This window comes from Myotis daubentonii, chromosome 16, assembly GCF_963259705.1.
Source record: "Myotis daubentonii chromosome 16, mMyoDau2.1, whole genome shotgun sequence".
NCBI classification, from domain to species: Eukaryota; Metazoa; Chordata; class Mammalia; order Chiroptera; family Vespertilionidae; genus Myotis; species Myotis daubentonii.
The window spans coordinates 42,876,019-42,997,914 of record NC_081855.1 but is presented as its reverse complement, the minus strand read 5'-3'; the positions used below and the strand labels follow the sequence as shown (position 1 = coordinate 42,997,914).

Here is a 121,896-nt window from a genome sequence, read left to right as displayed (position 1 = left end):
CTGATCCTAGGACCCAGGCTTTCTCATCTCTTGTCCTGTTTGTTTGTTTATGTGTCGGCCCCACAGTGCCTAGCGTTGTGCTGGCCTCATAAATTTTCTTTCATTTTTCCCCCTGTAGCAATCCTAATGACCATTTGTCGCGATGCCTGGTTTTGTGCTAAGCTTTTTTGTGTGTGTACTTTGTCACCACAGACTTATAAGGGAGGTACACAAACTGAGGCGCCTGAGACAACATCATTTAACAAAAACACACAGATAAGAAGTGGCACAATCAGGCTCCCACTTACAGAACTGCGCTTTACCCAAACTAAAAAAGACCGGGAACCCAGAGCCTCCCCCTCCCCCCAAAGCGCCACAGTCCCCACCACCCACCAACCCTGCCCCTGAGTCAATGCCGATGTCAGACACCTGCAGACCCAGACCAGTGACCTGTCCTGAGAGGTCAGAGATCGTGGAGATGTCCTCAATAGAGGCGTCCCTGACATGAAGCCCAAGCCCCGGCTGATGCCATAATGTCAGTATGCTCAACACGTTCTTGCTGAATGGAATAGGAACAAGGTGCCTTAGGTACAAGCTGCCCTCGGTAAAAGTAAAAGCTTAAAGAATGCACACTTCCTTTCACAGAGACCTAGTGAATTGCTTGGGTTTAGCAGCTCAGTTCTTTCTTGCTCTATATTATTTCCTGCCAGAGGCTGTATTGAGGCAGAACTAGACTGTTTCCACCCCAGACACTCATTGGAGGCCATCAGGGCCCCTTAAGTATTGTCCCACCAGAGAAGGAAATGTGAGCTAGACCACACTGGCCAGAGGGTCCCAGGGCCTCTGGAATCCTGCCCATGGATCTGAGGATTTCCACCGCAGGAGAAATTCTGGGTGAGAGTTTGAAGGCGAGGGAGGGCACATTGGAACTGGGTATCCTGCCTGTTCCCCAAGCAATGCTAACTTCAGAGGGCACAGACCCTGGGTGAGTGAGAGGGGGTGTGGAGGAGATGGGTTAGCGGTCAGTACAGCAGTGTCCACCAAGCAGGGAGGAACACTGCTCTCTCTCCTGCTCCCAGTACTGGCCAGGACTCTTCTCGTGATTCCAGGCAGGAGTAGCAACTCCCGAGCCCCTAAGGGTGTTGCCTAACACTCCTCATTCCCCTCCCCAGCCCTGATGCCTTCTTCTCAAAGTCCAATTGTGCTTCCAACCTGCCAGGTTAAATACCTGGCTCTCCGCCAAGACTGATTTTCTTCTACTAAGAAGCCAAGTTCACCACTGGGTCCCAGGGTCAGAAGGTCTACATGGGGACACTGAGGGAGTGGTTAGCAGGACAGCCCCAGGACACCTGTTTCCATGGTAAATGGTCCTAGCAAGGGCCTGCCCTAGGGACTCATAACAAAAGACATTTTATTCTCTGTGAGGAACTCTAAGTTCCTTAAAGACCGATTCATTTCTATATTCCTAGCACCCAGGCGCTCAAGAAACATGTAGAATGAATGCAGAATTATTTAACCCACACTTAGCTGAAAAGGGGAAACCTGAGGGCTAGCCAGGGCCCCAAATGGTGAGTTATATTAACTTCTAGGACATTTGACCACTGGGGACCAAGGCGATAGTCTCAGGGACCTCCAGAAAAGGGGACTAGAGTGCTGGAATTGGGAGCCCAGCTGCCCCAGGCCCTGTTCCTTGTGTTTAGGGGACAGAGAGACTAGATTTGAATCCCTGTTCTTGCTTGCATGAACTCCGTGATTTGGGGCAAGTTATTTATTTCTCTCATCTACGGAATCAGAAGTGCCTAGCAGGTGTTCCGCAAGATAGTCATTGACATATGTCATACCAGATGGAGGATTCTGTTCTCATGTTCTGAGATCTCAAGAGAAGAAATTCCAGTCTTCAGTATCCCAGAGTCTTTACAGAGTACCTGCTATGTGCAAGGTGATGTAATAGGTGCTGGAAAGGCAACAGGAAATATGATCTTACCTCTTTTCTCAAGTGGCTCACACTCTGTTTGGGGAGGCAAAACATAAGGACCGAGAAAGCAAAATGCCAACCCAACCCAACCCAACAAGAGACAACATAGGTTGAATAAAAGTAATAGCAAATGGGTGGCACCATCAATACGGAACTGTCAGGAGGATCCCTGTCTTGGAGTGACATGGGATAACTTGGTGGGGGCAGGCTTTCTGCTCAGAGTCCCTTGTCCAGTCAAAAAATGCTCACCTTGGCTTAACCTTTTTTTATTTTATTTTAATATACTTTATTGATTTTTTACAGAGAGGAAGGGAGAAGGAGAAGGATAGAGAGTTAGAAACATCGATGAGAGAGAAACATCGATTCAGCTGCCTCCTGCACACTCCCTACTTGGGATGTGCCTGCAACCAAGGTACATGCCCTTGACCGGAATCGAACCTGGGACCCTTCAGTCCGCAGGCCGACGCTCTATCCACTAAGCCAAACCGGTCAGGGCGGCTTAACCTTTTAATGCTCATTCATTCCATTTTTAATAAATATTCATTAAATCTTGTTTTGTTCCAGGCACTGCTGGGTGGAAATGTGTGGGTTCTGCACTCAAGAAGCGTACAGAGGTGGACACTGAACCAATAATGCCATAAATAGATATATATTTACAAATTGTTATCAGAATCAATAAAAGCATATATGAAGTTAGTTCTGGAGATGGGGTTCAGGAATTAGCATTTTGAACAAACTCCTCAGTTAATTTGTAAGAACCCTAAAGTTTAAAATCCACTTTTCTGGGCCAGATACAGATTTCAGTGAGAAAATTGGAATGGTTTTAAACCCTCTCTTTGATTAGATTTGTGTTCTAAAAGTCACGCTGGTTTTGGAAGAAGGCTAGGATGGGTGCAGGGAGTGGACTAATTGGGGAGGCAGACGTAGTATCTGAGCTGAGGAGTGATTTGGCTTAGTACAAGGGGTGGGGCTGTAGATGTGTCTGGGGCTGGAGAGGGAACTGATTTATGAGATACCTTGTAGAAACAATCTTTGTCATTTGCTCCAGAAATATTTATGTATGTCACTTACTTTTTCTGATTAGATGATACATGATAGTAGCAAAACTTCAGCATACAGGAAAAGATAAATAAGAAAACAAAGGTAAATATTTTGGTATTTATTCTCCTGGCTTCTTCCTATACACACATACTCAGACATATGGGTCTAGTTTGTTGTTTACAATAACGGAGCCATTCTATAGTTCCTAGTTTGAATCCTGATTTTCAAGAAAACAATATAGCATAAGCATCTTTTCAGGTCATTATAGACATATCATTTTTAATGTCTGGAGAGCATTCCACTGAATGAACGTGCCCTAGTTTACTTGCCAGTCCCTTACTACTGATGGATATTTAGGTTGTTTCCAACTTTTCATGTCATTGTAAACAATCTCTTTCCTTCCATATTCATTTTTGGAGGCATATTTATTTCCTTAGAATAAAATTTGCTAGTGGAATTACTGGACTATTGACAAACTGTCTAGGTTTAACCACACATACTCATATGGTGTCCTAAGGAGAGCTGTAGATGAGAATGGCACCAAAGTCAGGTTGTAGATAAGCATGGCATCAGAGACCGGAAGTCTCCCTTTGGAAGGCCTTGGGCTGTTACAACCATACCACCCCCCCCCCCGCCCCCGGCTTTCCCCAATCTTTTTTTTTTTCCCCCCTGACACGGATGTAGTGTGTGAGGTCAGAGCTCAAGATCCGTCCCAGCCACCCACCCCGAGGCTGGCACCTTGGCTGGGGCCTCCGAGGACCCCCCTAGCCCCTAGTAATCCGCCCCCAGTTCCCCTCCCCCACCCCAGTAGGGCGTGTTAGGAAGAAGCTAAGCAGGCGACGATTGCACCATCCACAGTTCGAAAAGGAAGTCGAGGAAGCGCGGGGAGGAAAATCAGGCGTCCCCAAGGCTGAGCCCCAGCAGCCAGACCCGGCCGCCCGCAGCGCCCCTTCCAGCACCATTCGCGGGGCTCGATCCCTGGCCTTCACCCCCTTCCCAGCCCCGCTCTGCGCCGGGTACCAGCCCTTTAAGGAGCTGTTCCAGTGGCGCCGCTGGCCCCGCCCTGCAGGGAGGGCCTAGAGGGAGGGGAGGGGTTGGAGGTAGATGAAGCGGCGGGGGGGGGGGGGGAAGTCTATTTTTAGCTCTGGGTCGGGTCACGTGACGGGAGTGACGTCTCCGAATGTTGTTGTTGGTGGCGGCGGCGATCGGAGCCGGAGGAGCCGCCGCAAAGATGGAGGAGCCGTCGGGGAGGCGCTGCCGCCGCTGCCGCCGCCACTGCTGCTGTCGCCGCCGCCCGCGAAGCTGGAGCTCGATCCACAGGGGGTGAGCGCACCGCACCACCCGGGTCCCACCTCCCCCGGGCCCCCGGGACGCGAGGCGGCGCACCTCCTCCTGCCGTCGCTGTCCGCGGGCGCCCCCCGCGCGCGCGCCCCGCGCTCCGCGCCCCGCGCCCCCTTCCTTCCTCCCGGCTCCTGGCGCTGGCCGGCGTCCCCCGGGAGCATCGCCAGCCCGGGAGCTGGGCCTCGGGGTTGCTGCGCGCGCCCCTCCCCGCCCCTCCCATGCAGGTAAGGGAAGGGCCCACCTTCCCGCGACCCGCAGTCCCAAACGGCCTGAACACGGCCGGATCGGTCTGATTTGCCCCCTACCGAGTGGCGCATGTTGGGTTGCAGAGCGATTTTGAGTCCTGCACCCAGATTCTATGCAGACCCCTCTTCGCTGGACACCCCTTTCTGGGTACTCGAGGAGCGCTGCCCACCTCACAGCGCTTCTCCCCAGACCTAAGAACGCGGTCTTCATTTTGTGTCCTTGAGTTCGTGCAAGAGGAGGGGGCCGACGGGCCCACTTTAGTTCTCCTCTCTCCCATTATTCTCATCCACTCCCCCGTGAGGCCTTACTGCGTTTGTTCCCACCCTCTTCTCCCGTCTGACACCCTGAAGCCAGAGAGAGAGAGAGAGAGAGCGAGAGAGCGAGAGAGCTAGGAGATTCGAGCTCCCCGCTTCTGGCCTGGGGTGGATGCCCCTCATTTTTCATCCTGGGCCTGTATCCCATGGAGGCGGTGATGTTGCCTGTGTCTTTTAACTTGGGGGGAGGCCGCTTCCCTACCTCACCCTTCTCTGGGTCCCTGGGGAAGATGAGACTGGTTGGGTGATAAGTAATTCATCTGGGAGTCTGGTTGGTGGGGGAGAAGAAGGGAAGATGGGGGTGCTCCACTTGGGGGAGGAGGTGACCACCTGATACCCCCACTGTTGGCCGCCTGAGATGAGGTGATGAGTAGCAGCTGCAGTTGCTTTTGGGGGATGCTCAGAGACTGTGGCAGTGACCACTGTTCTTCTGGAGCTTGGAATTAGCTTTGGCTATTGGGGGTGGTGATTGGGTTCAGGGTCCAACTGGGAGGGGAGAAGGGAGCCAGATCATAGGAACAAAAGGAGGCCGGGGATGGGAGATCCAGGAGTCTTGGCCAGCGAGACCTCTCCTGACCAGACTGACTTGCAGGACTTGAGCTCGGGTCTGGGTCTTGCCCTGGGCCTTTTCAGGTTCACAGGATATAGCCCGAGAGGGTCCTCAACCTGTGTTCCAGGTACCGGGACCTTTGAGTCTACTAGCTTTGAGGTGCTGGGCTAGGGATGGTGGGTGAGCCATGTTGGGGGCTGCCTCCTTCGTCATTCCAGTCTTCCCTCCCACCTCTCACTCCAGACACAGAGCTTGGGGAGATCTTGGTTTGCCTCCTGCCCCTTCTCTGGAATCCTCTCTTTGCTCTGTCGTCCCTTGGACTTGGATCTGGGCCATGTCTTGGCAAGGCCGACAGGGGTCTCTCTGAGTTAGAGGAATGGGCCCCCAGTCTCTCCACTCCGTATGCTCACCAGGAGCCGGAGACAGATACCAGGTGCAAGTGACTTGGGGGCAAGGATGGAGGACGTCAGCTCTTTGCCAGCCTTTCCTTCCTTCCCAGCATTTCCTCCTCTGTGGCTGGCTCCCGTAATTTGGAGGGAGTTGGGGGGGGGGGGGGGCAGCAGTATCACATGCCCCACCCCCTCCAAGTAGCTGCGGAGACAAAGGTTTGCTTTCCCTTCCCTAGGGGTGGCATCTTAGCTGTGTGTTTATAAACGGGGCCCAGGATTGGGGGGAGGGGGTGTAGTTTGTGTTTCTGCTTAAGGGGGGAGGGGGGCCAGCTATAGGAGCTTGGGGGGGGGGAGTACAGTCGGTGCCGAAGTACCAGCTGCTCTTTAATAATTAATTCTTCCTACTCACATCCCTTTGAGGAGGGATGTCTGGAACACGGCATCAGGCTCAGCCAGCCTGCTAGAGGACGCACTCCTGTTGGTGGGGGGGTGGGGGAGAGACTGCAAGGGGGGGCGGTTCTTGGCATTTTTGGAGCACTGTCGCTTGCTCATGAATGAAAACCTGATGCAGCCTGTGAGGGGGCCTATTGTAGCCTATAGCCGACTTGGGCTAATTAAACTTTCTCTGCCTTTCTTCTCCCCTACCCCACCTCACCCCAGCCCCGGCCCCAGCCCTCTCTTGAATGGGGACCCTGTCTGGTAGTGCTGGGAGGGGGTATCATTCTGCCTGAGGTTTTAGGGCAAACAGACCAGGTCTTCTGCCCTCTGCCTCTGCCTCCTCCCTCCCTCCCTCCCTCCCATCTCAACCCCCACCCCCCCCTTTTTTTTTTCTAGAAATAGCAGCCTCCTCCATCTGGTTTGTGCAGATGCCTGGAGCTGCGTCTGAGCAGACAAACAGAAATGGGCTGATTGCAAAAATGAATTTGTCAGCCTGGTGCCTTTTTTCCTCCCCTGTTGTTCCTCCCCCTCCCCCCACCTCTTAGTTTGGGGCCTGGACATCCCAGTCAGCTACCCCTCGTGGCTCGGAGAATCCCAGGCTTCTGGTGGCCCAGTTTGGGGAAGGTACAAGGCTGTGGAAGCTCTGGGAGGCTGGGAGAAATGGTCTCCCATGTCCAAGTCAGGAGAGGTCCTTTGCGCCTTTGGACGGGATGTCTGGGCTAGTAGCGTTCTGATGAAGTCTTTGGAGGCAGATATCAGGTTGTGGGCAATTTCAGGTTCACAGGATTTGGTTCAGACAGCTCACCTGGCCGCCTGTGACCTGGGGAGGGACCCTGGCCACAGTGCTCAGAACTTGGGCCTGCCTGTAGCAGGGCCAGAGCTGGTGTGTCTGAAGGCTGCCAGGTGGTGCTGGTTCCAGAGAGGCCCTCAAGTGGACACCTGACTCCCCAGGAATTCTGAGGGAGTTGTTTGAGGGACGAGATCCCTGCAGGGCAGCACTATAAACTTGTGGCCTTTGGGGCATTACATGACTCGGTATCTCCCTCACTTGTCTGCCCCTCTCTCCCCACCCTCTGCCAGAGTTTTTATTGCTCATGAATGGGGTGGGGGGGGGGGGGAGTTTTGCCTTAACTGCCCTGGCTTAGCCATGAGCTTGACAGGTGAGCGGCTTCCTCATTCCTTGCCCGGCCATTCTGGCTGGACGTTGGAGGTGGGTTTGGATCCTGGGGAGGGACAGGGTCTGACTGAGAGAGTGGATGGGGCGGGGACAGGGCCCTGGGGTCTGCATACTTGTGTCAAGGAAGCTGGGCTGCTCACTGACTTGCCATTCGGGAGCCACACAGCTCTTGGTCCCCAGCTGCCCACGGAGACCCTCATATAACAATAGTTAGCCCTGATTTTTCTCTGGCCGAGGAGGGACCAAATAGCTCAGGTTTTAACCATCACGCTGCCCTTTTTCCACTTCATGCCCCACCCCAGGCAAGAATCTGCACTTGTCCTGATTAGGCAGTGAATGCGGCTTTGTTTCCCATGGAGGGATTCGCATGGAGGGAGGCCTCCTGGGCTGGTGGGTGGCTTCATGGGGGTATTGGCAGCCACTCTGCAGGTGGACAGGGTCCAGGGGTCTGCTGCATCCTGCAGGGTGGGGAGGAATCCCGAGCTCTTGGGTGTTCTAGGAACCCCTCATTTTCTCCCCAGGGGGTGCGGATGATGGGGGCTCAGGACCGATACTGACTTAGTTTTTGTACCTTTGAGGCTGTGCCCCTTCTGAGCGTCCTGCTGTGGAGGTGTCTTTTATTAGGCAGATGGGCTGGGCCACTTGGGCTGCTGGGAATCGTGGGAATTTCTGAAGCTGTGTACCACAGCCCACGGGAAAGGGTGTGAGCAGGACTGGGCGCCAGCCCGGGTGGGCACAGGCTGGGCACGGGCTGAGCTGCCTGCCCACGCTGGCCCTGCCACAGCACCAGCAGCTCCACCTGCTGCATTCCTGAGGTTGGCCCCAGCCCTGCACAGCCTCGTTTGTCCTTGCCCCACACCTGTGCCTGTTGAGAGCCATTCAGCCTCATTCACTCTGCCTCCTCCCACCTCCCCAATCTGCATGCACCTTTCTCCAGCTACAGTCCAAACCCTGTGGGTAAGAGCAAGCAGCAAGTAGGCCTATGAAGACTTGGAGTCTTCCTAGTGTGTGTGCATGCGTGCATGGGCATGTGTGCATGTGCGTGTGTGTGTTCTGTGTCCCTGCCATGGCTGACTGCAAGGCTATTCTGCTCCATATGGACCCTACTCCTGGGAATCCTTGATGAGAATTCAAGGCTTACTGAGAATTTTTCTTGCCAGGAGGAGGGGCTATCCAGAGGCAGGGCTGATTGCCTGTTCCTGGCTGGGAGCATTGTTAGAGCTTAAACATCCAGCTCCTCTCAGCCTCATCTGATCGCTTCCTGCTACCTCAACTTCACTGGGTTTTAGAGGGCTTACCTTCATTTGGAAGAAAATGAATGAGATCATGTCTGGGGTGGAACATGGGCCGTTTAGGGATGGGCTCAGGGGGTGGGTGAGTGTGTAGTATCTGAGGCTTGAGGACTGGCTCTGGGAGGAGTGGGAACAGGTTGTCAAACTCATGGTCTTTTAATACTGGGACATCCTCTGTTACTATATTACCCTACAGCTGGGCCTTTTGGTGCCTTTGTACAAACTGGAAAAATGTGTCTCTTATTCTGATTGGACTCAGCCTGGGTGACCCATAGCCTGGCAGGGAGACTACAGGCTGGATTTCAGACCCTGCACAGGGCACAACCTGCACAACACACACACAGCCCTGGGCTTAGGCCCGGGACCCAAGTCTGGGGGGCGCTGGATGTGGGGTGAACACCTCTGCCTTTCCGAATTCCTGGAAACAGCGTGGGTTATGTGTAGAAGAGGGTTTCCCTCTTTCCCTGACCAGTGGGTAAGTGGGAGAGACCAAGATAGAAGCACCTCACGTTTCGAGAGTTGGCACAGGGATTAGAGAGTAGGAGGAGATGACACTCACCCGAGAGTCCCAACTCAGGCTGCTGGGGCTGGGATGCCAGTTTCTCCCGTAACCAGGGACTCCGGGTCAGCCCTGCGTCCCCCACGGCTGTGGACAGAGTTCAGAGCCTCCCTGCACTGTCTCCTTTGTGCACATCCAGTCCCATTTGGGGGCCCTTGGGAGTCTATAAGGTCTCTCCACCTGGCAGTGGGCGCTGCCATTTGAAAAGGCGTTTATTTGGGAGGGACTCCTGTAGCCATTTCTCCTCCCTTGAGTGCTGGCAGCCTCACCAGTTAGAAAGAGAATAAACCAAGCTTGGGTCCAGTTCTGCCGATTTCCTCTGTGCCCCGGGCAGTTGTCCCTCCTTCTCTTCCCCAGGTGTAAACTGACAAGCTCTGAGGTCTTCAACTCCCAGATTCCTGAGTTGGGGACCTCTAACCCTGCTCCCTCTCTCCCCAGGGATGCCGTTTTGAGTGCCTGACTGCCTCCTCGCCCCGAAGGATGGCCTCGGATGGGCATTAGAGGCACAGCGGCCCCGGGCTCCTGTCCCGTCCGTCTGTCTGTTATCGTCTGTCTTTCTTGACATCACCGCAGCTCCATTCCCTCCCGTCCCAGCCCCCAACGCCAGCTTCCTGCAGGCCCAGAGCCGGCATGAACTCTCCCACCGAGTCGGGTAAGAGCTGGGAGGCTGGAGAAGGGCACCCCGGGTGGCTTTGGCTGCAATGGGCTGTGCATGTTGAGAGTCTAGGCCAGTTTGAGCTGTAAGGGAACAAGGGGGTCAGGAGTGGAGAAGCATTGCAAGAAAAGGACAGGTGAACCTGAAGTTATTGATCATGGTTACACCTGAGAATCGATGGGTCAACAGTCTGGACTGGCCCTTGGAGGGCATGGGTCCAGCTCTGTCCCCATGCCTACCCTCTCAACAAGGGGGCCTTTAGTTTTAGCTCTGTCCTGTCCTGTTCACCAAGGCCTGAGAGGGGGTGTGGAGCCCTGAGCCTCTCTGGGCGGCCTGGAGATGCTGTTGGAAGAAGATCCTACAATAGCTGAATGCCAGGCTTCCTTTTTGTGGTGGTGGCTCTCTTCCTGGTGGCATGGTTCTCTGTGACCCATACTTTCTTCTTAGGGGAGGTTTGCGGGGTCTTTGGCCTTGGTCTGTGTTGGGGTGTGTGGTATTGGGGTGGGTTAGAAGACTCTTGGCTCCCTCCTTTGAGTCAGGTCCACCACCCCTTTTCCTCTTGGGCCCTACACATGGTAGATTCCTAATTTGGGGTCTTTGACTCTGAGATTTCCTATTCCTCTCCGCTCCTAGGAGCCTGCCTCATGCTGCCAGAAATAGTCTCTGGGTGGGACCCAGGCAGCTTTCTGTGTGGGTGGGTCTGGGTGTAGGCCCATGAGGATGTGTCCAAGTGGCCTGAGCTGGACCCTCAGGAGTTTCACAGGAGGGTCATGGGTCAGTGTGGTCAAAGTAATGACTGCCTTCTCTCCGTGGCCGCCGTCTTCTGTGCAGTCTTAAAGGCTCAGAGCCCTTCTTGCTCAACAAGCCTATCCTGTGCCCCACATCTTGGTCTGTAGAGGTGGAGGGATATTTTTTCTTCTTTAGGGAAACTAGAGATGAAACCCATTTACAGGAGACACAGAGGCAGCACCAAGGAGGAGCCCAGGCCCCTCTCCTCTCCTTCTTCTTCGTCACTTTGCTGGACTAGTGCTTTCTGTTGTGGGGCCCCGGTGCTGACGGTATGTGGGAGATGCCCTGAGCAGGGTCTTGGGGTGCCCAGCAGACTCAGGGAAACTGGAGGCTGGTGGGGATGTTTGGCTTTGTGCCATTTGTTTTGGTCAAGGCTGCGCCCCCTTTCCCTTCCCAGCACATGCCCAGGGCATAGGCTGCAGGCAGAGGGGAGTGCCAGCTGGAGGAGGCTGCACTCCTGAGACCCACCCAGGCAGCTCTGCCTGATGACCCCCTCCTCGGGGGTTGTGCTTCCCTCTCAGATCCTCCCACCTCTGCCCTTGCCTTCATTCCACCTGTAGGGGCCGTGCCAGCTGTTAGATGTGGAGAGGTGTGTGTGACTCCCATGCTGGAGGGTAGGTTGTTGAGCTCTGACTTCCTGCCTCCTCCCCTGAGACTGGGCTGGTGAAGGGAGAGGAGAGCCTGGTGGGTTCTCATCACTCCCTTGCCCATCTCAGCTGGACACTGCCCCCTGGCAGGGTCAGTTGTGCCTGGGAGGAGTGCCATCTGGGCTACTATGCTGACCTGTCCAGGAGCCATCTCCAGTCACACCAGGCCTGGGGTCTAAGCCGTGGCCAAGGGAACAGAGCTGCCCAGAGGTATCTGTTGATGGCTTGGGAAGGACATGTCCCTTAAGAAAAGGGTAAAATAATCAACCTTGGATGGATGAGGTCACTGGGTTGCCTTTTCAGATTCTGGTGGTCCCAGTTCCCCTTGCAGCTACTTCTGCCAGGGTTGGCAGGAGTGTGGTAGTAGCTGGGGGCTTCCACCAGCCCAGGAGGCTGGCAGCCTGGGAGCTGCTGAGCCCTGCCAGGAGGAGCCTCCTGAGTGGGGCCTATAGAACGGCTGTGCCTTCTGTCTGGCTTTCCAGCTCCCCCCAGTAGGGGGAGATGCTGTCTTCTCGTGTTTGGGAAGGAGGGAGAGAAGGAGGGGAGTAGGGACTGGGGACCTCATTTTAGGACTATGGAGAGGCCTCAGAACTGGGGTCATTCCTTGGGAGCACCCCCCTGAGGCCCTTCCTGCTGGGTTTTCCTGGGGCTCCAGGACTGGCTCTCCCTCTTGTGGTTAGAGCTGCTCTGGGGACAGCCACCTCCACACAGCTCGTCCTCTTCAAGGGGCCTGGCATCTGCTAATCCCAGAGCTCAGGGTGGCATCTGGGTTGGGGCTGCAGGTGCCCTGCGCCAGGCAGAGCCTTGGATACCATGTGCCTTTGGACTTCACAGAAGTAAAATGAAGCCAGGCATTGTAGCTGGAGTATGTGGTGTCTGCCTCCCCTGTGGACACCCTTCAGAGGCCCAGAAAGAGCAAGGGACCACAGGCTGGGAGAGAGGTGGGCGCGATGACAATGGTTAGTCCCCAGGGCCTGAGCACTCCCATCCTCTCCCAAATCCCCAAAGACTTGTTCCTCTTTCCTTAGGGCACAGAATAACACTGTTTTGGGGTTCCCCTGAACTTCTTTCAGTGCAGGAGCTTTCCTATTTGATAAGTCCTTGCTGACTACCCGCAACACGTGAGACCCTGAGCTCAGCCTGTGGGAAAACAGGAGAAAAATAGAAGGTGGTTCATCTCTGCTCTCATAGCAAACAAGCCAGTGAGAGGGAGTTCTGGGTGAGGGGCGGCAGGTAGAGACTCGAGGCTGCTTACTTCTGGCCTTAGCTCCCCTCCCTGGGTAGTGGGAGCTGACCAGCTTGCCTCCAGGGTGGGCCAAATGCCAGCATGTCACCTGGGTAAAGGCAGAGCCCATTGAGGGGGCTGCCCGCTTCCCTGAGGAGTCCACTCCCGGGTGTCTGGCTTCTCTATTTTTCTGGAACTGGTCACTTTTGCTGCCCTCAGTGGGATTGAAGGACTGGCGGAATCTGCCCCCTGCCTGGGGTTGACCCGAGACCTGGGACCTAGGCCTGCTCTGGTCACTGCCCTGCCTTCTCTGCTGTTGCCCAGAGGAGAGGGCAAGAGTGAGGCGCACCATGCGAGCCAGTGTCGATGGTGACAGGCCCCAGGAGAAGGCAGCCAGGCTCCTACCCGCAGCGTGGGAGGGAGACAAGCTTCATGACAACACCTGCCTGCCCAGCACCTCCCAGCATACTCCACACTTTCTCTCCTTCCCTTTCCCAGGAGGGAGGGAGGGCGGGCAGCTGCCCCCTCCTTTCTGGGTGACCAGAGAAACTGGGGCATGGGCGTGGGGTGGAGCCAGGAACCTCGGCGTCCTGCCTCCCAGTCTCCAGCTCAGGCTCTGCCTCTCAGCCCCTGGGGAAGGAGCCAGCCCTGAGGAGGAGAAAGTGGGTCAGTGCCAGTGTGGGCTGGGGGTCTGGGAAGTGGACTCCTGTTGTCACTTCTCCACTTAGGAGCCCCCCGCGCACCTCTGTGCTCACTAGAGATCGGGGTCTGCTCCACTTCCTCTTCCCTGCTCCATCCTTTCAGAGGGATGGAAGGCTCAGATGGGATGGTGGGAGGAGGCAGGGTCAACCCTGAGGGGATGTGAAGATGCCAAAGTAGGTGTTTATGTTTTTCCTGGGCTTGGTTTCAAATGAGAGGGTTCAGCCAGCACCTAGCATGGGACCTGGCATATGGCAGCTCCCAGGCGATGCCAGCGGGCTCCAGCATGACTGGGCTCAAAGGGCAGGAGGAAACTGGAGGGCAGGCGGGCCTAATGTCTCTAGGACCCCAGGGAAGCTGGCACCCCACACTCCATCCGGGGTGCTCTTGGGCCAGCCCTTGGCTTTTGTATTGTACACAAAGCCGACCTTGCTTTCTTCCTCTGGGTCAGGCCCCACCCCAGTCCTGGGGTCCAGGACAAGGAAGCCTGGGGGAGCACAAGGAGCCAGGAGGGTTCCCTTCCTCGAGATGTAGGGGGTTAGGAGGCCTGATCCTAAGCTTCCGAGGGACGGAACAAGGTCACTGTGCTTCTGAGGGGATGGTGCTGGCTCCGGATGAGGCTCATGTACCCCATGTTTGGTGGGTGCTCTGTAAGGTTTGTAGGGTGACACATGGGGTGAGTGGGGATGCAGGAGAGACATGAACCACAAGGAAAGGGGCTATAGAGCAGGAAGGATTAAGGTTAGGCATTAGGAAGATACTGTGACATCATTTGAATCTCGGAAGTAAAAGAAGACACTTGCTTCCATCCCAGTCCTCCCCTCTTATTCCCTTGGAACTGCACTGAGGATTGTCTGGCTGTGTGTGACAGTTCCCTTCCCACTTCTGGCTGTTACTGTAGATCATAACAGTGCTGGGAATTGCCCTGAGCCCCTGGCTTTGGCCACTTCTGGCTGCCCAGTCTCCTGGGTGCTCCTGTCTTCCCTAAGCAGGGAGTTTATGCCTTAGGTTTCTGGCTGCCCCAGGTTCTGGAGGCCCTGCTTTGAATCATCATAACTGGTGACTTCCTCTCTTCCAGAACAGGGCTCCCCTGCTACTCTCCCGTGCCTGGGGCAGGCAAGAGAGCCAGGACAGGGCCAGCCAGCCCTTCCGGTTGCTCCCAGCGTGGGTGGGTGGAGTCCTGGGCTGGGAGGGGCTATTTCTGGGCTCCCTGGAGTCTGCTGCCCGTCACCCCACTGAGGAGACCTTGGCCTTCCCTTCTTTTTTAGAGAACCTGGTTGGCCAGGATGAGTTTGTGGTTGGGGGTGGTAAACAAGGTCCCATGACCTACCTTGAGGTATCCACCAATTTCAGACGCCTGTGGGGGTCCTGCTCTATCACCGTTTTTCTAGAGCCTGCCTTGGCTAAGAAGCTGAGGCTTCAGATATTTGTTTAGGTCCTGTTCCCCCCTGCCCCCCAAATATACATCTTGCCAGCCAGCCTATAGCCTGGGAATGCCCACCTCTGCCGCCTGCCCTGTCAGTGTGCACCCCACCTGAGGCAGGAGGCCCCTTTGCCGTCCCTGGCTGGCAGAAGCTGGTGGGAAGATGGGCTTCAGGACCCACAGCCACTGTGTCCTTGGTTGGCCAGCTCCCCCCGGGCTCCCGACAAGAGGGTGAGGTCATCCAGTCCAGGGAGAGGACAGGTGTCCCTGGCTCCATGCCTGGAGTTGGGGGCAAGAAGGGGCCAGGAGGGGGCTCCAAAATAGCAACTGTGACATCAGGAAGGGGGAGGGGGACACAGACCCAGGAATAACCAGGCTATTAAAAGGCTCCAGTGAGGTCAGGGGGCCAAGTGGGATCTCTGTACCAGTGGGAAGCAAATCTGAGGAGAAGGGATGGGCCAGCAGTGGGCAGGGCAGGTAGGTATCGCCGGTTCTCACGGGGCACCAGCCCGAGGTCCCAGCAGCACCCCAGAACAGGAGCTGACCTGCCAGGTCTGGGACTGGTGAGGAAGGCTGGATGCTGGCAGCCTCTTGATTGTTCTTAGAGGGCCTCCAGCCTCAAGTCTGCTCCTCCCAGCTTCGCTCTGTTGTGCAGGCGGCAGTGGGCTGTGGCAGTTAGAGCTAAGCCGTCTAGCTCTACCATTGAAGCGGCTATATGACCAAGGGTGAGTGACTTCCGCTCTCAGTGCCTTGGTTTCCCCATCTGCACCTATCTCCTGAGGTCATCGTGCAGAAGAAATGAGGTGATGTGTGTGCTGCTTGTTAGCATTCCACCTGGCACACTGCAGGGGAGAAACTCCCTGTGCTCTGGGAATGGGCAGGTGCGCCCAGGTCCCCTTCCCTGGGCGGGGATGAGTCCTGTCCAGGAAGAGTCTCCTGCCCCCTAGAAGGAAGCAGAGCAGCCGCCAGAGGTGATACCCCAATATGTTGAAGGAAGCTGCCACTTGGCTGCTGCCCAGGGGTCTCTATGTTGGTTGAGGGGCTGAAGAGGCACCTCTCAGCTCTGAGGGAGAGCAGATGTTAAACAAACTTCTATCGGGCTCTTAGAAGAACTCCAAGAAAGATGCAAGGTTAGGCCAGGTGGCCCTGTCTGCCCTCTTGGAGACCTCTCCTGTTCCTAAACATGCTCTGGAGGCAGGAGGGAAGATAGAGGATGGAGCTGTGTTTTGGTCTCCAGCCCCTCGCCTGCCAAGAGCAGCACCAGAGCTGTCCCAGATGCATGGATCCTCCGGTGCTGCCCTTCCCCAGCCTAGCCTCTGGCCACCAGGCTCTGTGGCCTTGGCCCTGAGTGCAGGCCCTCCCCTGTTCCCATCCCCCTGCCTGGCGCTTCCTCCTGGGGTGGAACGCGCCTCCCCCCGTGGGGCCTCCGCCAGGCCCTGGCTCCTGGCAGCCAGCCTGCAGCTCCCTGAGCATGCTCCACCTATTTATAGACAGGGCCCTCCCCCAACTGCTATTTCAGTCTCCTGCCAGCTGCCGGCGGCTCATTCGGGAAGGAGGAGCACGGAGCCGGTCCCAGAGCTGTCACCCAGGGCTGGGAGGGAACACAGAGAGCCCGCCTGCCTGCTGAGCTCCCCTTCCTGTCCCCTGAGTGCTTTGCCATACTCCAGCTCCTGAGAGCTGGGGGCAGGCCGGTGGTCCAATGCCCCTCTAGGGGCGAGCTGGGCCTGGAGCTCTGGGGCCTCCTGGCTCCTCCTGCTGCCAGGAGTGCCCAGGCCGGATGAGGCTGAGGCGCCTCCCCAAGTGCGGGTCCCAGCAGCAGTGGCCTGAGGGAGCCCTTGAGCCGTGAGGGCCTGCCCGACCACCTTCCCCTTGGCTGATTCCCGCCTCTGGCGGCCCCCGCTCTGGCATGCTGCTGGTGCCCAAGGCTCAGGGGCTCGTGGAGATGCTGCAAACCATCTATGAGACGGAATCCTGTTTCTCAGCAGATGGGATGTCAGGCCGGGAACCATCCTTGGAAATCCTGCCTCGGACCCCTCTACACGGCATCCCTGTGGCAGGTAAGTGCCTCGGTGATCCCACCTGTCCTCTGCGATTGGGCATCCTTGTCTCTGGGGCTGAGTATCTGGCTCTGAGCCTCGCCCAGATAGGGTCTTGCTTAGGGGCTTTGTGTTGAGAATATGGGTAGTTAGGGAGGTGGGATTTCCTGCCCTCCCTTCGGCTGCACTGTGCTGCATCTCTTCAAGCCCCTTTGGCCTCCAGCACGGTCAGCCTTGCCTGCTGGGGGCTGTGGGTTGCTAGAGGATCCTGGCCTAGTTGGCACCATGGTTAGAGGGGAGGAAGTGGGTCAGTGACCTGCCTCCAGGCTGCCCGCCCCCCAGGTCTGGGCTGGGGCAGAAGCCATAGCTGAGTGTGCACACAAATAAAGGCTGCCTTCGCTCCTCTGGCTGGGTTCTGAGGAGCAGAGGGTCCATTGCAGTGATTTCTGCAAGTCCCTCGTCAGGAGTCCCCTGGGAACCAGACACCTAAGGAGGAGGCTTGTGCCGCTGTGTAGAGTTAGGCAGAGGCTGGCAGCTGGGATACCAGGGGGCCTTTGCTGCCTTAGGTCTTTGCTCCCCCATATTCCTCCTTCCCCCAGGCCTTGGTTTGTTCCCATCTCATGAGGCCAAAGAGATGCCTTCATACAGGCTTGGGACCCCCTAGCCCCGCCACCTTCTCGGCAGGGACTTTTTTGGCTCTTGGCTGGGGGTGGGGTGCCCTAGAGCTGGGCCACTCCTTCCCTCCCTCCCAGGAACCTGTTGGCAGCATCAAAGCCTTTCTGGCACAGCCTTCCCACCAGGCCGGCACCACAAGATGCTTCCTCGAGGGAGGGGCCTGCTGGATCCACGCCCGCTTGGCCCCTCCTGACAGTGGCTTGGCACTTGGGTGTGGGTGTCTGTGTGTGTATGTATGGGGAGTCTTTGCCTCTGGGTACGTGGGCGTGGGCCCCAGGCTTTGAATTGGAAGGTGGGAGCTGGTGAGATTTGGCTTTAAACCATCCAGGGATAAGGTTGCAGCTGAATTGAGATGTGTCAGAGGGTGACTGTTTGGGGAAAATTTGGAAAACCCTTGGAATAAGGCTTGCCATCTGCCTGGGCAGGGATGCCCATGTAGTCTCCTAGGGTAGGGGCACAACCCTGGGCACCAGCCCTGCAAAGTCCCTACACAGTCCCCTGGGAGGGAGTGTAACCATGGAGGGTGGTCTAGTCTTGGTCTACTTGAGTCGATAGCTCTGGCTAAAGACCCTACCTGCTGGCCCCATCCCAAAGCCTCCAGCAGGCAAGGTGTCTCTTGGGAAGTAAAGGACTGACTGCAGAGCATCTGTTTGGGGGCAGCGCTACCCCATTTGGCAGATGCCACGTCCGTTCACCCCTCCTGCCCTGTTCCCACTGTCCCTTGCCTTCCGGCAGCAGCTGGTGGTCAGACTGAGGTTTCCTCCTCAGCATGTTCTCTCACCTTCTTTCAAGCTAAACCCCAGAATCCTTGCAGATTGGACCCCCGCTACCCACATCTCTTCCCTCAGGCTGCCTGTACCTGCATAGATCCCCCCCCCCCCCAGTCTCTCTCTCCAGGTCCCTGTCTCCCCTTCGTCCCCCCACGGCACACACACTGCCTAGCCTTCTGCGCGGTGGCGGTGGCGTGGTCCATGCTGGCAGGAGGGAGGTGTGAGTCACCTCGCGGCTCGGGGAGAGGGCTAAGAATGTTCTCCCCTGCGCAGCTCTGATGCCGTGTCTGTGACGCGGCTGGGGACAGATATAGGCCGGGAGCTCGGAGGCCTTGGTTTTTTTTTTTACTCTGGAATGTAAATAGATGTTTCAAATAGAAACACTTTAACCTTTGGGTTAAAAAAATTCCACCCTGGATAAACATGGCCATGAGGGCCCAGGCACCCTGGTCTCCCTTCCTCCCCCCAATGTCTTGACAGGATGCAAGAGCAGGAGGCTGAAAGAGCAGGTGTCCGGGGATGCTTTCTGGGCAGTGTGTGTTGCCAGTCCTCTGCAGCTGAGGGGCTGGGGAGTGGGGCTTTCCGGGGTGGCCTCTGCCTACTCCAGCAGCAGGTATGGAACCCCATTTTAGGGGCACCCATTGCTCTCTGGCTCTCTTGTTCACAGCCGTTTCCCAGCTTTAGCACAGTGCCTGGCACATGGATGAATGAATGATGCTTGAGGCGCTGGCGTCCAGGGCTGATGGCAGGATTCCTAGGCTCTATTCCGGGGCTTGGCCCTCTGGGTAAATAGACAGATGTGGTTGCCCCAGGGGGTGAGCCAGAACCTTGGCGGACGGAGCCCGTGAGGGATGTGGGGTTCTCTCCGCTGCTCTTGCTTGAGGAGGGGGACAGGTCACAGCTTAGGTCTCGTGCCATCTTAGGTCTTCCTTGAAGGATCCCCCACAACAGCCCAGCACACAGTGGGCACCCCCTCATCTAGGCCTGGTCCCAGCTTGGGGAGTCTGGGAACTTGAACTCCAGGGTGGGATTCCCCAGAATGCAATGCCGGGGCGCCCCCTGCCTCCTTTCTGTGAGCCCTGGATTCCCCTCCGGCCTGGACTGGGCAGGATATTCTGAGCCGGCACGGAAGAGGAGTCTCCTTCCCAGCCAGGAGGGTGTGCATCCTGCTGATGCCAGGAAAAGATGCTGTGGGTACCGGGAGTTTGAGAAGTGCCGTGGATCAGCATGGGGGTTTCCCCTGGATATTCTTATTCACATTCTTCAGACCATACCAAGCTTGGCTGGGTGTGTGGGTGTGTAGGTGTAGGGTGTGGGGAGGGTAGGAAGGGTGAGACTGGTGGGAAGAGAATTAATAGAGTGTACTAAGTGACGGGATATCAGGTGCTTTCCTTACCTTACCTCTTCTAGGGAGGTATTAATAGCCAGGTTGTATAATTGAGAAGGATCAGAGAGGTTAAGGAACTTGCCCACGGTCACAGAGACAGCTGGGATTCGGATTCAGGTCTCTAGGGAGGGCCACTGCCAGCGCACACAAGAAGAGCTCCTATGTGCAAAATTTAAAAAGTGGCCCTTTTTCAGATAGATATCTTCATGCCAGAGTGCATGGCCTACCAACTGGACCGTGGGCTGGAATCTCAGCCCCAGCTCGTCCCTTCAATCAGGTGCCCTTGTGCAATGTATAACCTGCACACCCGCATGTGGTGGGCCTGCCTTTGTACCTCCAAGCTGTGCTCCTACACAATAGAGACCAGTCTGGCCTTGGGGGGACTTGTGAGGTTTCAGAGAGGAGATTATTTTCTAAAAATACTGGGGACCACTTGGTCAGCTGTTTCCCTTCCTGCAGGGATTTCAGCCCAACAGGAGAAGGGAGCTCAGGAACAGAGTTGCATACCCCGTCCCTTCAGACAGCCTTCCCTGCCCCCATTCCCTCCTACCTCAGCCCCTCTTCTTGTTTTTGAGACCCTCAGCTGTCCCTTCCCTGCTGCACAGCTGCCAGATAGGAAATCCGATTAACTGTGTCCACACACACAGCTGTAACAGCTGTCAGGTTGGCAGCAAAAATGAGTGCAGCCGCCCCGGGACACTGTGAGAAAGTAGTTTGCAAACTTTCAGTTGTGTCAGAATTACCAAAGGAATATATTTCAATGCAGGTTCCCAAGGCTTGCCCCCACCCCCTCCCTCTCCCAGGTTCGGATTCTTTAGGGCAGCCCAGAACCATCGTGGTAGCACATCTCTGGTGATGCTGATGGGAGCAGACTCAGGCCATGCTTGGAGTAAAGGCTGCGTGGAGAGGGGTCATGTGGACAGTGGTCATGGGGCCCAGTAGCTGCCGGCGGGTGTCACCAGCATCCCTGGAAGGCCTCAGTGGGCTTTCGGATTCTTGAGAGAAGGGTCTAGTGCAAAAGGAGGGAGGTTGTTACCCCAGCCAGAGTCAAATCCAGCTCTTAGCAGTCTGGCAGTCTGGAGAGGGAGGATGTCTTGAGACGCTGGGGAGCAGATGGCTAAACCCCAGCTGGGGTGGGGGATTTTGGCAAGTGGCCAGGTGGGCAGGTGGGCAGGCCGCTCTGTTGGACGTTCAGGGCTGGGTTATGTCCCGAGGTCCCTGTTGTCCACCCCAGGTGTGGAGTGAACATTCTCCGCAACAGCTGCAGACTGTGAATGGTGATCGTGCCTTTTAATTGCCCCTAGCGCGGTGCCCAAGTGTTTCCTGGAAATGGCTGGGCTGGGAGAAGTGAGTCTCCTTCTCCCTCACATGGCAGCCCAAGATCAAAGCCGACCTCCATTCTCACCAGTGAGAGACACTTTGTGCCTTCCACTTGGGCTCTGGACCCCCAAGGCTGTAGAGGCACGGTCTGCCTCAGGGTTTCTGGGGGTTCCATCCACTTGGCTCCCTACTCCTATGGCTCCCTTCTTCTCTGGTGTTTCGGGGGCCCCAAGACCCCTGGATCCTTACTACTGACTTTGGCTCCTTACTCCATCTCTCATTAAATTCAGGAGCAGCCCTCAAGATTTCTCCTGTTTTTTTTTTTAGTGGGAGGTAGAGAGCCAGAAGCCCTGGCTGGCCCTGCCCCTCCTTTCCAGGTGTCGTTGGACACATTTCTTACATCTCTGGGCCTGCTGTCCTCCTCTGTCACCTGGGAAGTTAGTTGCCGATTTGCAGGCCCTTCCTGCACTGTCATTCTAAGAGTTTCTGAAGTCAGTTCGTGTTGCTTCTGCCTTGCAGGAAGAGGGGCCAGGAAGATGTGGAATAGTACTGGGGAGGGAGGTGTCGCCTTGCAGCGGGCGCAGTAAGGTTAGAGACCAGGGAAGACTTTCTGGCTGCTCGCAACTGGGGCCTGAGAGCAGGGCTCACAACTCATGCCCATCTGCGCTAAATAATGCTCTTGAGGGAGAGAAGGGGTTCCACCGCTATGGGCCGCGCCGCAGAGGACAGAGAGGCCTTTCTGGGAGGTAGCGGGGCAGGAGGGAAAGCCTGGAAGAGCCACCTGTGGGAAGAGTCTGTTCCCAGAGATTCCTTCGGCAGCGCTGGGATCCAGCTGCTGGTGACTCCAGCGTGTGCTGTGCGTGGCCCGCAGGGAGGGCTTTGATTGGGACAGGTCCACAGTGGCCTTGGGATAGTCTAAAATGAGAGAGCTAAAGCCTCCCTCCTCCTCAGAGGTCTGAGCCTGACTTCCTTGGAGTTCAGGTGGTCTGCGAATCTGACCCCACGTAATTCTAAGTATTTGATCTCATTCACTTTAGAAACATTCTGAGAAGTGGTCCGTAGGTTTGACTAGATTGGCAAAGGGGTCCAGGAAATGTCAGGAGTCATTCATAATAGCCCTGACTAGCACCTCTGAGCTTTTCCCAGGCCCTGTGCCAAGCCGCTCTGCCTGTGTTCTCTCTCCTGCGCCCGACAGCTCTGGGCGGTAGGTGCTGTTCTTACTCCCATTTCACAGATGCCTGCATGGAGCACAGGGAGGTGCTCAGCCCCTTGTCCTAGGAGGTGGCAGAGCCTGACTTGAACCCTGGTCTTCTCTTACTCCAGCCCTTGTTCCTACCCATTATGTGCTGCGTGTTACATGAGGCGTTGTGAAAATTGCTAGGTGAGAGTCCTCCCAGTTTGCACATGGGGAAATGCTGTCTGAATTGTGGTAGAACCTGTTGAGCCTAAATTGGCCTCACTAATCACCTAAGAGCACGGAAATAGATCATGGGAAACCATCCTTAGTGGGGAGGGGTCATCGGCGTCATGGGGAGGAGTGTGAAATGCTGTTCTTTGCCTCCTTCCAAAATCCCTCAAGACCGGCAAAGGGACAAGAGCCTTTTCCCCTTCTCCAGAGGGACAGAGTGAGGTCATTAAGCATTTCAGGAAGCTGCTGACTCCCCAGCCTGCTCCTGAGGGTGCTGGTGCTGGTAGAGGGTGCTGCCCTCCCGGGTAGCCCGCCAGCCTGTTGCTCTCCAGAGGGGCCGTTATTTAGGTCTGGGGGTGCTGAGCACCTGGGGTGCCCGCACTGGAGCCGGGCTGCACAGGCTGGTGTGTAGACGCTGCACAGGCTGCCTGAGCTGGGAGTCGGGACACTTGGTTTTGAGTTCCTGCTCCTTAGCTGGTGGAATTTCCTGCACAGGAGCCTAAGAGTCTTGGTTTCCTCACCTGTGTAACAAAGGGATTGAAACAGACGATCTCAAAAGCCCCTTTCACCCTCTCTCCTCTCTCTTCTCTCGGTAGGGTAGCCCCTCAGATCCAGGGCTTCTCAGCAAAGTCTCATTTTGGTCCCGTGTAGACATTCCAAAGAGCTTAGTGCACACCTCCCTCAGAGTCTACATTCACGTGGTCGCCTCTTCTTCCCCCCCCGACTTCTGTGGCTGGTACTCCTGGGGGAGGGTCTCCTTAGAGCCAGCGGTTCAGCTTTTCAGGTCTGCCGGGCAGGTCCATACACTGGGCTGCCCTGCAGCCTCCAGGGCTTCTCCAGGGAAACGAAAGGCATCATGTCCCTGCTGCCAGTGTTGGGGCCACGGGGATTCTGGAGTTGGTGACGTCCCCAGGAGAGGGCTTGGAGCTGGAGCATGGCCGGTGGTGTGTTCAGAGCAGGAGGAAGGCGTGGCCTGGACATTCTCTCTGTAGTCTAAGGCCGTGCCAGCAGTTGTCCCAAAGATGGCCCCTAAGTACCTGCCTTATCTCCCCGCAAGGATCTAGGCTATCCTGGTTGTGCTGCCCAAAGAATCTGCTGTGGGAGCCCCCACTGGACTAAAGGGGTTCATGGAGAGGCAGGAGGCCCAGCTAGATGGGAAGAAAGTGTCACTAAGGTCTCGCCATTGCCCAGTTGTGCCCAGGAGCTGGGCAGGGAGGTTCCTTCTGAGCCCGAGCCTGGTATATGTGGGGTCATTGTGATGGCCAGAAGCATCCAGCCCTGCCCACCCAGCTACCTGGGCTGGGTTTCTCCACAGGGGTAGTGTTGGTCAAGGCCGCAGGAGGCCAGAGGACAGGATGGTGCTAACTGTTTGCTCCCAAGGCCACCATTCTCAGGAGAAGGGGTCACAGTCCCCAGGAAGGAGAGAGTCTGGAGCAGGGTAGACAGTGCTCCCCCGCTGTAGGAGATAGCTGTGCAGGCTGTCTGGCTTACTTTCTATTCCCTACAGCTCTCTGTCAGAAGGAAGTAGTGGGGTGAAGGGAGGACCCAGGGCCTTGCCCTTCCACGTGACCCCACACTTGGCCTCTCAGTGGTCTCCTTGCTGGCAAATTCCCAACTGTCCTTTAAAGGAACAGTGTCCTTCAGCCCACTCTCTTCCCTTCCCAGAGGTCCGCACGCCTTTCTTGGTCCACCAGGAGGCGATCAAGAGCCTCTTCTCATGACACACCCATTTCTCTTCCAGGCACTTGGTTCTGAGGGCAGCCACTGCACCTATTCTGCTCATGCCAGTCTGGCAGAGGGCACAGATCCTTGAGGGGGTGCAAGGCCAATTAGGCCCCAGATCTTGTGCCCAGCAGACTACATGCAGGCGCTCAGTGCCTACCCCCACCCCCCTTTCTCTGATTCCAGCTGCTCAGCTGCAGCCCCTTCCATCTTGGATGGAGCCAGGTAACTACCTGGCAGACCCCTGGGGTGCTGTATCCTGTCCAGGCTCCACAGGGCCTGCAGATTAATAGTCTCCAGTCGCCCGTGCTTCCTGCTTGCGTGGGAACAATGCTGTGTGCCGGAGCCTGCTGGCTGCCCCACCACCTGCATACCAATGGGGCTGCAGCTCTAACTGCAGCCCAGGGCCTGGCATTTTGGTGGCAGCAGTGATGGTGGCTGTGAGGGAGCCCTAGTGGGAGATTCCCCTCACCTGAGCCCATGCCCTCTCTGCAGGGCTCCTGCAAGGGAAGCCAGTACTGCCAGGAGCCAGGAGAACTTGGACCCCTGCCCTTCTCCGGGCGGGCGGCTGGCATTGGCTCCTGCAGCCCCGACACTGCTGGGAGCAGCGGGTTGAAGCTTGTCCACCTTTGGCTGGAGTGTCCCGGGCTTAGCCAGGCTTACCTAGGAACAGATAACTCCCCAGCCAGCTTGGGCCTTTATTTTAAAGTTTCATTTTAAAAAAGTTTTTACTGATTTTAGAGAGAGAGGATGGGAGGAGAAAGAGAAATATCGATCTACTGTCTCCTGCATGCTCCCACAGGGGATCGAGCTGGTAACCCAGGCATGTGCCCAACCAAGAATGGAACCAGCGACCTTTCGGTGCATGAAACGACACTCAACCAACTGAGCCACACTGGTCAGGGCAGCTTGGGGCCTTGCTGGGTGTTTCCGGAGCTGAGGAGACCTGAGGCTGGCTGCTGGCTGCTGCCACCCTGTTTTGCACCCTGGATGGTGCCGGCCACCTCCAGAAATGTCCTGGTGCTGGGACAGAACATGGGTTAGGAAGAAAAGTAATGAGTGTGTGTGTGTGTGTGTGTGTGTGTGTGTGTGTGTAGCCCCACCCTCTTGGCCACATCTGGCCACTCCTACAGATGTGGCTCTGGCCTCCTGACCGCAGAGTCGTCAGTGTGGCTGGCGGGCAAACCACAGAGGAATGTGCCTCGCAGTGCTTGGGGGAGAAGGGACATGGGGACTGAGAGAGACATTCTGCTCAGGCTTCACCTCCCCTCCCCCAGTGGATCCCAGAGGCCATATTCTGGCATGAGGGTCGTCAGCCGGCCTAGCCCCTGCCTTGGTGACATTCTTTCAGATTGAGGCCCATAGACTGACTGCACAGGGTGTGGGAGCCTCTCTTAGCTCAGCCCCCCCCACCCCCCATACTCCTGATGAGGGGTTGGGGGGAACCTGGGCAGAAGCCTGTTCACGAGGGCAGGAAACACTGGCAGCCGCAGGGATATTGGGGTCCTTTCTTCTCCAGGCCTGGGCAGGAGTGGGCCCTTGGCATCCACTCCCTGTGGCCTCCTGGGGCTGGAGTGAGGAAAGTGAGGGCTTTCTTTGGAGAAAGAAGTGAAAAAGAAATCAGATGGGTTGGCCTTGCCTCTCTCACTTCCTCCTTCCCAGGCAGTGGGTAGCCGGCCTTCCCTTCGCTGGCGTCAGGAGGCTCTGTGGGGTGTGGGCTGGGTTGGGGCTCCTTGCTGGTGCGGTGTTGGCCCTGGCAACCACAGGGCAGTGATGGGAAGTGACATTCAGTGACCAGAGGACAGTGTGTGTCTAGGGATCAAGAGGTTGAGACTTAGCCTTCCCAGTGGAACCTTCTGCCACTCCCTGGGCCCATCAGCCCACTGTCCATATGGGGGCCTGGACCCAAGGTCTTGGGACCCAGCAGGCCCTGGACTCCTTTTTCCGTCCCAGCAGGTTGTCCCTGGGACTGGAATTCTGAGCTTTCTGCCTCAGCTCCAGCCGCACCCCCGCCCCTTGCTATTACCTTCTTCCTGTCTGAGTCCCCTTCCTTTCCTGTCTCCTCCTCCCACCTCCTCTCTGTGCCTGCCCTCCTATTCTCCCATTCTCTCACTCCCTCCCCCCCCAGGCACAGCTGCTGTTTGGCTCACTATATATAGCGGCATTTTCAGGGTAATTACAATAAAACTGTTGAAAGGAGATAATCCAGCAAAGGAAGCCAGTCTGATTCCCAGCCCCCTCCTGTCCCTGGCTTGGTGCAGCGCTGCACCCCCTTCCCCTGAGGCCTCCTGCTTCCACCTCGCCCCCATCCCCATAGCCTCTCCTTTCAGCTCCCATAGCTGGGTGTGGGGAAGAGAAAATGGAAGCGGGTAGGGATGTCTAGAGGGTCCCCAAGGGCCTCTCCTGGGTGTACTGAGGGCCCTGGCGGCCAGTCCTGTCATTTCTAGAACTGACCTCTGTGCCTCAGAGTCTCTTCTAGCACAGACTTTCTGGTGGGGAGTGTGTGGTGTTGAGAGGTGAGGGAGGAGGCACAGGAAGGACAGGAGTTATATCCTGGTTCATTGGTCACCTGGCTGTCTGTCTGTGGTCATATTAAACCTCCTGAAACCTCAGTTTCCTCATCAATAAAGTAATTCATATTAAACACCCAGTGGCATTAACTGTCAATCACAGTAGCACGTTTTGAGCACTTACAATCTTCGAGGTACTGTGCTTCATGCTTATGCATCTTTTCTTACTGAAGTGTATGGGTTCTACCTCATTTAACTGAGGCAGAAGGCTGTATCCCCAGAGCAGAGGGATTTGACTTCCCATCTCTCTGTTCTCTCTTGGTCCAGTCGTCCTTCCTGCCTGATAGCTCTCTGGGTGCTGGGCATGGCTGCCAGGGCTTAGTGGGGTCTGGGATCAGGCCTCCTGACCCCTTTCTGTCTCTTCTCCCCACAGTGGAGGTGAAGCCGGTGTTGCCAGGAGCCATGCCCAGCTCCATGGGTGGCGGGGGTGGAGGCAGCCCCAGCCCAGTGGAGCTGCGGGGTGCTCTGGCAGGCTCTGTGGACCCTGCACTGCGGGAGCAGCAGCTGCAGCAGGAGCTCCTGGCGCTCAAGCAGCAGCAGCAGCTGCAGAAGCAGCTCCTGTTCGCTGAGTTCCAGAAACAGCACGACCACCTGACACGGCAGCATGAGGTCCAGCTGCAGAAGCACCTCAAGGTGAGCGAGAGGGGTGCGGGGGGGCCCCCCCAGACCTCTGACCCCCGCCTGGACCTGCTCACCCTGCCTCCCCCTGCCCCCGCCCCTGTGCCTTTGCAGCAGCAGCAGATGTTGGCAGCCAAGAGGCAGCAGGAGCTGGAGCAGCAGCGGCAGCGGGAGCAGCAGCGGCAGGAGGAGCTGGAGAAGCAGCGGCTGGAACAGCAGCTGCTCATCCTGCGGAATAAGGAGAAGAGCAAAGAGAGTAAGGCCTGGGGCCTCCTGGGGCCAGCCGGGACTCCTGTTCGTCTCCCCCAGCCGTGGGGTCCTGGCCCGAGCACCCAGGTCAGCTGTGCCCTGTCCCACAGGCGCCATTGCCAGCACCGAGGTGAAGCTGAGGCTCCAGGAATTCCTCCTGTCGAAGTCAAAGGAGCCCACGCCAGGCGGCCTCAACCATTCCCTCCCGCAGCATCCCAAATGCTGGTAATGACCCTTGGCCGGCATGGGTCGCAGAGGTGCCCTGCTCAGGGCCTGCCTGCCTGCAGGCTAGAAAGAGGTCCCTGACCTAAAGCCATATATGGGCCCTGCAGTCCCTCCTAGGAAATCCCACTCCTGGCTTCTCTCGCTTCCCTCATCAGGATCCATTTTCCTATCGCTGCACACAGTGGGTATTCATAAACGTAGAATGCTAGGTGACAGGTGATGCCTTAGGGTCTGTCTCTGTCCCCTAGGGGAGCCCACCATGCTTCTTTGGACCAGAGTTCCCCTCCCCAGAGTGGCCCCCCTGGGACGCCTCCCTCCTACAAACTGCCTTTGCTTGGGCCCTATGACAGCCGCGATGACTTCCCCCTCCGCAAAACAGGTAAGGGCCCCGCCTGGCCTCCCGGAATATGGCTCCTGGGAGGAGGAGGGCGGGGCTGTAGCATGTGCCTATTTGTGTGGATGTGTCTGAGCCCTGGCCACCTTCTCCCCAGCCTCTGAACCTAACCTGAAAGTGCGTTCAAGGCTAAAGCAGAAGGTGGCCGAACGGAGGAGCAGTCCCCTTCTGCGTCGGAAGGATGGGACTGTCATTAGCACCTTTAAGAAGAGAGCTGTTGAGATCACAGGTGCCGGGCCTGGCGGTAAGGACTCCTCTCCTGTCTCTGTTCTGAGGGCCTGGGAGTGGAGGTGGCTCCCAGAAGGCCTAGCTGACAGCCACTTCTCCCGTAGTGTCATCCGTGTGTAACAGCGCGCCAGGCTCTGGCCCTAGCTCCCCCAACAGCTCCCACAGCACCATCGCTGAGAACGGCTTCACTGGCTCAGTCCCCAACATCCCCACCGAGGTACAGGCCTGTGGGGCAGTGGGGGGGGGGATGGGCCTGAGGTACCCCTTTTCCCTTGGAAGCAGGACAGCGGCTCCTTCCCTTCTGTCTTGCTGGAGTGCCTAGCAGGGACCTCTCTTCCCACGTAGACAGGCTGGAGAGACCTGGGCCCTGGAGTGGGATATGCCCCATGAGTCCCTGAAGGGCTGTGGCTCTTGGCCTGTCCCCAGGTGGGGCTTGGTAGCGGGGAGCAGGGCACCATTCAGAGCCCTCAGTCTCAGCCCCAGGTGGCCCCCCCTTTGCCTGCGCTCATGCCTGTCTCTCCCGACTGCTCCCCAGATGCTCCCCCAGCACCGGGCCCTCCCTCTGGAAAGCTCTCCCAACCAGTTCAGCCTCTACACGTCTCCCTCTCTGCCCAACATCTCCCTAGGGCTGCAGGCCACAGTCACTGTCACCAACTCGCACCTCACTGTGAGTATGGGCACGCACCGTCCTCTCGGTGTTGGGTTCTTTCGTCCTGGATGTCCCCAGCTAGAGCTTTGGTCCTCCAGGCCCTGAGGGAGATCAGAGACACACCTCAGCTGGGAGGTGGGCAGGGGTAGGTGAGGGGTGCCGGTCCGGAGCTGACAGGACGGGGCTGTATCAGCCCCTCCCTCATCGGTCTCCCCTCTCCACCCCAGGCCTCCCCGAAACTGTCAGCACAGCAGGAGGCTGAGCGGCAGGCCCTTCAATCCCTGAGGCAGGGTGGCGCACTGACCGGCAAGTTCATGAGCACATCCTCTATCCCCGGCTGCTTGCTGGGCGTGACACTGGAGGGCGACTCGAGCCCCCACGGGCACGCCTCTCTGCTGCAGCACGTACTGTTGCTGGAGCAGGCCCGGCAGCAGAGCACCCTCATCGCTGGTGAGTGGGCAGGCAGCTGTGCAAGGGAGGAGGGTCAGGCCCCACTTCTGGGGCTCAAGGCAGGAGTGCCCAGCAGGGACCTCTCTTCCCATGTAGACAGGCTGGAGAGACCTGTGCCCTGGAGTGGGATATGCTTGAGAAGCAGTCAAGGATTCTTTCCAGCCCTGTCATAGCTTCCCTCAGTGGCATCATTGATTTCCCCCACAATCTGCAGCCTGCAGATGCTGTGCTCCGCAACCTCTGCGGCCGTGCTGGCGCTCACGTTCCAGAGCCGCGCTGTCCAGGAGAAAGATAACACAAGCTATTTAGTTTTCCGGTAGCCGCATTAAGACATATAAAAAGAAACAGGTGGAATTAATTTTAATAATATATTTAACTCACTGTATCTACAATATTATTTCAACATATAGTCAATACAAAGAGTTACCAGTGAGATGTTTTAGTTTGTGTTTTACACTCTCCTGAAACCTGTGTGTGTTTCACACTCGGAGCACATCTCAGTTTAGACAGGCCACAGTTCCAGTGCTCACGTGTGGCTGGCAGCTGTGGGATTGGACAGCACAGCTTTGGACAGTCAGCCCTTAAGTAGCCAGTGGCATCAGAAGAGGTTCTGCTTAAAAGACACGTGGTCCTGGCTCCCTGGCTCCCAGGCTCCCAGCCCAGGATCCGTGCTCACGAGCAGGGAGGTCTTGTAGATGGGAAGAACTAGTCGTCGTTTTCACTCACATGGAGGGCCCAAGACTGTATATGCAAACATGAGTGAATCAAAGGGAGAGAATGGAGAATCCAGGGAGGCTTGCTGGAGGCAGTGGCTCTTAGCTGTGCGACTGTTTAATGATGGGGAGGAGGAAGAATGGGGCTCAGATTTGGGGGCAGGGTGCTCCAGGCCCCTCCACAGTTTTTCCTGAGTGCATAGGTGGTGGTGTTTTAGGATAGGGAGGGTCTTGGGATGGGATGAGGGGCCTGACAATAATGGTCGCTACCCTCCCTGCACCTGACAGTGCCGCTCCACGGGCAGTCCCCACTGGTGACGGGTGAGCGAGTGGCTACCAGCATGCGGACGGTGGGCAAGCTCCCGAGGCACCGGCCCCTGAGCCGCACTCAGTCCTCGCCGCTACCCCAGAGCCCCCAGGCCCTGCAGCAGCTGGTCATGCAGCAGCAGCACCAGCAGTTCCTGGAGAAGCAGAAGCAGCAGCAGCTGCAGCTGGGCAAGGTGAGCCGGGAGAAGCGAATGTGCAGGGCTGTGCTGGGGGCAGGACCAGGCTGACAGGAAGGGAGAGGGAGCTGACACCCTAGGCCGCTCCCTGCTGCCATATCTGCTCAGAGGAGCCACCTTGCCTTTTTCTAATTCACATAGCTCTGTAAGGGCTGGGTGGCTGCAGGGGGGAGGGGAGGGAAGGATTGGCCCTCCTGGGCCACAGATTGCACGGCTGCTCCCCCTCCCAGCGGATGCGCGCTCTCTGCTCTGCACCCTCCCAGATCCTCACGAAGACTGGGGAGCTGCCTCGACAGCCCACCACCCACCCCGAGGAGACAGAAGAGGAGCTCACAGAGCAGCAGGAGGCCTTGCTGGGGGAGGGAGCCCTCACCATACCCCGAGAAGGCTCCACGGAGAGTGAGAGCACGCAGGAGGACCTGGAGGAGGAGGAAGGGGAGGAGGAAGAGGAGGAGGAGGATGAGGAGGAGGAGGAGGACTGCATCCAGGTCAAGGATGAGGAGGGCGAGAGTGGCGCTGAGGAGGGACCTGACTTGGAGGAGTCCAGAACTGGTTACAAAAAGGTGCCCCCTCCCCCAGGCCTTGATCACCATCCCTCTGTCCTTCCTCCTCTCCACCCTGTCTTCCCCTCTCCCAGTCTGCAGTGCCAGGCTGTGCAGGGCCAGCTTTCTGAAGAGAGCAAAAAGAGAGTAGGAAAAGACAAGGAGCTGTGGAAGGGAGGGACTGCTGGTGTTGGTCTCAGGGCTGGCAATACCAGCCGCCAACCCCTCCCTGCCTCTGTCTGTGATCGCCCCCGCCTGTCTGCTTGTGTGTGTGTTTGTACGTATGTGGCTGTATCTGCATTTCTGCCTGCGTAGGATCGGTTGTGCGCTGGTCCCTGTGCGTGCATGTGTGCGTGTGTACACACACACCCTCACTGTTACTACAGTGTGCCCTGTGCCTAGTGCGCACTTCATTCATTGCGGCCACAGCTGAGCCCTCGGGGCCTGACTCATCCCACCCCTCCCACACACTTACCTCAATGCTACTCTGGCGTGACTCATCACTGTCCTCCCATCCCTCCCCTTCTCCTGGGAGAGGAGACAATGAAGGCTAGAGTTTCTTCTGTTCTTGGAGGGAGGGGGCGGGGGGGGGGGAGAAGGTTTAGAAGGGCTGGCTTGGGGACCCTCCTGGAGGCCCCAGGATACCTGTCCTCGCATCTGTCTCAGGCTAAGCCTCACCTAGGCTCCCTCCTACTTTCCTCCTTCCCAGGTATTCTCAGATGCCCAGCAGCTGCAGCCACTACAGGTGTACCAGGCACCCCTCAGCCTGTCCACTGTGCCCCACCAGGCCCTGGGCCGAACCCAGTCCTCACCTGCTGCTCCTGGGGGCATGAAGAGCCCCCCAGACCAGCCCACCAAGCACCTCTTCACCACAGGTGAGCCCCACTACTGCCGACTGTCCTTCCTCCTTGTGCCAGGGGCCTGTGCATGGCATTCAGCCTGGTGGGAATCCTGAAGAGATACAGTCCCTGCCCTGAGGGATTGCCAGGGCCCCTCAGAGTGCCCTGCAGGGAGGGAAAACAGGCCTTCGTCCTCTCCCTGTGCGCCACCAGCCACCTGTGGTAGTGGGGGCATCCCCTGCCCCACTGCGAGGGAGCGTGGTGATCCCCTGCCCCTACCCACTGGGGCCGCGTCTTTTTCAGGGCCCCCACTCACTATTGCTGAGGGACCCCCTGATTTTGTGCTATCACCGCACAAGCCCTCCAGTGGGTGGAGAGTGCCCACGGTCTCAGTCGGATCCTGCCCTTCCAGCTTCCCCTGTCTCCCTGTGAGGGCAAGAGTGAGGCCTCTGTCCATTCTAGAAAACCCTTCCACTTGACGCCGCCCTGTGCTGGGGCCACCGATACCTGAGGATGGTCTCACCTTTATATTGACTATATGTTGAAATGATAATAATGGCTACAGGTGGGGAGTGGGGTCGGGGGAGCAGCACACAGGGGCTGTGACAGGAGTGGGGAAAGGAGGCTGTGCCATGAGGGTACGGTGCTAGGGGCATAGTGGGCAGAGATAAAATCCAGTGGGGGTGTCAAGGGCGGCCTCGTTGAGGTTTGAGGAGCAGGAGGTTTGGACAGGCAGTCACGGAGGAAAAAACTTCAGGAGGAGAGAAGGAGTGGGTGTGTGGGAGGGTGGCGGGGTGGGCTGGGAGAGCTCAATGAGCTCTTCTGCGGATTGCGGTGGCCAGGATCACATGGCCCAGGGCAGAGCTGACGGGCAGGTATGTCTCTGGCTCAGGCGTGGTTTATGACACATTCATGCTGAAGCACCAGTGCATGTGCGGAAACACACACGTGCACCCCGAGCATGCCGGCCGGATCCAGAGCATCTGGTCCCGGCTGCAGGAGACGGGCCTGCTCAGCAAGTGTGAGGTAAGGGAGCCCCTCCTTCCTTCAGCCCCCAACTCAAACCCAGCGAAGGCCTTTTTGTCTCCCTGTTGGTGAAGCCTCTTTCCGTGTCTCTGTACAACCCCTGACCTCAGGGCCAGCCCCCCCATCCCTCACAGCCTGTTTTCCCCTATGGCCCCCCACTGAAGCGGGGAGGGTCGGTCCCCAGGGGCGGGGGGCAGGTTATATTTTCTCAAAAGCCTTTGGATCTCCTGAGGTCAGAAGTGGCTCCATGTGCCCCAGGCTGTGGTGCGGAGAGCGGGTCTGGGCTTCAGGGAGAGCTGGCCCTTCATGCCACCCTTCTCCTCACCTCCCCTGCCAGCGGATCCGCGGTCGGAAAGCCACGCTGGACGAGATTCAGACGGTGCACTCTGAGTACCATACCCTGCTCTATGGGACCAGCCCCCTCAACCGACAGAAGCTGGACAGCAAGAAGTTGCTTGGTGAGTCAGCAGGCTGATGGGCAGGTGTGGGCCAGGCCTTGTCCGCTGCCTGGGTGGGAGAGGGGGCTGTCAGGAAAACTGCTCGGCCAGGGTAGGCAAGTGGGTCCTATTGAGCACAGGTCATCCCCAAGGCAGAGGTGGGACAGTGCCGTATTGCATGCCTCCAAGGGACTCCGTTCACGTAGAATATGACATCAGAGCATGCTGGTGGGAGTGCATTGCAGAGTGGAAGGTGAGGGGTCAGGCTTGGTGATGGGGGAGTGTTTTGCTCTTCTGCCCCTTTCTCCCCGCTGTCTGCCCCAGAGGCAGGATGTACCCCCAGAACAGGGCACAGACATCTCTCAACTGGTAGGGGCTGCAGAAGCCTGTCGTGTGCTTGGGTCTTTTTCTGTGACTGAGCTCACTGCCCTTGCACACCCCAACCTACAGCCTTGGCAGTGGAGTAGCTCTGTTTCTCTTCCCTGCAGGCCCCATCAGCCAGAAGATGTATGCCATGCTGCCTTGTGGGGGTATCGGGGTGAGTAGGGCACCTACCGGTGGGGGTTGGTCATTGGTTCTCCCAATTTTGGTCCCTCCCTCCTGCCCAACATAGCTGCTGGCTGTCCAAGTGCCCATCCCCATTCTTGCCCTCCCCCTGCAGGGGGCACGCTGAAGCCTGCTCTCCTGCCCCTGCAGGTGGACAGTGACACTGTCTGGAATGAGATGCACTCCTCCAGTGCCGTGCGCATGGCGGTGGGCTGCCTGGTGGAGCTGGCTTTCAAGGTGGCAGCTGGAGAACTTAAGGTGAGTACTGGCAGGGGGAGCTAAGCACTGCTTGGCTTGGTCTTGTATCCTCGGGAGCCGAGAATGGGGCAGCCTTAGCTTTCCCTTCAGGAAGGCATGGTCCTTTGCAACCTCAACTTTCAGGTGCCAGAGTGGGGGGGAGGTGACAGTTCTAAGGCCAGCTGGGGGATGAGGGGTAAAGAGGGACCAACAAAGTGGCACTAGTGTCTGGTGCTCTCATGGGCATCTCAAGAGCTGGGATGGTCTGCCTGTCTGCCCACGTGGCCCACAGCTGGCCACAGGTGTGTATGATACATGTTTCTGACCTGTTTTCTTCCCTGCTTGGCTTATGTTTCTGTCTTTCTGTGGCCACCCCTCTGTGGCCACCTTGCCTGCCTGTCTCTTATCTCTATCCCCCTGTCTGCACCTTTTCAGAATGGATTTGCCATCATCCGGCCCCCAGGACACCATGCTGAGGAATCCACAGCCATGTGAGTGCCACCCCAGCCCTGCACTAGACCTGCAGTCCTCACCCCTTTTCCCCCTCACCAAGGTGATGCATGTATCCTGCTCATGGAGCAAACCACTGACCTCCCCGCCCTTTTCTCCCCCTTCCCTCAGGGGATTCTGCTTCTTCAACTCCGTAGCCATCACAACCAAACTCTTGCAGCAGAAGCTGAATGTGGGCAAGGTTCTCATCGTGGACTGGGTAAGCAGTGAGCTGCCGGGGCCAGGGTCACCCTTCAGGAAGCCCCCACCCAACCCTGCCTCCTCCTCCTTGGGTGCCCATGCTGGAGCTGGGCCTGATGGCTTACTTTACATCTTCCACCTGGAGCATTAGCCCAACCCTCCATTTCCTTGGGACTCCCTCCTCACTAGGAGACTCGAAAGTGGTTTTAGCCGCTGGTCCATCTTGGCCCCCACCTTGCAGCTTCAAGTAACTGAAAGGACTTCCTACCTTAAACCGTAGAGACCAATACCACCGTAATATCACGGCACAGTGTCCTCACGCCACCTAATGTAGGAAGGAAGAATTAGGACGTCCATTTCTATACATGGAGACACTGAGCTGTTGGGTGACTTACCCAACCAAGGTCGCTTATTTGGGGAGTTTGCTACTGGGTTTCAAATTAGGCCTTCTGACCCCAACACTTGTACTCTTGCTCCTACACAGTGCTTCTCAAACCTTGTCTCTTTTGGCAGAGGGAAAGGCACCCACCACTCCCTGTGAGCTGGGGAAGTGGCCATGAGCAATCCTCATCAAGGGTGACATCTCTTTGAAGACCAACTTTGGCTTAAAAATTGTTAATGTTGGATTTTTCTTCAGAATGTATCTGTGTGTTTTTTAAAAATATATATTTTTATTGATTTCAGAGAGGAAGGGAGAGAGAGAGAGAAACATCAATGAGAGAGAATCATTTGATTGGCTGCCTCCTGCACACCCCGCGCTGGGAATCCATCCTGCAACCCGGGCATGTGCCCTGACCGGGAATCGGACCATGACCTGGTTCACAGGTCAATGCTCAACCACTGAGCCATGTGGGTTGCGCTATATCTATTTGTTTTCCAATGCATACTAGCCTTAACGTTGCCCTCCACACTGTTGTATAGAATGGGCCCTCGGGGAGAGTAGCCACATCGCCTCATGGCTTTGCATCTACTCTGTACAGATCCCGGTTAGAGAAGCATGAGGTGATACTGTTGTGAACAGAACGCAGATGCCCTGTAGCTAGTGGTGGGCTGTACCCCAGGCTCCATATTCGGGGGGGAGGGGTGACAAGTGGAATTTTTACCTTTGGGAGCCCGGGCCATTTTCCGGATGCTTTCACTCCTCCCACTAGGACATTCACCATGGCAACGGCACCCAGCAAGCGTTCTACAATGACCCCTCCGTGCTCTACATCTCCCTGCATCGCTATGACAATGGGAACTTCTTTCCAGGCTCCGGGGCTCCTGAAGAGGTACAGCTCCTGGGCCCAAATGTGGGGCCCCTTGGGGAGGTAGCAGAACGGGACCTGGCAGGGAGTCCTGGAGGCCCTTGGTGGTGCTGGTACCTGGGGAGTCTGGGCTCCTAGTGGGAGGACCACACCGGCCAACTGCCCTTCCATGCAGAGCAGAGGTCAGTGGAGTGAGGGCTGGAGGTAGGGCTGAGGGTGGGGGCAACTTCTGGGATCCCTAGGCAGTGAGAATAACCCCTCCCCCACCGTGCTGCCAGGTTGGCGGAGGGCCGGGCATGGGGTACAATGTGAACGTGGCATGGACGGGAGGTGTGGACCCCCCCATCGGAGACGTGGAATACCTGACAGCCTTCAGGTGAAGACTGAGAAGGGCCAAGGGAGGGGTGGGAGCCCCCGGGCCCTGCCGTGGGAGGGGTAGAGACACTCAGTTTGGTGTAGGTGGAGGGGGTTGTCTTGGGGGGCACAGTGGGGCGAGGCCTGGCTCAGCCTCCTGCCAGGGTCAGCTTGGGCCCTCCCTTTGCAGGACAGTGGTGATGCCCATTGCCCACGAGTTCTCACCTGACATGGTCCTAGTCTCCGCCGGGTTTGATGCTGTTGAGGGACACCTGTCTCCGCTGGGTGGCTACTCTGTCACCGCCAGATGTGAGCCTGCTGGGGATAAAGGGAGGCTGTGGGGCAGTAAGGATGGGGCCAAGTGGGGGTGTGGAGCAGGTATAGACTGATACTGCACAGGTGGGAGGAGAGCTGGGGCAGGGCCAAGACTTGCAATAATCCTGGCAGTGCCCCTAGACTCCCTCTGCCAGTCCTGGCCTTGAGAGGCAAGCAAGGAGGGAGGGGGGGAATAGCAGGGGTGTATCTCCTCCCGGAGTCCTCGGCGTGGAGCTTGTTGATCCATCCTCTCTCAGTGGTGTTCTTTAAAGGACACCTGATTGCATTTTTTAAGCTTGTCTGTTACGTTTTGTCTTTAATGGAGCATTCAGCCCATTGGCATTACGTTTTATTATTGATACACACACACATTTGAGTTTAAGGCTTCCATCTTATTTTGTGCTGTTTGTCCCACTTCTTGTTTCTGTTTCTCTCCTTTCTGACCTTCTCTTGAATTCTTTTTTTTTTTTTTTTTTTACCATTTCATCTCTCTTCACTCATCCCTAAAGGTTTTGGCCACTTGACCAGGCAGCTGATGACATTGGCAGGGGGCCGGGTGGTGCTGGCCCTGGAGGGAGGCCACGACTTGACCGCCATCTGTGATGCCTCTGAGGCCTGTGTCTCGGCTCTGCTCAGCGTGGAGGTGAGGGGTGGAGGGAGGGGCTGGGGGTGTGGGCCAGTAGGCCAGCGTTGGAGAGGCTGGGAGGAAGGGCCCCTTCCTGGGTCACGGCAGTACCGAGGGCCCTTGGGAAGGTTTCCTGGGTCCTGAGGACAGCTAGAGGCCAGGAAGAACTTTCTGAGTGGGGTTCCTCCTATCCTGAGAGATGTCTGAGGCTGAATGGGGTGGTTAGAAGGTGCAGGCACCACCACCCATTCCCCACCCTAAGCCTTCTCTTCTTTCTACTGCCAGCTACAGCCCTTGGATGAGACAGTCTTACAGCAAAAGCCCAACATCAACGCAGTGGCCACGCTAGAGAAAGTCATCGAGATCCAGAGTACGTGGGGACAAGTGGAGGGGCTCAGACCTTACCAGCGGGGCGGAGCTGAGGGGTGTGCCAGGGCTGGGGCTGAACAAACTCATAGGGCGGTTTTTGCCCTCCCTGACCTCCTGCGCGTCTCTCACCCACAGGCAAACACTGGAGTTGTGTGCAGAGGTTTGCTGCTGGTCTGGGTCGTTCCCTGCGGGAGGCCCAGGCCGGGGAGACGGAGGAGGCCGAGACAGTGAGCGCCATGGCCTTGCTGTCCGTGGGGGCCGAGCAGGCCCAGGCTGCGGCAGCCAGGGAGCACAGCCCCAGGTGAGGCTCCTCCCACCTCTGCCCTCCCCCACGCTGAGGACCCCACTCAGTGCCCCTCCATGTGCTTGTCCCCACAGGCCAGCAGAGGAACCTATGGAGCAGGAGCCTGCCCTATGACGCCCCGGCCCCGTCCTCTGGGCTTCATCATTGTGATTTTGTTTATTTTTTCTATTAAAAACAAAAAGTCACACATTCAATGACGTGTGCCGTGTGGGTCTCTCAGCCTCGCCCCTCCTGCTCCTCTAAGCTGTCTCAGGCCCCCTCCCTGTAGCCCACCTCTCAGCTCTAGAAGTTTGCTTCCTCTGTAGGATATGGAGCTACCTTTTGCAGCCTCTCCCCATATGGTATTTAACACCCACTTTCCCAAAGTCTATCCTTTTCCCCCTTGGAGCCTGGGCCAGCTCAAGGTGGGGAGGGGCCAGATAGTACCTTTTGTTTCTGGAGTCTCCCTGAGTGAGGACGGAACAGGAAGTTTGGTGCCTTGGTCTCAGCTGACTTGGGGGGGAAATGCCTTAATTTCACCCTCCTCCTTTCTAGCCTTGGGAGGTCCTGAAGGGTCTCTCTACCGTCTAGGATGTAGAGTGGACGGGAGGTGGGCTCCTGCCCAATGATTCCCCACCCTTTTCCCCACTCTGTTGTCCTCACCATCTCTGCACAGACAGCTTTCTCCTCCGCCTTTCTCCTGGCCTCAGCACCGAAGGGAAGGCTGATGCCCTGGGATGTGGGCCTGGAGTCTGTGGGCAGGGCTGTCTTGCTTTACATTCCTTAGGGGCTATTTCCCCTTCCAGGGGCTGGAGTGGGTGGGGAGGGATGGGGCTGGAGGCCTGGGTTATGAGGGGCCTGGAAGAGCCTCAGCTCCAGGCCTGCTTTCCAACTTACTCTGTTGGCCTTCCTGCCCCTCTGCTGGCACAGACTGGGGAGGGGAAGGTGGTCCCTGCAGGGGGCACTGTAAGCTGGTGAGAGTGCCCCTGCTGTTCAGGACCAGATCTCCCTAGTCACCCAGCATGCTGCAGGCAGAGGGTTCGTGGCCCGCCTCTCTCCTGGGACCTTTTGCTCTGAAGGCTGGGGATGGTGAGAATGGGGGCTCTAGAAGGGTCAGGGCCAGAACCAGAGACACGGAAGTCTGCCCTCAGCTGGAGCTTCCATTCCGGGCCACCAGCCCAAGGAAGCTAAGATCGGAGGGGGCGCCGCCCTTTCTCTTTCCCAGAAGCCCAGCCTAGTCCCATTTTGGGGGCTGGGGCCCCACAAGGCTTCTAGGGAATGCTGTCCAGCCTATAGGAAACCAAAGATGGGAAGTGGCTCCTAGGGGGTGAGTCTTCCTCTCTCCTCCTTCCCAATACCACATACACTTTTTTTCTTCCCATCCTTGGGCCCCACCAATTTGTTTACATATTTATTACCCTGACGGGGTCTGAGCAGGGTTGAGGGAGTCAGGGGAGGGGCAGGAGTCCCACCACCATCAATCCATTGTGCACTTGTCTTACGTGTTGTGTCCTAGGTCCTCCTGGGGGATGGGGATTGGGCTGGGCTCAGTGTCAGGCCTCCCCATGCTGAGCCCCAGCTCTGGACCCCATACCTCCCATCTTCCCGTGGCTGGTCTGGTTCTCATGTAAACCCACTCCTCGCTTTGTCTCCTGGATATGGTTTCCAGTTAAAGTATTTTGTAACCCATAACATTGTGTGTCCTTGTGTAAATAAATTTGTTTCTGGCAGTGCCTTCTGGAGCCAGTGTCTCTGTCTTCTGGGCTCCCAAATGGAGCAGAGGTTCTTGTTTCCCCGCTCGGCCAAAAAAACTGCTCTTCTCTCCAGCCCCTGGACTAACCAGCTTAGGAAACAGGAGGCTGGGTGCATCTCTGTGCAGTAGGTTAAAGACAAGGTTTCACTGAAGGTAGCCACAGCACCACATAAGACCTCTCATATGGCCGAGGTGGTGATGGTGTCCAGGGCTGAAGGTCTCAAATGAATTTACAGCCTCCCCTCTCCTTTTGACTCTCTGCCTCGGTGGAAACAGGGTTGGAATGGGGTGGAGAACAGGCGGCTCAGCCAGGATCCCACGCGCGTGCACATGGACAAGTTTAGTGGACATGTACACGTAGGTAAGAGAGTCCACAAGTGTTTAAGGGCTTTATTGGGGCCACTCTGAGCCCCTCACAGTGTTGCAGGAACCCACTGGTCTTGCTCTTGCCTTTGCTTTTTGGGGACTTGGAAAGGAGGGCAGGAGGAGGGCTAGCCTTTCTGGGAAAGGGAAGGCCCTTCTTTGGCGCTAAGCCAGGTGGTGGGAGAAGTGGGAAATTCAAATGGGCAGGGCCTTTGCGGGGCTGGAAGAGGATGGGGCTGCCTCCTGGAGTGAGGAGGTCACGGAGTGTTGGCTTTGACGGAGGCACCTGAAGTCAGGAGGAGCGGATGGGCGGTGCTTCCTGGGCACTGAATGTGAGCACCACCCAGGGCACAAGGGCCAGGACCAGGCACGGCCAGAGGGTGTATTTGAGGAAATTGAAGATGTAGAAAAGGCTGATCTGAGGTGGGGAGCCCAGCCAATTCAGGGGTCCCAGCAGCCCCATGGCCAACAGAAGGCAGGCCATCTTCTGTCCGTTTCCCAGGTGTGCTCGCCGCACTGGGGCATAGCAGGGAGAGTGGAGAGCGATGCCCAGACCCAGGGCGGCCCCTGAATCACGGCTCAGAGAGGCAAAGGGCCGGCTGTCCATGTGCACCCACTCAGGCCGCTCACACCACTTGGAGGCTAGGCTGATGGACCTGTTGGGAGGAAAAGTCTTTGCCAGGAGAGATATCCCCTAGCCTAGAACCTAGAGAGCCAATGGCTCTCATCCCCATTGGGGCCGGCTCCACCCCCGTATTCTTCTGAGACCCCAGGACAGTCTATGTTTGTGAATAGGTACTGTGGCCTTTCTTAGTATAGTGAACCAGAGACCCACCAGGCAGGTACAGGCAAGGCAGGACAGGCCAGCCTGCCCAGGCTTTAAAGCAGGACTTACCATGAAAGATCCAGGCCCAGTGTAAAGAGGATCCAATAGATGAGGCTGGCACCCAGCAAGAGGCCCAGAGAAGTCAACCCGTAGAAGCTTAGCTCCCGCTGTGCGGGCACCCGGGGGGTCATCAGCCAGCCCAGGACCGCACCTGAAGGGTGGGGTGACAGCAGCTTCAATGTGTTTGGGGACATGACCCACCCTGAGCTACAATGCAGTTTGGCAAAATAGATTGGTCTTCCCACTGCCGACAGCACCCTCTGGGCCCATCCTGTTCCAGTTGCTCACCAGTTATCAGGCCAGCCAACACCTGGTGAGGGAAATGTGCTAAGACGAAGATTCGGGACAGACCGATAGCCAGTAGGAAGGTGCAGTAAGCCAGGCTCGGCATCACCTTCACCCAGCGGCTAGAAAGAAGAGAGGCAAATGGTCTAGGGCCGTGGTAGGCAAACGGTGGCTCGCGAGCCACATGCGGCTCTTTGGCCCCTTCAGTGTGGCTCTTCCACAAAACACCATGTGTGGGCGTGCATGTACAGTGCGATTGAAACTTTGTGGCCCATGCGCAGAAGTCGGTATTTTGTGAAAGAGCCACACTGAAGGGGCCAAAGAGCTGCATGTGGCTCGCGAGCCGCGGTTTGCCGACCAGTGGTCTAGGGCAGTGGTCGGCAAATTCATTAGTCAACAGAGCCAAATATCAACAGTATAACGATTGAAATTTCTTTTGAGAGCCAAATTTTTTAAACTTAAACTATATAGGCAGGTACATTGTTATTAACTTAATTAGGGTACTCCTAAGCTGGCCTTTTCTAAAAATGTCCTCAATCTGATTGAGGTACGTTCGCTGAGGTCGACCCCTTCCAACTCTCCCATCCACACTCGTCTTGTATACTTGTTTCAGATAGACGAGTGTGGATGGGAGAGTTGGAAGGGGTCAACCTCAGCGAATGTACCTCAAAACAATGTACCGCCCCTGCTCTGGGTATCCCGCGGCCCGCCTGCGCTGCGTCTCCCGTTGCCCGACCGACCGACACCCCCCACTTCTTCTAACGCCACTTCTTCAAAATAGACTCGCTCAGGCCGAAAACCGACTTCTGCGCATGGGCCACGAAGTTTCAATCGCACTGTACGTGCGCGCCCACACGTGGTATTTTGTGGAAGAGCCACACTGAAGGGGCCAAAGAGCCGCATGTGGCTCGCGAGCCGTGGTTTGCCGACCACTGGTCTAGGGCAATGGTCGCCAACCGGTGGTGAGGTGTAAAAGTTCGGCGACCGCTGGTCTAGGGGATATCTGGATACAGTTTAGTTTCCCACAGCACAAATGCCCAGGGTCTCCAGAACTCCAGCTCCCAAGCTGTCCTGTTGCTGGGCCTTTTGGGTCCAGGGTACCATTGCCTCTGACCCCACTGGTGGGCAATGCCCAGGCGTACCTGTGGGCCCGAGTGGCCACCTGGGAAGAGATGGCTGTCATTATGGGCCAGAGGGCTGCTCCTGTGATCATGCAGTGTCCAGAAGGGCTGCCTGTGGGGGAAACAGAAGCTTGTGGTGAGAGGATGGGGGTGGAACCCAGGTGCCCCTGGTGATAGCTCAACAGAGCTACCTCCCCGTGGTGATAAGAGAACCTTTCCCCAGCACTGTCCATAGCTCCCTCCACCCTGAAGCTTTCCTCACTCACCCCTCCCTGTGGCCACTGCTCTCAGGTTTGGCTCTACTCTAAGCAAGGTGGGCAGCTGGCACACTGGCATAGGTGCTCTCCTTCCAGAATTCAACGTGGTCCTCCTAGAGCTTTTTTAATCCCTGGCCCAGTAATTGTGAGGTGGGCCTCTTAGTTGGGCCACCCTGGCTGAAAAGTACTCGAAACATTCACACGAATCCTAACTACACAAGAAAAGGGAGGTTTGAGGCTTCTTACCTGGACCAGTTTCACAAGAAGAGGGGAACTGGTGAACCTGGGCTGGGGCCTGGCGGTAATACCCAGACTCATGGACCCACCAAAATGGCCTGTCTCCAAAAAGGAACCTAGAGGAGAACAGATGCAAGATGATACTGTGCTCACATAGAGCCAGGTGGACAAGAGAGGGGCAGAACACCTGGGGGTACTCTAGAGATAGAGTCAGAAAGGGAGTCCAGGCCTAGCTAGTTTGGCTCAGTGGATAGAGTGTCAGCCTGTGGATTGAATGGTCCTGGGTTCGATTCCAGCAAAGGGCACATGCTGGATTATGGGCTTGATCCCCAGTAGAGGGCATGCAGGAAGCAGCCCATCAATGATTCTCTTTCATCATTGATGTTTCTATCTCACTCTCTCCCTTCCTCTCTGAAATCAATAAAAAAAAATTAAAAAAAGGAAAAGAAACAAAGGGAGTCCAATTCTATGCTGTTACATTGCCATGGATATTTACCTTGGAACAGGAGAAAACACACTATTTTTAAAAAAAAGTGGTAAGGAGCCCGGCTGGCATGGCTCAGTGGTTGAGCATCAACCTATGAACCAGGAGATCACGGTTCGATTCCTGGTCTGGGCACATGCCCAGGTTGTTGGCTCAATCCCCAGTGTGGGGCCTGCAGGAAGCAGCCAATCAATGATTCTCTCTCAGCATTGATGTTTCTATCTCCCTCTCTCTCTAACACCATTAAAACATATATTTTTAAAAAAGTGATAAGGAGGTAAGAGATTGTGGGGGGCGGGTGTATGCTCTGAGATGCTCAGAAGTCCTACTTTTTACCCCTCCCACTGCAGGACCAGCTCTGCTCTTCTAATCCATAGAGAGCCCAGGACCTCTCACTGGGCTCCTCGCAGAGCCTCCTGCTTCTCTCTCTTTCCATTTCCCAAATTCCAACCTGAATTGCCTCCACCTGAATTACTTAGGAGGTAAGTTTCTTGTGTCTGGAAATGGGAGTGGGGAATGGGCAGAGGAGGCCGAGGAAGAATAAGGAAGACAAAATATTCAAAATCCCCTGGCCTAGGAGATGCTTGGCTGGACCCTGTGAAATCCCACAGTGGGAAGGCTGCTGTGGCCAGAAAGGGAAGAGGTGGGAGAGCAGAAGAGAGGCTGGCAGAAAATCAAGTGCCGGGGAGGGAAGTACAGAGGGACTGCTGCTCTCCACCAAAAACCGAGCCTTGTTCACACACCAACGAGGCGCTCAATACATACTTAGCAAATGAATGGGGGTTGTGTCAAGTCGGGGGGTCATTACGAGTGTCTACCTAAGGAGGTGGTCTGATTCTCAGGGCAACAGGACTAGAGAGGAATGCTTACACAGACTCTCAGGAGGAGAGAACACAAAGCAAAGGGCAATTAGAAGAAAAGTATTAGACACTGCTTTTCCGTTTACCGTAGGGGTGAAAGCCTGGCAGAGAAGAGCACAAGGGAAGGTAACTCCAGTACCGTTATTTAGCAACACATTCCAGCCCATTCAAACGTCTCCTATGAGCCTCCCTTCCCTCTGCCAGGCTGGGGATCTGGCAACAGGGGCTGAGGTGAAGGGAGGTGCAGCTACATGCCCAGCAAGAAGTATAACAGGTGGCACAGAGGTAAGCCCCAAGAGCCCCACCCACTTGCCTAGGATTCCTGGCTTATCAGTCTGTGTGAAGAGCCTACTGGTGAATGAGTGGAAAAAAGAAGAGAAGAACGTGCTCCCTGGATGGCAGTGCTTGATGTCAGGGCTTTTCAGACTTTACACAGGAATCAAGGGCGGGGGGGGGGGGGGGGGACGGTCTTTTTAAAAATGCAGATTCTGATACAGTAGCTCTGGCCCCAGGCCTGAGGTTCTACATTTCTATCAAGTTTCCAAGGGCTCCCTATGCTGCTGGTCATGTTCTGGGGACTACACCTTACTAGTCATTGGCAAGCCCCCTCTGACCTCAGCAGTGAATGCAAAGCCAGTCACGAAGCACGCTTCTTAAAAAACGATGCCAATCGCTTCTCGGCCTTTTGGCTAAGATCAAGTGTAGTATCTGTTCTTATCAGTTTAATATCTGATACGTCCTCTATCCGAGGACATTATATTAAATGTATTTTTGGAGCAGGGAGATGGAATAGGAGCTTGCTCCGTCCACTCCACGCATCGACCCGGTATTGCAGTACCCTCGGGGAAAAAACAAAACAAAAAATGATGCCAAGCCCTAGCCGGCTTGGCCCAGTGGATAGAGCGTCGGCCTGCGGCTGAAGGGTCCCGGGTTCGATTCCGGACAAGGACACATGCCTGGGTTGCCGGCTCCTCGATCCCCAGTGGGGGGTGTGCAGGAGGCAGCCAATCAATAATTCTCTCTCATCATTGAAGTTTCTATCTCTCTCTCTCCTTCTCCCTTCCTCTCTGAAATCAATGAAGAAATATATTTTATGAAAATGATGCTAAATAAATGACTAGATGAATGAAAGTGAGTTGAGAAGCAGGACTACAGGCTGCTTAAGTCACCATAGATATTGGTTAGAATACAGATTCCCAGCCCTTCCGCTGGAGTTTCTAAACCAGTACGTCTGAGGTGGGACGGGCCATTTGCATTTTAAACACTGCCCTCAGGGGCGTTCTGATCAGGGCCTTTTGAGAAACACTGGTCTACTCTTCTGAGTATGACGGGGCGCTGAGGTCTGAATCCAAGATGGGAGGACTTAAGGCCCTGGAGTTCGCTGGTGAGGGTGGGCGGTGCGGGCCTCTGAGGCACCTGCTGAGTGGTCAGGGCTCGCGCAGGACTCCGGGCCGTGGGGGACGGGAGAGCAGGGCGCCGAGGGCTCCGCTATCTCACCACTTGCAGACGAGGTTGAGCCACTCGGTGATGAGGCTGATCCAGAGCACGGCGACGCCCACGCGGCGAGAGGCGTAGTAGGCCGCGGGGAAGAAGAAGAGGAAGAGGCTCTTGGGGTCGCCCAGAAACGTCACCCAAAGCCACACTTTCTCCAGCCAGGGCAGCTGGTTCTGTAGCGCCTCCGCCATCGCGATGCCCGCGGTCAGCACGGACTCCATGGCGACCTAGGAGCCGGGTTTGCTCTAGCGCAGAAGCCGAGGAATCCCGGCGGCTGGGCCGTGCCTACTAACCGCCGTCCAAAGCCCACCCCGGGAGACCCAGGCCCCGCCCCCTTCGCCGGCGGCCGCACAAGCCCCGCCCCCGCCCCGCCCCTGGCCGTCCCCGGCCCCCGCGAGCCCGGCCCTTGCCTGGAGCGTTTCCTCCGGCCGTCGTCTTCGGCTTTCCTTTCTACTGGGCGGCGCAGGGGACAAATCTCTGCGAAGGCGTTTCCGCAGAGCCCCACGTGGCCGCTGTTACCCGCACGTGGGCTCCGGGAGCAGAGCTGGCTACCGCTGCTGTTCCGGGTCGAGGGACTGGCTCACCGGCGCGCTCAGGGGTTTGCTTTGCTGCTTGCGAAGATGCATGTGTGATCTCCAGGGCCAGATGGCTTCCAGATCGGACCTCCCTTCTCCAGTACCGCTACCCTCCAAGGAAATTCCGAGATCTTTTGAAGAGAGTGCTGCGGACACCCTCTCCTCCGGGGCGCCAGGCATAGTCGCTAGGCGTTGGAGTGGGACCTTGAATTTACCTACATCGGCAATCAGTCCGTGACTTCTCCGCAAGCCTGTGACTCTCGGGTCCGAATTAATCCACTATTGATATGGTTTGGTGGCTGACAGATCAGCCCTTTGATTTTGAGGAGTCTTTCCTAAAGACTTGTGAATGCTTACACACAGTACTACTTCATAATTCCACGTCTACGTTTGTCTTGCCCCACCTCCTTGCATCCTCTTGCTTTCCAAAACCATGAGATAGTGTGTTGGAAGAGGGGACACACACCCACGACAAAATTAGGAATGATCTTATAGAGAAACACATACAGAAAATTGTAATCTCAGCTATTCTAGGTAATGCCCTGCATAAAGGCACCAGGGGGTTGAGGGAGGAGGCTGTGGAAGTGAGTCCTCAGTTCCTTCCTACCTCAAGCAACTTTGTTCTTGGAGAGTTTTCTGATGAGTGAATGTAAACGAGAATGCAAATCTGGGTTCTTCTTGGAAAGACATTAATTTCATGAATTAAAAAGCTGTGGGAGCCCTGGCCGGTGTGTTCAGTGGTTAGAGCGTCAGCTCACACACCGGAAGGGTCTCTGGTTCCATTCCGGGGTCAAGGGCACGTACCTGGTGGGGCGTATGAGGGAGGCATCCAATCGATGTCTCTCTCTCACATTGTTTCTCTCTGTTCCTGTCTCTCTCTTCTCCCTTCTTCCCCCTTCGTCCCTTCCTTCCTTCCACTCTCTTCATTTGCACAAGGTCATGTAATTTAGCAAGTGGTAGACCTAGGATTTTGATTCCGGTTTAGCTAATTCCATAGCCAGTATTCTTTACACTACCACTTTGTAACTAGGTATAATCATCTGGGCAAGTTTCCTGTTAAGTCGTTGGGGCCTCGGATTCCTCACGTGTAAAATACAGAGTTCATTCATCAAAGTCTTGTGTCCAGGTGTACACATAATGACGACGGCAGTCCCCTCCTCCTTGCCCTTTTCATTCCAGTAGGTTATTTGTCTCTAACTTCTAAAACGGACCCTGCGACCATTGTACCACAAATGGCAAAAGAAACAATCATAATCACTGTACATAACCATTCAGTCTCCTTTATTTCTGCCTTCCTCTTTCACCTAGGCTCCCGCCCCACCCAGCACCAGGCCACGCCTCGGCGTGTGATGTCAGCACGTCCCGTGCGTCGCGTCGCGGCGCTCACTGGGCGCCCGGCTTTCGCCGCTGCTGCCGCCGCCGCCGCCGCCGGCCGCGGCTGCTCTCCCAAGATGGCGGCTCCTCCGGGCGAGTACTTCAGTGTTGGGAGCCAGGTGTCGTGCCGGACGTGCCAGGAGCAGCGGCTGCAGGGCGAGGTGGTAGCTTTCGACTACCAGTCCAAAATGCTGGCTTTAAGTATCCTTCCCTGCGCGGAGCCCGAGGCCGGGCCGGCGTGTCTGTGGTCGTGGGGGTGGGGGGTGGTGGGGGGTGGGGGTGGGACGACGGCGGAGGCTGGGGCCCTCTCCGGGCCTAGGGGCGACCGGCCACCGCGGAGCCCGTAGCGCATGCGCACGTCCCTGCGCGCCCCTCCCCCTCTCGGGGCTCCCTCGGTCCTCTTGGGGGACTCTGTCTCCCACCCCTGGTGGGAACTGGGCCCCACGCGAGAGTCGGTGGGTGGAAGGGGTGCTGGGCACGCGGATGGCTTTTCGGTGGGGACGCTGTGAGAGGGGACACAGTGATCGGGAGAGGAGGTGGTCGTGGGAGGGGGTTCCCGGATGGAAGGGGGGCTGATAAAATCGAGTGGGTGGGGAGGGGGTGAGTGGAGTGAGGAACTGCTTAGGACAAGGGAAGACGATGGAGTTGAGGACGGGGTGTCTGCTGATGGGTTTGGTCCAAGGAAAGGCGGTGGGGTGTTGACTAGATGGGCCTCACCTGTTTGGGGGTAAAGTAACCTTAAGGCAGAGTTTGTATGTAAATTGGGGCTGGGGGCTTGTTTCTTTTTTTCTTTTTTTTTTTTGCTGGTTTGTGTGTGTATGCGTGGTGTCATGGTCGGGGGAGGGAGTGCTCAATTTTAGGCTTCTCAGTCATTTGAAAATTGCTGTTTGGGGGAGGTTTGCATTGGAACACTGGCCCAGATAGAGGAACACGTTTTTCAGGGACTTCTGTAGGGATGTGTGGGTCACAGGTGAAGGAGTGAGTTGTGTTCTCCTGCTCAGCCGAGCACACATGGAGTCCTGGCTTTCCCATAGAAATCGCCTCCCCTTTTGAAAGTCGCAGCAGTACACAGAATGGAAAAGGTGGCCTGCTGCTTTGGGGTGGAAATGATTTCTGAATTGCTCCAGGAAATTCAGTCTTGGAAACAAAATGCTTCCTGGTTGTAATAAATGTGCCACCTTTTCGTCTTTTATTTGAGCCACAGGTGGGTTTATTTGCATTTTTTTTTTTTTTTGGAGGAGTAATCCTTTATACTAGCATCTTTCAAAAGGAGGTTTTCTACTAAGTCTGCTGCATTTGAGTGGCAAATATTTTAATTCATTTACCACTAGTCGTAGAGTTCTAGCTTAGGAAGATGGCCTTTGACACTAATGCAGCAAGAATAGTTGCATGTGCTTTTTAAAAAAATATATTTTTTATTGATTTTTTTTCAGAGAGAAAGGGAGAGTGATAGTTAGAAACATGGATGAGAGAGAAACATCAATCAGCTGCCTCCTGCACACCCCCTACTGGGGATGTGCCCGCAACCAAGGTACGTGCCCTTGACTGGAATCGAACCCGGGACCCTTCAGTCCGCAGGCCGACGCTCTATCCACTGAGCCAAACAGGTCAGGGCAATAGTTGAGTTTTTAAAAAAATTATCGATTTTAGAGGGAGAGAGAAGGGGGGGAGGAGAGAGAAACATCGATTTGTTGTCCACTTATTTTTGCATTCATTGGTTGATTCTTGTATGTGCCCCGACTGGGGATTGAACCACCAACTTTGGTGTATGCAGTTGAGACTCTAACCAAATGAGCTATCCAGCCAGGACGTTTTTTGTTTTGTTTTGTTTTGTTTGTTTTAATACAAGAATTCATACCTGGACCAGATAAGACCTTTTTACTTTTTACATTAGTGGTTTAGTTGGAAGGGTTTGGGAATGAGGAATTACTCTGCTTTTAATTGGCATACAGTGTGCTCTTAATAAATGGTTGGAGAATGATTGAATAAACGGTTTAACTTGCTGGGTCACCTTGGGTCAGCTTCTTTTCTAGTGCTATAGTTTTCTCCTCTGCAAAATGGGAAATGTCACATCTGAAAAATGATAAGAGTACTGTACAGATAAAAGAAGTATTACACCAAGAGCAGAGAGCTCTGCCTCTTCTGTGTGGTTCATTCGGTTCAAAACAAACAGTACGTGTGGGCATTAAAACTGCATATGCGTCTCCTCTCTGGTAGAGAGAAGGTGACAAATCCTTTTGAGGCTTCCAATTTTGCATTGTATATGGCTCCGGAAAGCTTGTGAGCTGACGAGGTAGCACAGGAGGAAGGTGGCAGGCAGAGAGTTCCTGAGGAGAGTTGTGCTTCTTGGAAGGCTCCCCCCTCTTGCTTGAGGCACACCTTTTACATAGGCCTTGTGAAAATTGGTGTTTTCTTTATGCTCCTTTTGGTATGTTGTCAGTGCTCTGCTTGCCCCTGTTTTCCTTAACTTTATTTTTTCACCAGAATGCCCCTCTTCCAGTGGAAAGCCCAACCATGCAGACATCTTGCTCATAAACTTACAGTATGTTTCAGAAGTGGAAATAATTAATGACCGAACAGAAACCCCACCTCCCCTAGCTTCACTCAATGTTAGTAAGGTAAGGACTTGAGGGTAGTTCTGGTTCTCCAAAAACGGTGGGAAAATTGAGTCTCATTGACTCTTGGAAATAGACACATTGTCCATTGTTTTTCATTTTGTCATTGACTTAACAATTGCATGTTCTGATATCTTTTTAAAAAATATGTTTAGTTTTATTCCTGGATGTCTTCAGAAGACTTTAAAAAACATATTAATGCCCAAATAGAGAAATTGAATTGAGAACTTGCTTTAGTCTTTTATGAAAGAGGGCTTTTTAAAAAACTCTGGAGTCTGTGAGTGAACTTCTGGAATTGGTGGGGTTGGGTAAGGGTGTGGCCTGTGCAACCTGAAATTGCGTATGTGTGCACACATGAATATGTATATGTTTGTCCTGGGTGAAGATATGAATATTCTTCAGATTCTCAGGGATTCATGATCTATAAAAATTTGAAAACCACTGCTTTAGAGCTTCATTTTGGTCTTTATGTTTGAATTTTTGAGGTCTAAACAAAATTAGAAGTTTAGGATATTTTAATTTTAGATGTACAAATTGATCTCTGGGAACCCCCAAATTACTTTTTTGACTCTTCAGTTCTGTCAAAGTTCATGTTGATTAATAATATTATCCCAAGACTTGTAGCCTTTGAACACTACTTCCAAAGTGACGGGAGCCTTATCCATCAGGACTTAAATGGCACCTCTTCTAGGAAGTCTTTGATGACCCAGGCTAAAGTAATTTGCTCCCATTATTCTCTCTTAGAGCACCTTATCCTTCAAGCTAAGGTAACATAGCCTTTAGCGTCCAACCTCTCCATTTCATAGAGTAAAGGGGACTGCTTTTGTTTTACACTAGGACAAGTACAGATCAGTGTGCCCTGGGCACATTGGGACTAATGTTAGCCTATTCATAGCCTTTTTGTAATTATAATTGTATACCACTTGTTTACTTTTCTCTCTCACCAAACTTTCTTTTGTCAGGATGGGAACTATACTGTTTTGTTCATCACTGACTATACAGAGCCTTGCCAGAGTAGGTGTTTAATAAATATTCGTTGAAGGAATAAGTTAGGCTTTTGATTTGAGTAGCAGCTGCCTTTCCTTAAGTCTCTTGAATTAGTGTGGTGGAAGTTTTTCCCTCTAGAGGAGTCTTGTAATAATGTATGTTCTCTTGACTGTCTTGGGAATGTGGTGTGTTTGCTGAGAATTGAACAAAGCAAGGGAATACTCGGGCAGTTGAGACAGTAGAGGGTAACTGAGGCCAGCAGAATGCGGTTACTCAGATACAGAGCTCCCTTTCCCTTTCCAGGGAAGTACCACATGTTTTTTAGTGATGGCTGAGGACAGATTCGAAAGGGTCTTAGGTTTTATATTAAAGGCTGTTGTATATGTAACATCCCATTCTTAGAAATAGAATGATTTTTGAAGCCCTGGTTTAGTCAGGTACCTCCTCCTAGAGTATAGGAACTCTTTGGGTGGTTTTCTATTAGCTGAAGAGATTTTAAAAAGATTCAAGTGAAATAGTTTATTGCTAGTATGTCGAGAGAAATAGGCTTTAAGTTATTCTTTAGTATTTATTTATATGGTATATGAAGTCTGTCACTAAATAACTGGACCTTTAGTGAGTAGTAAAGATTACCTGAGAGATGATTTTTTCAAATTTACAAGATACTATTTTCTGCTCTGTGACCAATTAAGTGCTACCAATTATCTGAGCAGGCTTGGAGTGGTATGGGTAGGATTGTTAAGAAGATCTCATATATTTTACCTCAAATATAAATACAGGGTGGGGCAGAGGTAGGTTTACAGTTGTTCTTATGGAAAGTAATACAGTAGTTAATAAATAATAATATGCCTGGCCGGCATGGCCCAGTGGTTGAACGTCCAACTATGAACCAGGAGGTCACGGTTCGATTCCTGGTCAGGGCACATGTCCGGGTTGTGGGCTCAGTCCCCAGTGTGGGCGTACAGGAGGCAGCTGATCAATAATTCTCTCTCATCATGGATGTTTCAATCTCTCCCTCTCTCTTCCTCTCTGAAATCAATTTTTAAAAATATTTATTTATTTGTAAATAAACTGCCCAATCTCCCAATTTAAAAAAAGATAATACAAGAATAAATTGTTTTGAATACTCATAACTGTAAATCTGCTTTTGCCCCCCCCCCCCTGTAGTTTGTGGTTATTGACTTTGTGGGTTATCTTTGCTTTTATGATTTTGCTTTCTGCTGGTCAGTTTCAGTTGTTTACTAACATTGTTGTAAACTAATAGTTTAGCTACTCATTCAAGAAAGAAATAGGAAGTAATAGATTGAGGAATACCATAAATCTTTACTTTCCTTACATTGTGGCCTCCTTGCCATGTCTTAAAAATAGTTTGCTGGGAAGAAAAGTCAGAAACTAAAAACTAAAATGAGGTTGGAGGGTTGTCTTTGGATTTCTTTCTAATTCTTCCATTTGTAGAAATGTTTATGAGTAAGCTCTATTGGCTTTCCCTTGAAACCAACCTTTGAAGCTGTTTTGTGATTCCTTTTTGAATTCAGTTAGGATTAGAAGAGCCTGCTGGGCTGTTACTGAAAACAGCTAACCTGGGCAGCTGTTAGCATGTTGCTTAGATGACATGAAAAGTTCATTTAAGAGCATGGACTTAGGGTTTTTTAAAATGGAGGGTTGTTTAAGCATGTTAGACGAGAACTAACGTGCCCTGAGACCCCTAAAAGAAAGCTGTTGGTGCTCATAGCTTAGGGAGCACTACCTGTGACTTCCACTTCCAGTGGAAGATCCATCACATGTTGGCTCATCTTGCTGACGTAGTAATTGCTCTGTTTAATTAAACCTGTTGATATAAACTGTATATTTGTTTACTCCGACCCAGCAGGAAATGGAAGAGAAGGCCTTTTAAAGGAAATACTAAATTCCAGCCCAACTAGAGAAGGTATGAACTAGCAATTGGAGATGAGCCTGTTTTGCTTTCTATTGGCAGTTCACTGCAGGCTAAGAAGTCCTATGTCTATCCACAGCAGTGGGATGTAAGAGGAAGCTTGGAAGAGGACAGTGGAGTTGCAGAAGGTGGAAGTTTTGAATATCATTTTCTCCACAGTAACGGAAGTTTTGAATATCACTTTTATCTTCTCCACAGTAACATTGTACCTCTTAAAATGTTCCAGATTTTCTGACTATAAGAAAAAAAGCATTTAAATAAAAGTACAAAAGCACACCAAAGCCAATCATAAGTGAGGTTCAGTTTATTTGCCATGTAGCTTATAGTTTACTCTGTCACGAGGAAAGCTTAAATATTGCTGGAGGATGAGAGCCCTAGGGTCCTCATGGTTGGGTGAATTAAGGTGATTCTTAAGGTCCTTTGAATTGACTTTGCTGCTTGTTCTCTGGGGGTAGATTGCGCATGGCTTGATAGTGCTCTCAAAAGATGATTTGGGTATGTCAACATGAACAGAGTTCTCTTTTATGTAGCATTTATCAAACATTTACTGAAATCTCTTATGCAAGGCATTGTGGTAAGCTCTGCTGGGGACCATACCTTACGTTTTTCAGTGCTAAAGTTTACAGAGAACTTTGACATCTCATTTCTTTTCCATATTTATTTCTTTTATTGAAAATTTTTTTATGACATCTCATTTCATCCTCACAACCACACTGTGTGAGCTTTAGAGTGTATTCTTTTCCTTTCAACAGATGAAAAAATAGTCTTACCCATTTAAGTGACTTGTTCAAAGTTATATGGCTAGTAAGTAGTGTGGGAACTAATATTTTCACATGCCACCCTCTGAACTAGCAATCGTTAGACATCTCATTCAATCCTAACAACAGAGAATGAGTCACTAGCTTAAGGGAATACAACTAGTAAGTAATAGAGCTGGGATTTGAACTCTGGTCTGATATATATATTTTGAAAATATATTTTATTGATTTTTTACAGAGAGGAAGGGAGAGAGATTGAGAGTTAGAAACTTCGATGAGAGAGAAACATCGATCAGCCGCCTCCTGCACATCTCCTACTGGGGATGTGCCCGCAACCAAGGTACGTGCCCTTGACCGGAATCGAACCCGGGAGCTTTCAGTCCGCAGGCCGACGCTCTATCCACTGAGCCAAACCGGTTTCGGCTCTGGTCTGATATTTTAATGGCAAAGTCCCATTGTTTTTTCTACATCCGTGTTTTTAGCCTAGGGAGCTTATAGAGTAGTTTAGTGAAATGAAATGAGTACCTAAATATCTGTAATCCTAAATAATGTTTCTAAGAAACATCTGTGTTGTGTGGTCAGGAGCAGTGTGGTCTAGTAGAAGGAATATTGGGACCAAGCAGATAAATTTTTAAAGTCACTTCTTTGCCACTTAATCTTACTGAGCATGAGTTTGCTCACCGTAAAAATGGGATGTTAGTACCTATCTCAGAGTTGTTTTGGGAATTAGGTCAAGTTGACTAGCCTTGGCAGATGTTAGTTTTATTCTTCCTCATCAGCTTTGTGCAGCCAACTGATGTTCCTTTAATTATGGGATAAGGGGCAAGATGGGGAAGGGGAGCAGTATGTTAAAGGGAAGACAGCCAAGAACATTGGTGCTATTACTATGTCAGTCTTTCCTGGCATTGGATCTACATTTGTTCAGATATTGGAACTTGCCAACCTCAAATTGGGAAAAGTCAAAGTTGTATTAGATACCATTAATATGTAATATCTAATAATTAAAAGATTTTTTAGGCGACCTCTTGGTGGTGTCCAGAATTAACTTGAATTTCCAGGGCAATGTTATGCGGTGGCATAGTTAAGTGAACACTTGCCTGAGTACTGGAGGTTGGAGTGAGCAGTCACAGAACCTAGGAGGCTATGCTTTCAACCTCTGAGACTCTTAGGAAGGAACTCTTTGACACAGCCACGACAAGTGGATGAATTCATTTGTTTCGATAAATGGATCCAGTGCATAGAACGAGATGTAAGTCTTCTCACTTTGCTGAGTTGGAGAAGACTTTCTGGAGGAGATATTAGTGTGTTGGGGGAGGCAGGAAAAGAGACAAAGCATAGAAAACTGAAATCCACAGATAAACTGTCAGCCTCTTATAAACAAACATAAAGTGAATGATCAAATGGAACCAGAAAGAGATTCAAAGAGCTTATCCTAAGTTCCTGGTCATGAAGAATGAGTTGGCTACCTTTGGCTAAAAATGTATTTGGAGATTGGTCAGTGAGTGGAGGGGTTTGGTAAGGCTGAGAAAATAGAAGAGACAAAGTTCACTTTTAAAAGAAATGGACACCCTGGACAGTGTTCCTCAGTGGTTGAACGTCAGCCCATGAACCAGAAGGTTACGATTCAATTCCCCCTCAGGGCGCATGCCAGGGCTGTGGGCTCTATCCCCAATAGTTCAGGAGGCAGCTGATGGATCTCCCTTCTTCCCTGGGAAATCAATGAAAAAACATTTAAAAAAGAAAGAAGATACACACAAGTTCACTTTTAAAAGAAATGATGCCCTGGCTAGTGTTGGCCTATGCACTGAAGTTTGATTCCTGGTCAAGGGTGTGTACTTGGGTTGCAGGTTCAATCCCTGCCCTGGTTGGACCCATGTGGGAGGCAGCCAATCCATGTATCTCTCTCACATCAATGTTTCTTTCTCTCGCTTTCCTCCCTCCCTTCCACTCTCTCTAAAAATTAATGGAAAAAATATCCTCGAGTGAGGATTAACAGCAACATTAAAATAATAATAAAATAAATGGATATGAGCGCCTTACCTGTAGGTAGGATGTCACACTGAGCGAAGTATGAGTTCCACCATTTTCAAAGCAACGATTTAGCATAATCTTAAGATTTTCTGTTTATTTGAGGATTAATCCTCAAGTATGAGTAAATTCCTGGGGTAGTTGATAAACACTGCATTGTGGCCTATATTCATGGATCTATCCTGTTAGCTGGGCCCTTGACCGTATATCTTGACCCTAATGTGTTGAGATATGGAGTTACCATCTCCAAGGAAAATCAGATGACTTGGCCACCTTATGTTTAGGTATGTGTATATTGGTAGGAGGTAGAAGGTGTTTATGTGTAAATGTGGGTGTATTAGGTGTATATGTGGGAAGGGAAATAACTACTGTCTAGCGAAAGCAAGACTTTTTTTAGATAAAAATTTTCTGGCTTCTAGAAGCTATACTATATAACCAGTTTGTTCACTTAATTAGAATATGTTGTCAAGGCCATAGTCCCAGGTTAGAGTCCACCACTCAGTTTTGCACCTGGCCTTGAGCAGACAGCTCTTTCCTTAACAGAAGTATTATGAAGATACAAATGGGGGGTGAAGAGGAAGAGTTCATTGCTGCTGAGTGACGGAGCACGTTAAGTAGTGTTTGTCAGATCAAGTCAGAGAGATAGAATGGTTGCCATTTGAAAAAAGCATTAGCCTTTTGAAGCAGGTCACACTCAGTGGCATTCAAACTTTGGGGTCAAACTGATAGCCATAGTTGGGGGTACAGTGCTCTAGGGCTCATGACTAAGTTCAGGCTATAGTGCATGGCAGCCAGCTGACTCAGTACTGAGGGCTCTCCCTCATTAGGTCAAGGATTTGGTTCTGAAGGGAGCTTTCTTGATATTATGGGGATCTGGGAAGAGCTACTGTCTGCCTGAAAAGACAAATTGCTGAGCTCAAGTACACTGGGTGCCATAGGTGTGCTGTTGCAGCCACTTCTGCACTCTACCTCTTTGACACCGAGACGAATCAAAATAAGGACTTTACTGTTGGGTCAGCAGTGGTATCTCTTCCAGTGTTAAGGGGGCATTTAACTGGTTTAATTTCCCTGGCAGAGAATAGGCATGGAGGTTGGAATTTTGTGACGAACTTAGGTAAGTACCAGAAACTATCCTAGAGAGACAAGCAAATTTCACTTCAACTAGAAATTTAAAGGACCTACCTAGTACACCAGGAGCTAATGGTGGCGTGGTAGAATGTGGGGAGTATGAAGAACTGGGTTCTTTTTACAACTGGGCTGCTAATGAATTGTGTGACCTGTGTCAGTCACTTAACCTCTGAGAACTCTTCTATGAATCACTAGCAGTCAAGGTTTCTTTACCTTTTATCCACCTTTCCCCCTCTTTTCCCCTCCCTTCCAGGTGCTAGGAATATAGGATGATTAAGACACTGCCTTTGCCCTTAAGAATCTCATGTTGAGAGTAGTGAGGGACAGCAACACTTATCTTAATGGTAACAATATGGCAGGATCAGTGTTTGTGGAGGTGTAAACAAGGTGCTATGATAGGGAAGCAAACTTTTTCTATAAAGATTCTGATAGTAAATACTTTAGGCTTTGTGGACTACACATTATCTGTCACAACTACTCAACTTTGCCTTTGTAGCAAAAGCAGCCATAGATAATCTATATATATAAAAGCCTAAGCAACTGTTATGATCGATCAACTGCTCGATGGGTCACTATGATGTGCACTGATCACCAGGGGCAGACGCTCAATGCAGGTGCTGCCCCCTGGTGGTCAGTGTGTGCCCACAGCCAACCTCCTGTGGCCAGCTAACCTCCAGTGGTCCCTCCCCCGGCCGGCAGTCCCTGATCAGATTGGGACTGGGCAAGAGATCTGCCCTGACTTCGGTCTGGCTGAGGGACCTCACCCATGCATGAATTTGTGCACTGGGCCTCTAGTATGTAAATAAATGGGCATGGCCATTCCAATAAAACTTAACTAAAACAGGTGGTTGGCTGAATATGACTCACAGGCTGTGGGCAAACTACCTGTGAAAGTTAAAACTTTGCCTATAGGATATACTGACTGACTAGAGGCTGGTCTGTATTGTACAGCAGCAATATGTTGGTTTGACAAGTACCGTGTTAAAGTCTGGAGATTGAGGTGGTGCTGTAGCCCCTGGATTTGAGCTATTCATCATACCTAAAAGCACTCAACATATCTTAACATTCTAGTCTAGGGGAGTTGTTTGACTTCTCTTCTCTAGTCTTGGCACATCAGAAAATGATGGATCCAATAATTTAGGCTTGTTTAGGGAATGCCTATCAGTATTGACTTAAAATGCTTTCTTACACAGGATCTGTTCTTGAAAGTATTCCTGTGAATTAACCTTTGACAAAAGAAACGAAGATGTCCTTGAGGTTTAGGGTGAGATTGGGGCCCTTTTCAGAAAAGAGAGGCCCTTCACTGAGAGGCAGACAATTATGTTCTGTGCTGGGGACATTGATGGAAATGCCAGAATCCACTGATAAAAAGATGATGGCAGCGGAGTCTTAAGATGTTTATTCTCGCCCTAGCCGGTTTGGCTCAGTGGATAGAGTGTCAGCTGTGGACAGAAGGGTCCCAGGTTTGATTGCAGTCAAGGGCACATACTTCGGTTGAAGGCTTGATCCCTGGCCCTGGTTGGGGCACATGCAGGAGGCAACCAATCGATGTGTCTCTCTCATTGATGTTTCTGTCTCTTCCCCTCCTTTCCATTCTCTCTAAAAGTCAATGGAAGAGTATCCTCGGGTGAGGATTAACAACAGTAACAAAAAGATATTTATTCTTTTAAAAATATTTTCTTTTGATTCAAATTTATAACTATTTTCAACAATAATTTAGGCTTGTTTCTCTTAGGTGGAACTGTTTGAGTGTAGTGCAGGGTTAAGAACACAGCCTCCAGAATCAGACTGGCTTCAAATCCACTTTCCCACTTGTAGCTTGGTAAACTTGGGCAAGTTCTTAACAGCTGTGCCTAGTTTCTCCATCTGTTTGGTAGGAGTAATTTTAGTCCCCATTTCATAGGATTGTTGTGCAGATAAAATGCTGAATACATGCCAAGTGGGTAGCTTGGTGCCTACTGTGGAGTAAACTCTTGTTCAACAAGTTTAGCTCTTAGAATTTTCGTGTTCACTACCAGGCCTTTTTGCTCCACCATTTCGGTGTTTGATTCAATGTTTTGATTAATTTTTATGTATTCTAGAACACAACTTCAGGTGGGGTACTCAATTTTTTAGTTCCCAACTATCCAAGGTTGTAAAGAATAGTTTTATTAGAAACTTTCAGACGGGAGCTTACAGTTAGGGAATAAGAAGACTTGGAGATATTGGTAGTTGGAATAAATACTTTTTTAAAAAAATCTTTACCTGAGGATGTGTTTATTGATTTTGAGAGAGAAACAAACAAACATCGATCAGTTGTCTCCCATTCACACCCTGACCAGGGATTGAACCCACAACCTTTTTGGTGCATGTGATGAGGCCACTCTAATCAACTGAACCACCCAGCTGGGTTGGAAGAAATACTTTAAGAGACTGCTTGTTGCTGAGAATGAGGGCTTTCCAAGAGTGCACCTCAGAATTGAAACAGCAGGAGCAAGCATTGGGCCCTTGGGATGACAGTTGTTCTTGGCTGCTCTGGTCTGCCATCCCTCAGCCCCCACCAGCGTTGCAGGCAGCACAGGCAGTTCCAGGGCAGCAGCTGCAGTGCTTCCTAACCCCTCTGTGAGGGCAGCTGGTTGGAAGGCCCGAATGCACACAGAAGACAAACTGTGTGGCTCATTGGAGCCATAGGTCCCATCCAGCAGGTTCCTCTCTGGGCTCTCCTTCCCATGTTGTATCAGCTGTCACAGCCTGCTAAATATTTGCAGTAAGACTCCCCCTGGATTTCCCACAGCGCCTGTGCTCTCCTGGACTGGATGTGTGGAAATAAAATGGCCTCGCTGGTTACTAAATAACAAGATGAAGTGTATATTGTTTGGATTTTGTTGTGTCTGCTTCCTCTTCATGTCACTGAGTGCAGGAAGAGATGTGTTCCGTTGGTGTTCATTAATTCATTGACTCCAGGGGTAGCCAACAGCAGGCATGACTAGAAGCCTTTTAATATTAATGTGCTTTGATATCAAGTTCATGCACTTATCTCCATTGCCCACATCAAGGTGCTATATGTAAAATGGTCACTGGAAGAAGCACAGGTTAGTAGACTAGGAATAACTTTTTACTGGGGAACACAAAATAGAGAGGCAGGTAAGTACAAGTTGTCTTGTGCAGTCGTTTCAATTCATCTGCATGCACATTAGTAACAAATCTTTGTAGGTTTGTGTTTCTCCGTTTGCCTGAACCAGTGTACTCTTAAAGTTGGTGCTTTTAATATTCTTAGAGATTCTAACCACATAGTGCTTCAGTTTTGATTGGGAGAGGCCAGCAGCCTACATATTTGCATTGAAACTGAATGTAGTATGGTGCTAGCCATTGAATTTAAAAAATTGTCATCCTGCCCTGTTTAGTGTGTCTCGGTTGGAACGTCGTCCCGTACACCAAACGGTGATGGTGATGGGTTCAGTTCCCGGTCAGGGCACATATCCGGTTGGGGGGGGGGGGTTGGCCCCCCGGGGCATGTATGAGAAGCAGCCAATCAATGTTTCTCTTTCCCTTCCTCCTTCCCTCCCTCTTCCATCCTCTCTCAAAAAAAGAATCAATAAAACATATCCTCAGGTGAGGGGGGGAAAATTGTAGTCCTCGTGACTGACCCACCTTTCCAAGCTAAGGTGGGTCCTGATGACCCTCCCACCTTCTCTACTAAGGGCAGCTTATTGGTTCCCTCTAGCAGTTTGACAATGACCATATACTTATTAACTTAGAATAAGTGAACCTTATACAGATAGGTGTTAATTTCCAAAAATATGATGTGGGGAAATTTAGATCTGTATAACAGCTAATGAGGGTAGAGTGATAGCCACTTGCTTTACCAAAGGAAGCTTATCCACATTTCTCATCAGTTTTTAGGAACATGTCATAAAAGAACAAAGTAATCTCCCTCTGCTCTTATTCCCAGTTTTGAGAAGAAACACTTTTAGATTCTTTTTGTGAGGACAATCTTCCTCGTGCCTAGTTTATGGGGCCCTCTGTGGGAGAAATTTACCCCGTACAACTTCCTGGTTAAAGCTGATCTGTTGAATATCAGATAGAATCATTTTTCACATTGCCATGAAAATATAGTCTGTAAACTGACAACTGGAGTTTTCAGGGTTTGCTGTGAGTCCAGTCTGCCCAAAGCACAAATGTAGGTACAGGTAGAGGATATCGGAGCAAATTTAAATACAGTCAACTTACACTGATTTCTGCTGACTTTTCCAAGGCTCTCATGTCATGTAGCATTTGGGATCTGTTTGCACTAGAGTTGACATGGAGAATCATCTTTTCTCCTTTGCTTTCAGAGCTTTTAGAAGAGATTGTGCAACTGGTATTTTGGGGTGCGTGTGTATTTTGAAATAATTGTTCTGTAACCATTGTGTTGCTGCTATCCAGGCTGTCCAAATTAATCACTTCTGGCTGAAATGTATATCCATTTTATTCTGCCTCTACCAAAAAGTGGCTCCCCTCCCTGTGTTCTTTTAGCTTGATTTATGAGTTCTATTCTTTTTAAAAATATATATATTTATTTATTATATATGAGGGAGAGGGAGGGATAGATAGATATATTTTTTATTAATTATATATGAGGGAGAGGGAGAGAGAGATAGAAACATCAATGATAAGAGAGAATCATTGATCAGCTGCCTCCTGCACATCCCCTACTGGGGATCGAGCCTGCAACACAGGCATGTGCCCTTGACCAGAATCGAACCTGGACCCTTCAGTCCGCAGGCCGATGCTTTATCCACTGAGGCAAACCAGCTAAGGCTATGAGTTCTATTTTTAAACATTCTGCATAAATGCCTGGTTTCTCTGAGCCAACTCCTCTCTTACTGAATGGGTGATGTTATGTTTTTAACCTCCTATGGAGGTGGCAAGGATATTTTACTTTGAGTACCCAGACTATCTAATTATCATAAGCTCTGTAGGAGCGGCTTAGTTTGACCCAACATTGGGAGATGCTTTGGTTTTCAGGGATAAGCATTTTTAAAAAGACCTCAAAGTGAGATCCTCCTGCATGCTCATGGGGTAAACACCTGCCTGACCACCGGGCGCTTCTTCCCAGGAGCTCTGCAGGAGCTCGGTTAATCCAGGGAAGCTCTGCTGCCCTTCTGATTTTCCTTCTTTCCTTGGAGATTTCCGATTTTCTACAGGGTTGTTGGGAAAGTGAGACTCAAGAAAACTCCTGTTACCAGGGTTTTCTTGGTGACTGAATAAACTTTGCTTGTGGTTACTTAAAATATACCACCAAGAGTTCTCTTTCCATAGGAACTGGTGCTTTCTTGCTGCAGGCGGGATGTCACTATCAGGATTGCTGTCAGCCCTGTGCATTTATTTCTTTGTGAAGTTGTAGCTTGGTGGGGCCAAATGGCAGGACTGGGCTTAGAAGATTATTTACTGCTGCTGTCTGTCCTCCATGTCCTGGGGACCATGTGAAAGCGGAGCTCCGGCTTCAGATCACTGCAGTCTTGGCTTTTCTTCCCTCTTGGACTTAGGGAGACTGAGATAATAGTGTTTCTGAGTTTGCTCTTCTGTGCTCACTTCCCCTCCTTCCTCAGCCAGTCTCTGAAGCTCAGATGCAGGGATGAGACTCCCCAGTTCCTCATAATCCAGTTGAAGGCCTCCTGTTCTCATCTTCATAGTCAAACCCATGCCTCAATAAAGTGCTTCATTTTACCAGCAAAAAGTTAGATACTTTGCTTACTTTCTGCCAGTAGAACAATATTTGGTTTATGGTTTGAAGGGTCACTGTTAAAACAGAATACAGATGTTTAAGAATTCCAAGCATCTAGGTACTTTGCGAATGTGCTGGTATGATTACCTCTCTTTGTATTTAAGGAGCTAGTGTGTCAGGACAAATTGTGTGTTTGCACATGTTTTTAATGTGCTGTAGCGTCAATATACTAAGCTGTTCATGTGTCTGAAAATCTCCAATTCATTTGACTTTCAGATGCATTATCTGTCTTTTGTTTGTTTTAACCATCTTGCCCAGCGTGTTTATTTTGTCTTATACTCAAACAGATTTGTACTCCAAGTCTCTAGCAACCAATATTGTGGGGTGGGGGTAAAAAATGTATTAGAGGAGCAACAGGATCGACAGGGGCCCCGCCCCTGTTCGGAGGAATTTCCTATGTTTTAGTAGAATTTTGTTTGATCAGTTTGTGATTGTTTCACTAGATGGCAGTTAAGGACTGACATGAAGTAAAATGCTGGCCCTTTTTCTAAAGAGCAGGATCGCTCTTCAGCTCAAGCTGAAGATGGACAATATCCAGGGTTAGGTTTACTTGAGTCTTGGTTCCCTGTATGAGCATAGATAATGGTGCTGGAAAGGTAGTCTTTTGTGCTCAGTTCCCCTCCTCCCTCAGATAGTCTCTGAAACTCAGAGGCAGGGTGAGACATTAATTTCAAACCCGAGGCTCTAGCACAGTAGCTGATAACTGTTCTTAATTCTCTCCTTCCGTAAAAATGTTTGTATTACCTTTTAACTCTGCCTGCCACTTTCCCATCAGGTAGCTCCACAATCATACTCTATCACATTACCCTGCTCTGTTTCCTTCCTAGCACTTAACCACTGTGTAAAGTTAACCTGGTTTATATTTTTGTTTATAGTCTTATCTCTACTCCCTCCCTTCAATGCTGTATCTCTAGCTTAACATAGTGAATGTCTGGCACATGGTAGACATTCAAAATATTGGGAGGAAGGAATGTCTGCCAGGAAAAGCATTAATTATTCAGGTATATTGTGTGTATTTGTTTCACTTTTGATCTCTGAGAAAACTGAATCTACCCAAACCTGTCTTTTCCGGCCTCCTTTCCTCAATTTTGGCTTGACAGTTGGGAAGAATGAAGGTGAATGCTTTTCTGAGTCTCTTTCCTCTCCCCCACTTTAGCTTGCCAGCAAAGCACGGACAGAGAAGGAGGAGAAGCTGAGCCAGGCCTATGCAATCAGCGCTGGTGTCTCCCTAGAGGGCCAGCAGCTCTTCCAGACCATTCACAAGACGTGAGTTGGGGGAGCATAGCGATCCCTTGTCCCGGGGGTGATGCTGCCTGGCTGTGCTGTCTGGTGGCTGACTTTCAGGTAGTTGTGTTCCTGAAAGTAACCAGGGAAGCTGGGTAGTGTGTTGGCAATACCTCGACATCCAGGGATATGGGTACTTGTTGCTTTTCCATAGAGAAAAATGGTGTAATTGCGGACAAATTGTCTTCTCTGGGCTTCAGTTTCTTCATCTGTAAGACTTAGTTTTCGATTAGGTTATCCCTAAGGGTCCCTTCCATACCTAGTATTCCATAATTTAGAACTAGTGTTCTATTTGTCTTTTATTATTTTATCTTGTACCTTTCTCTAAAAGCTTATGCAGTTTTTTTTTAAAATATATATATTTTATTGATTTTTTACAGGGAGGAGGGAAGAGGGATAGAGAGTTAGAAACATCGATGAGAGAGAAACATCTATCAGCTGCCTCCTGCACACTCCCCACTAGGGATGTGCCCCAAACCAAGGTACATGCCCTTGACCGGAATCGAACCTGAGACCCTTGAGCCCCTAGGCCGACGCTCTACCCAATGAGCCAAACCGGGCAGGGCAGCTTATGCAGTTTTATTAAGGAAAAGTTCTCTCTCTTTTGGCCGTCCCATTGGTACATTGGGGTGAACACAGGGAGTTAGGGAGAGCAGAAGGCCACTTTATCACCACCTTCTAAAAGACATTTTGTCACAGCAGAAGTCATTTGACTCCACTGCTTCCCTAGTTGCTGAAAAACTGAACATTTGACACTCCTCCCCCCCCTGCTGCCTTCTGTTACCCTATTTAACCACCTGGGTCTGGTGCACAGATGGCAGCTGGCATCAGAGCTGTTTGAGTCCATGGTGTGAGTCTCTGAACATTTACAGGTATGTGAAGGAATTCTCTTAGTAGTATCAGCTGTCCTGGGTCTCCCAAAGTGTGAACTGGAATGGGTCTTCCCAGTCTAGCAAGTGCCCAGCTGTCTGATAATTGAGAAGGACCATTTTGAGGAGCAGCTTCCATTGTAGGTGGTGGGCAGAGTACAGATCACAACACGGTGGGGAATTTGTTCTGTCTTCCTAAAGGTGCCATTTCCCCCTCGGCCAAAGGCTGGCAAACTACAGCCAGCAGGCCAACTCTGCTTATTTGTTTATATATCATCTGTGGCTGCTTTTGTGGAACAGTGACAGAGATTGTATGGCCTGCAAAGCTTAAAAATTTGCTATCTGACCTTTTATATAAAAAATTTACCAGGTTGAATCTAGTGGCCTGAGCCTAGCTGAACTCAATTTGGCTTGGACTTCTGGGGCTGCCACTAAGTTTTTTATGGGTTTCCGGGTCCCTAATGCTGCAGAGCAACTCTTCTGGGTCCTCCTCTGAGTACATGTGCATCCGTTTCCTTGCTGTTCCCAGCCAGTGATGCCCAGGAAATGTTTCCTGGCTACTCCTCCCCATGGGCTGCTGGCAGCTAGTGTTGCCTGAGTGGTGAGCTGGGAACTTGGGGTCAGCAGGAGGTGTGGGATGCCTGCAAGAGGTAACTGTTCTCTCTCCCTTCCAGCATTAAAGATTGTAAATGGCAAGAAAAAAACATCATAGTCATGGAAGAAGTTGTTATTACACCCCCATATCAAGTGGAAAACTGTAAAGGCAAAGAGGGGAGTGCACTGAGCCATGTACGCAAAATAGTAAGTATAAAGGAGCCATGAAACTTGAAGTAGAGAATGATTCCTTGGCCTTCACCCTCCAGCATCAGGGCAGGACAGTGCTGCAAGTCCTGCCTCCTCTGACACAGCCACCTTGTGAATAGGCCTGCTTTGCCACCTTGCCTCCGTGCAGTGTGCTGCTCTGCAGCTGTGGCTTAGACACTCCTGCAGGGGTGGAACCACTGGGTAGTGTGGAATAACTCAAGTGGTCATTTGCAGTGTGGTCCTTTTATTGTGTGGCTTTTGGGAATTGCATGATATTGGCCTGAGCAGTTCCTCTCACCTCAGGCAGGGTTCTTCCCAGAAGGGCTGGTTGGTATAAATCAGTTGCCATTGGCGTCTCTGACCCTGCATATGTCACCTGACTTTTTAGATTGAGTTGTAGCATTTATAAAAACAAACAGCATTGAAAGACCAACATTGTGGATGTGAAAAGTTTAAGACTAATTCCCCACCAGCTTTCTGTTCTGTACTTGTCTGAAGAGGGTAGAGGGATTTTTGGATCGTAATAATCTCTTTTCAGTTTCTATTTTAGTTTATAGATTCATCTTATTTTAGCCAGTCTTAGCTGAAGCTGCAAAAAATGTGGCTGAAACAAGTGACCCCCCATCAGACAGCAAAAGCAAAGGCGCCTGAATGATCTGTGGGCTGGTCAGCCAGGAGGGGGCTGTCGAAACCTGGAGTGGACTGTTTGAGAGGCCTTGTGTGCCGAACTCCTTTTCTGACCTAGGCTGACTGGTCTCTTTCAGGTTGAAAAACATTTTAGAGATGTGGAAAGCCAAAAGATACTGCAGCGTTCACAAGCCCAACAACCACAGAAGGAGGCTGCCCTGTCATCCTGAGTCCACATACATGGAGGACTCTTCCAGCATCCAGCCAAGGAGGCGATGGTGGCGGCTTCAGCGGAGGCAGGCCGGGGGAGGGAAGGGATCCTATATTTCCTGTTGGCTCTTGTTAACAGAGGGTCAGCGTTTCTAAATCTTAGACTTGAACAAACAAAACACCCAACAAAAAGAACAAGAGAATAATTTAAAAGTTGAATCATTACTTGACTAACAGACTTTGGTCCACCATGTCCTTTTCACAGCTCCCTTCTGGAACAGTCACCTTGTTAAATTTATTTTTTGAACATTTCTTTCTGGCTCTACCCTTTCACCTCTGACTTTCATTTCCTAGTCTGTCCCTGTCATTCTGTTTTTATAAGTGGCTACACTTACCTTGTGAATGATTGAAAGAAACTTTTACATCTTCCAAAATAAAAGTAACAAGCTGACTGTGATACTGAAGTTGAGAACAGCAGACAGAGGTCTCACTTTAAATCCCCCCCCCTTTTTTTTCTTTTTCTTTTTTTGCACAGGGCATGGCTTGAATTAGTTTTATTTTTCTTAACTTTAAATATATATATGAAAATATATATTAAAATGTTCTCTAAATATTTTCTGCTTCTTGCAGGTCTCTTTTTACTAGATCATGGCCACTCTTCCCACCTCATCCCTCTGAAAATAAAAATGTATTGCCCTCCCCACCATCCATAGCCAGGCAACTAACTTGGCTTAGTTCACAGCAAGAATTTCCGGCAGCACTTGTAGAGCCCGTGTGTGCAGATGGGAGTTGGCTTTGAGGGTTCCTGATGGCTTTTAGTCTTTGTGTGTGTTCCAGTCTCACATTTGGCTGAAACCTCAGGATTCTCCTTCTGCCTTTTGTCTTACTTCATGGTACTAGAAGAACCTCCTCACTACTCTCCTGTCTCCTACATGAGAGCGTCAGCTGCCCTTTTCTCCAGTGTCCTCTGCAGAACTATTTTGCATGGCACATTCGGCTCCTCCTTGAGGGATGATACTCTTTTATCAGAAACCTGGAGTCCACCGATCTCCACCTCTCTTTAAGTGTGTATCCAGAGTCAGCAGCCCAGGAGAAAGCTTGGGTTGCCTATAGTTTCTCTTCTGACAACCTCCTTCTCTTCTGCCCATGCCCACTCCCTTTAAATTTTACAAGCTTATGATAGTTTGTATGTGCTCAGCCATTGGGCAGAAAACCTGAAAAGAATTCTGGACTTTAGCCCACCAGTTTGTCTGGTTTGATAACCTGCTGAGAGCCAAAACTGGCACCTGTTGTCCCATGCCTTCAGGGCCACCCAATGGGGCAGAGTGTGCCACAGGCTGAGTATCGGGCACTGAGTGGGATGTGGGTGATGCTCATGTGACTGGCTAGAGCTTTGGGGGTGGGGTGGGGGTTAACTACTATTTTTTTGGCCATGATCTCTTTCCCCTTCCTTTTTTTTTTTAATTAAATAAATGGATCAAAATTAAATAATTCAAGCCCTGCCTTCAAAATGAAATTTTTTTTAGTATTGTTTAGCAAAAAACAATAAAAACCCAAATTTTTTTAACCATCACTCATGTCTCGGGTTTGTGTATGCTTTAGAGGCCCCAGACGGAGAGAATCGGAGAGTATGTGTGTTTGGTTTGACTTTTCCATTTAGTTTCTTTGCTTTCTACTCTTAACCCTCTCTCCACTCCTTGAGAATTCATCCAGAAATACGGTACAGAGTGTGTAATTTAAGAAGGGCATCCAGGGTTGGGAGTTGTGGGTAAGTGGAGTAGCAGAATAAAGAGGCTGGGTACATGCATAGAACCATTTGAAGTACCATGCCTTTGAGTTAGTATGCACCAAAATGTAAACTTCTGGAGAAGGTAAAAGAGAGAAAAGAGGCCTTGTAAGATCTAGAGAACCTAAGAGGTACGATTAAAGGAGTGAAAGTGATCAGTGGGAAATAGCAAGCCCAGGGGAAGCACTCTGTCTCATGTGTTACCACTTCCGCCCTATCGGTCCCTGGGAGACAGCACTGTTTCTGGTAGGAAGCACTTTTTTTTTTTTTTTTAATATATTTTATTGATTTTTTACAGAGAGGAAGGGAGAGAGACAGAGAGTTAGAAACATCGATGAGAGAGAAACATCGATCAGCTGCCTCCTGCACATCTCCCACTGGGGATGTGCCCGCAACCCAGGTACATGCCCTTGACCGGAATCGAACCTGGGACCTTTCAGTCCGCAGGCCGATGCTCTATCCACTGAGCCAAACCGGTTTCGGCAGGAAGCACTTTTGACTTTTGTTTTAGTTTATGAAGTCATGTGTGGGAACTTTAAGCAATTTAAGAGAGAGTTAGTATGGTAGGAAAGACAGGCAGTGAGGTGTAGAAGAACAAGGGCTTTGGAGTCAAATAGTTGGGTTCACATCCTTACATCTTTTAAAAATATATATATATTAAAATTGATTTTTAGAGAGAGGAAAGGAGAGAAACATGGATGTGAGAAACATCAATCGGCTGCTTCTAACATGTTCACAGATCAGAGATCGAACCCACAACCTTTGGATTACAGGATGACACCCCAACCAACTGAGCCACACTGGCCAGGGCTCACATCTTTATTTCCTCACTTTGACTGTAGATAAGTCATTTCACCCGTCTGAATCTTAAATATGGAACTAATACCCATCTCCTAGAATTGGTATTAAGGGTTAAATAAGATATTTAAAATGCCTAATTCTTAGAAGGTGCTGTGTGAATATTAATATAAATGTTAGGTTGGTCCTGAGATAGTTAAATCTGGAGATGAGATTGGATTAGATGATTTCCAGAGGTTTCAACTTGGTTTTAGAAGTCTGTTTAGATGGCATTTTAAGTAAGGCTAATATTTAAAAAAAAACCAACACATTTGGGCAGGGATGGGGTAGGGGCATCAGAGCCCTACCCTCTTGTCTCTCACAGGTCTCATCCCCACCTCTTCCCTGGAGCCCTGAGGAATTTCTTTGACTATAATTTGAAAACCACTCATTTTATAGGAAGAGCTCCACCTGGGTGAGGGACCTGTTGAGAGTACCACTGTTGCCTGTGGTGGCAGAGCTAGAACAAAACCCGTGGCTCTTACTATTGCTTTGTGAGTTTCCAAACGATTGGTATGTGGACTGCTCACATTGGTTTGCCAGGTTTAGGGTAGAACACAGGAGACAGGAGAGTGGCAGAAATTGCCCCCTAGTTTGAAAGAACATTGGACTGTTGAAGAGTGTGGTGCCGGAAATCTTCCGTTTATGATGAAACATACAGGTAGTTTTGCACTGTCGTCTTGGCTTTGAGACATTCTTCTTCTCCAAATACACACACACAGCTCTGTACCCCAGCACCCGATTACCTCCTCATTGCCACATATGCCTTCACTGCTTTTCAGAGCATCCAGTTCCTTTGGTATAAACAGCCTTACCACACTGAGTTGATATAGTATCTGCCATGTAAGTTGAGTAGCTCATTACTGATTAGTGTTTAGAAAATATGAAGATCGCCGAAACCGGTTTGGCTCAGTGGATAGAGCGTCGGCCTGCGGACTGAAAGGTCCTAGGTTTGATTCCGGTCGAGGGCATGTACCTGGGTTGCGGGCACATCCCCGGTAGGAGATGTGCAGGAGGCGGCTGATCGATGTCTCTCTCTCATCGATGTTTCTGACTCTCTGTCTCTCTCCCTTCCTCTCTGTAAAAAATCAATAAAATATATTTAAAAAAAAAAAAAGATATGCTGGTTAAGGAAGGAGTAGAGAGAGTTTTCAGTCAACTACAGAAATAGAATCTGCTGTCCTGTTGACAGGATACTGTGGTGAGACTGTATAGTGTTAGAAGTTACAATGTACAAGATGTGTGGCAAGGTCATGTCATTTGGAAAATGATCATTGTTTACGTGGTGGGTTTGTTTTCCCATCATTGCTGCAGTCTGTGGGTACCAGAGAATTCCCTTTAAGTAAGAAACTTGAAATCATCAGTCCGTACCACGTAAACTTCAGGTGTTTAACACCATGAAGTACCTTACAGATGAAAAAGGGGTGCTATTGGGCTGCCATCCACTGGTGATGGACTGCTGCTGGGTTATGAAGTTTCAAAACAAGTTCATTTGTGTTCTTATATGGCTCATTACAGGAAAATTAGAAAATAAGGCAAAATTTTTTCATCTACCACCTACGGCATTGTTAACATATTTCTTCTCGGTTCTAAGACAGTGGTTCTCAACCTTGGCTGCCCATTAGAATCACCTGGGAATCTTTAAAATCCTGATTTCTGGGCCTCATCTTCCGGAAATTCTGTTTCTTTGTTATGGGCTGAAGCCACAACATTAGTAACAAACAATTTCTGGAGGGTGAGGCCCAGAAATCAGGATTTTAAAAAGATTCCCAGGTGATTCTAATGTGCAGCCAAGGTTGAGAACCACTGTTCTAAGATGATGCTTCCTATCTCTTTTGTTATGTTTTATTGTTTAAGGTATTACAAATAGTAGTATATATGTCTCCCTTTTTCCCCCCATTGACCTCCCCCCAGCTTCCTATCTCTTGCAGTGCACTTCACAATGTCAGAAGAAACTTGTCAATGCATTCCTTCATTTCTAGCCCACAAGGTGCACTCTGTAATCTGTTAGATGGGATATATACAAGGTATGAGGCTGGGTGATCTCTGAGATTACTTCCAACCTCAATAATTAGTTCTGTCTTCTCTGTCTTATTCTACAATGCCTTGCTTCAGAGTCACCTCTGAAGTCATCCTTAACAATTAAAATGGAAAGTGGTTCTCGTAATTTTATATCATACTAGAGGCCCAATGCATGAAATTAGGGCAAGAATAGGCCTGCCTTCCCCTGGCTGGCAGCACTGGCTTCCCTCGCAGCCATGGCTTCATCCAGAAGGATATCCGGTCTAATTAGCATATTATGCTTTTATTATAGTTGTGGTATGTATGACTTGTAGTATAGTTACTTGTTTAGGTTTATCTTTAGTGGCCTAATGGGGATTTTGAGACTCTAAGGCAAGGATTATGGCTTACACATTTTTGTATTATTCCCTATGACCCAGCCATTGAGATAAGACTGAAGGTAGAAGTTTGAAAGTCATCAGTTGAATAACCTGAGTTGCCTGAGCCACAGTAAAAAGTGATCCCGGACTGACTGGGCTTTGAAGAAAGCTTGAAGTTCGGTTTGGAAAGAGAACAGGAGGCCAGTAAAAGACATGGGAGGGGAGAGGAAGGGAAGGGAGGTGCACCTCATTCCAGCTTGAGAAGCAGCGGGGCTCTCCCCCAGGTTTCTCCAGAGCAGATTTGGGCAACTGGGGCCAAGGCTGGTCAGAGTGTGGCCTCTCTGTCCCATTTTCCTTTAATTTTTTTCTTTCTTTTTTTTTTTTTTAAAAAAAATATTTTTATTGATTTCAGAGAGGAAGAGAGAGGGAGAGATAGAAACATCAATGATGAGAGAGAATCATTGATGGGCTGCCTCCTGCTTGTCCCCTACTGGGGATCAAGCCCGCAACCTGGGCATGTGTCCTTGACTAGAATCGAACCTGGGACCCTTGAGTCCGCAGGCTGATGCTCTATCCACTGAGCAAACTGGTGAGGGCTCTCTCTTTTTATTTTTATAAATATTATTGAAAGTATTACATATGTCCCCCCTTTTTTCCCCCATTGACCCCCTCCAGTCCACTCTTGACCCCCTTCCTTTAATTTTCAATTTTGTTGAAAAGTCTGAAGTGGAACAAAGTTTATTTCTGAACTGGTGAGATGAAGGTAAGGCATATTTCTAGTGACTTAAGTAACCTCTTCTCCCTTTTCCCCCCCGACTAATCATTCTGATGCTAATTCAGCAGGTAGTCTTCAGTGGAGGGACTAACAAATGGTTTCTTTTTCTAATCTGGTCCCTTTTATTCTGGTCTCTGGCTTGAAGTAGTTGCTTATGCTTTAAGAAGGTGTGTGTACTGCTTTAAAGAGAATATTCTGAGATGGCCTCTGAGGTGTGATTTAAGCTGAAATTTGAAGAACAAGGTGCCTGCAGAGAGTGCTCAGATAGAAGGAACAATAAGCGCTAAAGTTGAGGTTGACAAGAGCTTCGGATGTTTAGGAACTGCTAGAAGAAAGGTGGCTGAAGCGAAGTCAGGATGGAGCAGTGGGCAGGAGCCCCTTCATGCAGGGCCTTGTAGCCATTGTAGGGACTGGAATCTGCTCTTGGCACAATGGGGAAGCTGTTGGAGGATGTTACGCTGTCAGGGATTTAAGCTGATGTTAGGTGGCAACAGTGGAAGCAGGAAGACAGTTGTATTAAGAGATGGTTGCAATATGTAGGCAGGAGATGGTAGTGACTGAAGTGATTTCAGGACTCACAGGTCTTGCTGATGTATTGGATGTGAGGGAAAGAGAAACGTAGGAATGACTTCTAGGTGGATGATAAACAATGGGAAAGGGAAAACCAAGAGTTCTGTTTTGCCATTTTGTCTTGCTAATGAAACACCGAAGAGCAGAAGGCAGTTGGATAATGAGCCTGGAATTCAGAGGAGAGGACTGGGCTAGAGCTAGACATTTAGTTATTACCTTGTCATGAACTCCATGGAGATGGGGGATGAGATCTATGGCCACAGTAGATATTTTGGCCTCTGATAGGAAGGAAGAAGACAGTAGTACAGGTGAAGGTGAGTTTGCACATTTAGCAGGGAGGTGAGGGTGAGGGAGGATGTGTCCTAAACACATAAGGAAGTACGTAAAATAGCTGAGTTCCCTTTAGAGGTGTGTGCTTGTGCATTTAGGGTGCAGCCAGCCAGGTGTCCATTGTGTGACTTGTGTTGAGTGACTTGGCTGAAGACATAGAAGGTGGATAGTTGGGTACAACCAGGGTGTTAATCAGGTCTGAATAGAGCAGTGGTTCTCAACCTTCCGGCCCTTTAAATACAGTTCCTCATGTTGTGACCCAACCATAAAATTATTTTCGTTGCTACTTCATAACTGTAATGTTGCTACTGTTATGAATCGTCATGTAAATATCTGATATGCAGGATGGTCTTAGGCGACCCCTGTGAAAGGGTCATTCGACCGCCAAAGGCGTCGTGACCCACAGGTTGAGAACCACTGGTATAGAGGGAGAAGAGATTTCAGCTGATGGTATTTGCAAGGGAGTAGTCACAGTGATAGACCCTTTATCCCTACAGATGGATGCTGTCATCAAACACTTCCGTTTTTGTTCAGATTAGCCATTCTGAAAGTGTCTTGCTGTCATCCCCCCTGTACTGGCTACAGGAAAGATAGGCAGCCATGTAAATCCAGGAGTCAGTATGTGAAAGTGTGCAAAAATACAGGATCCTTCTAGTGCCAGGGCCGGCGCAGGTGTGGTATGGGAAGCTCCGCACAAATGACCCAGCGCTTAGAGATGCCGGGATCTTGGAGCTCATGTGAAACAGTCCAGCCTCCCAGTTGAATTATCTCTAGCTTCAGCCACAGACGGCCCCTGCTTGAGCACTTTGGTTGGTGAGGAGCTTACTGTTTTGAGAAACAACATGTGATAGCTGTATTGTGCCCATTTGTCCTCCAAGCAGCTCCTCATTTCTAGAACTGCATGCAAGTACTTGCCCTTTAGGATGTTTCCTTTGTCTCGCAGCTCTTGGGTGAGGGTCAGAGGAGTTGCTACACTGGCAGAAATGACTGGGAACTGTCTTGTCTTCAGTTAAATGGCTTATTTTTAGCCAACTATTCCAGCCTATTAAGAGCTTTTTACAAATCTTGATTCTAAAATATACTAGTTATCCTTCCCAATGCTGTGTTAGTTCCAATTTTTATAAACTGTCTTCCAAAGGGACATCATGAAAGACTTTAATAAGCTCCAGATGTTTGTCTATGACAACCATCCAGTAACCCTGTTAAAAAAGGAAATCAAGTTGTTTGAGAATCACTTATTTTTAATGAAGTCATGTGGGCACCTGGTGGTCATCATGTTTAGCTGACTAGTCAACATGTTCAATGAGCCCTTTTTGAATTTTGTTGTTAACACTTACTTGTCTGACTTGAAAATTGGAACTTGGGCTGAGCTCAAGTCTCTGGCAATCTGTAATGTTTTCTCAAAGAATATTGGCAGTGATTCCTCAAGTTTTTCCAGTATAATTTGCTGAACCAGATTACTTGAATTAATTCAGAGCAGCTCAGTTTGATCAACCAGAGGCTCAGATTCATATCCTAGGTTGGTGGTGGCTCAGGTGCTCTTGCCATTCAGGGGACAATCTGTAGACACTAGAGGCCCGATGCACGGAACCCATGCAAGGGCCTTGGCCCTGGCCCCCACCCACTGCGGCTGGGGGGCTGGGGGGCCTCTGCTGCCTCTGCCCCGGCCCCTGCCCGCTACAGCTTTGTCCAGAAGGAAGGACATCTGGTCTAATTAGCATATGACGCTGTTATTATTATAGATGATTTCTTAGAGGAGTGTTTGGCTGGCATGAGGGACAGTGGCCCTGTCTTTGGGGCATTGTAGCTTAGTGGTTAGGAGCATGGCTGGATTCAGACAGATGAGTTATGTCAGATTTCATCTCTGCCACTAATTAGCAGTATGACTTTGCAACTTAGCTAACTTTGCCTAGCATCAGTTTCCTCATCTGTAAAATGAGTGTCTCATTTGAGTACAGTGGGGCCTTGACTTACGAGTTTTTCGAGATACGAGCCGTCTCTTGGCCGATTTTTTGCTTTGAGTTGCGAGCTAAAATTCGGGTTCCGAGCCAGCTTCAGATACCCCACCGCTAGTTGGCGCAGCGAATGTCACAGTAAATGCCACAACATCAGCCCAGCATCACGTGTCTCACTTGTTCACTTTTTGAGTTACGAGATCCGTCATGGAACGAATTAAACTCGTAAGTCAAGGCCCCACTGTATTAAATGAAGCCTTTAATGAGATGCTTGGCCTTGAGTAACCATCTCCTCCAAATGTCATTATTCTTTGAAGAATTTGCTGGGTGGAGCTAATGAGCACACTGGGGAACATAGAAAGTAATTTGTTTGGCCTCCTGAGCCCAGGTAGAAGCACTGGGTACAGACACCTGGCCCCAGAGCCCTCTTTGTTTCAGAAGGAGATGCTGGGCTCTCTTTGAAAACCAGAGTTGAGTATTTTGATTTTTGAACTAGTGAGAACAAGAGAGCATGCCCTTCCTTTGTGTCTAGACAAGACTTAGGTGAATTATATAGAAGATGGCAGATTTATGAGGCAGGCAGTATAGAATGAGACACCTGGCTCCTTCCTGACTTGAGAGTGGGCTCCAAGGAGCCTCAAGCTGCTATTCTGATATGAAATAGAGCGGGGTGTGGGGTTCTAGGAGGGAGAAAGGGGAGGGGTTGGACCTGTTCTTAGAACAACAGGGCAAGATATAAGACCACAAGGCCTTGGCGATTTCCTCAGCCTGTATCTCATCCCCACTCAGGGCTCTGGCTTCCCTGAAAGCTGACCTCTACAGCTTTTGGGGGTGGGGCTCCGGCCTGAGGCCAAGAGGGCAGGTAACTAGAGCTGAGATTCTTTCCATTGCCATTCTTGGGCTGGGACTGCATTCAGCAGATGGTGGCAGGAATACAGGTGAGTGCCCTGGGTTTCTGAGGCCTGAGGCCTTGACAAGTTCAGTGGCTAGATTAGGCCAGGATCTAGCCAGGGCTCTACTCTGCAGGCAGGAGAAGGCATTTCTACTGGGACTGTATGGGAAATAAGGGAGGTGAAGTGTGAAATTGGAGTGAAAAAGGGACCCGAAGGATTAAAAAGTCCATCTTCCCTGATAGCTTTTCATTCTGCTAGGAATAAGGGAATGATAGTGGCTGGGGGTAGGGGATCAGGATGCTGGGGTTTCCAGCTGAGATGACTTGCCAGAACCTAGGTAGGAGGTAAAATCAGAGGGGATGGAGGGGAGATTCCTGGAGACCACGTTGGGGCCCGGAAAGTGAAAAGACCCCTGATGGTGTCTGCTTTTATTTTTCTCTCCTAGCTCCCATGCTTGCCCAGGGTTCTGGGTGGAGGAGTGAAGCATAAAGGTCTCAGCAACCATGAGCACCTGAGGCCATCCTCACCCCAGCTGCTCGTGGGGCAAGGACAGGGCAGGTGTGGCCATTCCTCCCATGGCTACAATAGCAGCATCAGCCTTGCTTGGGAATCTGGTGGCAGCATACCCAGTACCATGCACCTGGCCAGCCACTGAGTGGTGGACTGTGGAGGCCTCCACCTGCTCAGTCTTCCTCCCAGGCTTCCTGACAGCCTGGCTCTTGGAATTGAGCCGCAATAATCCAGCCACCTGCCAGGCGGCTCCTTCCAGGGCCTGTGGGGACTGCAAGTGCTGCTGCTTTCTCACAGTGTCCTATGGGATCTGGCTGGTAGAGCACTGGGTGGCCTGGGTTTTTCTGGAGCAGCTGGATGTCAGCTACAACCAGCTGGTCCACCTGTCCATGGACTTCTCAGCCACCCTGGGCTCTGCTCCGCCTACACCTCTCACAACCTGCTTGCCAACGTGGACCCCTGCAGCTGTGGGGCCTGGGAAACCTGGAACAGCTTGACCTGAGCCACAGCCTGGCCACAGTTTGGGGGCCACTTCTGCCTACACTGGCTCTTGCTCACGGGGAACCAGCTACAGCAAGTTGGGGATGTGGCCCTGGCCACCATGCCAGGCCTGGAGGTCCTCTGGCTGGGAATGACGTCAGCAAGCTAGAGGCTGAGGCCTTTGCAGCTCTGCATGCTGGGCCTCCTTTCTCTAGTAGGCGACTCAGCACCTCGAATTTAAGGTGATGGCAGGCATCTGGGCAGCATGCACACGGCTGCTGCTGGCCAATAATCTCTGCAGCAGGCTTTCCAGAAACTGGACCATCTGTGGCACTTGTATGTGGCCAACCTGGGCAATGTGACTTGTGCTGGACCTGGGAGGCTGGTAGGGGGCATAGCTGAGTAGTGTGGAGGCCTGGCTTTGCTTATCTGAGACAGTTACTGTGCTGGGTATCATAGGCACCATGCTAGTCACCATGGTGCTGTGGTCATGGCCGAGGGCAAGTGCAGGAGGGGGTGCCCCAGAGGAACAGGGAAGCCCTCTGGAGAGGAAGGGTGTGCTCTAGAGGGAAGCGGAGGCAGCTGGATTGGGGAGGGCAGATGGACCGAGGAGAAGGAATGCTCCTCAGGAGTCTTATGGGCTGTTGTCTGTCCAGGCAGGGGTGGAGAGAGGAAGGACAAATGGCTATGTTCATCTCAGGTCTTAGAACCCCACTACTCACTTATTTACCACCTCTGACCTAGCACAAATGCCAGCATCTTTCCTAGCCCTATAAAGAGGGACTTGGCCTCTAGCCCTCAGTACCCCTCTGGGGAGAAAGCAATAAAAGATAGAGACTGAATACCAGAGGGGATTGGGATGGGATGGGATGGGGTGGGATGGGATGGGATGGGGTGGGTACCAGGGAAAATCTTCATTAATCCTATTCTCCTTCGTACATGTCCCTGCCGTCTGTTTTGGGGGACTTAATCGGAAGGTATGGTTTGGGGTAGGGGATTGTTCCAGGTGCAGGCTCCTAAAACTATTCATGGACATGTATGATCCCATTTCCAGTCCTCAATACCTTAGCTCCTTCCCAAGGTTGTGTATCTTGTCCCATTTGAATCAGGGATGGGTGAGGAGATTAGGAAATAAAGTCAATTGGAAAGATGATTCTGTACTATGTGCTTGTGTTATGGTGATGAACACTTTCTCATGTAGTTGTCACTGGTGGGCAGGGAAGGTAGGCAAAATGACTTTTTTGTTGTTAATCCTCACCCGAGGATATTTTATCCATTGATTTTTAGATAGAGTGGAAGGGGGGTGGAGGAGACAGAGAGAGACACCCATTGGTTGCCTCCCGCTCTTGCCCCAACTAAAGTCTGCAACTGAGGTACGTGCCCTTGACCGGAATCTAACCTGCTACCACTCCAACCACTGAGCAACCAGCTAGAGCCAAAATGACCTTTAATCCAGGCTTTTTCTCATTCCTCTTACCTGGAGACCCTACCTCCCCACCCTCTGCCCCACCATACACCTACATAATTCCATTCCCTAGGATTTTTTTGTTTCTGTTTTTTTGTTTTCTTTTGTTTTTGCATGGATATATCCCTCTCTCACATTCTAACATACCCAGACTTTATCCCAGTGACTTTGTAAAAAGTTAAATATGAAAAAGTGTTTGTAGTCTAGCTTTTACTGGCAGATCAGAAGTTTTTATTTTTTTTAATAGAATTTTATTGATTTCAGAGTGGAAGGGAGAAGGAGAGAGAGAGAGAAACATCAATGATTAGAGAGAATAATTGATCGGCAACCTCCTGCACGCCCTGCACTGGGGACTGAGCCCACAACCCAGGCATGTGCCCTGGTCAGACTTGAACTGTGACCTCCTGGTTCATAGGGCGACCCTCAGCCACTGAGCCACGCCTGCTGGGCTGATGGGAGATTTTTAATTCACATGGTCAGAATGCTGTTTGGACGTGAGGCCCTTTTTCCCCCAAGGGAACTAGAAACAGACCTGAATTAAATGGCCTAGTGGGAGTGCTTATAGAACCTTAACTTCAGTATTGGAAGATAAATTTATATTGTAGGGTGGTGGGTGGGGTGCAGGAAGCTATGTGGGGGCAGCTTTGTGGTGGCAATCCCAGAATGCCCAGAACTTTTGCCCATTTATTTATCCAACAAATAATTACTAAGTACCTACGATGAATAGGATAGTGGCAACATCTTTAGTTCACTTTATTCAGCACATACGTCCTGAATGCATCTTGTATACTAGGGCCTGCGAATATAGTAAAAAACAGACACCAGACACTGTCCTTGGCCTGGAGCTCACAAACTAGTGTTAATCTAATCATTAACAGAAGAATGACAGATACACAATTGCCTGTGTGCCAAGTGATTCAAAGGAAGGGTGCCTGATGGTTCTGAGAATAAAATAGGAAGCTGAGAACAAAGGAGACCCAAGGAGAAGTGGGGGAGACCAGTTGGAAACCTGCTGCAGTTAAACCTACAAAAGATGGTAGTTTGGGCTAGATTGGGAGTGTGGCGATTGAAGAATATGGACTGATAGTGAGATGTCCCATATATACACCTCAGATCTCTCTCAGGGGACATAAGAAAGGCAGACCAAGACCATACTTCTCTACAGGTAACTTTGGAGAATCCCTTTGAATTTAAACAAAAGCAGGATTTCCTCAGGCTTGCGTATGCACAGCATTTACTGAACCCCTATTATGTGCTGGCACCAACACGGTCACATTTAAACCTCACAGCAACCCTAAAGTAGAAGTCATTTCTATCTCACAGAGGAATCTTGGGAAGTACAGCCAATATGCCCTAAGTAACAGGGTTGGAGTTAGGATCTTATAGCTGCATTCCAAGACTAGTTCGCTTCATTAAGTTTATGACTCAAGGCTTCCCACTGTTCCTTCCTTTAGTCTAGTTTTCAATTTTGCATCTACAGAGAGGGGGCCGTAAGCCTCCATGGGCAGAGGGAAAGGCTGAACTCTGTTGCTAGGACATCTCCTTCGGTCCAGAACTACAGGACGCGAGCCTTGTTTCCCAACGGAAGAGGTAAAAACAAACCCCGCGAGACCGGAAGTTGCGTGTCACACCCCCGCGCCGGCCTCCCAGACCCGGTTGAGGCCGCGGCGGACTGCCCTTCCCCAAGATGGCGTCGAAGGTGGGTTCGCGACGGTGGCTACTGCAGCTGCTCATGCAGTTGGGCTCGGTGTTGCTCACACGCTGCCCCTTCTGGGGCTGCTTCAGCCAGCTCATGCTGTACGCCGAGAGGGCCGAGGCGCGCCGGTGAGCGGGCCCCCGCGGTGGGAGGCTGCGGTGAGGTGGGGAAGGAGTTGGGCCGGGGGCTGGGAGGACCTGGGATCTGTCTGTTAGGGGCTCTGGTCCGGAGCACGGTGGACATCGAGCGTAGTGCAGGGGTCGCGGCCATGAGCGGGGTCTCCGATTTGGAGGAGCAGTGGAGCTGGCGGGAAGTCAAGGGGGCTCCAGGCTCTTCTCCCCTCTTCATTCTGACCTCTTTGCTTGCCCCTCCCGGCTTGCAGGAAGCCCGACATACCAGTGCCCTACCTGTACTTCGACATGGGGGCGGCCGTGCTGTGCGCCAGCTTCATGTCCTTCGGGGTGAAGCGGCGCTGGTTCGCGCTGGGGGCCGCCCTGCAGCTGGCCGTCAGCACCTACGCCGCCTACGTCGGGGGCTACGTCCACTACGGGGACTGGCTGAAGGTGAGCGGCCGGCCTGCGGAGGACTTGGCTGGGGTGATGGCGAGCCTTGGGCGTGCGGGGGTTTTACAGACTGCAATGGACGGACCTGAGAGACCCCACACACCTTCCTCCCAGAGTGTGGGAGCTGAGGTCCACGGATGGGAAACAGACTTACCCCAAGTCACACCACAGTTACCAGCGCAGGCGGAGCCAGGACCTAGGTCACCTGGCTTCCAGGACCCTAAACCGTTAGTTTAGTCATCTCGGACTCAGAGGGCTAAAGGAACCTTGGAGGTGTCTGATCCAAAGATGTAATTTTGTGAAATTTAAGTAATCCTATAAGCCTGTAAATGCCAGAACCCCTCCAGGCATTGTGAGCTTGGAGAGAGGCCTGGACAAAGCCACTGCCCTTAAGGAAGGCTGTCTGTCCAGGCGGGGAGGCAGCTGTGTGAGCGGCTACAGGAAAGTGAGATCAGTGGGTTTTTATGGAACAGACTATGCTAAATAGCAGAAAGAACATGGGATTCCGGGCTGCAGGCCTGGGGGTGGGAAGGGACAACACTTGGTAACTGGGTTCTGCCACTTCCTGTAGGATCTTAAACAATTTAATTAACCCCTTTGGGCACTTCTGATAAAAAGAATTATGTTTCTGCTGTGCCTGCTCACCACACTTGGAAATGGTAAGAGGGCTCATCACATGGAAGGGAAGGTATAGAGAGGAAGTCTGTGCTCTGTGCAGTCAGGAAGTATGTGGCAGTTGCAGTTCCTGACGGGTCCCCTTGCCTTGGCCTAGGTCCGTATGTACTCACGCACAGTTGCCATCATTGGCGGGTTCCTTGTGCTGGCTAGCGGTGCTGGGGAGCTCTACCGTCGGAAACCCCGCAGCCGTTCCCTGCAGTCCACAGGCCAGGTCTTCCTGGGCATCTACCTCATCTGTGTGGTAGGTTTGGGACTGTTGGCTGGAGGTGCTTGACTGGGAGTAAAATGTGAGCCCATGCTTGGCAGAACTGAGGGAGGTGGGCCTGTAGATCCTGATGGCCATGCCTCAGAGGCCCTCCCAGGGCCTGAGACCTGGCCAGTGTTCTTCCAATATTATAGCCACCAGCGGGAGAAAAGGTTGAATTGGCCATTCACTCCCAAGCCTGAGAGGCAGGAGAACAAGATGGATTGTTCCTCTCATAGAGGACTGGGAGAGGAGACAAAGGAGAGGTTTGGCGGGTTCAGGCAGCAGCTGGGACTGTGCCACTTAGAACTGATGGGGATTGAATTAAAAAAAAGCCTGGGTCAGCTGGCTCGGTTGGAGTGCTGTCCTGTACACCAAAAAGGTGCAGGTTCAATTCCCAGTCAGGCACTTACCTAGGTTGTGGGTTTGATCCCCTGTCGAGGCATGTATGGGAGGCAACCAATTGATGTTTTCCTCTCAGATCGATGTTTCTCTCCCTTCTTCTCTCTCTCGAATCAGTAAATAAATCCTCAGCTGAGGATTAAAAAAAAAAGAACTGATGGGGAATGCCTAGTTAGCCAATTATGGTCGTCCCTAGGGGAGGCCAGTGTGGATGGGGACATGAACAGGCCCCAGGCTCCTTGCCCTCATCTTAGTTACTGGGCACCATATTCCGGTGCAGAGCTCTGGATTCAGAGGTGAGAGCCCCGGCTATCTTCTACGCTCCCCGAGATAGGAAAGACATAGACCTTCATTTCATGTAGCTCCCTAGTCTGATGGGGAGATGTAGGTCCCACTTTCAGAGAGCCCCAAGTCTGAGAGAGAGGAGTCAGAAGCCCACCTTGCAGAGGCTGACTTGCAGGTGCCATCTCGGGTGGGCTTCCGACAGGCTCCTCAGCTTGTTACAGTCTTAAAAGATGGTTTGTCTCTAGGCCTACTCACTGCAGCACAGCAAGGAGGACCGGCTGGCGTATCTGAACCATCTACCAGGAGGGGAGCTCATGATCCAGCTGTTCTTCCTGCTGTACGGCATCCTGGCCCTCGCCTTCCTGTCTGGCTACTACGTGACCCTGGCTGCCCAGATCCTGGCTGTCCTGCTGCCCCCGGTCATGCTGCTCATTGACGGCAATGTTGCCTACTGGCACAACACACGGCGTGTGGAGTTCTGGAACCAGATGAAGCTCCTTGGAGAGAGTGTGGGCATCTTTGGGGCCGCTGTCATCCTAGCCACTGATGGCTGAGCTGCACTGGGGGAAGCTGAAATGGGTGCAGGGAGCCAGAGGGTCACCCTACCTTTCTTGCTGGCCCGGTTATGTTTATTTATGCTTTTTGGTCTGTTTGTTTGATTCTTTGCTCTGTGTGTATGTGGGTGTGTTGGTAAGAGACAGGTCTGTTCCCCAATTCCTGGGCTCAGCCCTTGGTGGGGGAGCCCTGATGATGATGCCTTACAGGGTTTTTCTCCCTTTGTTAGGAGGAGAGCTGAGGCCAGAGAAGAGAGTAAGGCAGCACTAGGGTAGGGGTACTGGGTGTGGGAGACAGGAAGGAAGACCTAAGAACTGGAAGAGAGCAAAAGTGAAAAATTCCTTTTGAACTGGCAGATGCAGCGAGGCTATGCGAACGAGTATGCGCGCTGACAAGTGGATCAGGCCCTGGAGGAGCAGAGGGGCTGGTCGCCACAGAAGTCACATGGGTTCTCAGGATGTGCCAGGGGCAGAAATAACACTAGTTTGAGAGCAGAGCAGGCCACAGTCTACCTGGCTGTGAAGGGGTGGGGCAGGCAGCGGCCAACTTCCCGCTTCCTGCCTTCTGTTTCCAGCTCCATGGATGGCCTGGTGGGGGTGAGTGCCCTCCCAAACACCAGACCACACAGTCCTCCAAAAATAAACATTTTATACAGACATTTGGCTTTGCTTCTCTGTTCTCCCCACGGGACACTTTGCCATTGGCTGGGATTGATCTTGGGTTTCTTGAAAGAACATATCTGGTTAAGCTCCATCAAGGCTCTGCCGTAATCTTGCCCCTATTCTGAGAGTTCCCACAGTCCTTTGGCTCTCTTCAAGGATCTTCTCATCCTCCCTGTAGTATGTTCTTTTGACCTCTCACCTCAATCCTTATTGTAGCTTATTTTTCCTCCCCATTTGATGTCAGCTGTTTTTGAACAAATCCTTAGAGCCACCTTGGGGGGGGGGGGACTAACATTAAGTGTCCACTATGAGGCCAAGGGAAGTGGGGACTAGAGAAGGTAAGCAGCTTGCCTCAAGCCACAGGGCAAACCCAGCCACGGAGCTGGATTGCAGGTCAGGCCGTGTAATGCCATCGCCCAGATTATACTGAACATCACCTTCTGAGGGAAGACGGGCTGCTCTTGGGGCTTGGTTCTCAGTCCCTGCTGTGCTATGGTGGCCTCTTAATGGGCCCTCTCCCTACTCATCCATGCACCTCCTGGCAGAAGGTAGTCCCAGCAACCAGGAGCTGGAACATCATGGGGGTCAAAAATATTCAATGAAACCTCCTGCTTTGGGCTACTGCCTGTCTGCTCCCACAGAGATGGGGACACAGCCTCTAGGGGGCTGCAGGGGTTCTGTGCCCTGCCTGAAAGGGAGCTGGGACTGCTGTCGGGCTGGTTGTGGAATGGAGGATGTTCCCCAACTTAGGAATAGGGGATCCCCTCGGGGTTGCATTGCGGGACATGGTAGCAGTATTCATCGTGGGGGCCCTCCATCTCATTTAGCTCCTCTACTCTCTCTAGAAGTCCCCTGGTTCCCCAGCCCACAAGATCTTGCTCCCAGAGAGCCACTGCTCCTTTCAAGTGTGAGCTAACTCTCAGACAAGTATTTTCATTTTAATCAAGGCCTCCTGAAAAGTTGCAACACCCAAAGGAATGAAAATGAGTGGTCGAAGATCGACGAGGGAGCCTCAAAACACAGCACAGAAGCCACAGAAACTGACCTACGCTAAAGTTTAGCCCTGAGTAGAGCCCGGGAAGGCAACCCCTCCCCTCCCCCCAGACCCCTGGACTGAAAATCGAAGGCCATCTGGTGGTGGCTTTGGCGTGAGTGGAGGTCCTGGACGGACTTCCTGTGCTTGTCCCCCTTCGCCTCCCGCCTCGGGCAGAGTCGAGGAGGGGCTGCTTCCTCCTCCAGATCACCCGCCAACAAACCTGGTCCCGCCTGTGGCTGCCGGGAGTCGCCTCCAGCAGACATGGCTTTCGGTCCACCCTGGCTGTCCCAGGGCCTGCAGGGCTGGTGGTGAGGGTCAGCTGCCTGGGTCAGACGCTGGCTTGCAAAAGGAGTCCGGCAGCCCCTTGGCATGGTTGACCAGCTCATAGGAGTCTCGGATATCAGCCAGGCCAAACCAGAAGAAGATCCACTGCTTGTTGGAAAAGCTGCCATCGCTGTGCTTGAAGTACCTGGTGGTGGTGGTGGTGGGAGCTTTTAGTGCCAGGCCAGTGCTCATTTCTCACCGGTTCATTCACCTCCTACATACCACACACCCTGCTGGGACTTGCAGTCTGTCACCTGATTTTATCCTCAGCAGCTAAGAGCCTGGAGGTGGTGTGCTTTCACAGGGAAGCAGCCAAGGCTCAGAGGAGCGGGGTGGCTTGCCAGTCTCACAGCGGGGGCGAGCATGAGGACACCCCTTGCTCTCTCCACACTGCCTTGGCTGTGCAGCCAGGGAAGAGGTTCTGTTCACCACTTGGTGCCCACAGGGCAGAGTAATGGGGAGTGAGGGGAGAGTTGCTGAAGGAAAGAGAGGAGTGGGGTTCTGCTGGGCCTGAGGTCTGAGCGGGCAATTGGGCCTGGAGTAGAGCCTGAATGATCAGAATTTCTCAGGACCCTGGGAGAGATGGGGGTGGGGGAGGGCCTGTCGCTTGCTTCCAGGAATCCACTGTTGGAGCGCGGGGGCGGGGGGGGGGGGGATGGGGGGGAAGGGGGGTTGTTCTGTGTCGACTGCCTGGGAGGAAATCTCAGGCTCCCTGTGTGGTCCTGGAGAGCGGGCCACAGTGGGCGGGGCCTTTCCCTGGGGAAGGACAGCTGGTGAAAGAAGGGGACGGCCTCGCCTTCCTGCCGGGTGGACCCGGGTGTGGCTGGCGAGGGCTGGTGAGGGAGGGGGATGGTGCCCAGCTCCGGGCTGGGAGGGGCAGAACCTACCAGGGATTGATGGGGTTTGTCACTCTGGAGCGCCAGAAAAGCGTCTGCAGGTCCCGCCGCAGACACTCCCACAGCATCTGGCCGGAGCCTTGGCCCTGGCGGCTGGAGTTCACCACGAACTTGTCCAGATACGGGGTGCCCCCCAGTACGGGCTCCGTGGTCAGGATGGCCGCAGCGTTGTACCTGGCGCGGCGGGGAAAGTCAGGCTGGGACTTCTCCTTGGTCCCAAGGGCCGGGCTGTGTCCCGGGGCCTCTGCCCTCTGGGCCCCCAGGCTCACCCCTCGGAGAAGTAGACAGAGTGCAGCCGTGGGCGCAGCGAGGCCAGGTAGTCCTCGCGGAGCTTCTTGCCGAAGCTGGTGTTGACCAGGTTCACCAGGCGGCCCTGGTCCAGGCTGTCCAGGCTGCGCACTCGCAGCAACCGCTCCACGTTCTTGAAGAGGGTCCCGGACCCTGGGGTGGGACGAAGGAGGCGGGGTTAGTTCAGCCCGAGAGCGAGGTCTCATCCGCTCTGTTGGGGCAGCCTGGGGGGCTCCAGATAGGACGGGGGCTGATGGGAGGTCTCATCCGCTTCGGGAGATCGCCGCGGCGAAATGGGTTCAGTGGTCTGCATAGATTTGAAGGTGATTTTCTCCCAGGGAAATGCATTTCCCAGGCAGATTGTCCCTGCAGTTCAGCCCACGGCCTGGAGTCCCACCTACTTCACCTAGTCCCGCCCCCGCCCCGCCCCCCTCCTAGTCCGGTCCATCCCCCCTCGTGTTGCCCTCCAAGCTCCGCCCTCTACGGAGTTGCCACACTCTCCCAAGTCACGCCCATCTCTCTGGTTCCACTCAACTTCCTGCTCAGTCTCCTGCACCTGGCTGCCCTCCGCCAAGTTCCCAAGTTCCGCCAGAGCTGAGAGCCTTTGAGGAGTCCCCCTGCGGCCTGCTTCCCCCACCCCGGGGGCATGCACTCACTCCCTGGGCCCCGCCCTCTCTTGCTCGTCCCCCACCCCCTTGCTGCTGCCTTTACCCTTGTTGCTGAAGAGCTCGGTGAGCAGCGTGCTGGCAGCAGTGATGGCGGCCGAGGAGTGGTGGGGCAGGCGGCTGAGCACCTCCACGATGAGCCGAATCTGCTGCCGCTCCTTGGTGCTCACCCACTCCGCATTGGTCACCAGGTCCAGGTCGGCGGGCAGATTCACGTTACTCAGGACCTGCGTCGGGGCTAGGAATTGAGCCTCCGACCCGCAGCCGGCCATGGACCACCCTGCCCCAGGGACTCTTCTTGCTGACCCCTTTACCCTCACCACCTCCCAGAATCCTTGGCCAGAGAGGGCTCAAATCTGGGCACCACGCTGAGCTGAGCCCCTCCCGGACCCTCCATTCTCGGCTTGAGGGGGCTCAGCGAGGCCAGCAGCCTGAAGGAAGGGGACGCACCTTGTGGCTGCTGTCCCGCAGGCCGCCCGTGTTGTTGAGGAAGATGATTTTGGTGGGCTGCAGCGCCTTGGCCAGGGCGGCCGTCACCTCCAGCGAGTCCAGGAGCACGGAGCGGCGCGCGGCCGTCTCCCCAATGGGGCACAGGATGGGGATGCTGCCCGACTCCAGGCACCACTGCAGCAGGTCGGTCTCCACCGAGATGGTGCCCCCATAGCTGTGGGCCAGACGTGGTGTTCAAGAGGGCCTCCTCCAGGCCCGCTGGGCTGGGGCCGAGCAGACGGGCCATGTGATCTGAGCACTAAGGGGCAGGCAGGGCTGGCACTGACCTAGCGTGAGGGGCTGGCTCAGCCGCGCTCAGCACCGACCCGCCACCAAAAAAAGGCACAGCTGTTGCCGCGTTTTGCCGGAGCGCGTCCACCAGCACCTTGCAACTCTGAGCAAGCTGTGCCTTGGCCTCCCAGAAGGAAAGGCAGCCAGAGGGCGCTGTGGGAGCCGGCAGCCCCAGCACCACCAGCGGCTTCATGTCCATGCGCTGCAGGAAGGCCAGTGCGAAGGCCAGGCTGGATACGCCCTGCTGGCATCTGAGCACCTCCTCGTCCACCTGCGGGGGAGCGGCCGTCAGAGAGCCGCACTGGCCGGACTCCTGCCGCACCCGCTGGGCCCCGCGGCCTGGCCTTCAGGGCCCCCGAGGAGTCCCCCCCACCCCCGCCCCTGCCCAGGCCCCATTTCTGGCTACCAGGGCCCACCTGCTCCGCCCTTTGCCCCGTTGGGTCTTGCCATCCCCTTATCTCACTCTAGTGTTCCTCCCTCGCTCCTCCCTGCGACCTTGGACTCTAGGACACTGGGGGGAGGGGTGACGGGAGTGACTCCCGCCCAGGTTCCCCACTTGCCACCGGAACCCCTAACTGTGCCCATGGTGGGGGGCCTTCTCCAGCGCATCTCGGACTGGGCGCCAGACTCGGGGAAGAGCTCAAAGCCTCGCCCGGTCCTGGGGCCCCCTTCCCGGTTCCGCCGTGCAGAGTCTGCCGCCGGTCCTGCCCGCCGCCCGGCGACGTGTCACCGCTCAACCCCAGGTCCAGCCGTGACACGGCCCGCGGCGGCTCCTCTCACCTCGATCACAGCGAAGGGCTTGTCGGCGGAGGAGGGGTGGCAGGTCTGGAACTGGGAGAGCCAGTGGCGCGCCTCGCCGGGGCTGGCCCCGCACTGGTTCAGGAAGGCGTGGATGTCCCGCTGCACCAGGGAGCGGCCGCCGGGGGCCCCGGGAGGCTCCGGGGGTTCCGGGGGTGCCGGAGGCGGCCTCCGCGACGGCTCCTCGGGCGCAGGTGATTGCGCCTCGTCCTCGGCACCCGCCGTCTCCTCCAGGGCCGGCTGGGCGGGCGCCCAGGCCGTGCTGAGCAGGCGCCCCGGGCTGGCGGCCCTCGCTGCCCGCCGCCGCGTGCTGCTCAGCCTGCGGGCGCCCCCCGGGCCCCGGGGACCGCGCAGCCGCCCGGCCGCCGCGGTGGCCCGCACCGCCCAAGCCCACCGCATCATCGCCCCGACACCCGCTCCAGCTCGCCCCCCACGAGTGGCCGTCTGTCCCGAGCTTCGGCTCGGGGGGACTCTTAACCGGCCGCGGGGCGGGCGGGGCTGGCAGTGGGCTCGGTGTCGCCTCTGGGTCAGACCTCGGGTCGGTGGGCGGGCCCACGGGCTCCCCCGCCCCTGGGGGGGTCGGATGGAACCCTTTAGCCAGGGTCACATGACCGAGATAAGGGTGGCGGCGTCTTTGATCTGCGGCCGAGGCGGGTTTCAGGAAGGGCTCAGCGGACCCGGGGTGACTTCGGGGGCCTGCGGGGTCTTGGATGATTTCAGGGGAGTCTGACTAAGGCCAGAGGGGAGAGCAGGTGGCAGTGACTCCTCCCCCGACAGAGGGAGGGCACCGAGGTGGGGGGGGAGCCAGTCCTGCTGGGGGTCGGGAGGGCTCTGTCCTGTTGTCCCAGCTCAAAGCCGTTTGGAATCATGAAGTTACCAGGGTTATTCGCACACCAGCCACTGAGTACGACCTTGAATATTTTTGTCATATCCTCAAATCACTCCTTTTTTTTAAAAAAATATATTTTATTGGTTTTTTACAGAGAGGAAGGGAGAGGGGTAGAAAGTTGGAAACATCGATCAGCTGCCTCCTGCACGCCCCCCACTGGGGGTGTGCCCGAAACCAAGGTACATGCCCTTGACTGGAATCGAACCTGGGACCCTTTAGTCCACAGGCCGACGCTCTATCCACTGAGCCAAACCAGTCAGGGCCTCAAATCACTCCTTATTAGCATTAAATTGTTTCTTTAAAATTTTAAATTTATTCATATCTAAAACTGTAAGTAAAAGGCCAGAATCACTGACCATATACAGAATAAAGTCATATATATATTATATATATATATATATAATTATATATATAATGGATTTTTTTACAGAGAGGAAGGGAGAGGGATAGAGAGTTAGAAACATCCACGAGAAAGAAACATCGATCAGCTGCCTCCTGCACACCCCCAACTGGGGATGTGCTGGCAACCAAGGTACATGCCCTTGACCCAAATTGAACCTGGGACCCTTCAGTCCACAGGCCGACGCTCTATCCACTGAGCCAAACCGGTTAGGGCCAGAATAAAGTTTTTTTTTTTAATATTTTTTATTGACTTTAGAGAGGAGAGAGAGATAGAAACACCTCGAACCCTGACCTCCTGGTTCATAGGTCAACATTCAACCACTGAGCCACACCGGCCGGGCCAGAAGAAAGTCTTAAGAATAAAGTAAGAACAAAAAATGTCATTAAATTCCAGCTAGAAAGTGTTACCTACTCTCCCGGTAACCCAGCATGGGTATTATCATCATCATCCCCATTTTACAGATGAGGAATCTGAGGCACAGGAGTATGTGAGGGCCAAGGCCACTCCGCGCATAAGCGGTGGAGCTGGTCTTTGAAGCAAAGCAGTTCTGCTCCCCGTCCATGCTCTGAAGCAAGAATCAGAAAGGATTTGCAGACTTTCACAGGATGTGATTCATTGTTCCTTATTGCTGTATCCTTGTGCTGCTCAAAGCACCTGGTGTACTTCCCGTTGTCCACATCCTACACCGGGGACACGCCGATCCATGGGGTCCCCCCTCTGTTGTTGTAGAGGCGGAAAGGCACCTGTAGAGGGGTGGTGTCTTGGCCAGGGTCACAGCGTCAGCGTCATGGCCAGGTCCTAGGCATCCTACGTCCTCCCCATCCCCTCCGCCCCCTCCCGCCTGCTCGTTCCTTCTCGGTGCTGGGAGACCGGCCTCCCGGGGCTCCGCCTGAATGGGGATCAATGGCCTGGGCTGTGGTCTCTCCTGAGTATCCCAGAGGATGCTGGGAGAGTACGCCGACCCCTTCTGGGGATTCCCCACCAACACATACGTGCATGCGTGCGTGCACATGCACTCACAGGCAGACCTTGGGCGGGGGGCTGACCTTTGTGGCTCCTCCATTAATGTTTTCAATTTCCTACTTAGAAATCCTTGGCCCCTTAAGGAAGTGAGGCAGTGGTATGGAGGGTCTGCACCCCTACCCTGTAGGGCCACCTCCAGGGCCTTCTTTTTCTTCCTGCTTCACTGCTGCTCCTCCCTCCACCCCAACACACACACACACACACACACACACACACACACACACACACACACACACTCTTCCCAGAATCCACCAGATGAGGGGGTCCTAGCCCTGGGGGCACAATCATTTTCCTCCTCGTTGCCCTCGGAGCCCCCAGCCTCAGATGTGCCCCCTCCTGGGCTTTCTGTGGGAGCCCCTAACCGGAATGTCCATCCACCTTCCCCGCCCCCACCCCCCAGGATTCCTCCTCAGTCCCTCCCCTTTGCTTCTCTGGGTCTCTTCCCCTGCACTGGCTTTTCTCTGCCCCTTCCAGTCCTTCTCCCCAGCTGTGGCTGAGTCCTGCCTCCTGCCAACTCGGGGGTCCCAGTGAGGTCTAGGATGGTCTCTCCCTTCAAACTGGGGCTCCCTGGGGGCAGGGTTGATGTCGCCCTTCTCAGATGGGGGCCTTCCCGAGGGCCCACCCATTTCACTAGCCAATAACATCAGCCCATTTCCCCAGGACATGGGGCGGACACTGACTGGAGAGCTACTTCCCACTCTGGGCTTCAGCCCAGAGGGCTGTGGCCCTAGGCAGCCAATGGGGCACAGGGATACCCCAAGTAGATGATTAACTGCAGGCCCAGCAGGTGACCCTGGGTCCACTGTGTCCCCACTGCCTCTCCCTGGAGAAGGCCAGTAGCCTGGTTGGGGTACGGGCCCTGCTTTCTGGGGGAGATGAGCATCGATAGGTGTATGAGGTCAACACCCAACCCTGACCACACCCCTCTGACCTGAAGGCCTATAGGGTCATTGTTGGGCTGTAGTTCCACTCTATTTTTCTTTTTTCCTCTCTGACGCTGGCTGTTGTTTTGTTTTTCAGAGCAAAGCCTGTTGTCAATGTGCCCAAAATTGGGTTTCTGGCTTTTCACCAGGCTGCCCCCAGGCCTTGGGCATTGGGGATGCTGGGAGCAGACACAGCCTTCCAACCCCTCCAGACACCTGCCCTCAGTAGGGACCTCGGCTCTGGGCACAGGAGCTGGCGGGAAGGGCCCAGGTTTCCCTTTTATCAGAGCCTCCTTGGCTGCCACTCAGTCTAGGTGCGCATGGGGGTGACAGGAATCTGGGCAGGTGAGGGGCCAGGTTGACAACTGAGAGTCCCAATCACAGCATCTGAGGGGAGACACAGCCACAGGTACAGAGAACACAAATGTAGAGACCCACGCCATCTACCGAGAGGCACACAGAGACACAGGTGTGTGGACACACAGGTGTACAGAGATACACAGACTGCATGCCACCTATAGGCACACAGACTCGGGCACATAGAGATGTGTGTGTAGATACACCGCTGTGCAGGCACAGGTTCTCTCAGACACAAGTTTGCATGCAGAATTGTGCACGTCTACACAGGCTTTCTCAGCCACTGTGTCACACTTGCACATACATGGAAAGATACTGAGAACACACAAATGTACACCCAGCTGTAGTCATTGACAACTACAGGAACACTTACATCTGGGGACGTGACTGTATACTTGTGTAAACACACACACACACACACACACACACACACACCATACAGTGTTAGAAGCAGACATCCCCCCCTGAGACCATACCCTTCTGTCCACGTACAGAGGCACTGGCCACACGCATGCACATGCCAGACACCTCTCTGGCACGTGAGCGATGCTCAGTAAATATGTATTGAATGAATGAATGAGGAGAGGACACACCAGTAGGAAGAAGTGGAGCCTGCGGGCAGGGGAGCTTGGCTCTGGTTTGCAGGGTCTGTAGACTCTGTGTTTGTGGGGTTGGCCCTGGGACTGGCCAGGCGGCCCTTTCCATCGGTGAGGAGGTGGAGGCCGGTGGGCACTGTCGCAGAGCGGCACCTGAAAGGTGTGAAAGGGGCGTGTACGGAGGTCTTCTCACTCAACTGCAGTTGTTTGAGCCAGGTGCTCCGAGGATCCGTCCTATTTTCCTGGCTGGAAGTCCACAGCCTGGCGCTGCCACTTCCCAGGCTGCCACGGTTTGGGCGAGGCACTCGGCTTCTCTGAGCATTTAACTCCCCAGTTTTCTCACCTATGAAATGGGGGAAAGAATAAAACTTCATCTCACTGCCTTGTGGTGAGAAGGAGTTCTCTGTGGGCATGCAGTCAGCATGTTCAGACTGTGGGGAACTTTATAGGACAAATGAACTGGTTTCTTCAACAAACATATTGCAAAGGAAAAAAATAACAGGAGTGGGAAAGATGAATATGTATATATTTAAGAATGTGTTTTTAGTGTGGCTCAGTGGTTGAGTGTCGACCTGTGAACCAGGAGGTCAGGGTTTGATTCCTGGTCAGGGCACATGCCTGGGTTGTGGGCTCAATCCCCAGTGTGGGGCTTGCATGAGGCAGCCAATCAATGATTCTCTCTCATCATTGATGTTTTTCTCTCTCTCTCCCTCTCCCTTCCTCTCTAAAAATCAATAATAAAAATAGATTTTAAAAAATCCTCACTTGAGGATATTTTTCCATTGATTTTTAGAGAGAGTGGAAGAGAGAGGGAAAGTCAGAGAAACACATTGATTGGTTGCCTCCGACACAAACCCTGACCAGGGCCTGGCCAGGGAGGAGCCTGCAACCAAGGTCTGTACCCTTAACTGAAATCGAACCTGGAACCCTTCGGTCCCCAGGTCCATGCTCTATCCGCTGAGCCAAACTGGCTAGGGCCCTCTCCACTTTTATATATGCTTCAACATCTTCAAAATAAAAACGATTCAAAGAATTGCTGTATGTGAAAGTTCCCAGTCTGGCATCATGTAAAGTTAGCTTGCTTCTTCGAGGTATAGTTTTCCTCCAAGTCATAAACCTGTGAAATACTAGATATTGCACAGATACATAGTACAAGGTAGAGGAGGGAGCCCTCTGACTCACCGATTTAAGATGTTCAGTTCCAAGCGTGCTATGAGCCTCTTGTCCAGCAGGGGGCTCCCTACTCTCTGCTTCTCTATCTGGCTACTGGCCTGGGGGTTGTTAAAAGGAAGAGATTTTCAGAAGTGTAAGAGAGCCCTAGCCAATTTGGCTCAGTGGATAAAGTCAATGGGTCATGGGTTCAATTCCCATCAAGGGCACATGCCTGGGTTGTGAGCTCGATCCCCAATAGGGGGTGTGCATGAGGCAGCCGATCAATGATTCTCTCATATTGATGTTTCTATCTCTCTCTCCTTCTCCCTTCCTCTCTGAAATAAATAAAAATATATTTTTTAAAAAAGAAGTGTAAGAGAGATATTGCTGAGAGATTAGCATCTCAATAGAGACCTCTCAGAGATATTTAGGAGAAAAGAGACATAAATAGGTAGGTAGGTAGGTAGGTAGGTAGGTAGATAAAAGAATTTGTCCAGCCCTGGCCAGTGGCTCAGTTGGTTGGAGCCTCATCCCATACACCAAAAGGTTGTGGGTTTGATCCCCGGTCAGAGCGCATACCTAAGTTTTGAGACCAACCCCTGGGCGGGGCAGGTATGGGAGGCAACAAACCAATGTACCTCTATCACATCGATATTTCTCTCTCTCCCTTCCTCTCTCTTTAAAAATCAGTAAACATATCTTTGGGTGAGGATTAAAAAAAAAAAAGAATTTGTCCACAACCTTATAGTAGGAAGGTCTTCCTTCAGGTCACAATCTCTGGAGATTTGGGGAATTTAGCAAAGGCTACTATCTTGAAGGTAATAATAGCAAACCCTTCCTCGAGTACTGTTCCAAGCACGGGATGCGTATTAACTTATTTAATTCTCACAATCATGCCATGAAATAGGCATTGCCATTATTACAGCGATCCAAGGAGGCTGGTCTTACACAAGTGGCGATAAGGAGCTGTTAGGGCAGAGGCAGAGCTTCCTAGCGGCCCCTGAGTGTGGGCATGAGCTGCCACAGAGCCCACAAGGCGTGTCAGAGGGATGCAGAAAAGGAGGCCCACCAGGCATCACCCAGAATCTACAAGTGGAGATGTTTCAGGCAGGAAGGGGCAGCCCAAATGTAGACACCTCAAAGCCTGAGGCAAGGCCATTGGCTTCACTCATCAGTGACTCTTTTGAGTCAGTGGGCGGGTGGGGTGCTGGGGTGGGGAAGCCAGGTGGCAGAGGGTCGGGGAGGGGCCTGGGATGAGACCATAGCATGGAACTCCTGGGGAAATTGTGGCCAGAGAAAGAAGCAAAGCCTGTGACTCAACGTGTGGCCCATGGCACCACCTAAGACCTGGTTAGATATTCAGAATCTGGGGGCCACCTTCGGCCTACTGAATGGGAACCTGCATTTTAACTAGACCCCAGGTGTATTAAGTACAAAAAATAGTGGAGCAGAGATGTGGGCTGGTCCCTAGAGATTAAAGAGGTGGTATTCAACATGGGATGTCCCTGGTGAGTTTGAGGCCAAGGAGGAGGTGGGAAGGGAGAGGTGACGATACCGCAGTGGAGCTGATGAAGGGGTGTTGTGTGTGAATTAGATAGTGGTGAGGCCGTGTAGAGCTCGGTGGTAGTTCCTGTCCCATGGCTGTCAGCTCTCCGAGGGCTATCCGTCTGTGTGCTCCCCAGAGGAGAGGAGCGTGTGGAGGTGTTGCGCGTCTGTGTGTGTGTGTGTGTGTGTGTGAGGTCTGGGGCAATGTTCGTGTGTGTCTCTTGTATGTTTCTCTGTGTTTTTACATGTTAAACGCGAACGGTCAGCTACCGGAAAGTTCATATGGTCAATCCTATGATGTGCATATCCCAAGGTAAGATTACTGTGTAGGTAGGGGATTGGGAGTATCAGGGCTCAGGAAGCTGTCATAGTTTGATGAATAGTCAAAGGAACTCAGGTCTAGATCCTAAACTACCTGTTCTGTCTTCAGTGGGTAGAAGACGGAGATTCCATCCGGCATCCGGCAGGTTGTAGTTTCACACTATTGCCACAAGGGGGCAATGTCGGCCTGGCCACGCGGTACCAAGCCCGGGCGAGTCCTCAAGGCAGGAGTGGTCAGTCAGCAGTGCTGAGATCCCCACCAGCCGGGCTCTTTATTTTTTTATCTTTACAATCTTACCAGGTAAAACATGGTATCATGTTTTGTCCTTTTTGGTTACATGTGATGCTGACTGTTTGTTCTTACGCTGTCTTTCCTCTTTTGGAGTTGTCCATGTGCATTTATCTTTTGGGGATACTAATGTTTTACTTAGAGATTTGTATAATCATTTTACATCTAAAAGATAGTAATCCTTCATTATTGCTGTCATATGGATTTTTTTTTTTTAGCCTGCTGACTCTTTCATTAAAAAAAAACCAACAACAAACATACTATTGGGCCCGGCTGGTGTGGCTCAGTGGTTGAGCGCCCACCTATAAACCGAGGTCACAGTTTGATTCCCCGTCAAGGCACATGCCCAGGTTGTGGGCTCCATCCCCAGTGTAGGGTGTGCAGGAGGCAGCCCATCAATGATTCTCTCTCACCATTGATGTTTCTCTCTCCCTCTCCCTCCCTCTCTGAAATGAATAAAAAAATATTTAAAAATACTTATTGGGAAATGCAAATCAAAACAACAGTGAAATGCCAGCTCCCACTCATTAGGATGGCTACTATCAAAAACCCCAGAAAATAACAAGTGTGGGGAAGGATGAGGAGAAATTGGAACCGTGTGCACTGTTGGTGGGGAGGTAAACTGGTAGGGCTATGAAAATAACATGGCAGTTCCTCAAAAAATGAAGATGGTAAATTTTATGTGATGTGCATTTTAACTACAATTTTTACCAAAAGCTATGTAATTGGAAAACATAACAGATATCCACCAAAAAAAAGTTACTGAGTTCCACTCGGTATAAAGTATCTCTGCGCTGGGCATGGAGATCATAAAAATGATAAGATGTCAAGGGGCCCATGGACCTTGAAGGTGGAAATAGAAACCAGCATTCACGGCACAATTTCATCTTTGCTTTGTTAGGGATTCGAGCAGCGGCGCAGGGAGCCCTCAGGGGCAGCAGACAACTCAGAGTCTTGAGGCAGGGGTGCGGGCAGTCACGGAGAGTTCCTTGTGGATCTGCGTCTCGGACAAATTAGGGGAGGAGGGTCAGCTCCTATTTTCAGTTTTGTGCTTGTGACCAGCACACACATTTAACGCTTACGCAGGAAGACTGTTGACGTCTCCCTTTGTGATTGATTGCCTTCAGTGTTTTCACACTCATAAAGGTGCCTGACCATTTTATTCCTGCTTGGTTTTCTAGGAGTCCGTTTATTTTTACATTTAAGTCTTTAATCTGCCCAGAAGTTATTTTGGTGATTGGTAGGGAGATGAGGGACCCTGGTGGGAGGGTGGAGAAGCATAAAGGGAGGGCTGGGCCCAACTGGCGTGGCTCAGTGGTGAGTGTCAACCTATGAACCAGGAGGCCACGGTTTGATTTCCGGTCAGGGCATATACCTGGGTTGTGGGCTTGGTCCCCAGGGTGGGGCGTGCAGGAGGCAGCTGATCAATGATTCTCTCTCATCATCGATGCTTCTATCATTCTCTCCCTTTCTCTCTGAAATCAATAATAATAATAAAAAGAATCCCTCTTTAAAAGAAAGAAAAAAGGAAAGAAAGAAAGAAAGAAAGAAAGAAAGAAAGAAAGAAAGAAAGAAAGAAAGAAAGGAAGGAAGAAAGAAAGAAAGGAAGGAAGGAAGAAAGGGAGGATTGGGCAGCTGCCCTCTTTCTCGACTTGATGGCTCTGGGCTCCCACGTTCGCCCCCTGTCCTCCCTGTGGTTGTTGTGGTGACGGGTGAGCTGGGTCTGTGGCTGAGACCTGGGTGATTGGAGGTGATGATCCAGTAAGACCATGTTGGCCTTGAAGAATGGGGGATGCAGACCGTAGTAAGGACTTTCAACATGAAATTAAACAGTGTGGGATGGAGGTATATGTGCCATCTTTCCCTGCTCACCCCCTGCTACCCAAGCTCTCTCTCTCTCTCTCTCTCTCTCTCTCTCTCTCTCTCCCCTCTTGCTTTCCCCTCTGTGTGAAACATTTTATTTATTGTTTGTTCACTTGTTTTGGGCTGTGTCCTTGCTAGACAATAAGCTCCTGGCGTGCAAACACCTGTCCGTCTGTCTCCCTGTCCTATTCCCAGTGCCTGAAGCAGGGGCTGGCACAGAGCAGGTGCTCAAGGAATACTGGGCTGATTGAATAAAAGGAGAGCGGCCTCTTCGCGCTGGCCCCGTGGGGTGTGCGCACTTGGGAAGCTAGGAGGAGCTGCTGCTCCCAGCTGCCTGCTCCCATGCCTGTGGGTGGATTGCTGGGTGAGGGGCTGGGGGTCTGGACCCCCAGTCTAGAGCAGACCCTTCATGGTCTGATCTTAGGGTCTGCATTCCACCCGGGGCAGGGAGGTCGAGGGGCTGGGAGTCTCACACACAGATGTCCTCGGTGGCTGAAGCTGGGGCTGGGCCTGTGTCTGGGTTCAAAGCACAGGGCTGGGAGCGGTGGGCACGCTGAGTCAGGAGGCACTGCTCCTGCTGAAGTTTCCTGTCTCAGGGGCTCAGAGACATTCATTACAGCCAGGAGGAGAAGTAATTAATCCAGAGAGCAGCGAGGGGTGGGGAGGGCTGATTTTCTCAGGAGGCTCCTGTGCAATTAATAAGGGCAGGGAGGGGAGAGCTCTGCCCCGTCTGGGGATATCGGTAATAGAGACGTGGCTCAGGGCCACAGTCACCCACCTCTGTGCTGACCGCAGAGGAGGAGTGGACACAGGGGCCGGAGCAATGTGCTGGCAACGGGCTCCATGAGGCAGCCTGAGCTAGAGGAAGGCGCTCAGGCCGGAGCCAGACGCCCCAGCTGGAGCCCTGGCGTTGCCATTCACCTGCTGTGGAACCTGGGGCAGGCTGCTCTCTGAGCCTGTTTCCTTATCAGTAGAATGGAGCTAAAGACTCGGACCTCGTAGGATGGCTCTGGAGAGGACATGTGAAATGCTTAGCAATGTGCCGGCCACGAAGCAAACACATGCAGAGCTGGATTGAAAAAGAAGCTGGTGCCGCTGGGCACGAGACCCACGTGAGTGGGCGACTGGGCAGAGGGGCAGGAACAGGGGGGCCCCTGACAACGGCCCAGGGTGCCGAGTCCAGGGACAGGCCTGGAGCCTCAGGGGCGGGGTGATGGACACCTACTCTGGCCGGCTCTCCGTGATCTGTGGTCCGCACAGCGACTTTGCAGGGGTACAGTTTCCCGTGTACAGATGAGGGGACCGAGGCCGGGAGAGCAAGGTGTCTTGTTGAGAGTCAGAAGGCTGTACAGCTGGGATTCCAGTTTCGGCTTGTCTCCTGTCACAGTCCTCAAATGATCCTTGCCTTCTGGCTGCAAGGCTGTGGAAACCCGGGGTGCACCAGACACAGAAATCCCGTGACCCAGTCCTGGGGTGAATGATGGGGGACGATGGGCAAAACGCCATCCCTCCTGAACATACACTTGGGCAGGTGTCTTCAGGAGAGAAAGACCCAGACACTCACCTGTCCCCACTCTGGTGCCTAATCCTGGAGAATCTTTTATTTGTTTCTGTATTTAGAAGGGCCTTTTCTTTTTCATCAAAAAAGCCGTAGAACCACTTTCCTACCAGTTTGGAAGAGAAGCAGTGTCATGCCCAGTACCACCACCTCCTGCCAACAGGCTGGATTCAACTGGGAGCAAAATCGAGCTGTAAGGATCCCCCAGGGGCTGGTCTAGACTTCAGACAATCCATTGCAGTGAGCTCAGGGCGCCTCAGGGCCTGCCGCCCAGGTGCAGTGGGCGGGGCACAGTAGGGGCCTCACCGAGGCCTGCCCACCAGCTGTGCCTCAGTTTCCTCATCAGTAAGTGGGTGAGGCTGGAACCCTAGGCGGGGGTCCGCGCAGGCTCTGGGCTCAGGCAGCACCAGGTTCACACCCATGTGCTCAGGCTCCAGCCTCTCCAAGGAGGCAGCGGCCCGCTCTGTCCCATGGGGACTAACAGTGCCCTCCCTGAGCTGTTGGGAAATTGTTGGGAAAATGAAATCAAATGACAGCCCTGCTTCTCAGGCTGCCCTGAGCCCCAGAGAAGCCTGGGCCAGTTGGGTGTTAGCAGCAGTAGCAGGGGTGGTGGTCTGTTCAGGAACCCCGGGGGCCGCCTGCTCCCACCTGCTGGGAGTCCGGGTCCAGGCTGTGTCCCTGGTCCGGCCGGGGTGGCTCAGGGGTTGAGCATCCACCTGTGAACCAGGAGGCCACGGTTCGATTCCGGTCAGGGCACATGCCCCGGTTTCGGGCTCCATCCCCAGTGTGGAGTGTGCAGGAGGCAGCCCATCAGTGACTCTCATCATTGATGTTTCTCTCTCTCCCCCCCACTCCCTTCCTCTCTGAAATCAATACAAATATATTAAACCCCCAAGAGACGTGGGTCCCTGACTGTGTAGCTGACCCCGGGGTGGGGTGGGGGCAGGACAGACAGGGGGGGCCCTGGGCTGTACGGCCCTGGGGGCGCCCGGAGAGGGGCCGACTGAGCAGCTGGCAGCAGAGGGAGGCGCTGGAGAGGGTCCCGGTCTCCCTGGGTGGGGCCCCTAACAGCGACCCCGTCCTCTCTCCGGATCTGCAGGGCGACGGGAGGCGGGGGCGGGGGGGGGTCCCCGCTGCTCCCTCGAGGCCTTATCAGCGGCCGGATCCGGCGGCGGCGCTAATGGAGCCGCGGCCGCGGGCGCCCTGTTTGCGGAGAGAAGCGCCCGCCCCGCGCCCGCCGCTCGGTACACAGACGGCACTTCGCTGCGCAAACACCGCCCGCCGCTCGCCTCGGACCCGGCCCCGCCGCCCGGTGGTGGAGGCCCCCGGGGGGGAGGGGGGGACAGGCGACAGTGACGGTGGGGGGTGTGGAGTGGGGCGCGGGGGTGAGCGAGCCCGCGGGTGTGGTCAGGCCGGGAGCTGTGGCCATGCCCGCGCGGGGGTCAGAGTGGAGGCTGGGGTCACGGGCAGCCTCTAGGTGCCTGGGGGTGAGAGTTCCGTGCCCGAGCTGCGAGCTGCGGAGGGAGGGTGGGCAGCGGGGGCCCGAGGGACCATCCCTGGGGGTGGCCCTGGCACAGCCCTCCCAGTGCCCCCGCGGTGCCCCCCGCAGCCAGGCTGGTCCCGGGCCGGCAGCGAGGCCTCTGGGCCCGGGGGAGGGGTCAGCGGACAGGAGCAGGTCCCAGAGGGGGGCTCCCTCAGAAGGGGGCCCTGGCGGGAGAGACGGGAAGGGAACCCCCTCACGGCCTCCTTCATCCAGGGCGGTCAGTTCTGCCCCCAAACTCCTCGTTGGCCCCCCCTTTTTTGCTGCCAGCTGCCTGCAGGCCTGCACCACGCTGCTGGAGGCGACGAACTCGGGGTCACCACCCTCATCAGAACAGGCTTCAGGCCCGGGTCCTCCAGTTGGGGGCACCCCACTATGTGCTGTAAGAGGTGAAAAGTCCTGGTGCGGGGGGTGTCAGGTGAGGCCCCAAGACCCCAGTTTCTGTGCATCTGGCCAGGGCCTTGGTCTCCCCGGGAGACACCAGGAGGGTAGGAGTTGGGGTGTTTTTTGACGTCTCCTCTCTCCGCAGTCACCCTCCACCCCCCGTGATGGATGGCACAGACTGTCACTACTAATGGCTTCTGTGGCGCCCTCAGAACTAATGAAGCTGCTGATAAGTAATTCAGTAAATGAGTCAACACCACTTTATCCCTCTCCCCACCCCCAGCCCCTCCACCAGGGGCATAGAGCAGGCCACAGGCTGTGGGGTGGCTCACGGGGGGCTCTGAGGACATGGAATGGGGCGGCGGATGGAGCCTGTCACTGGAGCTGGTCAAGGGAGTGGGGGGAGAGACGGGGGAGGCACAGGGTGAAGGAGAGGAAAATATGTAGAGAGGGAGTTGGTGAGAAAGGTGGAGAAAGGCGGGCAGAGATTGGGAGCGAGGGGAAGGGATACCTGGGGATAGGGGGCAAAGTTAGGGCCCCCCTCTGCACCAGACCCTGGGTAGGAAGCCCCAGGGTGAGGAGACTACAGTTTGGATGGAGAGGGAGACAGATCTATCCATTATTTTTATTGTCAAAAGCAGCCTATGACACAAGCTTTATTGTTCCCCTTTTACAGTCAGGCTCAGAGAGGTCAGGCAACTTTCCCAAGGTCACACAGCTGAGAAAGGCACGTGAAATGCAAACCCAGAGCAGCGTGACTCCGGAATCCAGGCTCTTTCCCACTATCCCTGGTCCACGAATACGTGGAAAGGGAAGAACAGGGTACTCAGGGTTTATCTGATTTGCCCTGTTCATGGAATTACTTGGTTGGGGGTGGAGGTGCCACAGCCTCCTTGTGTCTGGACGATGGACTTCAAGAAGGCCTTTGGCAAAACCTCTCCTGATGTCCTGTGGACACAGGTGATGTGCAGGGAAATGGCTCAATGGCTGGAAGAGTTCCTAATTAGATGGGGCAGATTCTAATGACGGTCGATGGCAGAGCCGAGCGAGACTGTGGGGCTGTCTGTCTTTGGTTCTGTTCTGTTAACATTTTTTTAAAAAATATATTTTATTGATTTTCTGCAGAGAGGAAAGGAGAGAGAAACATGGATCAGCTGCCTCCTGCACACACTCCACTGGGGATGTGCCCGCAACCAAGGTACATGCCCTTGACCAGAATCGAACCTGGGACCCTTCAGTCCGCAGGCTGACGCTCTATCCACTGAGCCAAACCGGTTAGGGCCTGTTAACATTTTTTTAATGACCCAAGTCACATATGTCTGCTGTAGAAATATGCAAACTATAGGTCAGCAAAAAGGAAGAAAAAAAACAGCCTAAATCTCACAAACAACACTCACTGAACCGTCTTTTCCACTTGCTGTAACTTTGAAATTTTCATAATAAAATGTTGGGGATAGATATTCCACCACAAAAGGTAAATCCACTGTTCACATTTACCTGCCCATCTCTTTAAGACATTTTTATTGAGGTGACATTGGTTAATAAAATTATATACTAGTAGGTCTCAAGTGTGCAATTCTATCTGCCAATCTCCTTATTGCAAATAATAGCAATGAAAGGTAGCATTTTATTGGGCACTTACAATGAGCTGAGCACTTACAATGAGCTGGCAATGGTGCTGAGCATCTTAAAGGCGTCATATCATTAAATCCTCATAACCCTTTGCAAGGACTTTTATGGTCTACTTTTCACATGACAGAGCTGAGGCTCAGAGATGAAATAACTGGCTCCGGCCACAGACGCTGGGTGAGCGGCTAACGCAGAGTTTGAACCAGGATTTGTCTGACTCCAGAGCTGACTCCCTAAAGTGAGCCTAGACCCCCCCCCCCAATCAGCGCCACCCACTTCACCCCTCCAGGGATGACCAGGACTCTTCACCCTGCTTCCCTGCTGCTTGGCTTACACCCTCTGGGGTCCATGTCCCAGGATGTGACCTAGCAGAAGACATAGGTCCGAGTAAAGTTTGAGATTCTCTGTGGGAATCAATGGGGAAAAAAATCCTCAGGTGAGGATTAAACGAAAGAAGAAAAAGAAAAAAGCAAGCCAAACCACAGTATACAGTATATCCCATTTTATGTTATTTTTTAAAAATGTATGTTTATTGATTTTAAAGAGAAAGGGAGAGGGAGAGAGAGAGAGAAACATCAGTGATGAGAGAGAATCATTGATAGGCTGCCTCCTGCACACCCCCTACTGTGGACCGAGCCTGCAACCCGGGCATGTGCCCTTGGGCAGAATTGAACCTGGGACCTTTCATGTCTCTCACAGGCCGACACTCTATCCACTGAGCTAACTGGCTAGGGCTGTACACTTGTCTTTATCCGGTGACCCCAGGGGTCTTGGGTGTTCCTTTCCTGGTCTCCGCCCTCACTCCATCCTCAACACTGCCCATGGCCATCACCCTGTCCTGAAGGTGGGCAGGGGGAGAGGGACCACTGCCACTTTCATTTCGCCCACCTGCCGGTAAGCACATGGTGCCTCTCGAAGCAGGGCTCCAGGACAAGTCCTGGGAACTTATGACGATGAGGGAGAACCAACCAGCACTGTTCCGGGCATGGCCATACTGTTTAGAAATCACATCCGATTGTCACAACGTCCGGAGAGGACCCAGAAGATGAAATCTGTTGTTTGCAAAGGAGATGAAAGCTATAGGTTCAGTTGACGTTGTGAAGTGCCTGTCATCTCTTAGGCAGTGACAAAGCTGTTTACAAAACTATAAATGGCCTCAGCACTTGAGTCAGTCCCCAGATCCACCATCTGTCTGTGGGGGCTGGGGCCTGACCAGGACAGTGGCCAGAACAGGTCCCACCCGGCTATAGTCCTGTGGGAGCTCAGACCCTTCCAACTGCGGGTGGAGCCTCGCGCCCCCTGGTGGTACGCTGCCGCCCTGCTGAACCCAGGACCAGAGAAAGGCAGGAGCTGGCGGAGACAGAACCACCTCCGTATTTGCTTTGTGGAAAGTAAGTGGTCGGGTGAAGCATATTGTTCTTGTTGCCGGAAATCAGAATCGAGAGGAACAAGCAGAACCGATGGTTCCTCGCTACCTTGAGGAAAATCAAAGCTCAGTTCCTGTGGCATCACCTCCACTCCTCACTCCTCCTACCCCAACCTCCTCTCCTAACGCACACTTTCCGTGTCTTGATCTGGGACAGCAGACCTTCGGGGTGAGAGGTCCTTTGCTTCTTCTCAGGCTCTGCCGGCCATTCAGGCAGGGCCAGCTGCTGCTCCTTGGCCTGGGGTGGGGAAGGGACACAGAGCAGGGCAGACTTGCAGGCCCCTGGGGCTGGGAATCTAGGCTGGAACTTGAGTCCTAGACAGCTGTGTGGTCTTGGACAAGTGTCTTCCCCTCTGGGAGCCTCACGGTTCTCAGCCCAAAAGTGGGCAATTATAGTAAAACGTTGACAGCCCCACTTAGAAAAAGAGAGTCTAGGTTTTGGAGTTAGACTTTACTTCAAACCCTGAATCTACCACTGACCAGTTATGTCAGACTTAATGGCTCTGAGCCTTAGTTTCTGAATCTGTAAAATGGGTTGTGGTAGGGACTCAGTGAGGTGATTAAACTGCGAGAACTCTGGAAAACGCAAGGCTTTACAAATGATGCTGCTTTTTATCACTCAGCCCCCTGGAATGCAGCTCTGAGGTGGCTCCAGAAACTGACACCCCAGTTCTCCTGAACCCAGGCACATAGTTCTAATTTGCATCCTACACACCAGCCAGAGAGTGGGTTTCACCTTACCAGGGCCCCCACTCCTTTTCATATTTCCTAGCTACCTAAGGCACCACCCCCATTCCCACCTTGTTCTAAGAACAGACTGGGAAGGGAGTCCTGAGTCTCATCCTTTCCCCTGGTCTCAGAACCACAGCCTCAGTCTTCTGCCCTGAAAGAATTCTTTTGATGCTTGGGGCTAATCCTTGGGAAGGGGTGCTGCCACCAGAACCTTTCATTCCTCCTGAGGTCCCAGAACCCCGTCCTCCTTGGACCAAGCCTGCTCTTGGTGCCCAATGGCAGATGGGGGCCCACAGGAGACTCACTGTAGTTCCCTTCTACCCGTTACACTGCTAAGTCTGGCCCTCATAGCACTGCCCTGTCCCGCCCTGTCCCTGGCCCCAGTGAGCTGGCTGGGGTTGCAGGTACCAGGGTGACCACAGGGAGGAGGGTGTGAGGGCTGGGGAGGGAGAGGGTTGACAGAAGGCGGGGACTCTAGGGGCTGAGGACTATAAAGGGGCCAGGAGGAGAGCAGGGGATGCATCCAGCCAGAGGTAGGCACCCGCTTGGTCCAGGACTCGCTTGCTCAGGACTCAGCCTGCCCCAAGGTCTGGGGGACTCCCTGGGTCTAGGGCCTGGGATGGGGGGAAGAACTGATGGTTTGCAGTACGGGGGGGAGGGGGGCCTCTGGAGGCCTGAGGTCCTGTGTGGGTCTGGCTCTGCATCTGGACGAACCTCGCACCCTGGAAGAGCAGTCCGTGACTGGATGCAAATGTGTGTGGGGAGTGGTTGGTGGTGGCTGTGAACACAAATGTGTGAGTGCCTTTGAGCTGGTGAGTGATTGGGATCCGTGTGTGTGTGTGTGTGTGTGTGTGTGTATGACCGTGACTTTCTGTATCTGCATGTCTCTCCCTGGCGGATGGGTGGTGGGGGTTCGGTGGGTAGTGAACCGCAGGAGCACACTCCCCCAACCCCTTCCCTCCAGCCCCTACCCCACATCTGCCTACTCAGAGCCATCAGGCCCTGGCCTTCATGCATCCTGTGCCTCCTGCCCCCTGTCCCACCTTCTCTGCTCCCTTTTTCTACTTTGCTGAGGTCCTGGCTGAGCTCTGGCTGCTGCACTGCTTCGGAAGGAGCTGTCTACACTTGCTGAGGCAGTGCCTAGGCCCTAGGCCAGGGGTGGGCAAACTTTTTGACTCGAGGGCCACAATGGGTTCTTAAACTGGACCGGAGGGCCGGAACAAAAGCATGGATGGAGTGTTTGTGTGAACTAATATAAATTCAAAGTAAACATCATTACATAAAAGGGTACGGTCTTTTCTTATTTTTTTTTAGTTTTATTCATTTCAAATGGGTGGATCGGGCCCGCGGGCCATAGTTTGCCCACGGCTGCCCTAGGCGGTGGGTTGGTCAGGTCCCAGCGGCTCTTTGCTTCGCCATCTTGTCCCCAGGCTTGGAGAAGTAGGTGATGGGCAAGGGGCTGGGTGGGTTCTGCCTCCAATGCCCTCCCACTCCTTGCTCCTCAGATGGCTGCTGCACGCCGCTGCCTCTCCCTGCTGTTCCTGTCCATGTGTGTGGCTCTGTTGCTGCAGCCGCCGCTGGGTGCCTCTGGGGCCCCGCTGGAGCCAGTGTACCCAGGGGACGACGCCACACCAGAGCAGTTGGCCCAGTATGCGGCTGAGCTCCGCAGATACCTCAACATCCTGACCAGGCCCAGGTGTGTATAGAGGGAGGGGGAGCGGTCCCGGCTCCTGCCCCTTCCACGTTCTTGGGAAAGCTGAACCATTCTACTGACCAGGCCTGGGCCCGTGTGCCCCTGGAGGATGGTACCCAAGGGCGGGCAGGAGGCAGGTGGGCTGGCACCTGGGCACAGTGCTGGCTTGCCCCAGCTGCCTCGCCCCCCCAGGTATGGGAAAAGAGACCAAGAAAAAACGCCATGGAACCTCTTGGAGTGGGGAGCCCCCAACAAAGTTGCCCCCAGGTAGGTTTGGTTCCCCGCCCTGTGTGCCAGCTCCCTGGGGCTGAAATGGGGGTGGAGGTGAGTTGGGGGTTTGGGGGAGAACAGGGGCCCAGGGCTTGCCTGAGGCCTCCTGAGGTCTGAGGACTGCCCACTCCCCCTGCCATGTGCGGATCTCTCCCCACAGGAAGCTCAGCCAGATGGACGTGTAAGCCACCCCTGCCTCCTCCGCCTCCAAGGCCAGTGCCGGCCCAGGTCTCTCCTCCACACCCGGGGTTCTGGCCAAAGCTTGCTCCCCACTCCCACAGGCTGAATAAAGCAAATCAAAGACATTGCCTCTCTCTGCGTGTCTCTGTGGACCCTGGTGCATTAGGAGTAGCCAAAGGCAGGAGAGAAAGGGGGAGGGGACGGAGGGGAAGGGAAAGAAGGGTGTTAGGAATGGACAGACCATTTGTGGGGCCATCAGAGCCATTGAGCTCAGCTCCACTTCACGGAGGGGCAAGTGTGGCCCAGAGGGAGGCAGCGACTCCCCCAGGGTCACTCAGCGAGCCAGTGAGGTGGCACTGAAGCCTGAATCTTCCATTTCAGCACCTATAGACTCTCCTGATCATTGGCCCAGTAACAGCCCAGTGCCCAAATGGACCCCCTCCCATTCTTCCCTATAGTTTAGTGTCCTTGGCATGGGGGCAGCGAGACAGCCCAGCCCAGAGGAATGACTGGAGCAAAGACAGCCATTGGCTGCAGGAAGGCACCAGAGCTGCCCTCCTCTGGCCGGTCACTGTGCATGGTCCGCTGGAGCACGTAAGGGGTAGGAGGCTCAGCAGCAGCCTGGCCCACGAGGGGGATTATGAAGGGGAGGGGTCTGGAGATGGTGTCATGTGCAGATCGTGGGGGAAAAAGCCTACTGTGTGCCAGGGCTATTTAACCTCACAGCAAGTCTGCGAGGATGGTCACTGTTATCCTCACCCTACAGAGGGTACAGTAAGGCCGAGAGAAGTGCCGCAGTTTGTCCGAGGCCCTGCCGCAGACGGCATTCTAATAGAGGGTCTAGCATCAGCGTTAGAGTCAGATGAGCCCGTGTTCAAACAGGAAATCTGCCACTTGCTGTCTGTGTGCTTTTGGGCAGGGATATAACCTCTCTGAGCCTCAGATTCTGCATCTGAAAAATGGACAGAATGACAGGGTTGTAGTGAGCATGCCATGAAATGATGCAGGTGAAACATTTAGCTGGGCCCTTGACCCAGGTAAACGGGAGCTTGCAAGGGGCAGACTTGCGATGTAGCCACTGGCCAACCGGCTGTTTCCATGAATATGTGGAAAGACCGCAGCGAGATAACAAGGTCTTCAGACGTGGAAGGAGTGGGGAGAGGCCCATGGGAGGGGCCCTGGAAGGCAGGCTTTGGGGGACTATAGGAAATATCCTTGAAGAAGCAGAAATTTGGAAAGAACTTGTCCTGAGAGGTTGTGAACTCCTGGGTGCAGGAGCCATTCAGGAGGGGGGGGGGGGGGAACGGGAGGGGAGGGGATGGAGGGGACGGGAGGGGAGGGAATGGGAGGGGGGCCATGGGGAATTCAGGTTCCAGGGAGTGGGCTAACCTGTGGATTCCACACTGCAGCTCTGGGAGGGCCCAGAAGGAATCCTGCACCTGTTGTGTGTGTGTGTGTGTGTGTGTGTGTGTGTGTGTGTGTGTTTGTGGCTGGGCTTGTCTCCCCCCTTTCCTGGGCTAGGAGCACCTGTGGATAAGGGAGAGTCATGGGGATACGGGTGGGAGGGAGGAGTGAGAGAATTAGAACTTTCCTGGTTCCTGGAATGGCTTCTCCTGCCCCCCTCACATGCTCAGCCTGCAGGGATGGGGGCCTGTGGGCTTGGTGGATGAGGGGACGCACCTTCCTGGGCTCACCTCCTCACACTGACCCACAGCCATTACACCACATCATGTTTCCCCTCCAGTCTGGCTGTGTCTGGTGCGTGCAAAGGACCTGAAAGTGGAACCAGGCCCTAAGAGGCAAAGGGCTGGAGAGGAAGCAGCTGCCAGGCAAATGCACGTCTCAGGCTGATTCTTAACTTCAAGGGTGTGTCTGGGAAGGAGGGCTGGTCCCAGCAGATCAGAATTTGGGTTTGGATGATGGAGCCTGAAGACCTGACCCCAGAATGTTCTTTGCAGCTGAGAGGATGGGTTCTGAGTAGGGAGAGGTGTAGACACCTCCCAGCATCAAGAATTAGGACCCTGCCCAGGACACACCTGTGAGTTGGATCTGCCCCTGCCCAGGCCTCTCTGATGGCCACCAGCTTCTGGAGGAGAGCCCCACTCTCTCACCAGCTACCCAGGAACAGGCCTGGCTGGGCTCCCAGCCCTTCCCCTGCTCTGCTTGCTGCCAGCGGGGCTGGCAGGGTTCAGGAGGCAAAGGCAGGACCTTATGCTCTACACCAGCGGTTCTCAACCTGTGGGTCGTGATCCCTTTGGGGGTCAAACAACCGTTTCACAGGGGTCACCTAAGACTATCAGAAAATACATATATAATTACATATTGTTTTTGTGATTAATCACTATGCTTTAATTATGTTCAGTTTGTAACAATGAAATTGGGGTCACCACAACATGAGGAACTGCATTAAAGGGTCGCGGCATTAGGAGGGTTGAGAACCACGGCTGTACACACTAAGGGGCTGCTGCTTGTCCCTGTACCAACACTGAGGTCCCGGGCCCGTCATGGAGATGGCGCCGCCCTGCTGTGTAGAAACTTGGGGTGGGGGCTTGGCTGAAGCCCCCCTTTGAGCTTGCTGGAATGGGCTTCTGTCGCTCTGCTCTGCCTCTCCTGGCCGTGGGGGGTGTGTGTGAGGTGGATGGGCTGCAGGAGCCGGCAGGGATGCCCCAAAAGCCGGGCCTTTTCCCAGCAGGAGCTCCAGGGTCCTCTCCCCCTTGCAGGACAGGAGGGTCCCTTCCTGTCCAGGGCTCACATTCCTCACGAAGCAACAGACATTCCATTTCTCTTTATTGTTCTCACTGGGGGTGGGGTGGGAGGAGTTAGGGCCCCTCTCATAAAAAAGGTGGAGATCCGTGGACCCGCGAGGAGACTTGAGTCGGGCATCTGGAGGGGAAAGCCCAGCCTGGAGAAGGAAGTCCCTGTGGCCCTGGTCCCCCTGCTCCCCAGGTCTTCCTCTCGCTCCCGCCCAACCTGCCCCCAGTTCCCAGGCTCCTGACTGGTTGGTGCCGGCTGTGCCCAGCTCTCCTACCTGGGACCCTGGGAGGAGCTCGGTGGTCAGGGTTTCGTGGCGCCGCGCGGTGCGGGGTTAGTGGGATTCCGCGGGTTGGCGGGGTTCGGTGGAGGGAGGCTCGTGGCGTTTGCTGGTGGGGGTTTCCTGGCGTTCACTGGGGGGCTTTTGTGTCGATGTAAGCTTTCTTGGGGTGTTTAACATCCTTAGATTTCTTGGCGTCCTTAGATTTCAAGCTGGAAAACACGTCTTTGCAGAAGTCGTGGGGCTGCGATGCGCGGCGTGGGAGGGGTGGGGGCAGGTGCGTCCGGCCCCTCCCCTCTCCCTCCCTCCCTCCGGCTCTCAGCCCGCTCACCTGCTGTTGAAGAGCTTCTCTATGTACTTGCCCACTTGGCCGAAGGTGCTCAGCCAATAGGCCGCCCGGGGCCCGCGGGGCGGCTGCGGCTGCGGCTGCGGCTCCTCCCCCAGCGCGCCCTCCGGCGGCCGCAGCAGCACCGCCAGGCACAGCAGGGCCAGGGCGCACGCGCAGCGCAGAGCCGGCGTCTGGAGGGGGCGGGGCACACAGAGCGCGGCGGTCACGTGAGCCCACCCCACGGACACCGCGCGTGGGGGTGAGCTGGGCGCTCAGGTCCAGGGATGGGTCAGCCTGGGGTAACGGGGGTGGTGGGGGGAGGGTACACACGTTCACGAGTGCCCTTAGGCACATCCAGGTGCCCAGGCCCAATGGTGCCCCTAGACTTGCACAGTGACGCGCCCAAAGTACCAGGGGAACCGGGGCCGGGAGGATGGACTGCGAGGCACGCCCTCAGCTGGACACACACACACACACACACACACACACACACACACACACTCAGGAGGTTGGCACAGAGCCCTTGGTCAGCGCCCTAACCTCACTGACCTCTCCCATAGCTCCTTGCTCACCCTACTTCAGCCTCTCTTGGCAGTTCCTTTAAAATGCCAGTTCCTTTAAACCATGGGCTCCTCAAACTACGGCCCGTGGGACACATGCAAATACAAATAATGTATTTGTTCCTGTTTTGTTTTTTTACTTCAAAATAAGATATGTGCAGTGTGCATAGGAATTTGTTCATAGTTTTTTTTTAAACTATAGTCCGGCCCTCCAGCGGTCTGAGGGACAGCCCCCTTATTAAAACGTTTGAGGACCCCTGCTTTAAACTCTCCAGGTTTCCTCATGGCCAACTGCCTTGCCTCCTTTGGACATCAGCTCAAAATTCAGCTTCCAGGGGGTCCTACTCTGACAACCTTATTTTTTTAAAAAATATATTTTTTTGATTTTTTACAGAGAGGAAGGGAGAGGGAAGGGGATAGAGAGTTAGAAATATTGATGTTTACATCAATTCCGCTGCTTCCTGGGGATGTGCCCGCAACCAAGGTACATGCCCTTGACTGGAATCGAACCTGGGACCTTTCAGTCCTTAGGCTGATGCTCTATCCACTGAGCAAAACCAGTCAGGGCTACAAGGACTTTTATGGTCTACTTTTCACATGACAGAGCTGAGGCTCAGAGATGAAATAACTGGCTCTGGCCACAGAGGCTGGGTGAGCAGCTAATGCCGAGTTTGAACCAGGATTTGTCTGACTCCAGAGCTGAACTCTGAGCAGCTATGGGATCCTGTGCTCCCTAAAGTGAGCCTAGATATGTTTTTCCACTACCACCTGGACCATCCAAGAAAAAGCATTTGGGGTGAACAGTTTGATCTTCGATGGCTGAAGTTATAGTCTGAAAGGCTGCCAACTGTTCATCATTCAGAAAACTTATCAAAACCTCTGCCCTTTGTTGTTCGTACAATTGATCACATGTATTTGCATTCGTTAATAAAGGATAGTCCGGAAGTTTGAAATGTGAACATTTCATTCCATGCAATGTGAATACCTCCTGAATTTCGTGAAGGGCATGCGTTTCACAGTTTACACAGGCACCTTCTCTTCGGTGTAATTTCCAACAGAAATCTTCAATAAAATGAGATTTATTCTCATCCCATAATTTGTCTGCAGCAGAAGGATATCCAAACACACATATATATGCAAAAAGTTGCTGTAGTTGTTTGGGCATATTAAGGATGATTGCATCGTCAATCGTATCTTTCCAGATAGTGTCATCAAGTAATAACCCCTGGTGTTTAGCAGTTTCACAAAATTTATCATAAGTTAAACCTCCTACAGTTCGCAGGTCCTCAAAACTTACCGCACCTTTTACATGCAGAAGCAAAAGTCTAACGTAATATCGTTCTGGTTCTCTAAAGCTCACAGTGAACAGTCTACCTAATACTTTATTCCCACCCTTTCGGCGTTTTGTCCACAAAGAATTCTTAAACACATAATGCTGTGGAATCTCCCAATAATAATAATTACATGCATCAGAGTCTTCTCTATTCAATAAGAACCAAGCCATCAAAGTCGAGTTATGCCTTTTAGCCCTATCTAAAACTTCAGCAAAATCATCTGCATGAAAATATAAATTCTGATCATTTGGCAAATGAATAGCTAATCTTGTGGTTGCATGAGATTGGTCATGCATTTGCATTCCAAAAAGTCTCCAAACAGCCTCAGGAGCGCTCACATACCTGGAGTCAATGAAGTCCTGTGCTTCGTCATGATTGATAATATTTTTTTCAGAAATTTGAATATTTGCACAGCCGTGCCCTTATAGATGTATTTAAATAGTTATTTGACACTTCCAATTGATGCACAGACTTCAACATTTATATGACAGTTATACTTGATGCACAAATACGGGTTATAAGGGACAATCCAAGTATTATCGACAATTTTATTTCCAATAGAAATGGTGCTACCAGATCTTCGTTTGTATTTGGGATATCCATCAATATTTCCAGTGGTCGCACTTTGAAATTCTTTTGGATATCCCTTTGAACATTTTCCATTTTCCATACATGGACTACTTGGATTTTGCATTCCACATGGTCCATGTACCATATTTGATTTTACAGTTTGAAAAAGTCGAGGACACTGGTTCTCAACTGGAATTTCTGCCTTACCTATATGGTCAATGTCATCTTCTGAACGTAATTTGGACTCATTATCTAATATCAATAATATGTGAGCGTGAGGCAGTCTGCGTTTCTGAAATTCAATGACATGAATCTTAGCTATTACTTTGCCAAATAAATGGAATTTACATATATCATTTAAAAGAGCGTTCAGCTTAATATTAAAAACTCTGGCTACCAAGTCAGGTCTGTTTTCAACTTTTTTTTTAAAACATATTCTATTGATTTTTTTACTGAGAGGAAGGGAGAGGGATAGAGTTAGAAACATCGATGAAAGAGAAATATCTACCTGCTGCCTCCTACACACCCCCTACTGGGGATGTGCCCGCAACCAAGGTACATGCCCTTGACCGGAATCCAACCTGGGACCCTTGAGTCTGCAGGCTGACGCTCTATCCACTGAGCCAAGCTGGTTAGGACTGTTTTCAACTTTTTGTCAGCGTTGTAAATTGTTTGTAATATCTGCCCATTTGGGGTTGCATTCATTGTTATGAATAAATCGGGCTTGCCATACTTAGTTAAAATTGCCATAGCATCCTGATATCGCTGCTGCATATTTCTGGGTCTACCCTCAAAAGATGATGGAAGTATTATCATTATACCAATCGGCACATTGTCATTTTCAGATCTAGATTTGAGATAATCCATCAAACCACTATCTTTTTCAACTTCAACTTAGATTGGTTTGCTTTAATGAAATTTATCTGATTGGCCTCCATTTTTGAATACGAATCCACAATAAACTGTTGAGTTAATTTTCCTGCCTTTAAAATAGGATTGAACGTGTCCCTCACAGAGAGATGAAATCCATAATACTGCATTTGGGTGACTCGTGTCCTTACATTTTGTCTAGTATTATTGTCGACTACACTGTTGTCTCTGAGTCTTGATGCAATATCTGTTCCCCAGCCTTTTTCACCATGTGGGAAAAGACTGATCAGAATTCAAGATCCCCAAGAAACCACGCCAGGGAGCCAGTCCGATGCAAAAGCAGAGGGTCTCTTATACAAGCTCGCTTGGTCCCCCCCTTGCCTCCATTACTGGGTGTAAGAGAGAGCCCCGAATCCCAAGAGAACAAAGAATTTATAGGGCTTGGGGTCGGGGGTTGGGGCAGGGTGCAGCTAGGGTCTGGTTACACAGAGACAGGGGGGGTGGCCAGCATACTTTTGGCCTTGGGCTAGTTTCCCCCGCTTTTCCATTGGCCGAGATAAGGGCGGGCTGAGTAACTTATACACCCTGCGGCTTTTTCTTGGAAGAGGGGTTAAGGACACAGCCATCAGTCCTGCTCTGTCCTTTCAACTAGGATATGTCATTGCATCTAATGTAGGAAACAGGGAACTGATTTTTTTCATTTTAGTGGCACTTGGATTATTAGGATCTGGTTTATACTGAATGAGCAAGTCCCTTTCAAAAGGAGGTTCTCCACCTTCGTTTCTGAATATGACAGCAACCTCGGTTACACGGGAAGAAGGCTATCTACGTGGGTCACTGTTCCGATCGTATTTAATTGCCATTGTTACCTCTGTGGGAGCAATGCCTTTTGCTGCTGCTTCAGATTGGGCTTCCTTTTCTACCTCATGTAGCATCTTGTTCGATTTGGTTAATTCATTGATTTCATGCATGAGGTTGTTGATGTTGATCATGAGTCTTTCTGAGCAGCCCTGATTTTCTGGCATTGCTAATCTTTTACTTGTAGCTTCAGCTGTATCCAAAATATAGAGTTGAGCAAACTTCTGAGAAACACCATCTGAAGGGTGGAAAGTTGAAGTACGGTGATAAACTTGTCCGTTTATTCTAAAACAGGATGGCCCATATCTTGATGGCCAGGCAGTATTAGCACCCATGGAAGCAAAAGCAAAAGAACTACTTATGGATCAAATATTTTCCATAAAATTTTTGCTGCCAGAATCTTCATTTGTCATTAATCTTTTATTTATTTATTTATTTATTTTAATATATTTTATTGATTTTTTTATAATTAAATCTTTATTGTTCAGATTATTACATTTGTTCCTCTTTTTCCCCCCCATAACTCCTCCCAGTTCCCGCCCCACCCTCCGCCCTCACTCCCCACCCACTGTCCTCTTCCATAGGTGCACGATTTTTGTCCAGTCTCTTTCCGCATCTCCCACACCCCTTTCCCCCTCAAGAATAGTCAGTCCATTCCCTTTCTATGTCCCTGATTCTATTATGATCACCAGATTATTTATTCACTTGATTCTTAGATTCACTTGTTGATAGATGCATATTTGTTGTTCATAATTTGTATCTTTACCTTTTTCTTCTTCTTCCTCTTCTTAAAGGATACCTTTCAGCATTTCATATAATACTGGTTTGGTGGTGATGAACTCCTTTAGCTTTTCCTTATCTGTGAAGCTCTTTATCTGACCTTCCGTTCTGAATGATAGCTTTGCTGGATAAAGTAATCTTGGTTGTAGGTTCTTGGTATTCATCACTTTGAATATTTCTTGCATTCCCTTCTGGCCTGCAAAGTTTCTGTTGAGAAATCAGCTGACAGTCGTATGGGTATTCCCTTGTAGGTAACTCGGTTTCTTTCTCTTGCTGCTTTTAAGATTCTCTCTTTGTCTTTTGCTCTTGGCATTTTAATTATGATGTGTCTTGATGTGGTCCTCTTTGGATTCCTTTTGTTTGGGGTTCTCTGCGCTTCCTGGACCTGTAAGTCTATTTCTTTCACCAGGTGGGGGAAGTTTTCTGTCATTATTTCTTCAAATAGGTTTTCAGTATCTTGGTCTCTCTCATCTTCTGGCACCCCTATATTTCTGATGTTGGTACGCTTGAAGCTGTCCCAGAGGCTCCTTACGCTATCTTCGTATTTTCGGATTCTTTTTTCATTTTGGTTTTCCAGTTGGGTGTTTTTTGCTTCTTCGCGTTTTGAATCTTTGACTTGATTCTTGCACTCCTCTGGTCTGCTGTTGGGTGTCTGTATAATATTCTTTATTTCAGTCAGTGTATGCTTAATTTCTAGTTGGTTCTTTATCACAACATCGAGGGTCTCATTAGATTTCTTGAGGATCTCACTACATTTATCGGCGGTCTCACCAGTCTTTTCGAAGGCCTTACTAAGTTTATCGGCAGCTTCTAGACAGTTCTTGAGAGACCTTAAAAGTGTGGTTTTGAGCTCTATATCTTCCATTTCTGACATTTGCGTCCTGTTTCTTTGTCTCCGCATTTTTTTTATCTTTTCTTGGTGCACCCCCTAGTGGTCTTTGTGCGCAGTCTTGTAGTTAAGCCTTGATTGTTGTCAGTAATACCAGCGGTGATTTGACCTCCAGGCTAACTGGCTATGAGAGTCAGCTGTGTCTGCAGTGGGAGAGCTTCTGTGCTGGATCTCTAGGGCGGTGCTAATCTAGCCTTTGCCTGAGGCTATCCGGCAAATGGTTCTGCGCAGGGCTTGGGCGGGGCGGGTCCCCGGGGATCTACAGGGCTGGCGGAGCGAGCAGTTATGGCTGCTCTCAGTTCCGTCCCTAGGGGCTCTGCCTCTCAGAGTCCCAGCAACTGCTGCAAACCTCGGTGAGAAAACTGCCTTCGAGTTCTGACCGAAGCCAGACAGTCCCGCTTCTCCCGTTTGAGTCTGGGTCCCCAGAGACTCGCCCGGATCTGGAGCTCAGAGTCTGAAACTCCCTCCCGATTGAAAACAACAACCGCGCCCTCCACCGCCAGCCCGCTCTGCGCGCGCACTCCGCACCTGAGTATTTCACTTTAGCACTGCGCCTCCTCTGAGTCTGGGTATGATATTCTCTTTCCTCCTAGTTGTAGAATTTCCACTCAGCCAGCCTTCCTGTGGTTCTGGATGATGTCTGTTCTGTCCTTTAGTTATATCTCTGAAGTGGTTGTTCGAAGCAGCAATCTCCGGCGTTAACCTATGCCGCCATCTTGGTTTTCCATATTTTATTGATTTTTTATAGAGAGAAAGGGAGAGAGATAGAGAGTCAGAAACATCGATGACAGAGAAACATCGATCAGCTGCCTCCTTCACACCCCCCACTGGGGATGTGCCTGCAACCCAGGTACATGCCCTTGACTGGAATCGAACCTGGGACCTTTCAGTCCGCAGGCCGACACTCTATCCACTGAGCCAAACCAGTTTCGGCTGTCATTAATCGTTTTAAATATACGGGTAATCTGGAAAATGTATATCATTTGGACAGACTTTCCCTTTGCTACAATATCCAGTAAATTTCCCATCGAATGGTTTTCCCCCCGAGAAATTTAGGGATAGGCAAAATTCACATCTCACAGTCATTCCACCACAACTATGTTTGAGAATTGCATCCTCATGTACTCCATTTTCGTGGAGAAGGCAGTTCCTACCGGTATTGGTAGTACTTGTTGACTGTACTCTAGACATAGTCTGTCATCGCCACCGCCTTCTTTCAACTTCAAAGGCACGTTAGTCTTTAGACATTTTCTGTCGAAGACGCCTCTGTTTTTCAGCTTCAGAGCAACGTTATTCCAGTAGCTGCTCTTCAGATACATTCTGTTGCAGACGCCGCCTTCTTTCAAGATCAGACGCACGTTGCTCTGCAGACATTTTCTGTCGATAACACCGGCACCTTTCGGCTGCAGAGCTACCTTGTATCAACTGTTTTTCTTTGGACATTGTCCTACCTGTCTACTGAAACGGTCTGAGATGCAGGTGACTGAGAGTCCTGCCTGTCAGGCCACTGAGAGCTGTGTGACAAATGGCTGATTCTGGATGGTTCTGTGGGGGTGGGACTTCCTCCTCCCTGCTGTCAGTTTCCAAAACTGTCATGAGGAAGCTGGGATGACAGAGGAGCCACGCTGTTCCAGCCGCCTGGGTCAAACGGGGGAGGGGCGGTTGGGGGCGTGGCCGGTGGCCGATAGCTGTGGTTGTGCCTGCCAGCCCTAGATTTTCCCTGGAAGGGTGGTTGGGGCCCTGGCTGGCAGTGGATCGTCACGCTCCCGCCTGCCAGCCCTGGGTTGGGCCCCATACGGGACACCTGTCGCCCGGGTCACAGATAGCAGGCCCGAATGGCGGCAGGGCAGGCGGGATGGCGCTGTCCTGCCCTGCCTGCAGTATGCGAATCAGCCAGCATCTTTCTTGGCAGTTAACCGCCACCTTAGTTGGCAGTTAATTTGCATATCGCCCTGTTTAGCCAATGGGAAGTGTAGTGGAGGTACGGTTAATTTAAATCTTTGGAACTTCAGGGGAAAATCCCTACTTGGGGAAACAACCTTTCTCAGAGACCTTGGTTAGGACACATAGTGCCAAGAAGGAGACGGAAGATGGCGGCGATATAGGCAGACGCATCCCAGGTCGTGTCCCGGAGCAAATGGAGTCAGCAGCTGAAACTAATAACACCCACACCGAATTGGCGAAATTGCTCAGCTGGTGAGACGGTTTGCAGCCGGGAAGAGCAGAACTCCCCTGGAAAGCAGATCCAAGCAACAGCAACCTCCTGAGCACCACACCCTCTGCTGAGGAACAGCAGCTGTACGTGAAACCTCGCCCCACCAGCCAGAAGAGCCACCACAGCTGTGAACAGCACCCACCAGAGGAGCTGCTGCCAACTGAAGAGCAGCTACTACCGCAACCGCCTGAAGAGCAACCATAGACCAAGGAGTCACTGTCACCAAGGGAGCAACCACTGAACGACTCATCGTCTAGATATGTCAGTGAGATCAAACATGGGTAGACAAAGAAACCCCCAAAGGAAAGAGAAGGAGGACTCTCCAGAAAAGCAGCTAAGTAATACAGAGGCATGCAACATGACAGAAAAAGAATTCAGAATAAGGGTCCTAGAGTGCATAAACTGGATGGAGGAAAAAATCGACAACCTCTGCAAGAAGCAAGAAGAAACAGATGAAAAAATTGATAACATATGGAAGAAGCTAGAAGAAACAGATGAAAAAATCAACAACTTAAGTAAGACCCAAGAAGAAATGAAGAGTGATATAGCTGCAATGAAAAACTCCATTGAAAGTATCAACAGTAGACTAGGAGAAGCGGAGGACCAGATTAGTGAATTAGAAGACAAGGAAGCAAAACACACCCAAAATGTACTGCAATTGGAGAAAAAAATTAAAAGACAGGAGGAGAGCCTAAGGGAGCTTTGGGACAACATGAAACGAAACAACATACGAATAATAGGGGTACCAGAACAACAGAAGGATGAACAAGGATTAGAAAACCTATTAGAAGAAATAATATCAGAAAACTTCCCTGAAGTGGGGAAGAAAAAAGTCACACAAGCCCAGAGAGTCCCAAACAAGGTGAACCCGAAAAGACCCACACCAAGACACATCATAATTACCATGGCAAATGTTCAGGACAAAGAGAGAATCTTACAGGCTGCAAGAGAGAGATGGAAAGTTACATACAAGGGATCTCCCATTAGATTGTCAAATGATTTCTCAACAGAAACACATCAGGCCAGAAAAGAATGGACAGAAATTTACAAAGTGATGCAAAGCAAAGGACTGAATCCAAGAATACTCTATCCATCAAGGCTATCATTCAAGCTTGAAGGGGAAATAAGAAGCTTCACAGACAAAAAAAGGCTAAGGGAGTTTATCACCACCAAGCCAGCAATGCAAGGAATGCTAAAGGGACTGGTATAAAAATAAGAAATAAAAAGCTCAGAAAGAAAACAGCCACACAAAAAAAGAAATGGCTACAAACAAGTACCTTTCAATAATAACTTTAAATGTAAACCGACTAAATGCTCCAAACAAAAGACATCGAGTGGCTGAATGGATAAAAAAACATGACCCATACATCTGCTGTCTACAAGAAACCCACCTCATTAGAAGGGACTCACACAGACTGAAAGTGAAGGGATGGAAAAATATCTTTCAGGCAAATGGAAAGGAAAAGAAAGCTGGGGTAGCAATACTTATATCGGACAAAATAGACCTCAAAGTGAAGGCCATAACAAGAGATAAGGAAGGCCACTTCATAATACTAAAGGGATCAATACAACAAGAAGATATAACCCTGGTAAACATATATGCACCCAATGCAGGAGCACCCAAATTCATAAAAAAAATCCTGGAAGATATCAAAGGAGAGATCGACAACAATACAATCATAGTAGGGGACTTTAATACACCATTGACAGCACTGGATAAGTCCTCTAGACAAACAATCAGCAAAGATACAGCAATCCTAAATGACTCACTAGATCAGATGGACTTAATAGACATCTTCAGAACACTTCACCCCAATGCCACGGAATATACATTCTACTCAAGTGCTCATAACACATATTCAAAAATAGACCATATATTGGGTCACAAGCAAAGTATCCCCAAATTCAAGAAGATTGAAATCATAAAAAGCGTCTTCACAGACCACGATGGCATAATATTAGAAATAAACTACAATAAAAACAAACCAAAATACTCAAACACTTGGAAGCTGAATAGCATGCTATTAAATATTGATTGGGTTACCAATGAAATCAAAGAAGAAATTCAAAACATCCTGGAAACTAATGACAATGAAAACACAACAATCCAAAACCTATGGGACACAATGAAAGCAGTCCTGAAAGGGAAGCTTATAGCTCTACAGGCCTATCTCAAAAAACAAGAAAAAATGGTAGTAAATCATCTAACTCTACAACTCAAAGAATTAGAAAGAGAGCAACAAGAAAACCCCAGAGTGAGCAGAAGGAAGGAGATAATAAAGATTAGAGCAGAAATAAATGACATAGAGACCAAAAAAACAATACAGAAAATCAATGAAACCAAGAGCTGGTTCTTTGAAAGGATAAACAAAATTGACAAACCTCTAGCCAGACTCACCAAGAAGCAAAGAGAGAGGACCCAAATAAACAAAATCAGAAACGATAGAGGCGAAATAACAACAGATCTCACAGAAATACAAATGATTGTTAAAAAATACTATGGACAGCTCTACTCCAACAAACTAGACAACCTGGAGGAAATGGACAAATTCCTAGAAAAATACAACATTCCAAAACTCAATCAGGAAGACTCCAAAAATCTCAACAGGCCAATAGCTATGGAAGAAATTGAAGCAGTCATCAAGAAGCTTCCATCGCCGAAGCCGGTTTGGCTCAGTGGATGGAGCGTCGGCCTGCGGACTGAGGGGTCCCAGGTTCGATTCCGGTCAAGGGCATGTGCCTGGGTTGCGGGCACATCCCCAGTGGGGGATGTGCAGGAGGCAGCTGATCGATGTTTCTCTCTCATCGATGTTTCTAACTCTCTATCTCTCTCTCCCTTCCTCTCTGTGAAAAATCAATAAAATATATTTAAAAAAAAAAAAAAAAAAAGAAGCTTCCATCAAACAAAAGCCCAGGACCAGATGGCTTCACAGGGGAGTTTTACCAAACATTCAAGGAAGAACTAAAACCTATCCTCCTCAGACTGTCGA

General features: G+C 52.1%; 6 protein-coding genes, 1 long non-coding RNA gene and 1 other non-coding gene across 25 annotated transcripts; 5 read left to right on the top strand and 3 right to left on the bottom strand.

Moving 5' to 3' along the window:
- The first annotated feature begins 4,158 nt into the window (after positions 1-4,158).
- HDAC5 (histone deacetylase 5) lies at positions 4,159-38,381 on the top strand. Of its 11 annotated transcripts, none has more exons than XM_059670334.1 (27): positions 4,159-4,318; positions 9,740-9,953; positions 16,725-16,796; positions 27,001-27,260; positions 27,360-27,501; positions 27,605-27,719; positions 27,968-28,098; positions 28,211-28,357; positions 28,446-28,558; positions 28,877-29,008; positions 29,218-29,440; positions 30,442-30,653; positions 30,920-31,219; positions 31,908-32,073; positions 32,930-33,063; positions 33,401-33,521; positions 33,989-34,038; positions 34,197-34,304; positions 34,719-34,774; positions 34,905-34,992; positions 36,125-36,244; positions 36,499-36,596; positions 36,765-36,883; positions 37,399-37,532; positions 37,800-37,884; positions 38,019-38,184; positions 38,262-38,381. In XM_059670334.1, exons 2-27 carry the CDS (start codon positions 9,932-9,934, stop codon positions 38,299-38,301), a joined length of 3,354 nt encoding a protein of 1,117 aa, XP_059526317.1. In that variant the 5' UTR covers positions 4,159-4,318; positions 9,740-9,931; the 3' UTR covers positions 38,302-38,381. The 11 variants fall into 11 exon arrangements, 7 of the variants coding, with proteins under 7 accessions (XP_059526317.1, XP_059526316.1, XP_059526318.1 ...); XM_059670333.1 differs by having other exon boundaries at positions 16,722-16,796; XM_059670335.1 differs by lacking the exon at positions 16,725-16,796.
- Positions 38,382-40,294: 1,913 nt separating this feature from the next.
- On the bottom strand, positions 40,295-46,435 carry G6PC3 (glucose-6-phosphatase catalytic subunit 3). Of its 3 annotated transcripts, XM_059670340.1 has the most exons (7): positions 46,317-46,435; positions 45,910-46,133; positions 43,078-43,184; positions 42,596-42,686; positions 41,457-41,575; positions 41,178-41,319; positions 40,295-40,938 (listed from the first exon to the last, which is right to left on the bottom strand). In XM_059670340.1, the coding sequence occupies exons 2-7, from the start codon at positions 46,125-46,127 to the stop codon at positions 40,575-40,577; spliced, it is 1,041 nt and encodes a 346-aa protein (XP_059526323.1). In that variant the 5' UTR covers positions 46,128-46,133; positions 46,317-46,435; the 3' UTR covers positions 40,295-40,574. The 3 variants fall into 3 exon arrangements, with proteins under 3 accessions (XP_059526323.1, XP_059526322.1, XP_059526324.1); XM_059670339.1 differs by lacking the exon at positions 46,317-46,435 and having other exon boundaries at positions 45,910-46,250; XM_059670341.1 differs by lacking the exons at positions 41,457-41,575; positions 46,317-46,435 and having other exon boundaries at positions 40,759-40,938; positions 45,910-46,252.
- On the top strand, positions 45,082-45,272 carry LOC132219492 (U2 spliceosomal RNA). The gene has a single exon (XR_009449492.1). It is a non-coding gene; the product is annotated as a U2 spliceosomal RNA (small nuclear RNA).
- Positions 46,436-47,847: 1,412 nt separating the features above from the next.
- LSM12 (LSM12 homolog) lies at positions 47,848-68,417 on the top strand. The gene is made up of 5 exons (XM_059670347.1): positions 47,848-48,056; positions 50,340-50,473; positions 64,207-64,316; positions 65,878-66,004; positions 66,772-68,417. The coding sequence occupies exons 1-5, from the start codon at positions 47,933-47,935 to the stop codon at positions 66,862-66,864; spliced, it is 588 nt and encodes a 195-aa protein (XP_059526330.1). The 5' UTR covers positions 47,848-47,932; the 3' UTR covers positions 66,865-68,417.
- Positions 68,418-79,480: 11,063 nt separating this feature from the next.
- Positions 79,481-83,905, top strand: TMEM101 (transmembrane protein 101). 4 transcript variants are annotated; one of them, XM_059670346.1, is made up of 4 exons: positions 79,481-80,416; positions 80,905-81,085; positions 81,858-82,004; positions 82,940-83,905. In XM_059670346.1, exons 2-4 carry the CDS (start codon positions 80,942-80,944, stop codon positions 83,246-83,248), a joined length of 600 nt encoding a protein of 199 aa, XP_059526329.1. In that variant the 5' UTR covers positions 79,481-80,416; positions 80,905-80,941; the 3' UTR covers positions 83,249-83,905. The 4 variants fall into 4 exon arrangements, with proteins under 4 accessions (XP_059526329.1, XP_059526328.1, XP_059526327.1 ...); XM_059670345.1 differs by having other exon boundaries at positions 79,481-80,525; XM_059670342.1 differs by lacking the exon at positions 79,481-80,416 and adding an exon at positions 80,425-80,650.
- NAGS (N-acetylglutamate synthase) lies at positions 83,878-89,598 on the bottom strand. Of its 2 annotated transcripts, none has more exons than XM_059670337.1 (7): positions 88,681-89,589; positions 87,897-88,171; positions 87,571-87,784; positions 87,167-87,347; positions 86,437-86,608; positions 86,159-86,341; positions 83,878-85,416 (listed from the first exon to the last, which is right to left on the bottom strand). In XM_059670337.1, exons 1-7 carry the CDS (start codon positions 89,098-89,100, stop codon positions 85,263-85,265), a joined length of 1,599 nt encoding a protein of 532 aa, XP_059526320.1. In that variant the 5' UTR covers positions 89,101-89,589; the 3' UTR covers positions 83,878-85,262. The 2 variants fall into 2 exon arrangements, with proteins under 2 accessions (XP_059526320.1, XP_059526321.1); XM_059670338.1 differs by lacking the exon at positions 83,878-85,416 and adding an exon at positions 85,462-85,747 and having other exon boundaries at positions 88,681-89,598.
- A 16,231-nt stretch (positions 89,599-105,829) lies between these two features.
- On the top strand, positions 105,830-107,985 carry LOC132217851 (pancreatic polypeptide prohormone-like). The gene is made up of 4 exons (XM_059668277.1): positions 105,830-105,904; positions 106,833-107,024; positions 107,214-107,292; positions 107,456-107,985. The coding sequence occupies exons 1-3, from the start codon at positions 105,846-105,848 to the stop codon at positions 107,290-107,292; spliced, it is 330 nt and encodes a 109-aa protein (XP_059524260.1). The 5' UTR covers positions 105,830-105,845; the 3' UTR covers positions 107,456-107,985.
- A 2,256-nt stretch (positions 107,986-110,241) lies between these two features.
- Positions 110,242-110,962, bottom strand: LOC132217850 (uncharacterized). Of its 2 annotated transcripts, none has more exons than XR_009449025.1 (3): positions 110,834-110,962; positions 110,500-110,727; positions 110,242-110,354 (listed from the first exon to the last, which is right to left on the bottom strand). It is a non-coding gene; the product is annotated as an uncharacterized LOC132217850 (long non-coding RNA). The 2 variants fall into 2 exon arrangements; XR_009449024.1 differs by having other exon boundaries at positions 110,500-110,714.
- Between the last annotated feature and the right edge of the window lie 10,934 nt (positions 110,963-121,896).

Coding starts and splice junctions, on each gene's coding strand:
- TMEM101 (XM_059670342.1), top strand. CDS start 80,514: ATGGCGTCGAAGGTGGGTTCGCGACGGTGGCTACTGCAGCTGCTCATG. Junction 81,086..81,857: donor ACTACGGGGACTGGCTGAAG/GTGAGCGGCCGG, acceptor GCCTTGGCCTAG/GTCCGTATGTACTCACGCAC. Junction 82,005..82,939: donor GCATCTACCTCATCTGTGTG/GTAGGTTTGGGA, acceptor GTTTGTCTCTAG/GCCTACTCACTGCAGCACAG.
- LOC132217851 (XM_059668277.1), top strand. CDS start 105,846: ATGCATCCAGCCAGAGGTAGGCACCCGCTTGGTCCAGGACTCGCTTGC. Junction 105,905..106,832: donor CTCGCTTGCTCAGGACTCAG/CCTGCCCCAAGG, acceptor CCTTGCTCCTCA/GATGGCTGCTGCACGCCGCT. Junction 107,025..107,213: donor AACATCCTGACCAGGCCCAG/GTGTGTATAGAG, acceptor TCGCCCCCCCAG/GTATGGGAAAAGAGACCAAG.
- LSM12 (XM_059670347.1), top strand. CDS start 47,933: ATGGCGGCTCCTCCGGGCGAGTACTTCAGTGTTGGGAGCCAGGTGTCG. Junction 48,057..50,339: donor GTCCAAAATGCTGGCTTTAA/GTATCCTTCCCT, acceptor TTTTTTCACCAG/AATGCCCCTCTTCCAGTGGA. Junction 66,005..66,771: donor TGAGCCATGTACGCAAAATA/GTAAGTATAAAG, acceptor GGTCTCTTTCAG/GTTGAAAAACATTTTAGAGA.
- G6PC3 (XM_059670340.1), bottom strand. CDS start 46,127: ATGGAGTCCGTGCTGACCGCGGGCATCGCGATGGCGGAGGCGCTACAG. Junction 41,576..42,595: donor GTGGCCACTCGGGCCCACAG/GTACGCCTGGGC, acceptor TCTTCTTTCTAG/CCGCTGGGTGAAGGTGATGC. Junction 41,320..41,456: donor GTTGGCTGGCCTGATAACTG/GTGAGCAACTGG, acceptor CCCACCCTTCAG/GTGCGGTCCTGGGCTGGCTG.
- HDAC5 (XM_059670329.1), top strand. CDS start 9,932: ATGAACTCTCCCACCGAGTCGG. Junction 9,954..16,724: donor GAACTCTCCCACCGAGTCGG/GTAAGAGCTGGG, acceptor GTTTCTCAGCAG/ATGGGATGTCAGGCCGGGAA. Junction 33,522..33,988: donor GGACAGCAAGAAGTTGCTTG/GTGAGTCAGCAG, acceptor TCTTCCCTGCAG/GCCCCATCAGCCAGAAGATG.
- NAGS (XM_059670337.1), bottom strand. CDS start 89,100: ATGATGCGGTGGGCTTGGGCGGTGCGGGCCACCGCGGCGGCCGGGCGG. Junction 87,785..87,896: donor GAGCCAGCCCCTCACGCTAG/GTCAGTGCCAGC, acceptor TCTGGCCCACAG/CTATGGGGGCACCATCTCGG. Junction 86,342..86,436: donor TCTGTCTACTTCTCCGAGGG/GTGAGCCTGGGG, acceptor CCGCCGCGCCAG/GTACAACGCTGCGGCCATCC.